At 36.1% G+C, this 144,179-nt stretch overlaps 1 long non-coding RNA gene across 1 annotated transcript; it reads right to left on the bottom strand.

Moving 5' to 3' along the window:
- Positions 1-59,760: 59,760 nt before the first annotated feature.
- On the bottom strand, positions 59,761-142,166 carry LOC136329002 (uncharacterized). Its single transcript, XR_010730130.1, has 3 exons — positions 141,999-142,166; positions 60,567-60,629; positions 59,761-59,953 (listed from the first exon to the last, which is right to left on the bottom strand). It is a non-coding gene; the product is annotated as an uncharacterized lncRNA (long non-coding RNA).
- Between the last annotated feature and the right edge of the window lie 2,013 nt (positions 142,167-144,179).

Raw genomic sequence — 144,179 nt, 5'->3', positions numbered from 1 at the left:
ACCCAGAATAGTACTTGGCACACTATAGGCACTCAGTGAATTCTGGCTGATTAAAGAAATCAAAATATCTTACTTGAAAGAACAAGTCTACTTACCGAACACTTGGCCTAATAGAAAGTTTACTTCCTCTCCACAACATTGAATCATTTCGACTCTAACTTCTCAATTTTATTTTACTTTTCTATAGTATATAATGGCCTCCTAATTCCCCTTGGCCTCTCTTCCTCTGATCCATGCTCCTTAATAATGTAAGAGACATCCTCGTAGAGTCCAAATATCCAAATATGTTTATTCTCCTCCCTTATTTTTTCTAGTGATTCCTCATTGTTTTTCAATTAAAGTGCAAACTTCAAAAACATGCCTTTAATGGTTTAGTTCTTTCTTTCCTTTCCATCCATCCTTAACTGCTTTCTCCTGACACGGATTCCATGCCTGACCTTGCCACATGAACAACCAATCTTGCTTCTCTGAGTCTTCAGACTCAGGCCACATTGCTCATGGTTCTCTGCCAGGAATATTAACACATCTCTCCCTCTTCCAGGTCTCAGCTGGGGGCTTACTTCCTTTGCCTTTTCTGTGGCTTCCCCCTTTTCCTTCCCCTCTAATCTGGAATAAAAACTCTTCTTAATGCTTCCAAAGCACCTTGTTCTCGCCCTTTGCCTGACACCTATCACACCTGATTTAATTATTTATGACATTCATTCCTCCTTACCCTCTTCTAAAGGGTAAATTCCTTGATGTCAAAAACTACACTTACTCATGTTTGCTTTCTCATGTTTAGTGTAGTGTTCAATAAATATACACAGAGCAAATTAATCCCATCTCTTTCGGCTTTTGTTCTCTGTATGGTCCGATTGTCCCAGATGAAACACTCTATGTTTTGGATTAGTTCTTATACTTCACTGTCACTTTCCAAATAAGCCTGGGTCATGTAAGATTTACTTAATGCAGGAAATGAATAAAATAAATGTGTATATAGATTGCATGCCATGGTAATTAAATCATTAGTGCTGAAGACTGGTATTGAGATGAGAGCACATTCACATATGTTTTTATTTGTCAGAAGCAATAAGGAACGATGAAACCTAGTAATTACAGACTGTGAAGAAAAAACAGTTTCCCGGGTGGTCTTCTATAAATCTTGAAGAAAAGGAAGCAAAATGCCATTTGTCAGTATTTTCCCTGACCTCTTTAGTGAATATAATGCTGACTTTCTAGTACCCTGTGATGCTTTTCAGAATCAAAATGAAGTATTTTTGCCTGTATGATACTATTGTTTCAGACATTCACCAGCAGATTTTTCACCACATTTTGATTCTTTCTGCTATGTTCTCATCCTTGTCCTTCTCTATCATCCAATCACCGCCACACAGCGCTGGTATCCACAGACTGGTCTCTTCCAGCCTCTCTAATTCACCTCCACAAGCTGTTGACCTCTGCCACATCCTTGTGCCCCGCCTCCACCAAATAATGCCAGATTCACGTGACAAAATATTTGTGTAAAATGTAATACATATTTATTTCCACTTTTTTTAAACTTGTGAATGCTGGACACATTTGTTACAAAATACCAATATTGGTAGTTATTTTGGTATTGCATAAAAAATAGTGAATTAGTGTTGTCATTATGCGGTATTAAAATAGACAACCCTCAAATAATAGTCATTTTTGTATCTATAGAGGCACATTCTATTGTAGGATCTACAGCCAGAAGGAAGCAGCCCACCACATCCAAACTTACTAATGCAGTTGATTAAATACTTAACTTTGAGTTATATTCTTGTATAGCTATGGGAAAAAAAATTGCCTCTATCTAGGACTTCCTTAAAATTAATAATAACTATTCTTATTTTTTAAATAAGGGAATTTGTTTAATATGTCAATTTGTGTGGGTGAAAGAAAAATTTTTTATCAAGGAAATATATAAACAGGCAGCAAAGGAGCTTTTCCATTTGGGACACAGAAAGCATCAGAAAGATACTCTTAAGACTGTGCAGACACAAGAACACTATTTTCAATAAACATGAATTTAGGGTACAATAACTTAAACCGAGTGTAATCTTAAGCATCGTAAACCTCTTCCCACTGAGGAGATGAGAGAATGTTCTTTCAAATCTCTAAAACATAGCTTTCTCTTTATAGCTGGAAAGGCTATAATTCTGACCACATATCACCATTTGACTTTAAGGATCACCAAAGCCCAGGGTGTGGGCTGAGTAGTATAAAATTCTTTCACTCATTGTGAAGGCAGAGTCTGCTCCAGGCCTACTCTGTGATTTAATGATTTCTGGCTTAATACAATATAAATCACATATGACATCTCTTCTAAGACTGCAGCATCAGGGTGTGAGTTTGGACCCCCGAGGAGAGTTGTAAGGGGAGCAGAAAGTTCTGAGCTGTGGACCTGAGCAGCTGTTTGGTGGTGGCAGCAGCAGCTGTTACAAAGAAATGCCTTTCTTCGCAATGTGCTTCTCTTGCTGTCCTGTCCCCTTTTTTTGTCAATAGCCAGTCAACATTTATTGATTGTGCAGAGGCTCAGGGCTAATTCTGCTGTGTAAGCTTATCCAGCTGCCCCTCTTCTTTTGGCCTGCATTGTCTCTCTGGGATTTTATTTTGTTTTTATAAACATCTTTCTATCTGCCTGCTTCTTCTCACCATATGGCAATTCTGATATATATCTTTTTTTGTTGGAGGGGAAATGTGAGACAACAGGTGAGATGAGAGTCTCTAAGGCAAAAAAGGATTTAGAACACTAATCACAGGAGTGGATAGTTTAATAAATGCTTTCTTCAGCATGATTCTAATCACATTACTATTAAACTTTTTTTTTAATAAACAAGAAAGACTTACTTTCATAATACAAATGGCTGCAACCAATGTCTCCAATTCTGTCTTACTTGCCAACTTTGAACAATTCAGTTCAGCCCCTTCCCTTACTACTCCAATAAAACCGTTTTATTGCCAAATCACAAACAACTTCCAGGTAACAGACAAAAGAGTATTTTTCCAATCTCATCTTACTAGACTTTTCAGCAACATTCAGGTCACTCAAGACTACCCACTTCTTTTTCCATGAAATATCACATGGCTTCCATGACTTCACACTCTCCTGGACACCCCGCACACACTTACACACACACCCCTAATGACAGCTTCTCTTTCTCCTTCCACAGTTAACTGCCTCTACCTGACCTCTGAATGTGTGTTTTTCCCAGAGCTTTTCTCCTGGGCATCCTCTCCTCTTTTTTTTAGTTACTCCTGGTTCTACTTGACCTTACCCAGCTTCATGGCTTTAAATACCATCGATTTGGTTACAATTTTCAAACTTCTAACTCTAGCTAAGATTCTACTTTCTGAACACCAGACTTTCTATTGGACTGATTTCTTGACAGCTCTGCTTGGATTTAACTTGTCCAAAACCAAGCTAAAACAACCCCAACCACCTTTGTCTCATCTTGAGTGAACCATTTCCCCACAATTGTGCACATCATAAATGCAGGATTCCTTCTTGGTTTACTTGCCTTCAGTCCCTATATGAAAAGCTTCAGTAGTAGGTCACTTTAATCTTTCATGTACATCATTCATTCTCTTTTATTTTTTTTATTTCTCATTGTTACCACTCTAGTCTATATACTGTCTTCTTTGGCCTGGAATATGGCAATAATTTTTGAAGTTGTCTCTTTTATTCTTACCACTCTATTTTGTTATCTATAAAGCATCTTTATGAGCTTTTAAATTTTAAACCCTGAGAATGTTACTATCTAATTTATAATCCTCTAGAGATTTCCTATAGAATGTGTAATAAAATGCACTCTCCTTCACTCAACTCCAAGTTCCTGAGTAATCTGGCCTTGCTGGCCATGTATAAGATGCACCTTAATTTTGAAGCCTAAAATTTGAAAAAAAAATGTATTACATAAAGTTATTGAACTCAAGTTTTATTCATCATAAAATTCATACACTCCTTATCACTGTCAAAACTCCTATTCATTAGCTTGTCCTCATCTGTGTCTGATGATGAATCACTGTCTTCATATATTGCCTCGTCCTCAGTTCCATCTATGGCATTTGAAATGCCACAACCACTGTATAAGATGCACTCAGATTTTAGATCCCAATTTTTTTTGAAAAGGGTGTGTCTTATACATGGAGAAATATGGTACCTTATGGTCCATACTCAGCCTCAGAAGACTCCCTTGCTGGTCTTCATGTGTGCTTTTGCTTCCACCTAGAAAGGTCTTTCTTCAACTCTTCAAATCCAGGCTTCTTCTCATCTTCCAGGTATCATCTGAAGTGTCTGTTTCCCAGAGAGACCTTTCCTTGCATTAGATTACAATGCAATTGAAATTAGATTCTTATCCACCCCTTTCTAGTCTACATCATATTATCACATTTTTTTCCTTTGTAGAACTTACCACAATGTGTACATACATGCTTTTTTGTTTAAGGCCTGACCAACTCTTGATATGTGAGCTACATGAAGTTTGAGGTCCCTATCAGTTTTTTATTAGTTTTTTGGCATGTGTGTGTATGTGTATGTGTGTGTTTTAACAATCACATGTTTAATCAATAAACTAGTGCTTAACAATTTACCTAGCAACAAAACTTTTGTAGTTCTACCTTTAAAGTCATTAAAGAGAGATAGGTCAAACATTGTTTTAACTCTGGATGATAAACCAGTGTTAGGTCACAGGATAAGTTAGAATATCTGGTAAAAATTATAGAGTAATTTGAGACTAAAGGGAAATCAAAGCAGAGAGAGAAAATAGAAAAGAAAGAACTGTTATATGGACAGCTCTGGGGACTGAACTAAAAATAAAAGAGATACAGCAATTCACAGAAAATCAAACTGAAGAAATCAGAAAAATTAGGGTTGGGCATATTTTAATATACTGGGACATCAAACCAAGTGTTTCAGGATGGACATAAAACACCACTTTTGAAATAGTGCCAACAATCCTGCTCAAAATCAGTTTAATTAGGTTGTTAAATCAAAGACGTACATTCAATTTAAATCAAGGTAGATCAGAATTAGGGAGAGTTCCTGGGAATGCTTTGGAGGAAATACCATAAGTGAAAGAAGTCTCACCTCTCCAGATGGGGATCTGTTTTAAGTTCCTGTAAATGCCAGGGCATCTAAGAATTCAAAATGTTGTGGTGATTGTTATGGTAGACTCACTAACACCCAGTCCTCAGCAGTCTGGGGTTGAGTCCAGCTCAGATGGCAGACCCTCATTTGCTTAAACAGGAAATGGTCATTCCTCAAGTTCTTACACTTACACCACAAGGATTAGTTAAATGAAAAAACATGTGACCTTATTCAGGCCAATCAGATGCAAGTGGAAAGTTTGAGGTATGCTGAGAAATGTTTCTTGACTAGGAAATAAAGAACACAGGAAGAGATAATATTTTTCTTCTAAATTTTGCAGTGTGCAGATGTGAGGTTAGAAAATGGCTAACAGCTTAGGATAAAGCCAGCATTCCAAGGAGGACAGAACCAGGAAATAAAAAGGAAAAAGAGACTCATCACCAGAGAAGCCCACCCTGAATCACACTCTCCTTAGACTCCCAGTTAGGAATGCAATAACTATCTTTGTATATTTAGCCTGTTTCAGTTTGACATTCTCTTATTCACTGTAGAAGAACCTTAACTGATGAAATGTCCAAGACATACAAGCATCAGGAGGAAAAAAACACCAGACAGGCTTCTTATAAAATCAGCTTTTGGAAGGAGGTGGGATGATCCATTACCACCCCACACTTCAGTCTTCAGACCACAATGCGGAGAAGGCTACTGGAGGCTGCCAGCCTCATCTCCCACTGTCCCAGCTGGAGTAGAGCTAGGATGGGACAGGCAGTGACCGTGGTTTTTTTTTTTTTTAACCTGAACAGTTGCTGTATGAGAGAACAATAACACTTTCTTACTCAATATTGCAATGACATTTTTTTGTTTCTTATTTTTGTAAGTGAAGAGAAAACAAACAAAAAAATGAAAGTTAGACTACAGTCATTATTTCTCAACATTATTTGTCATCGGTTAATTCTAAAACACGTCAATAATGCTAGTGACATTATAATAACAATAGAACATGGTAGTCACTCAATAGCAATAAAAAACATGGGCAATAATGGGAAATATTTGTGTAGGTCTTACTATGTGCTGAGCACTCTTAAAACCATTTGTGATATGTTACTTCCTTCAAACTGCACATAAAGTAGCTACTTATTAGTCTCCCAACATTACTGACAAGGAAATCAAGGCACAAGAAGGTTAAGTGACTGTCCAAGGGCATGCTGCCATTAAATGGAAGAACCTGTTTTAAAATTTACAATTAGGCTGTAACAGCTAGAGCTTTTAAGCATTAACTAAAACCCCAAAATATGTGGGGCTATAAATTGGAGATAATGAAAATTTTATTTTGCTTTCATGGACTTATAGTTTGTCGTTTAATCTTTAAGCATGGCAATAAAAATACTTGCTTCCATTTTTAAATATAGTAGAAACCCATGCATATATCATGTCATTCATTCATCAATATTTTGGGGACTGTTAGTGATTTCATACTGATTGCATATTCAATGTATTTTACATTTATGCTACCCAAAACCACTTTTTTATTTTTAATCTACATTAAAATAAAAAAACCCATATACCACAAGAAGCATTATATCATTTATTACTAATTTTATCCTCTAAGAGAATGAGATGTTTCATTTAAGGTTTTAATTACCAAAATAAAAACAAATCCTCACATTTCATGATTCCAAAGACATATGAAGCAGTTTTTCCCACATGAGACCTAAAGTTTCAATAAGGATCAGTAAAGAAGAGATTGTTTCCTGGGTCTGCCTAATGCATGACTAAATTATTATACAAAAAACCTTTCAAGAAAGCCCCTCATGTTACAGTATGAGCATCTAGACTGTAAAATATCAAATATAAGCTATTTTATATGCTAACAGAACTAGTTTATCATGCAGATTAACCTAGAACAGTAGAGAGCTATAAGTCTTTTGGACGTAAGTGAAGAAAAGTAATGCATTAAAACCTCTTAAGCTTTCCTTCAGACATTTTGAATATAACATCTCTGTCATCTTGGAGAGTGGATATACCTGCAATTCCCCCGGCTTCAGTAAGCATTTAAATATGTTGGTTTTCTGCTCCCAGGAGTTCCAAGCTGCTCTGCCAAATCTGTCAGTGTAGAAGATTGAAGTCAAGAAGAAAAATTTAAAAGACTTTGAGAGCAAGTCTGAGATGGAGAAGAAAAGACAGACATAAGAGTGGGAGCAATGAAAAATGAATTCAGCATCATCCACAAGAATGGAGGCATTCTCATACAAAGAACTAGAATGGTAATGCTCCTTAAATTGCAAAAAAGATGCTAGTCATTGGCATAGATCCCAAGAGAAGAGATTTTACTTAATGACACTACTTCACAATACCAACCCTCCATTGATGAGTATTAGAACGATACATAGTTTAAAGCCCAGAGAAGTTTTGCAAGTATAAGAACATTTAAAGATAATTTCTGATTTGTGAAGAAGTATTTGTAAAGAATTAATTAATACTAATTTCTTTAACACTCTTGGCTGTGGCAGTAACAGCCTCTCTGCCCAATTACTATAAATAATATATCTTATATAAAGCCAAACATTGACTTTTTATCTGACTTCTCATGTCTGAATCCATCTACCCTCTACCGCTGAGGAAATGTAATTGCTATTCTTATAGCGAAAGGAGCCTGTGAGTCAGACTTAGAAGCTAAAGGTTTTAATTCCGTCACAGCCACTTTTAACTATTTGATTTAGTTGGTCACTTACTTTTATGAAGCATTGGTTTTTCTTATTTGAAAAATAGCCTACCTCCTTCACAATGTTGAGGAGAAAAGGCTCTGAAATAAATATGTAAAATGCCATCATTTCTTTCTTTCTCTCTTTTTTTCCAAATTTTGAAAACAATCCTGGTCTTCGAGTAGCAAACATATGAGGAGAGTGACCTATTTTTATGGTACTTTTCATGCAATCATTGTAATTATTTTGTCAAAAGCTTCCATTTAATCATTAAAATAACCATTAAAGTAGCAATTATTATCTTTATATTATATATTAGAAAATTAATATTCAAAAACTTGTACTAATTAGGTCATTTATTTATTTAACAGTATTTACTGAGTGTTCTCTGTATTCTAGACTGTAAGTTAAGGGCCATGGACACAAAAAAGCCTGTGCTAGGGTTTCTGTACTTTATGAAGTCCCATCTCCTAAGAGAGAAAATCAACACAACAATGTTCATGTACTCTTAATGGCGAAGGCCAGTATAGCCAAAACTCTATGGCTTTTCTTACTATAACAGGCTGACCCTTACTTCAGTAACAGGCTATCAACCTAACTTTCACTCACTCTTACAGTCTGGGATCTATAGTATAGCTCCTGATGTTTTCTCTTAGGACTTACCCTGTCTTTGAAGGTATATCTTCTCAGGATAATATACCTCCCAGATCACAGTGTTACACCCCCCCTATAACACATCGCTTTCTTTCATCGTTTTCTTTGGTCTTACCCACTTGATGGAAATATGCATTGAGAACTTTCTATGGTGTCAGGCCTTATACTATGCTCTGAGGATAAAATATATACATAAGGATAAAAGATAATAAATATATTTTTTAAAAACTGATTCTTCTAAGGCCCTGGCTGGTTATGTCAATTGGTTAAGAGGGTTGTTCCAAAATGACAAGGTTGTGGGTTTGATTCCCAGTCAGGTGACACACAGGAGGCAGGCAAAGCATAAGTGGAACAACAAATGAATGCATCCATTCCCCCTCCCCCTCTCTCTTCCTTACTCTCTCTGTCTCTTTAAAAATCAATAAAAATTAAGCCCTTTACAGAAAGCTCAGTTGATTGGACTGTTTTTCTGGAGCAGGAAGGTCGTCAGTTTGATTCCCCGGTCAGAGCACATACTGTAGTAGCTGGATGTCCTTGTTTCTCTCTCCATGCCCCCCCCCTCAAAAAAATGCTGCTCTTGAGAGGTTAGAATATAATAAGGAGACTGTCACTGAATAAGTAAGTAAAATACTGTGGATGCTGGGATAGAGGTCTGTAAAAGATGAAGTGAAACATAAATAAAGCGTATTCTGTATTATTTGCTTGGTATCAAGCTGGGTTGAAGTAAAAGGTAAAGGTCTGAGTTTCATCATGTTGTGACTGAGTTGATGTGGCAGAGGGAAGGGTTGTGCCCGGTGGATATTTAGACCTTCAACTCAGGAGAAACATCTTGCTTAGAGATACATATTTTTAGGGTCAAGTGTATATACATGTCATCTGAAGCAACGTAAAGCTGCATTACCCAGTGTGAATGTCTAGACTGAAAAGGGAAAGGGCCCAAGGAAGGCAGGAGTTGGAGGAAGAGCAGAGTTAAGAAAGAGGAGGGATGAGCATGGACCTAGATGTCATCTTCGTAGAAGGCGTTCTTAATTATGACTGAGAGGGTAGACTTTATTAATCTTCATGTCCTTGAGAGCAGCTTTATAACAGAACTGCATACCATAAAATACTTGAATAAAATTTACTCACAATACTCTTAAGAAAACTTACTGAATTGGCATTTCAATTAGAAAATTTTATAAGGTTTTTATTAAAAACAAATGAAGAAAGAATAGATGAATGAAATAAAATGCCCTTCATGGATGAATGGATAAAGAAAATGTGGTGTCAAACACACACACACACACACACACACACACACACACACACATGACTATTATTCAACCAAGAGAAAGAAATAAATCCTACTATTGGTGACAATATGGATAGGAATTATGTTGAGGGAGATAAGATAGGCAGAAAAAGACAAATACTTTATAGTATCACTTGCGTCTGACTCTAAAACAAATAAATAAAAGCTTTGGGTGAGCCGTGGCTGGCTGGCTCAGTGGTAGAGCGTCAGCCCAGCATGTGGAAGACCCAGGTTTGATTCTTGGCCAGGGCACACAAGAGAAGCAACCATCTGCTTCTCCACCCTTCCCTCTCTCCTTCCTCTCTATATCTCTCTTCTCCTCCCACAGCCAAGAGCATCACCCCCTGGTAGGTTTGCCAGATGGATCCCGGTCACTTGCAGGCGGGAGCCTATCTCTCTGCCTTCCCATTTCTCACTTAAAAATAATACAAAAAAAAAAAAAGCTTTGGGGACATGGAGAATGAAACAGTAATTGCCAGGAGCTGGGGGCAGGAGGAAGAAAGAGGGTAATTGGTGATTAGGTCAAAGGGTTATAAGAATAAATTGTGAGAATCTAATGTACAGCAATGTAATTATAATTAATAATACAGTTTTATATATTAAAAAGTCACTGAGTATATCTTAAGCATTCACACCACACACAAAAAAAAGAGAAAGATGACTATGTGATGTGATAGATGTGTTAATTATCTTGATCTTGTAATCACCAGTGTATTTATATAGCAAATAATCACTATGTACCCTTTAAAGATATATAATTGTATTTTCAATAATTTCTTTAAAAAGTTTAAAAAATAAACTCACAAATTTAAGGTCCCAACACGTCTTAATGTCCCTTATGAGTTTAGTTTATGTGCTAAGTAGTGATATTTTATCTCAAGGTGGTATTTTCAATGTTTTAGAAATATTATTAGATTCAGCAAACTATATAATTCTATAGCTGTTATCATTTTATCACCTTTCTCATACAATTATTTTTTTAAACCATCAGCATATTATAATAATATAGTGATCACTGATCTCTTTGATTCTATTCTCAATTTATTTTGAATACATGTGCTAATCTTAAAAGAAATAAATATTCATGTATTTCTTGTCTTTTAGTAATTAAAACAATCTAATGATTATATCAATATATTTATATATATATTTTTTAATTTAGAAACTTATTTCTCTGGGATAAAAATGTTCTTGTTTCAACCTTTTAACCTAGCCTTTGAGAAAGAATTACAGAAAAGAGGCTGGTAGGTGCTTTAAAGTTTAATTAACTAGCCATTCTTAGAATGTGTTGCTCAGATAATAAGTAACAAGGCATAGTTTTGGGGGAGTTGTGAGATGAAGCACAGTTTATGGTCAAAATATGGTTGGAAATCCCTTTGTTAAATTAAAGAGAGTTCTACAATCTAGGACTTCTCAGAGCCTTGAATGTACTTGCTTTCACAGCAAATACTTTAGGAAAAACCTACTATAAGTGCACTGATCAAAGAATCTAAAAAGACGTGTGGCAAAACAGGAGAGATCAACATGAATGTGAGTGACAGGGTGTGCAATGGTTGGGGTGACTGCATCACTCAAGTCAGGAAAAATAAAAAGCTTCAATGGAATAAAAACCTAGCTCAAGTGTGCAGCAGAAGAAAATGTATCTGCTTTGAAAATAGTCTACTTCTGACTTTCTGGGAAATCACTACTTGCTTATCAAAGTGTCTCTTGGTCTCCACTATTTATTTCAAAGTAGGAGGTCCTGGTCTCTTGTTTGCCACCATATTTCTATATAGAGAATGGTGTCTGTCATGGAGAAAATGCTGAACAATAAGTTATCAAATAGACTAAAAATAGTAAATCAATGTTATAGAACCATAACTAGAATTATATCATTTTGAGACTGTAATGGCTGGCCCACATGCAGAAATCAAGATTTCCAGGTGTTTCCTACTCTTGTCTCTATTTTAAGAGATTACACCTAAGGGGTTCCCCACAGGAAAACTTTGCACAGCCTTGGCAACCTGCCATTGCATGTGAAGGCACAGTTGAGGGTGGTTATGAGTGAGAAAACAATAGAAGTTGAAAGGAGACTGACTATCTTTTGTGCTGTGTCTTCTTGCTTATTAATGAATGTTTATTATAAACTTAACCACAATACTTAGATTTTTATATTAAAAATGCTTCACATTAGTAAAGTAGTTTTCAATTTTCTTCTAAACTAGCTCCCGTAATTCTGAAAAAGGTGAATGTAACCCATTGCAAAAAGAGGGGGAAAATTAAGCAGATCAGATGAATGATTTTGGCCAAGGTTACAAAATTATTTTATGGAAGACCCAATATTAGAACACAGCTCTATGAACCTTTATTCTTTATAATGCACAGAAGAGTAAACACTAATTCCATCTGTTTGCAAAACTCCTTGACTTGTAATAGAATGGAACATTTTTTAAAAATTAAATTCTACAGGAAAAAAAAGTTGATATGACTAATTCTCCAAAATAATAAAACAATCATAAGGCCACATAAAAGTCCTCAAAAAGACTGGGAGAAGAGAAGATCAAAGATGCTTATGTAAGGACAAGACAGAAGCCTAGCTTCAGAGTTCAGAGCTTTGGTGAGTTCTATCACTTTGCTTGCCATTCATAAAATCTTAAGCATTTTTCTCTCTACTTTTTGATGTATAACATTCAATCAATTGTAATGTAATATAAGTGGATAGTGCTTGTCATAGACCCTAAGCACACACACCAAAAAAAATCATAGCATGTAGACAGCACTGCCGCCTGCGTGTCCAGATGCTCTCAGAAAAGAAAAGAGAAATGATCATGTAATTGATGCCATTTTCACCCCTTTTCTTCCAGGTTAATTGAAATAGAAGAATTTTCCCCTTCTTTTCCATTCTAAAATCAAAGGCAATAACTAGACTTACTGCCAGGAAATAGAAATATATTTGCTTTTTCAATGGATTTATAAGTTCCATGATAAAGATATATAATATATAATATAAAACACATAATAGACATAAAAGGAAGGAGAGACCCTGATGTCACTTCCTGGGAAGGAGTATTTTCCCAGTGTATTGAGTTTTTTGAATCGTAGGTGAAACTAAAGCTTCACTATTGACCTACTTCTTAAGCTACTACATACCAGCACAGAGTAGGCATAAGAACTTCATGATTAAAAAATTTATAGGTTCTTTAAAATTGTACCTTTAAACAGATGAATACAAAAATATTCACAAACTACTTAGCTAGTGAATTGTGAGATATTAACAGAAAAAGAAAATCAAAGCCAACATTTTTTCAAAGGATTGGTTTTGTACAAACACTTGCTTGAATGAACACTGAATCATTACTGAGAACATCCTGTAGAGAACATGTTTCCCTTATTAAAAAGAAATGATTGGTTTATCACATGCCACCATGGGATGGGATCAAGAGTTAGAATGTTTAAATAAGAGGACATGCAGAAAATGGATAGTAAATGAACAGGACAAGAGTAGCGATATGATCTAGTAAGTGAGACACAATGGGGAATGATAAATAACTCCAAAAGTAATAGTTGTCTGGTATATCATTTATAACTTCATCTATATGTGAGGTATTCCAGAATGGGCATTCAGTTCATCATTACTAATTACTTGTGTCTTTTTAAAGCTCCTATGTAAAAAAACATCCTGTTAATACTTGTTTAAGAAATGTATTATTTATTAAAGAAAGGGTAGCTCTAGCCAACATTTGTTATTTTTGTATTAGGACCCTGAGTGAAAAATCACATAAGCATATCACTTAGACTAGAGAATGATGTCTAAACAGAGTCTTTCATTATTTGAGTGACTTCAGTCCAAAGTCTGTGAAACTGGGAACTGTGAAATATCACAGACTCTACTTCATCATCAAGGCACTGTGCCACAGAGAAGCGGGAGAACCGTGACCATCAGTCCTACACTCCCTACACTCCTTAACCATGGCTCTATCTCTATAGGAAGATCATTTGCAATTTAATATTTTTTATATGTATAAGAAGAGAAGATAAATACTTTGCTATCATCTAGGACTACAGAGACTAAAACAATGCATGTGACTATTACTATTTTTCTTATTATTAACATAAATAATAAATTCTAAAAGCACTCTTTTTAGTTTAAAATTACCTTCAATACTTTAAACCTTCTGAAGATATTATTGTCTCTATTTTTCAGATAAAGAAATGGAGCCAAAGGGGCCAGCATATATATAGTATGATCAGGAAAACGAAGTACTAGGACTAGCATTCTTGATTTTCTAAGGTTCCATACTACTTTCTGCTATACAAAATCATTTCATCATAGATATTTTTGTTTCATTCTACTCTACAGAGTCAACAAGGGATGCTGGTCATTCCCTAGATATTTGAATAACTCTAGCCATGAAGAAATCTTCACTTATTAGGAAAATTTATTTTTTTCTTTTCCAAGTCAGAGAAGAGATAGACAGACTCCCCCATGTGTCCCGACAGGAATCCACCCAGCAACCCCTGCTTGGGGCAAATGCTCTGCCCATCTGGGGCCATGCTTGCAACTGAGCTATTTTTGCTCTTGAGGCAGAGTCTCCACAGAGCCATCCTCAGCTCCCAGGGTGATTCTTTTGTATCAGTCAATAGCTTGAGCCATGGTTGTGGGAAGGGAAGAGAGAGAGGGGTAGGGGTAGGGGTGGACAAGCAGATGATCTGTGCCCTGAGCAGCAATCAAACCCAAGACATCCATACACTGTGCTGATGCTCTACCGCTGATGCAACTGGCCAGAGTGTATTCTCTTTTTCAATACTTTCATTTTAGATAGGTCTTCACCAGGATCCCAAGCCCACCTTTTTATAACTTCTATTTATTATTTTTCTATTTCTGTTCTCTAAAAATGTGCAAAATCAATAAAATTACTTTTCAACTGAATGGCTTTTAACTTACTTCATAGACTTGTCTGTTTTATAAAAAACTAATTCTTTTTAAAATACTCAGTTTTTAGTTCCTAGTTTCCTTGTTGTCATAATTTTTCTAACTCTGGAAATACATTAACTGTCAAAGATACCTTTTTTTCTTATGTCTAATGCTTATAAAATTGCATTTGATTTTATGATTATTTATCTATGTTTTCTCTTACATTATTCACTTCTGGGGAGGTGTTCATGACAATCCAATGATGGTTGTTTGTTTTCCCTGGAAACTAACAGATTTAGTACATAAAAATTCTTAATATATATTACATGTCAAACTAATAAACTAAATGTCAATTGAATTTAACACTGTTTAGCAGTATCCCAAAAGTTAATATTTAATAATATAAACCCTAGAGTAAAATGGTATAACAAAAGGTTTTTGACATGCAAATGAAGGGGAGACACAAACGTCCAAAGCTGATGGTAAGAGCTGAAGAAATTTTAAAAGAGAGGTGACAGGTCATCAGTTATTCAATCTAGAATTAAAAAGATAACTATGCTTCCATATAAAACAGAAGTAATAAGAGATTAATTCACCTTTTGACCATGTTTTGAAAGGTTTCAGACATCACAAGAGGTCAGGATGAAACTGAGCTCCAAAGGGTTCAAATAGCTTGTCAATTTCAAATAAAAGCTACTCACAGTGCCTAGTTTTAAACTCATATGTGTCTTGTTCAAACTCCTTGCCTCTTCTTCTGTCTTGTATTATCACACTGAAAATCAGAGAGGAACAGATTTCTGTGAACAAAGAAAAATTTGCAATTATAAAATCATTTCTTTAGTCCAAGTCAATGAGGGAGATTTCAAATCTATTTTTTTGTCTTACCATGATAACAATAACAATGGTGGCCAGAAAAAATTGTAAGCAGAAAAGTTGAACGATTATATCTGCAGTTTAAGATATAAACCTGGAAGGTAAGAAAACCATTAAGTATTTCCAGCTGTTTCGAGGAAAATTTATGAACACCTGAACAAGAGCACTGACATTCCAAAGAGGGACAGTAATGGTAACTGGCATAAACAAAGAGGGAAGCAGGAGTTTTAAGGCTCTATATGAACCTGCCATATAGATTAGGAACACACCAAATGATGGAAGAACGCTTTAAATCTATTTCCATACTCATTTAAGAAATATTTATTAAATTTTATTATAGATATGATTCCCGCCCTCATGTACTTAACAGTCTAATGAGGGAGGGGTTTATAATGTAATAAGAATAAAAATAAAGTGGAACCAGTTTGAAACAGAATCAGCTTCACAGATATGCAGCCAGTATGGTCTCGCAGGACTATATGCTCAGGAGGGCCATGCTCTTGAAGCTCAGAGTCCTGCACAGACTGTCTTTAAAATTTTTATAAGCAAGCATAATACTTTTATGCTTGAATTTGTGATTTATACATAAAATTAATTGGGACAATGAAGATGTGTCAACTCATGCCTAGTCTGATTTCTCACTCCCTTCCCCACCTCTCCAGAAGGGTTCTTAGCTCCTGCTTCTTCCCCCTTAGTGCTCCAATCTCTGCTATCCGACATGGTGGTTGTACCCACACCAGTCTCTCAATGGCTGTGGAGGCGTGTGTTTACCATCATCTCCACAGAGCTCCTGTGCATGAGCAGGAGAGTGGAGTTGATGCAGACCTGAGGCATGTAGGCAGAAGGAAAGTGTGTGTGTGTGCGTGTGTGTGTGTGTGTGTGTGTGTAAGCAGCTTGAGTTCCTGCTGTCTTGAGCTGACAGTGTTATAGTAGGGTTAGCTGCCTCACATCTATCATCCATCAAGAGTGTCCTAGGATAGAGGGGACACTTATTTGGTGGTCAACTGTCCACCATGTGTGGATATGGCAGCCCATGAGAAAAGGAAATTTACTGCTCCTTCTGCAACTAGGGCCATGCCTTTTCATTTTGCCCTGCAAATGTTGTAGCAGGTCCTGGTCATAAAAAAGCTGAAGTTGGGGATACTCTGTAAGTGCACAACTCGGCAGTGGTGTGGAAGCCTGCAGGTGCTCTCTTGGATTTAACCTGAGACTCTTAAGATAAAGAAGAGTTTACTTGTGCAAGAAAAAGGATGAAGAAAGTTCCAAAAAGAGGAAATAGCATGTGAAGGTTCACAGTCAAATCAGAGCACATAAAGTATTCCAGGAACTAAGAAGGTTGAGTGTGATGGGAGTGGGAACAGTGAGAGCAAAATGGAGGGAAAAATCTCAAGTGACAGCGAGGAAGGCAGCTAAACAACAGAAGGGTTTGGGAGGTAACATTGATAAATTAAAAATGTGTTTGCTCCCAGTGTTTGCTACTCTCAATACAAATCTTAACTGCCCTGTACCTGTAGACTTAAATTTTGACCTTAAGTAAACGACCTTACAGTATTCTTTGTACAATATCATTTTATTGGAATTAGCCCATTGTTCTCCCTTTGTGAAATGTAGATCTTGAATTCTCATCACGGATTAAGGTGATGAGCAGGAGTCCTTCTTCCTCAGATTTGTGTAAGATGGATCTTCTGAAGAAAAAGGCACATCAGGAAGTAATGTCAACACACTTGTTGGTGCTCCATCGCTACCATCTCCTGGGAGAAATACTGCGTCTGTTCCACCCAGCCTCTCCCTGGAAGTCTGTGCTGTGTGAAAAGCAAGTGAATGGATCCCAAAAGTACATTAAAAGCCTCTCAGACTTGAAGCAGAGCACACTTTACAGAAATGGCATGAGTAGATTTTTTTTCTTTTAGTAAGGACTTTTTTTTTTTATCACATTGACATTTAGTTTATTAGAGCTAAGTTTACAAGACCAGCTCCTAAAGAGCTTTTACCTAAATCAGTTGCCATTTTATATAGATAAGATGAGAAAATGCTAAAGAAATATGGCTTTTCCCCTTATTCAAAATAAATTCACACCAATTCTTTACCACTGGGAAGTATATATACTTAACTTAGACTTTCAGAGAAACAGGTATGCCCAGAAATAACTAAAATCTAGACTAAAAGCTGTGTATTTTTTTATCCAAATTGTTAGTTTATCTTCTCTTTCCTTGATGTTTTTTTTAAATGGGAAAGAATATACTTCTATTTATAGACTTTTAAGAATATAATTAAAAAATAGTAAGTAAGACTATTGTGGATCTATATGGGACAGAAATAATGAAGATATATTTATATTTAATATATATATGTAAATTTTAAGAGTCATGTCCAATAAATGCCACTGGTTTAGTATCCAGTAACCGCTATAAACAAAACAAAACAAAGCAAAATAAAAAACAAAGCAAGAGAAAGTGCTAACTTTTGTGGCAATTTTACCATGCACCAGGCAAATTGATATGGTTTTTCCAATTTAACACTCACATCATCCCGATAAGGTAGGTATTATATCCTCCAGTTTACACCCAAATGAAACTGAGTTCCAAAAGTTTCAAGTAACTTGCCAATTTCAAATAGTAGATACTGATAGAGCCTAGTCTTAAATTTAGATGTGTTTTGTTTAAACTCCTTGCCTCTTCTTCTGTCTCATATTAACACACTGAAAATAAAATAGAAAAAGAGTTCTGTGAACAGGGAATAATAAAGCCCTTTACTTAGTCTAAGTCAATGAGGGAGATTTCAAATCTTTTTTTTTTCTTTTTGCCTTACTGTGACAATAGTTTGCTGGACAGTATTTAACTAGCCATATCAATATCTTATCTTTGGTTAGCCCATTCTGTGCTACTCATATCTGCCATACATATGGTGAAAATCACTCAATAAAGATAAGAACAATTTCCATTTATTGAGTGCCGGCCATCATGTTAGGATGTATATAGTATTTGTAATTATATCGTTCCTGAAAGCAACAGTGCAGTGTGGAAGGAACTCAGTGCTGCTACCAAGGGTAAAAGGGGAATGACATGGGGTTGGAAAGAAGAAAGAATTAGAAAAGTGAACGAGGCAAGAACGGTTCAAGGTCAAGCATACCTTTTAAAAGATTGATGAAAAGATGAAAGTATGCTGTAAATAAGGTCAAGTGAAATTTAATATTTAAAAAATCAAAATGGCAATAGCAACAGTTTCAAAAGCATAATCCATAAGTGTGCACATACTTCATATTGAATCCACCTTGTAAAGCACACCCAATCCAAACTTTCTTGTCTCTCAACCAAGCAATCACTGCGAGTTGTTTATCTTTTGCAAATACTCAATGATTTAAAAAAAGAAAAAAAAAAAGAAAAGCTGAATGGGAAGGTGCCATAGCAGAGTATGAGCTTCAGCACAATGGATATGGCTGCTTACTATTGGCTGTGTTCTGGCAATAAAGGCAAGCGGTTGGAGGAAAATCACAGTAGGCAAAGACACCTGAGTGTTGAAAGAAAACTTCCAGGGATCAAGCAAAGTATATATTTTCATGTTATTTGTATTGCATGTTCCCAATTTAAGTCATAGGTTTCTTGGTAGCCTGTATGTCAAAGATGCAGGCTACCAATTTTTTTTAATCACAAAGAGAATAAAAGAGAGGGGTATGAGATTCATTTTAGAAAGAACAAGAGAGGAATTTGCTTTTGCATAGCTATGAACTTGGTCCAGGGCTCTTTAGACTGGCCATAGGGATAAAAAAAATTTCTAAAGAGGGAATTTGTCAATTGTACAAATATAAATGTTCAAAGATATATGAGATTTGAAGTGGAAGATACATGATTGTGTATGATTTCCTCAGTGAGAGGAAATATCAGGTTTATAAATATACTACACTCTATCCACATACATAAGGGAAATTTGAAAAATAAATATTATTTTGTGTCTTGAAGTATCTTCTGCATATAATAAAAAATGGTTGGAAGGAGATTTTAATTGTATAACTAAAAAAGATAGGAGAAAATTTAATTAGGGAATAAAACCTAAAGCATCATATGTGAACACAATCTATTGTAAACAAAGCCGAGAATGTAAGTATAAAGACTGTTTTAATTTCTCACTGGTTGAAGTGAGTAGCTTAATGCATTCTTTCCAAACCTCATCTTTTCATCCTCATCTTCAAAGAAAGAGGGTAAAATTTGGTGATCTCTAAGGTCATTTTCAATTTTAAAAAATCTATATAGATAAACCGAGTAGTAGTCTATAATGTACTTAAAATAAAGGAAAATGGACCAGTCAGGTTGACAAGATCTATTTAAGAGAATTATTCTTGTGCTCTATAAAGAAAAAATTTTGACTTTTAAATTAACACTAGAACATCAGTGGTAGAGCGTTGGCCTGGCGTGCGGAAGTCCAGGGTTCGATTCCTGGCCAGGGCACACAGGAGAGGCGCCCATCTGCTTCTCCACCCCTCCCCCTCTCCTTCCTCTCTGTCTCTCTCTTCCCCTCCGGCAGCCGAGGCTCCACTGGAGCAAAAGATGGCCCGGGCGCTGGGGATGGCTCCTTGGCCTCTGCCCCAGGTGCTAGAGTGGCTCTGGTAGCGACAGAACGACTCCCCGGATTGGCAGAGCATCGCCCCCTGGTGGGCGTGCCAGGATTCGGGCGCATGCGGGAGTCTGACTGCGTCCCCATTTCCAGCTTCAGAAAAATACAAAAAAAAAATAAAATAAAATAACACTAGAACAGCAATTTTTAACATTTTTTTCTTTCTCATGCCATATATAAACTACTAAATTTTGTGGCACACTGAAAAACTTTTCCCCATCTGACAAAAAAGAGGCATAATTTTGATTGATTTATAAATAATAATAATAGTAATTGGTTATCTTTTTTTTTGCTCCCAGAGTGACTTTTAGAATAATCAGGCACCTATACTTGTATATAAGGATTTCTGGTACCAAGAATTAACCAATTAGATGCAACTTTATTATGTGTCATGATCATAAACCTATATGTTTATGGGTCAAGACAGGATGGCATTATTATTGTTTTGATTGTCATTTACTTTATGTGACAATCTAGGGAAAAAGAGGTCAATGCCCCTGACTAAATAATCAGATATTACATTAAAAAAAAATTTTTGTGGCACACAGGTTGAATAATGATTGATATTAATTTTTACAAATGTTGAAAATGTGGTGTATGTATATGAAGAATGAGTAAATTGCTGTTATAATAGGGATAACTTAAATTATGATATGAGGGTGATAAAGAAGAGGGACTATTTTTTGTCTCTTCAGGATGTCAAAAGCTTAACTGAACATGTTTAAGAAAGTGGAAATAAAAGTTTCAAGGCAAAATCTCTGGTACAGACTATTAATTGCAGAATCCCAACAGCTATGATCCTCTTCTTTTTTAATAACCAAATCCCAATTGTATTTGACTAGCAAATAGAATACTATACTGCCCATCACCTTTCGTAACAAGATGAGATTATATGTCCAAATCCTGAGATAAGAATTTATGATTTCTAGATGGTCTTCTGAAAAGGTTGCTTAAAGGAAGCCAACTTACTCAAGATGGAGAAAAGCTATCTTATTCTTCTCCATCTCTTTCTGCTACCACAGAAGTTATGGCTTGAGCAACAGCAGCCATTTTAGACTATGAATTGACCTCAAAGAAGGAAACCCCATTCTGAAAACAGAGCAGCAGAAAGAAAATAGACAAGTTTCTAATAACATCTTGAGGTCACCAAAGTAGCCTTAGGTGATTTATTATCAATTTCTTTTTTTACATGAAAGATTAAGCTTCTTCGTTTCACTGCTAGTTTTTTTTTTTAGTTATATGCATTCAAAACTAGTTCAACTGATTTAGTACCTAGAAGTTATGTGTTTCAAATAATATAAACAAAAATGTGGCACTGGATTGGAGGCAGAGCCGGGTAGGTGCTAATGAAAGCTGAAAACCTCAGGACCACTATTATATTCCAACAAAGTATTTAGTCAAATCATCACCTACCATACATTGAAAGGCCAACCATATGTTGACAAAGGCTGTATGTAGTATTAGGAGAAATAGTACAATATGTGCTGAATGTTGGTATGGGCTGTCAGCAAAATCCTAAAAGAATGATGAATTCAAGATGGAACTAGTTGGCCAGTCTGAGAGTTAAGATGGTCAGACATGAATCTTTGCTAAGAGAGGCACTCTGCCTGTAATCTGAGATCTCAGTGGACTGAGTCTGATAATTTAAAAACTTTCAGGTTTAAAAAGCCAACTGTTAATACCCCAAACCGAAACAGTTAAAAAAAAGTATCTGCAAATTCCAGGTTTAGCAATAAATATGACTGGTGCCACACCATAAAAAAATTGTGAGCCTGCTAGCAAAGATAGTGCATTATTTTACAGGTCTTCAGTGTAGCAGACAGCAAGCTGAGAATTATTTGGATGAGTAGAGTACAGGGGTCTATAAATAAAAGACCAAACTCCTCAAGCTTAAAAATTCCATTTATCTAACATCTTTGGCTATGTTTACTCACTTGGAAATGACCAAAAGGCAACTATGCTGAAAGTGATACATTTTTTAGGGTAATTTATTGTCCAAAACCAACCCATTGGATTATGAACCCATACTAACAAGAAGTGTTTTGCTTTGTATGTGTGATTCAAAAGAAAGACAAACTCCTCAATGCCTACCTCAGATGTGAACACATATTAATGGAGAAGGAGGAGTCTCCCAAAGGTCAAAGTCAGGGACCACCAAATAAAATGGACGAATGAGCTCTTACTAAAAAGTAGAACCTGGAGCTACCTCCTGGGCAAACTAAGGCGCTCCCTCCAAACCAGGACAGGAAGCCATCAGCATTCTGCTCAATAAGATCTGATGATCGTTGTACACCTGAGAGACTATTCATGTCTTTAAACTAATTATTAACTAGTATTAACTAAATATTTAACTATGGAAAGCCAAATCAAGACCTTAAGAAGAAGCATGCAGAGCATTCAGAGAGATGAAGTACGAGCAGAATGTGGTGACTGCAGGGGAGATATCAGGGATTCTCTGCTTGAAGAGGAAGAAGTGGGTGCATAGACATTGGGTGTCTTAAGGAGCAGACTATATAAAGCTGTAGTGAATTGCATACTTGTTCTCAATTTTTCACTCTGTCTTGGGTAGTGGAGTAGAGAAAACAGAGTATACCTGTGACTGGCATTGGCCAGTAGAAAGCAAGAGCAGTGTACATGAGCAGAGCTTTAAGCATGCTTTCATGGGTCTTTGTGTCTCACTGTGAGAAAGGGATGATAAATTTCAGTACAAGGAGTGAGGAATATGGAACAGACCCAAAGCCAATGACAAAGGCTGGGCCCAAGGCCAGGCAGCCTAAAACTGAAATGTCCCCACTGACCTACAGGCACATGGCTGAGAAAAATCAATGCTTGTTTTTATAACCATTGTATTTCAAGGTGTTTTGTTTGCAGTGTCATGGCATGTAAAGCAGCCAGATCTATTCCAACTGCTAAAGCTCAAAAACAGAAATTTTGAAGATATTGTCACCAGATATGATCACTAAAGAAATGGAAAACTAAGAGTGAGAAAACCATAAACAAACTCTTAAAAACCTAAAAACAACTGAAAGAAGAAAAATTGAGAAATTTCTAGAAACCTCTCAGAGTGGTAAGGATAACTGGAGCAGTGAGCCTAAAAATTAAAATGAACAGACAGAGCAGGAAAATGTATAAAATGAAATCACAAATGATCAAAGAGCTTTTTGATTTTGTTGTGGAGTTTTTTTAAATGGAACTATTTCAAAAGTAAATTAAATAGAAAAAGTACAAAGTTGTTCATTTTTATAATAAAACTGATCAAAAACAAAAAAATGAATTGCTATGAAAATGGACACAGTGTGATCATATGTTTGTGGTGTGGGGTACCCACATTTTAAAAGAATTTTGGAGAAAGGTAAAATGTCCCAAAAATAAAAACAGACCTGTAAATAGAACTATTAGATTGGGCAAAACAGAAAGGCTATTTTTTTTTAGAAAAATAACACATTAAATGAAGCAGAAAGGAATATTGAATGAAGTCTTTAAAAAAAGTCAGGAAAGTATTACATAGAATAATTGCAACGGCCTTTTCTCCATGTAACACGGAAATTGATGGATTTGAGAGTAGGATATTAAAAAAGATCTTTAAGAGTCTGCAGGAAATAGAAGAGCTAGGACAAAGCATGGATGTCATGTAGAATATTTTATGACAAACTGCTAGCCTGAGCCAATAATTCTTGGGCTTGAGAAGGAATTGTTGCTCTGCAGAAATACTGGGTGGGGATGGGGGTGGGAAAGAGAAACTGAAATACAGTTTCTAAATAGATTTCAAAGGAATACTTGAGGGACACAAAGAAAACTAGCTAAATATATTGTTTTTCAAAAAGTGTTTTCTACATAAAAAGAAAACAGAAAAAAATAAATCATGAGTGTGGTAATAAAGAGAGTGGTAGATCATGAATGTATAAGAGTAAAGAGAACTGGTCATAAGTGTGAAAAATACTTTATAGAAAAGAGAACTGTCAAACAAATGGGAAAAAGCAGCAAAATGGGAATATATAGCTTATAGTTTACAGAAGGAATGTAATGGTTGTAAAGGTACCAATGACTTAATTGTAGAATGTGATTGAAATACGCACATAGGCAAAACTTATAAATACTTGCGGTAATTTGAAAAGCATTTTAGGATCAAATAATATGTATTATAAAAGTTTCATGAAAAGTATAAAACTTTCTACAAATAGAAGTAATTAATGGTTACAAATGTTAAGAGTTACTGCTCCTCTTGGGTGAATAATATAGAAATACTATTCAATTCAACTTAATGTTTATTTAGTCTCTACAATGTACTAAGCAAATGTCAGGCTGTGGGGGGATACATCAATAATGAAAACAGACATATATATCATCTATTTGTAGACAGACAATGGGCTTAAAAGAGAATATTTGCAGCTGTCCAAATGGAGGACCATGTTGTCTTCCAGAAGGCAGCCACTATTGGGTTTGTGAACTCTCCAGACATACATATACATAAAAGTATATGTGCATGTTTATGTATGTACGTATGGGTATGTAATATATGATGACACATATATGGCTATGTGTTGATATATACACATAGCCATATATGTATATTTTTAATCTTAAACAATTGAGGCTATATTATACACACTATTCATGGTCTTGTGATTTTATCTTAGCACTGTAAATTGGAGATAGCTCTATACCAGAATATAAAGAGCTACCTTCTTTTTTTAATAGCATATTTTATTTAATCACTGTGCTATAATTTATCAAATCATTAGCCTTTAATGAACATTCATGCAATTTCTAGTTCTTCCTATTGCATACAATCTGTATACACAGTGTGCTTTATACATGAGTTAGTAAATCTGTCAGACAAATTTCTGGAAGTTAAATTTCTGTCAAATGGCAAGTAAATTTTTAATTTTGATAGGTATTGCCAAATAGCCTTCAAAGTGATATATCCATTTGTATTCTGACCAGCAGTGCACAAGTGCTTTCATCCTTGTACCTTAGGCCAGTGCCATTTATTATCAAACCTTTGATCCTTCCAAATATGATAGCAAGAAAGATATTTCATTGTAGTTAGAATTGTGTTGGCCTTATGATGAGAAAATACAGGTATATTTCTACATATTAAGAAGTATTTTGTGTCCCCCTTTCTGTGAATTATCGGCCCATAATTCTGGCATAATTTTTTACTGTTTTTAAAATTTATGTGTTGGAGGTGATGAGCCCATTGTCATATGTCTTGTAAGTTTTTTTCAGTTTACTATATTTCCCTTATGTATAACATGCGCTCTTTTTAAAAAATTTTGGGGTCTAAAACTGGGTACATCTTATACAGTGGTAGTAAGTATTTTACTTCAATTTCCTGCTTTTTAGTGCTTGTTTTTGCGCTCATTATACTGGGGAACAAAATTTTTGTTGCATCCACAAAAACACTTGTTCTTCTCAAACCTGACATAAGTTTTTTTCTGTAAGCTATTGTGTTTTTTTGCAATTCAAGATTTTAGGTTTTCATCTTATTGTAAAATTTTCAACATTTAGTTTAACATAATGAAGTAGAATGTCTTCTTCGGCATCATCTTTGTGAAAAGATAATAATTTATATAATGCAGTAAATACACTAATACACTAAAAGATATCATTGCATCAGAATTTGTCTACAATTTTGAAATAGAATAATATAAAAATATTTTAATCATAAAATTTGCGCAAAACTTATTTATTTGTGCAACACTATTCAGGCAAAAATTTGTGTTTCTAGCTCTTGTGTTTGTATATTTGTTGACAACAATCTCGACTGATGCTCCAGCAGTAGTCTGCCATCATTAACAGCTCCAAGATTTTTGGGAAACTTATCAAGGTGACTGTTCAGGAAGTAAATCTTAATGCTCATGCTACATCCAATGTCGCAGAAAGCCAACAGCATCCTTTGAACCAGAAGTTCATAGTTTTCTACTTTTTTGTTGCCATGGAAGTTTTTTGTAACTGCCACAAAAGACTGCCATGCTGCTTTCTTCTCCTTATTTATCTTCCTGGCAAATTCTTTGTCACATATGAGGGTTCAAATTTGAGGTCCATCAAATACACCTGCTTTTATCTTCTTGAAAGACAAGGCAGGAAAAGCAGAAATAATATGTTGAAAGCATTCCCTTTCTCTATCCAAAGCCTGAATAAACTGCTTCATTAAGCCAAGTTTGATATGAAGTGGGGGGGAAATGATCTTATCTCGATTAACTACAGGTTCATTCACAATATTTTGCTTCCCTACTTCCAGAGCTTCATGTTTGGGCCACTCTTTCTGTGTCCAGTATTTCTCCTGAGCTCGGCTGTCCCACAAGCACAGAAAGCAAGGAATTTTCATGAAAACTCTCTGCTATTCTAGCAGGAAATTTACCATTTTAAGATCCACACAAATGATCCAGTTATGCTCCTCATACTTCAGAAAGTTGAGGACAATTTTTATGTCATTATAATCCTCTTGCAGATGAGTTGAATAACCAGTTGGTACCTCTGCATAAACATTACCATTGTGTAAGAGAACACATTTCAGACTCCGTTTAGAGCTCTCAAGAAACAGTTGCCATTCTGTTGGACTGTAAGTGGTAGGTAACACCTAGCTGGCTGAGAAGACTACTGATATCTTGACAGTAAACAAAGTGCTTGTCTTCAAAAAATAAGTCCAAAAAAATTTGTTTGTGCTTCCTGAAATGGGATACTTTAGCTGACCAATGAAGTACATTCTTTTCTTGATGCCTGGAGGCTAATAACTCAGCTGCTTTCTTTGATAGGTCCAAATTTCTTACTAAGTCATTCAATTTGGGTTGGCTAAACTGCTGAGGGGTTAATGACTGCTTGGCATCAGAAGAAGACCCTTCAGATTCTACAACAATTTCCTCATGCATCTTATCAAAATACACCTGATCACCATGTTCACTTTCTTCATCCTTAGAAGAAATAAAACAATTGAGAACTGAAACTGAGGAGACCTGAAGATGGCAGTGGAGTAGGCAGATGCACACACTCCCAGCTCATACCACCGAACTGGATTACAAATTAATTTAGGAACAATCAGCATGAAAAACCAACTCTAGACTACAGGAACAGCTCTCAAAAACCAAGTAGCAAAGAGGAAGCCACAACAAGCCTGGTAGGGAGTGCCTGAATCTCCCATGCTTACAGGAACAGAGGGGGGTGAGGCTGAGAGCCCAGAAGGGCTCTCACTCCAAGGAAAAGAGCAGAAAATACTGCTCACAGCCACTTGCCTGGTGACCCGGGAATGAGGTATGTTGAAAGGGCTGGCTTGTCTTCCAAAAAGAAAGGGGAGAGAGAAAGACAGACAGTGAGGGGCAGAGGAATGCATGGGATGACCTGAGAAGCTGACTCATCCAGTGCTGGAGATGGCCATAGCTGGGGGAGGGGTTGATCCTTCCACAAAACAAAAGACTAAAGTGCTTCCAGTTCACAGATCTCCAGACATCTCTCCAGCTCCAATCAGCGCAAAAAGACACAGCTGAATATAAGAAGTGGGGAGGAGGGGCAGTAACTCAGGTCTCCATAGAGATCTGAGATACACCTACCCCTACTGAAGCTGAGAAAACACCCTTCCCCTAGAGAAAGTAACTGGCAAAAGAAGCCTTCAGAGTCTTAGGTTATACCCACTGCATTCCTGGATATAGTTTCAAATAAGCTCCTTACTGAGATCAGTAACAAGACTATCACCGGTTAAGAAAACAAACAAATCAACACTTCAAAGTGGCCGAAATCTGAAAGTGGATTACAAATAATAGCTGATGCCAACCCAAGAAGACCTAGAAATAACACAATTAAAACTAGAGGCAGAAAACACCAAGCCTAGACTCAACCAGCTCTACAAACAAAACACCCAAACACTCAAACATAATGAGAAGACAGAGAAGTGCAATCCAAATGAAACCTCAAGAGAAACCTCCAGGAAATGAATTGAGTGATATGGAAATACGAAACTTCCAGATGCGGAGTTCAAATAATGATTGTAAGGATGGTTAGGGATCTTAGAACAACAATGGATGGTCATTATGAACACCTAAATAAAGAAATAGCAAGTATAAAAAAGGATATTGAAATATTAAAAAAGAATCGATTGGAGATGACAAACACAATATCAGAAATGAAGACCACAATGGAAGGAATTAAAAATAGGATGGATAGAGCTGAGGATCAATCAGTGAGTTGGAAGACAAGTTGAATGAATGCATGAAAGCAGAGAAGAAAAAATAAAAGAGACTCAAAAATTCTGAGGAAATTCTTAGAGAGCTCTGTGACAACATGAAGAGAAATAACATGCACATCACAGGGGTTCTTGAAGAAGAAAAAGAACAAGGGATAGAAACTTTGTTCAATCATATCATAGCTAAAAACTTTCCTAAATTAATGCAGGAGAAACTCTCACAAATTCAAGAAGCACAGAGAACTCCATTAAAGAGAAACCCAAAGAAACCTACACAAAGACACATCATAATTAAAATACCAAAGCTAAGTGATAAAGACAAAATATTAAAAGCTGCTAGAGAAAAAAAGGCTATCACCTACAAAGAAGCCCCCATAAGGATGGCATCCGACTTCTCAACAGAAAAACTTGAGGCCAGAAGGGAATGACAAGAAATATTCAAAGTAATGAAGAACAAGAACCTACAACCAAGACTACTTTATCCAGCAAGGCTATCATTTAAAATTGAAGGAGAAATAATAAAAAGCTTCCCATACAACCAAACCAATGCTGCAGGAAATGTTAAGGGGCCTGTTATAAACAGATCAAAGTGGGAATAGAATATAGCAAAAGAGGAATAAAGCTTTAAAGTATAAAATGGCAATGATCAACTACATATCAATAATAACCTTAAATGTAAATGGATTAAATGATCCAATCAAAAGATATAAGGTAGCTGCATGGATAAGAAAACAGGACCCATACATATGCTGTCTACAAGAGCCACACCTTAAAACAAAAGATGCACATAGACTGAAGGTAAAAGGATGGAAAAAAAACATTTCATGCAAATGGAAATGAAAAAAAAGCTGGGGTAGCAATACTTATATCAGACAAAATGGACTTTAAAACAAAAGATATAGTAAGAGATAAAGAAGGCCACTACATAATGATAAAGGAAGCAATCCAACAGGAAGATATAACTATTATAAATATCTACTCACCTAATATAGGAGCACCTAAATATATAAAGCAGACTTTGATGGACATAAAGGGTGGGATCAACAGCAATACTATAATAGTAGGGGATGTTAATACCCTACTAACATAACTAGGGGATCAGGGGTCTCCAAACTTTTTAGACAGGGGCAAGTTCACTGTCCCTCAGACCGTTGGAGGGCCACCACATACAGTGCTCCTCTCACTGACCACCAATGAAAAAGGTTCCCCTTCTGGAAGTTTGGTGGGGGTGAATAAATGGCCTCAGGGGGCTGCATGCAGCCTGTGGGCCATAGTTTGGGGACTCCTGAGATAGATCTTCAAGAAAGAAAATTAACAAAGAAAAAGCAGACTTAAAGGACACACTAGATCAACGCAATTTAATAAATATCTTCAGAACCTTTCACCATAAAGCAGCACAATATATATTCTTTTCAAGTGCACATGGTACATTCTCAAGGATAGACCACATGTTAGGGCACAAAAGTGGTCTCAACAAATTTAAGAAGATTGAGATTATATCAAGCACTTTCTCTGATCACAATGGCATGAAACTAGAAATCAACCACAACAGAAAAACTCAAAAATTCTCAAACACATTGAAACTAAATAGCGAATGGATTAAGAATGAGATCAAAGAAGAAATAAAAATTTCCTAGAAACGAATGATAATGAACATACAACAACTCAAAATTTCTGGGACACAGCAAAAGCAGTACTGAGAGGGAAGTTCATAGCACTACAAGCACACTTTAAGAAACTAGGAAAAGCCCAAATAAACAACTTAACCCTGCATCTAAAAGAACTAGAAAAAGAACAGCAAGTAAAGCCCAAATGTAGAAGAAGAAAGGAAATAATAAAGATCAGAGCAGAAATAAATGAAATAGAGGCAAAAGAAACAATACAGAGGATCAATGAAACTAGGAACTGGTTCTTTGAAAAGGTAAACAAGATCGATGAACCTTTAACTAGACTCACCAAGAAAAAAAGAGAGAGGACTCAAATAAATAAAAGTAGAAATGAGAGTGGAGAAATAACAACTGACACAACAGAAATACAAAATATTATAAGAAAATATTATGAAGAACTGTATGCCAAAAAACTATACAACCTAGATGAAATAGACAAATTCCTTGAAACATACAATCTTCCAAAAATCAATCTGGAAGAATCAGAAAACCTAAACAGACCGATTACACCAAATGAGATCGAAACAGTTATCAAAAACTCCCAACAAAGAAAAGTCTGGGCCTGATAGCTTCACAAATGAATTCTACCAAATATTCAAAGAACTAACTCCTATCTTTCTCAAGCTATGTGAAAAAATTCAAGAGGAAGGGAGACTTCCAAGCTCCTTTTATGAGGCAAACATAATTCTGATTCCAAAACCAGGCAAAGACAACACAAAGAAAAAAAATTATAGGCCAATACCCCTGATAAATCTAGATGCTAAAATCCTCAACAAAATATTAGCAAACTGGATTCAGCAATATATGGAAAAAATCATACACCACAATCAAGTGGGTTTTTTTCTTGAGCGGCAAGGCTGGTACAATATTCACAAATCAATCAATGTGATTCATCACATAAACAAAAGGAAGGAGAAAAACCACATGATAATTTCAATAGATGCAGAAAAAGCATTTAATAAATCCAGCACCCATTTATGATCAAAACTCTCAGGAAAGTTGGAATACAGGGAACATACCTCAATATGATAAAAATCAATCTATGACAAACCCACAGCCAACATCATATTCAATGGGCAAATATTAAAAGCAATCCCCTTAAGATCAGGAACAAGGCAGGGGTGCCCCCTTTCACCACTCTTATTCAACATAGTTCTGGAAGTCCTTGCCACAGCAATCAGACAAGAAGAAGAAATAAAAGGCATTCAAGTTGGAAAAGAACAAGTAAAACTATCATTATTTGCAGATGATATGATATTGTATATAGAAAACCCTAAAGTCTCAGTCAAAAAACTACTAGACCTGATAAATAAATTCAGCAAAGTGGCAGGATATAAAATCAATACTCAGAAATCAGAGGCATTTTTATACACCAACAATGAACAGTCAGAAAGAGAAATTAAGGGAACAATCCCCTTCACTATTACAACCAAAAAAATAAAGTACCTAGGAGTAAATTTAACCAAGGAGACTAAAGACTTGTACTCAAAAAATTATAAAGCATTGATAAAAGAAATCAAGGAATATACAAACAAGTGGAAGCATATACCGTGCTCATGGTTAGGAATAATAAACATCATTAAAATGCCTATATTACCCAAAGCAATTTATAAATTTAATGCAATACCAATTAAAATATCAATGACATACTTTAAAGATATAGATCACATATTCCAAAAAATTTATATCGAATCAAAAAAGAACACAAATAGCCTCAGCAATCTTTTTTTTTATTAAATTTAATGCAGTGACATTGATAAATCAGGGTACATATGTTCAGAGAAATCATCTCCAGAATATTTTGACATTTGATTATGCTGTATACCCCTCACCCAAAGTCAAATTGTCTCCGTCACCTTCTATCTGGTTTTCTTTGTGCCCCTCCCCTCCACCACCCCTTTCTCCTTCCTCAGCCCCTCACCTCCTCCCGCCACCACTCCACCCCCATTACCATCACATTCTTGTTCATATCTCTGAGTTTCATTTTTATGTCCCATCTATGTATGGATTCATATAGTTCTTAACTTTTTCTGATTTATTTATTTCACTCCGTATAATGTTATCAAGGTCCACCCGTGTTACTGTAAATGATCCGATGTCATCATTTCTTATGGCTGAGTATTATTACATAGTATATATGTACCAAAGCTGTTTAATTCACTCGTCCTCTGACGGACACTTGGACTGTTTCCAGATCTTCGCTATTGTGAACAATGCTGTCACAAACATGGGGGTGCATTTCTCCTTTTGGAGCCGTTCTATGGTGTTCTTGGGGTATATTCCTAAAAATGGGATAGCTGGGTCAAAAGGCAGTTCGATTTTTAATTTTCTGAGGAATCTCCATACTGTTTTCACAGTGGCTGCACCAGTCTGCATTCCCACCAGCAGACCAGGAGGGATCCCTTTTCTCCACATCCTCGCCAGCACTTATTCTGTGTTGTTTTGTTGATGATCACCATTCTGGCTGGTGTGAGGTGAGATCTCATTGTGGTTTTAATTTGCATTTCTCTAATGATTAGTGATGTTGAGCATTTTTTCATATTAAACAGCGGGCAAGAATGTGATGGTAATGGTGGTGAGGAGGGGCGAGTAAGGAGAATGAGGCGGTGGAGGGAAGGGAGAGGTACAAAGAAAACCAGATAGAAGATGACGGAACACAATTTGACTTTGGGTGAGGGGTATGCAACATAATCAAATGTCAAAATAATCTGGAGATGTTTTCTCTGAACATATGTATCCTGATTTATCAATGTCATTGCATTAAAATTAATTTTAAAAAAGTAAATTATAAATAAAAAAAAAAAGAAAACTGGAACCGGGAGTGTCTCAGAGTATGGGATAGGTTGTATTGCTGAAGGAATATTGGGATATGCGAACATATGCCGTTTTTTTTTTTTGCCGATGCCATTTTTATGAATCAGACAGGAATAACAGTCACTGGTCCACTCCAAACCATGGGAGTACCAAAACGCATTCCTTTGCGTTTTCCCTTTGTCCAGTCACAAAGCATTTCCTTACAACTATGACACACAATATGAGGAGCCCAATTCTTTTCTTGATTGCCAAGGAAAACTTGAAAATAGGCAATATATGCACATGTCACAAATGATGAAATATTGTGCCTCTGACATTGAAGTGTGTAACAACCACATATATAACAGAAGGTGTCAGCACTATTCTTACATTCACACCTACTTTAAGAAGCCATGATTCAATCTCAAAACAAAATAAGAGGGTGTTTTTATCAGATAATAATTTTGTACATTTAAAAACAACTACAATTATGTAAAAGCGATGTTTGTAAAACATTAATTGCCTTGTTATGTTAAATCCAAGAGTAATTGCTCTTTAACTCCAATTTAAAGACCAATGCATGCCATTAACTGTAACAAAAAAAAATTAAAATTGCATAAAAACTAGAGCATGCACTAAAAAACATTTCAGATTTGGAATCAGCGATGCAAACCTCATGCAATAGAAAATGAAAAAAAAATTGTTCCCCAGTGTTATTAAAGACAGTGATTTGTCATCAGACACAAAGGAGGACAAGATAATGAATGGGAATTTTAACAGTGAAGAGAATTTGTATTAATTTTATAATGAATAAAACTTGAGTTCAATAACTTTATGTAATACATTTGTTTTCAAATTTCAGGCCCCAAAATTAAGGTGCATCTTATACATCAATGTATCTTATACATGGGGAAATATGGTATTTTTTTCTATTTAAAAAAATTTTTATTTAGAAAATTAACTTTAATGGTGACATTAATCAATAAGAGTACAAAGGTTTCAGGTAAACATTTCTATAGCATTTGAACTGTTGATTATGTCGTATACCCATCAATCAAAGTCAAATAATTTTCTGTCACCTTATATTTGTTCTTCTTTATCCCCCTCCCACCATCTCTCCCTCATGCCCCTCCCTCACATCACCCTCTCTCTAGTAACCAATTTACTTTTATCTATGTCTATCAGTCTCAGTTTTATATCCCACATATGTGTGAAATCATACAGTTCTTAGCTTTTTATGATTTACTTCCTTCAGTAATTATAATGTTCTCAAGGTTAATATATGTTGTCGTAAATGTCATTATGTCATCATTTTTTATGGCTGAGTAATATTCCATTGCATATATGTACCACATCTTCTTTATCCAATCCTCTATCAAGGGACACTTTGGTTGTTTTCATGCCTTGGCCACTGTGAATAATGCTGCAATGAACATGGGGATGCATGTGTCTTTACATACTAATGTTTTTGAGTTTAGGGGGTAAATACCCAGTAAAGAAATTGCTGGGCCATATGGTAATTCAATTCTTAATTTTTTGAGGAACCATCATACTTTGTTCCATAATGTTGTACTACTTTACATTCCCACCAATAGTAAATGAGGATTTCTTTTTTCTCCACAGCCTCTCCAACATTTGTTATTACCTGTCTTGTTGATAATAGCTAATCTAACAAGTGTGAGTTGGTATCTCATTGTAGTTTTGATTTGCATTTCTCAAATAGCTAGTGAGATGAGCATCTTTTCATGTATCTTTTGGCCATTCGTATATCATCTTGGGAGAAGTGTCTGTTCAGATCCTCTCCCCATTTTTAAATTGGATTGTTTGCTTATTACTGAGCTTTGTGAATTATTTTATATAATATTTGGGATATTAAACCCTTATCAGAGCTGTTGTTTGCAAATATCATCTCTCATTTAGTTGGCAGCCTATTTATTTTGTTGTCAATTTCTTTTGCAGTGCAGAAGCTTTTTAGTTTGATATAGTCACACTCATTTATTTTTGCCCTTACTTCCCTGGCCTTTGGGGTCAAATTCATAAGCTGTTCTCTATGGCCAAGGTCCTTGAGCTTACTACCTATGCTTTCTTCTATGTAATTTATTCTTTCAGATCTTATAGTTAGGTCTTTGATCCATTTTGAAATAATTTTTGTGAATGGGGACAAACTGTAGTGAAGTTTCATTCTTCTCCAATTGGCTTTCCAATTTTTTGAGCACCATTTAATAAAGAGGTTTTCTTCTCTTCATTGTGTGTTTTTGGCTCCTTTGTCAAAGATGACTTGTTCATATATATGTGGTTTTATTTCCGGGTTCTCCATTCTGTGCCATTTGTCTGTGTGTCTTTTTTTCTACCAATACCATGCTATTTTGATTTTCGTGGCTCTATAGTATAATTTGAAGTCAGGAAGTGTGATACCTCCACTTCATTTTTTATCCTCAGTTTACTTTGGCTATTTGGGTATTTTTATAGTTCCAAACAAACCTGGTAATTTCTGTTCTATTTCTTTCAAAAATGAAATTGAGATTTTTACGGAGATTGCATTATATTAGTATATTGCTTTGGGTAATATGGGCATTTTATCTGTGTTGATTTTTCCAATCCATAAACATGAAATATTTTTCCATTTCATTGTGTCATTTGTAATTTTTAGTATATAGGACCCTCACATCTTTTGTTGTTTATTCTTAAGTATTTTATTTTTGTTGTTGCAATTATAAAAGGAATTGTTTTTCTGAGTTCATTTTCCAAAGTTTCATCATTAGTGTAGAGAAAAGCAATAGACTTGTATAGTGATTTTGTATCCTGCAGTTTTTCTGTATTGTTTCTAATAGTTTTTTGGTAGAGTCTGAGGTTTTCTATATACAGGATCACGTCATCTGCAAAAAGTGATACTTTTACTTCTTCTTTCCCAATATGGATTCCTTTTGTTTCTTTCTCTTGCCTGATTGCTCTAGCTAAAACTTCCATAACTATGTTGAATAAGAGTGAAGAGATTGGTGAGCCTTGTCTTGTTTCTGATTTTAGAGGAAAAGCTTTCAGTTTTCACCATTTAGTATGGTATTAGCTGATGGTTTGTCATATATGCCTTTTATCATGTTGAGGAACTTTCCTTCTATTCTGATTTTACTGAGTGTTTTAAACATAAAAGAATGTATCTTATCGAATGCCTTTTCTGCATCTATTCATAAGATCCTATAATTTTTGTTCTTTGTTTTGTTGATGTGGTGTATTATGTTGATTGATATCCATATGTTGAACTATCTTTGTGCTCCTGAAATGAATCCCACTTGATAGTAATGTATTATTATTTTAATGTATTGTTATATTCGATTTGCTAATATTTTGTTTAGGATTTTTGCATCTATATTTATTAGAGATAGTGGTCTGTAGTTTTCTTTTTTTGTGTTGTCCCTGCCAGGTTTGGTATGAAGGTTATGTTAGCCTCATACAGTGTATTGGGGAGTATTGCTTTCTCTTCTTTTGGAAGACTTTGAGAAGAATAGGTACCAAATCTTCTTTGAATGTTTGGTAGAATTCATGTGTGTAGCCATCTGGTCCTGGACTATAGTTTTTTGATAATTGTTTTTATTTCCTTCCTGTTTATAGGTCTATTTAGCTTTTCCACTTCATTATGACTCAGTCTAGGTAGATTGTATAGTTTTAGGAATTTATCCATTTCCTCTTGGTTGTTGAATTTAGTGACATATAGTCTTTCATAATGTTCTACTATGATCCTTTGTATATCTATTACATCTGTGGTAATTTCTCCTCTTTCATTTCAGATTTCATTTATATAAGTCCTTCCTCTTTTTTTCTTAGTCTAGCCAGGTATTTGTCAATTCTATTGATCTTTTCAAAGAACCAGTTCTTCACTCTATTAGTCTTTTCTATAGTTTTTTGTTCTCTATTTCATTTAATTCTGCTCTAATTTTTACTATTTCCTTTCTTCTGCTGGCTTTGGTTGTCTTTGTTCTTCTTTTTCTAGTTCCTTAAGATGTGATGTCAGGTTGTTTACATGGGCTCTCTTATTTCTTGATGTAAGCCTGTAATAATATAAACTTCTCTATTATTACTGCTTTTTATTATTATATTATTACTGTTTTTGTTGTATCCCAGAAATTTTGATATGTCATGTTGTCATTTTCATTTGTCTGTATATATCTTTTGATCTCGGCTTTTATTTCTTCTTTGATCCAATCATTTTTTAAAAATATGCTGTTTAATTTCCATATTTTTTGGCTTTCTTTTCTTCCTTTTTACAGTTGAATTCTAAGTTTAAAGTCTTATGGTCAGAAAATATGCTTGGTATATTTTCAATTTTCCTGAATTTGCTGACATATAAACAAATGGAACTATCCTTGAGTATGTTCCATGCACACTGGAGAAAAATATATGATCTGATGTTTTGGGATGAAATGTCCTATAAATGTTTAGTATGTCCATTTGGTCCAGTGTGTCATTTAAGACAAATATTTCTTTATTGATTTTCTGTTTGGATGATCTATCTAAAGCAGTCAATAGTAATGGTGTATTGAAATCTTCGAGTATGATTGTGCTTTTTTTTTCTTCTATTTTTAGATCAGTTAGTAGATGTCTTATATATTTTGTTTGTTGCATAGATATTAAGAAGTGTTATGTCTTCTTGATACAATGTCCCCTTTATCATTATGAAACGTTCGTCTTTGTCTCTGGTAACCTTTGTTGTCCTGAAGTCAGCATTGTCAGATATGAGTATGGCTATACTTGCTTTCCTTCAGATATAATTTGCTTGGAGAATCATTTTCCAACCTTTCACTTTGAATCTTCTTTTGTCCTCGCAGCCTAGATGTGTCTCTTGAAGCCAGCATATGGCTGGGTTTTGCTTTTTGATCCATTCTGCTACTCTGTGTCTCTTTTTTGTGAGTTCAATCCATTTATATTTAGGGTAATTATTGACACAAGAATTTCCTCTAGCCATTTTATGTTTTATTTTTTGGTAGCTCTTGGTCATATTTGGTTCTTTTCTGTTTCTGTTAGTTGTTTTTCTTAGGTGGTATTCCACATTTCTTTCTCTTATTTTTTCTTTTTTCAAGTTATGTGTTTCAGTGGTGGCTTTTTTGTGGCTGTTTATCATTAGGTTATTAAAAGAAAAATGTTCAAGTGTACTAGAGACCTTTGTCTTATGAGTGCTTCTGCACTCAATCCTCCTTTACTACTGCAGATCTTTATCCTCTCCCCTTTTATGTTATTTTTGTCACAGGTTATTCTTGTTTTTATTTTGACCTTGTTGGAGCATTTATTGTAATTTTTATTCGTTTTTTTTCTTTGTGTCTGGTCAAATAATTCTCTTGTGTATTTCCTGCAATGAGTGTTTTCTGGTGATAAATTCCCTCAGCTTCTCTATGTCTGTAAAAGTTTTAAGTTCTCCTTCATATTTGAAGAATAAGTTTTATGGACATAGTATCCTTGGCTGGTAATTTCTCTCTTTCAGTACTTTCAATGCATGGGTTCACTCTTTCATGGCTTGTAGAGTTTCTGCTGAGAAGTCTGATGATAACCTAATGGGTTTATCTTTATAGATTATGTTCTTATTTTCCCTAGCTTTCTTGAGAATTTTTTTGCCATTAATTTTTAACAATTTTATTATGATGTGCCTTGGAGTAGGTCTATTTGAGTTCTGGTAACTTGGTGTTCTGTTTGCTTCTTGAATTTGAGGCTCTAACTCTTTCCACAGGCTTGGAATTTTTTTTATTTTTTTATTAATTTTAATTTATTGTGTTAACATGGATTCAAGTGTCCCACTCAATATAACTCCCTCACCCCAACCCCATTGTCCCCCATTACTCTCCTTTGCCCCTCTCCCCCATACACCCTCCCCCTTCCCACTGGGATTTTCTGTCGTATTATCTGTATCTATGTATTATGTATATATAATTTCACTAATCCCTTCACCTTCTCTGATCCCATCCCCTCATCCCCCTTCCCTCTGACAGCTGTCCTGTGACCCCACCTCTGCCTCTATTTTGTTCCTCAGTTCACTTTGTTCATTAGATTCCACATATAAGTGAGATAATATGATATTTGTCTTTATCTGCCTGGCTTATTTCACTTAGCATAATAATCTCCAGGTCCATCCATGCCATTGCAAAAGGTAAGATTTTCTTTTTCATGGCAGCATAATATACATAATATTGTGTATATGTACTACAGTTTTTTAATCTACTTGTCCACTGACAGACACTTGGGCTGTTTCCAGATCTTGGCTATTGTAAACAATGCTGGAATAAACATGGGGTTGCATATATTCTTTTGAATTAGTGACTTGCTATTCCTAGGATATATACTTAAAAGTGAGATAGCTGGGTCAAAAGGCAGTTCCATTTTTAATTTTTTGAGGAAATGCCATAATGTTTTCCATAGTGGCTGTACCAGTCTGCATTCTCACCAGGAATGCCGGAGGGTTCCCTTTTCTCCACACACTTGCCCACACTTATTTTATGTGTATTTGTTAATGAGCGTCATTTGGACAGGTGTGAGCTGGTATCTCATTGTGGTTTTAATTTGCATTTCTCTGATGATTCGTGACATTGAATATTTTTCATATGCCTATTGGCCATTTGTATGTCCTCTTTGGAGAAGTGTCTATTCAGTTTTTTTGCCCGTTTTTAAATTGGATTGTTTACTTCCTGGTGTTGAGTTTTAGAAGTTCTTTGTAAATTTTGGTTATTAACCCTTTATCAGATGTATTGGTGAATATGTTCTCCCATTGTGTGGGTTGTCTTTTTATTCTGCTCATGGTGTATTTTGCTGTGCAAAAACTTTTTAGTTTGTTATAGTCGCATTTGCTTATTTTGTCCTTTATTTCACTTGACAGTCTTGGGAAGTTTTCATCAATTATTTGTTTGAATAAGTTTTCCACTCCCTTTTTTCTCTCCTCTTCTGATATACCATTATTCTAATATTGCTCTTTCTGTTGGAGTCAGACAATTTTTGTAGAGCTCTCTCAGTCTTTTTCTAAATTCATGAATCTCTCTCCTCTCTGTAGCATTTTTAGTTGTCTGTTTTCAAGGTCACTGATTATTTTCCCTATCTGGCTTGTTTTACTAGCTAAACTAGCTACCTCAGTCTTTAATTTATGCACTGAGATCTTCATCTCTGTTTTTAAAGTTCTAGTTTCCTTGGCGAGGTATTTGTTTTGTTCTTTAATTATTTTTCTGAACTCATTAAGTTGCCTATTGGTGTCTTCTCACATCTCACTGAGTACTTTTAGAACTTCAGTTTTGAATTCTCTATCATTTAACTCCAAGGATTTCATGTGGCTGAAATTTTTTCTTGGATATTTTTCATTTTCTTTCTGAACTATATCTCTTTCTTGTGTAGCCACAGTCTTCAATTTCTTCTTTCTTCATGGCATTTGAAAGTGGTATTGTTAAGAACTCTAAAAAAAAACAACTAAAAAATAAAATTAAAAAATAAAATAAAGATATAAAAATTTAATAATTATGACAATAAACCACAGTAAAAATATAAAAAACAAACAAATATCAAAAACCAACACCCACAACAATAAAAATTTTAAAAAAAGAAAATCAAAGGAGAAATAGTGAAAAAAGAATAAGAAAAAAAGGGCCTGACCTGTGGTGGCGCAGTGGATAAAGCAAAAAAGGAAAAATTAACTTCAGTTTTGAGAGGTTTCTTCCAGTAGGTGTCACTATATTACAAGTTTCAACTCTGTGAGATTTCTGGGCTGTCCTCCACTAAAATGTTACTTTTGCAATGATGTAGGTGAGGCCACAGATACATTAGTGCAGTGGTTCTCAAAGTGTGCACTCTAGAAGATTTCCCTGTTGTGGATGAAAAAACCAACAGGGTTTTTGGAGTTTAGATTTTTGGGGGACAGAGGTGTGGGGAATTGGCTGTAGCTGACAATCTGCCCAACACCCTACCTCACTTGCTTGATTAGGTTGCAAAAGACTATTAAGCTGTGGTGCTGGATTGTTTACAGTACCCCTCATGTTCCCCGGAAAGACTGGAGGCAAGTTTCTTTTATTTTTTGTTTGGTGTAAAGTTAAGATGATGTGTATGGTGGGGGTTTTCTGAACTCAACACAATTAAGAGTAAAAAGAGAGAAATTCTTCAATGTATTGATGAGGAAATGAGAGTTTGCCTTTCAAATATATGCCCAAGCATTGAAGAAATCACCAGGACACATCAGGCTCATGTCTCTCATAAACACAAGAATGAAAACACTTAACACATTCACACTGGACCTGCCGAATTTAATAAATCTTACTAAAAATGTATCTATATATATAAAATAATAACACTTTTGTAATTTTGTTATTTTTAACCCCTCTGTTTTACAAATTCTAAAAAAGTATAACAAAAAATGTAACATAAAAATGTTTTTTAATGTCAGAATAAATTTAATTTTGTCATATTTATTTTATTTAATTATCATAAAAGCATGCTTGGACTTTATATTTTTTTAATATTTAACTTAATTATTATAACATATTTCTCATAAATTTGTATATAGTGCACCTACAATTATTTATAGGATTTTAAATGCTCCTCGACTTCAAAAAGTTTGAGAACCACTGCATTAGTGAGTGGAGTGTGTTGTGAGGGTTTATGGCTTTGGATTCACAGCTTCAGCTTCCAGCTTTGTGGCTCTAGCAGTGGCTATCTCAGGCCTCAGGTGCTGCTCTTCACATCTCATCTGACCTTGGAGCCAGATGTGGAACACCTCTGTTCTGCAGAGGAGTACATGGCTCTGGAAAGCCAGCTGTGGGGTTTGTCTCTACCACTCTCCAGACCGTGAAGTGAAGGAGGCAAAATCTGGGAGGCTGGGGGGGGGGGGCTGCACTTTAGCTTTCTCTGTCTCTGCCGAGTGCAGGCAGCAAGCAGATTGTACTAACACTGATTGTGACCCCGTGCTCTGGCAGTTTTGGTTTATCTCTCCCTCTGCCTTCTCCATCTCACCAGTTCTCTCTACAGAAAAAGACCCAGTCACTCTGATTTTTTCATCTCTGTACCCCTCAGATAAAGTCTAAACAGTCTGAGCTTCCCTCTTCCCCATAGTCCAGCAGAGAAAAAAAACAATCACTCCAGGTTTGTCTCCTCTCCTCTCCAAAGCTTTTTATCTTTTAACACCCTTTTCACCACAATTTCACCTTTAGTCTATTTGATGAGTGGATCTTTCCAGCACACCTGCAAGCCCAGCTGGGATTTCTTCACTGCATTATAGTTGTTCAATTTGTTGAAATTTCAAGTGAAGAAATCAGGAGTATCTCTCACACTGCCATTACTCTGACCTATTTTTTTCAATTTTACTTTTCATCATTAACCATGGTGACATTTTAATAAGCTTTTTATTTTGAGATTATGATAGGATTATATTCAGTTATATAAAAAATACAGAGACATACCAGATGTCCTTCACTTAATATTCCTCACTGGTAACATTTTCTATAACCTAGTACAATATCACAAAAACTGACCCTGACATAATTTATCAACCTTATTCAGGTTTTACCAGTTTTACCTGTACTTGTGTGTGTGTTTAGTTCTATGCAATTTTATGATTGTAGATTTTGGTAAACACTATTGCACTCAAAGCACAGTACAGTTCTGTCTCTAGGACAGGGGTCCTTAAACATTTTACACAGGGGGCCAGTTCACTGTCCCTCAGATCATTGGAGGACTAGACTATAAAAAAAACTATGAACAAATCCCTATGCACACTGCACATATCTTATTTTAAAGTAAAAAAACAAAATGGGAACAAATACAATATTTAAAATAAAGAACAAGTAAACTTAAATCAACAAACTGACCAGTATTTCAACGGGAACTATGCCCCTCTCACTGACCACCAATGAAAGAGGTGCTCCTTCTGGAAGTGCGGCAGAGGCCAGATAAATGGCCTCAGGCGACCGCATGTAGCCTGCGGGCTGTAGCTTGGGGACCCCTGCTCTAGGATCATCCTGCTAACCTTTTTTATTCACAGCCACCTTCCTCTTTCTGCCCCTCTCTAACCTCTGAAATCCATAAATCTGTTCTCCAGCTGTATAATATTGACATTTCCAAAATGTTATATAAGTGAAACCATACAGTATGAAAATTTTGAGAATGCCTTTTTTTTTCACTCAGCATAACTATCTTGAGATACTTCCAAGTGTGTTGCAATAGCTCATTCCTTTGTATTGCTAAATAATATTCCATGGTTAGGATTTTTAACAGTTTCTTTTAACCACTTACTCATTAAAGGACATGTGGGTTGTTTTGGGTTCTATTACAGATAAAGCTGATATGAGCAATTTTGTCCAGGTTTTTGCATGAATGTAATTCTCCATTTTCTTGTGGGAAAAATGCTTAACCATACAAATGAGTGAGTCATATGGTAAACATATGTTTAGTTTTGTAGGAAACTATCATATACTTTCCAGAGTGTCTATACCATTTCTTATTCCTATCAGCAATGTATAAGTGATACAACTTTTTGGCATGTCTGCCAGTACCATTTGGTGTCACACTTTCATTTTAGCATCTTAATAATTATTTAATGATATCTTATTTGGTTTTAATTTGCATCACTCTAATGGCCAATAATCTCGATCATCTTTTCATATGTTTATTACCATTTCTATATCCTATTCAATAAGATTTTTATCTCTTTTGAACATTTTTCTAATTTGATTTATTCACTGTCATATTTTGAGTGTTCTTTCTATGTTCTAGATACTACTTCTTTTTGAATATGTGATTGCCAAATATTTTTTCCTATATGTAGCTGTTTTTTATATACTTCACAGGGTCTTTCATAGAACAAATACTTATAATTTTGATCTAATTTATTTTATTTTTCTTTTATAAATCATGCTTTTGTGGTAAAGTCTAAGAACATGCTGCCAGTCTATACATGCTGAAATTTTTTTTTCTATAATCTTTCTGGAAGTTTTATTACTTTTATGTTTTATACTTTATTCTCTGATCCATTTTGAGTTATTTTTTATATAAGTTACTTACATTTAATTTTTTCCTATGGATATTGTAAGGCCAGTCAGTGGTTGTGGCCATCCAGATTTGCATTGGATTTGGGCAGACAGTAAAGAAACTGTGGAATGGAGGATGATGGGCCATTCCATTTATTAGAGTCTCTCAATGGCAGACAAGCATGCAGGCAGGGAAAACCACTTCCCCCTCTCTCCAGACTCCCAAGCCAAAAACAGGCCAGGGAAAAACCCTTTCTCTGGCAAACAATAGCAAAACAATAGCCTCTTCCAAAGGTGGCAGGCAATTTGCAATGAACAATCTGGTGCCCTGAGGGCAAGAACCTGTAGCCTTATATAGGCTATACACACACAGTGCTGCACTGTGCTCATGTACCAATCAGGCAAAGTACAAGTGAGCCAGCCCAACACACTTGTTTGCACAACAGAGGTCCAATTGCTCCATTAGAAAGTCATCCTTCATTCATTGAATTGTTTTTGCACCTCTGTCACAAATCAATCAGGCATATTTATATGTTCCCACTGTGGGTTATCTATTCTGCCCAACTGATCTATGTATCTGTCCCTCTGTCAATATCACACCATTTTAGCTACCATACTTATATAATACAACTAAATTCTCCAGTGGCATTCTTTTGAAAAATGGTTTTAGCTATTATAGTTCTTTCACATTTCCATATAAATTTTAGAATGATCTGCTCTCCATTTACAAAGCATTGTTAGGATGTTTATAGGAATTGTGTTGAACTTGTAGGTCAATATTTGCTGAAAAGATATCTGGATTATGTTGCATCTTCCCTTCCTTGGCATAGTATCTCTCTCTAGGTCTTCTCTGATTTCTTTCATCAGCAATTTATTTTTTTCAGCATGCCTATTCTGTACATATATGTTTTCTTAAGTTATATTATTTCATTATATTTGGGGTCTTACGGTAGTTGGAGTAAATAGCACTAAACTTTTAATCATTTTACAAATATGTATTTTTTTTTCTTTTTTCCAATGAGAGGAGGGGAGATAGAGAGACAGACTCCTGCAGATGCCCTGACCCAGCAACACCCATCTAGGGCTGATGCTCTGCCCATCTGAGACCATACTTGCAACTAAGCTATTTTTAGTGCCTGACGTGGAGCCTCCACACAGCCATCTTCAGAGCTCAGGATCAATGCACTTGAACCAATTAAGCTATGACTACAAGAGGGGAAGAGAGAAAGAGAGAGACAGAGAAAGAGATGAGAGAGGGGGAGGGGAAGAGAAGCAAATGATCTCTTCTCCCCAGGACATCCACACACTGGGCCAACACTCTACCACTGAGCCAAATGGCCAGGGCCTCACATATGTATTATTAATATATAAAAATAAAATAGATTTTTTATGTTGGTCTTATATTCTGAAACCATGCTGAACTCACTTTAGTTCTAGAAGTAATTTAAACATTTTTTGTAGATTCCTTACAGTTTTACACTTAGTTAACCATGCAAATAAAGACAGTTTTATAATTTTATTTCATGTCTGTATGCCTTTTATTTCTTTTCCTTGCCTTATTGCACTGGTTAGAACTTCCAGCACTATGTTGAATAAGAGTGGTGAGATAGGGAAGAATGTCCTTGACTTATTCCTCTACTTTGAGAGGGAAAGAATTTAGTCTTTTACTATTATTTGTGATAGTAGTAAGGTTTTTGTAGATGTTCTTTATTAAGTCAGAGTAGTTCACTTCTATTCCTAACTTGTTGAGAGTTTTGATAATAAATTGGTGTTGCATTTTGTCAAATACTTTCATTACATACATCGATATGATCATATGATATTTGAATAGTTGAATATATTACCTGGGTTTTTTTATGATTCTAAGTTTTGTGTTTACCTTAGATTTAATGGAAATATTTCTAGTGTTTCATCAGTAAGGATGATAGTGGCTTGTGTTTTTATGTGTATACATGTCTGTGCACTCAAGAAATTTCCATATATTTACCCCCAAAACTCAAAAACATTGGTACATAAAGACACATGCAGCCCCATGTTCACTGTAGCATTGTTTACAATGGCCAAGACATGGAAGCAACCGAAAAGCCCTTCAATAGATAATTGGATAAAGAAGATGTGCTACATATATACTATGGAATACTACTCAGCCATAAAAAATGATGACATCAGATCATTTACAACAACATGGATAGACCTTAATAACATTATACTGAGTGAAATTAGTAAATCAGAAAAAACTAAGAACTATTTGATTTCATTTACAGATGGGACATAAAAATGAGACTCATGGACATGGACAGAGTGTGGTGGTTACCATGGGGGTGGGTGGGAGGGGCACAAAGAAAACCAGACAGAAGGTGACAGAAGACAAATTGACTTTGGGTGATGGGTATGCAACATAATCAAATGTCAAAATAACCTGGAGATGATGAACATATGTACCCTGATTTATCCATGTCACTCCATTAAAATTAAAAAAAATTCCATATATCAACTAATATTTTATTTTAGTTTATTTTAAAAATAAACTTTTAATAGAGAATAAATTTTGTTATATATGTTTTCTTAATATATAGAAATAACTAATTACCCCTTCAATTATGTACAAATGTTTCCCATTATTGAATTCTTCCATTTCTAGAGAAACCATTTTTGGTTATGATATTATGATATATGATTCTACTGAAGTGTTTTTGGACTCTATTAGCCCATGGAGTTTGTAGGATCTTTGAGGAATTATTCATACGTGTTGTTTGTTAGTTTTGGGTGTGTATGTGCTTTGTTTTCCAGGGCTTCCTTAGTATCCAGGTTATGGTGGTTTCACAGGAGAAATTTGGAAACTTCTTTTTGTTTCATGCTCCCTCTGGCTCCTGCTCTGATTCTTTCCCCTTTCCACCTCTAATATTTTCCTTCTCCTTGATGTTATTATGGAATTTATCTGTGATTCTGTCTGATTTGGTGCCCTTTGAGGGAATAATCAACCTCTTTAGATTCTCTGAATCCTCTGGTATCAGATTTGGTCATTTATATTATATTTTCTCAGTAATCATTATTTCATTCAGGTTGTAAAAATTATTTCTATAAAGTTCAGATGCTTACCATTTTATAATTCTGTATCTGTGATTATATACCCATTTTTTAAAAAATATGTTTTAATTGATTTTAGAGAGAGAGGAAGGAAAAGAGAGAGAGAAACATTGAGTTGTCATTCTACTTATTTATGCATTCATCAGTTAATTCTTGTATGTGCCCTGACTAGGAGTGGAACCCAAAATCTTGGCATATGGGAGCAGTGTTCCAACTGAGCTACCAGGCCAAGGCAATACCCATTTTCAGTTTGTACTTTATCTGGCTTTCTCTTTTTTTCCATAAATAATTTACATAATAGATAACTATTTCTTAGTTAAAATGAGTTTTTCATACCAAAGATCCAGCTCTCAGCTTTATGTATATTTAATTATATTTCTATTTTTAATAGTAATTTACTATAGTTCCAGCTTGTTGTCTTAACCTATATACCTTCATTAATTCTCTTTTCTTCTTATTAAGTACTTTTATGGAACTTTATTGTACTTATACTAAAATTTTAATTCACTTATTTACTCATTTAGCAACATATGTACTTGGTGGAATATATTTTACTTTGATCACTGGAACTAAATCTATTTTATAAAAACTAAAGAGTTATAAAGTTTTATAATTAATATTCCTACTTATTCTACAACATAAATTTTTACTTTTCAACCCAATTGTCGTTTTAATATGCATTTTAATCTCTATGTGGCTTAGGTTTTTTTTCTTATATTTGTTACTGATACAATTTTATTATGATTTAAAATATAATGTGTATAATATTTACTTAGTAAAATTTGTTGAGGTTTTCTTTGAGGCATGAAACATGATCAACCCATAAATTTTCAATGGCAATTGGAAAAAAACTGACTTCTAATTTCACGTTTAAATTTTGTTGTTTATTAAGGATAATTATTTTAATCATGTTTTTTATTTCCTTTAAACATTACATAATGTTTGTTTAATACATCTGTCCGTAGCTGAGAGAGGTTGATTACGTGTCCTCCTATTATCATATTTCTTCCCACTGCTTATGGTATATTTGCCAAAATTTTAACCTTTTGAATTTTGATGCTATAGTATATAGTTTATGAAGATTTCATTAAAAAATCTTAATTGTAGATTTTGATCTCTTTATTAGTAAATGACTTTTCTTTGATAGTTTAAGATGTTTTTCTTCAAATAGACCTCATATCATTTTAATTACAGTACATGATTCTTACTTGCTTCTAGTTTGCATCTGTTAACTTCTGTTTTACATTCAACTCTTATTTTAGTTTTAGGTGAATATTAAATATAACTGTTATGTTACTTTTTGATCAAAGTTAAGGATTTCTTAATAAATTATTTTATTCCACTTATATTTACTCATATAATAATTACTCCTGGCATTTTACTTCATGTCATACTTTGCATAGTTTAATAGAATTTACTTTTAAATTCTATTTTTGCTGTATGTCTATGTTTCTTGTATATGTATGTTAATTAGAAAGGATATTCTCTGCTTCTAGATTTTTCAGCAGTTACATTGATTATGTATTTTAGAGACTATATTTTTTTTTATTAAATTTAATGCAGTGACATTGATAAATCAGGGTACATATGTTGAGAGAAAATATCTCTAGATTATTTTGACATTTGATTGTGCTGTATACCCCTCCCGCAAAGTTAAATTGTCTTCTGTCACCTTCTATCTGGTTTTCTTTGTGCCCCTCCCCTCCCCTAACCCCTCTCTCCTTCTTCACCCCCTCCCCCCTCCCCCAACCCCCCCGCCCCTGTTGCCATCACATTCTTGTTCATGTAGAGACTATATTTTTAAAATTATTTTTGAATTGCAAGGGAAGAGCTTTCTTATAATTACCATGCCTTTTATGACATAATATCTTTGACATGATCTTACATTTTTCTATTTTTTTCTCTTCCAGAACTTTTCATACATCTCTAGTGTGCTTCCTTTTTATCTTCATTGTTTTTATTTTTCCCAAGGCCAGCTATGCATTAGAGGGTAATGTTAAAAAGAGTGTCAGTGTAGTGAGTTGTATATTCAGGGTGCTTAAATTCAGATCTCTTGTCTTCAAATATCTCTCACAGAAGACCTCTCCTAGGACTCCGATTTTTCCCTGGATTAGCATGTACTCTCCATGTTTCACAGCAAAATATGCCATCAGCTTTTGAGTAGTGATTTGAAGCATATATTAATTTTGTGTACCAAATAATGAACTAAAAGATTGCTTGCTACCACATTTTCCCTTTCATTCACTCAGGTTGACTGCTCCTTTTCTCACTAAACTTCACCTTCCCTGTTATTCCATTCTGCCTAACAGAGTTGGGTATGGCCCAACAGCCCACAAAGGAACTGAGCCCTTGCTGTTCCAAAGAAAAGGTCACTAACTTGACCTTTCAGAAAGTGTAACTTATCCTTGGATAATTCTGCCTGATTCCTGCATACATGAAAGCACCCACCTCTGGCTGTTTTCCTCATTTCACTCAGATAGAAATTCCATGACACTTTGGCAGACTCCAAGTTTTCATTTCTGCTTCTTTGTTCTGTGTTTTGGTTTTAAGTTAGTTTTAAAGAACAGGGAAGAAATCTCTTTACTCTTAATTACTCCTTGTGTTCTTTAATAAATTTTAGAGTTAAAAACAGAGCCAGGACAATTAAATTTCCATGCTGCTATCACTAGAAGCTGCAGTTTTTTGTGTAACCAGAAGGTTTCTGTATTTTTAGGAAGTTCCATGCACTTTTCGGAAAATATCACCATCCTCTCCATAAATCTGAAATAGATAGCTCTATGGGTTGCACAAACTTCTACTCAACAATCTGTGAGTCTACACCAACAATTCATAGGGCTGCACAGTATTCTCTCTACCCTTTTCTAAAAGTCTTTTAAATTATATTTTCTTGTGCGGTTATAAATAAATAACATGTTTCTCCTCAGAGTTTGTATTAGAACATTTACTATGCATTTTGTTTTCAATCATAATCCCTAGAGTCCTAAAACAAACAAGTCGCTTATACTATATAGGAAATATCGGCTTGGAATTACTGCTCTAGGAAATTGTGTTTATTCTTGTGGCTTAATTTTAATATACATCAGAATTTAATAATGCCACAATCCCCTATAGTTCTAGTAATACTAAATGAAGGAGTGTGAATGAAACTCCTACATTTATCTGAACTCCCAAGTCTGAAATCTATCATTTAGAAGTATTTAGTTCGCCTGGCTTATTTGTTTACCCATCGCCTATTGACTAGCTCCCAAACCCTCCTGATGAGGTGATTTTCTAACAGCAGAAAATGATACTGCATTCCTCACCTGTAACAGGTGGTCCCCAAGTGGCCGTCCATCTTCTGTTGTGGTCTCTACTGTGAACTGTAAATCATGTCAGGAAGTGACAGCCTTTGAGACAGTGTGATCTATCATCATTGTGAGTCACCAGTCATAACACGCACACACTTGATCCATCCTATGTGCAAGTGATGGATTTGGTCAAAAGATTGCCATTTCACATTTTGGAAAACATAAACTGATATAAGTTCATAATAAAATATTTTAACCCATGATCTCATGTAGATGGCATTATGTCATCTCTCCTGAAATCCAGCTGCCAAAAAAAAAAAAAAAAAAAAAAGTTTGAAGAAGAGGTTCATGTCAGGCTAGATGAGACTGTCCCATAAATACTGGTTCTGACTCTCTGGCAGCCGTGTGTGTGTATGTGTGTGTGTGTGTATGTGTGTGTGTGTGTGTATGTGCACACATATATAATGTATATACACATATTTGTATATAATATATATATATTAGTTCATTATTCCACAAACATTTTGAGTGCTTATTTCATGCCAACCACTGTGCTAGGATCTAAAGATAACTTAAAATCATAATAATAATAAACTCAGAGTCTAAAGAAGGAGGCAGAGGCATAAATAATCAGCTATATAAACATATATTGTTTGATATTTAGAGATATTATGGAAGAATAGGAGGAATACTTCATTTTGAGGTCAGGTGGTTGGCAGGATAACATGAAGATCAAGGTCAGTTTCTTTGGAGATGTGGCATGAGCTGAAGCTTAGTGAGTAGGTAAGGAGAATGCTTGGTAAAGGAGTTGGGGTGGGTGGATATCATGTATAAGTTAATGAGCAAAGTCATAGACTCAAGAAACGGCCTAGAACAGACAAGGAACTACCAGCAATACTCTAAGAGTATATTTAGTGATATGGAGACCAGTGAGATGTAAGCAGAGAATTAGGCAGGAGACAGAAGTTAGGAGCATCTTGCAAACAGTATGAAGGAACCCGAGCTGGACCTTGGGTTCAGGAGCTTCTGAAGAGCCCTCTGTTATTGGTGCTGAATTTTGTTTGTTTCTTTCTTCCTTTTAGATAGTTTTCCATTTTTAAATTTCTCTCCAAGAATCTCTACTTTTACTTTTAAAAAAATATTTTTCTTATAGTCCTTTTTATGTTTTTAACTAATTTAAGACTGTTTTTTAGAGCAGTTTGGGTTCAGAACAAAATTAAAGGGAAGATGCAGAGAATTTCCATATGTCCCCTGTCTGTAAAGATACATAGTTTCTCCCTTGTTTGTTTTTAAATAGTTTTATTAAGATATAATCTACATACTTTTAAATTCACTTGTTTTAAGTGTATAATTTAATAATTTTTATTAAATTTATAGAGTTGTACAATTATCAACACAATGTTATTTTTAGAACATTTTATCACCTTCAAATATTCCTCATGCCTATTTGTAGTCACTCCACATTCCTGCACCCAGGCCTAGGAAAACAGTAGTTTGCTCTCTATATTCTAGAGTTTCCACTTGGGGATATTTCACATAAATGGAATCATACAACATGTAGTCATATTTATTTAGCTTCTTTCAGTTAGCATGAGGTTTTGAAGTTCACCCATGCTGTAACATGTGTCAGTAGATTATTCCTTTGTATTGTCAAATACTATTCCACGGTACAGATATACCATTATTTATTTATTCACTAGTTAATGTACATTTGAATTGTTATCATTTTTGGTTATTATGAACAATGTTGCTATAAATATACACATTCATGTCTTTGCATAGACATATGTTTTTATTTTTCTTGGGTAGATACTGAGAAGTAAATTCCTGGGTTATATGGTAGATTTATGCTTAGCTTTTCAAGAAACTGCCAAGCCATTTGTCAAAGTAGCAACACTATTTTACATTCCCATCAGCAATGTATGATGGTTTCAGTTCTTTCCTGGAAAGTTTAAATTATGTGAATGCTGTGGCTAAGTTTATGCTTTAAATAAATATAGCTGGTGGTAAGTGAGACTGTAAGTAAAGTGACCATTTAGAAAGTTGCTTTAATAATCTAGGTGACAGCTACCAAGACCTTTAACTAGACTAGTGGTGGTGATTGGAATGAAGAAGATGGATCTTAGAAGAACAACTCTACTGATAAAAAAAAATTCATTTGCTTCTTTAAAGTGTGGAGCTTTGGGAATGTGACTCATTGAGATGTCCAGGACATGGGAGGTATCTACCCAGCCAGCCACCTTAACTAAAAAAGAGATTTTAGGTTATTAAGCTTATTGTTATGATATCTGAAATGTTCCGTACTAACAAATGTAGCCCAAACTTTCCAACAACATTTATATCTTTACTGTGCCATTTTTTATTGTTTCACTAACTGCATAATAGGCACAGCAATGCACATCCATTGAGCATTTCTCTTTCTGTAGATATTATGTTTATTTGGTTCTAAAAATAATTGCAATAAAATTATAATGATTGGTATAGAGCCACTGACACCTGTGAGGGGTGCAATGGAGGAGTGGTTGTTCCTGGTAGCTCTCCCGGAGGGAACCATGAGCTGGATGCTTTTTACAATCCTGTGAGAAGAAACCAAGAGCTTTGTGTGAGAAGCTGAGTGAGGTTGAAAGCTCCAGAATGAGCTGAAGACCGAGCAGCAACAATGGCAAGAACTGGAGTGAGTGCTGGAGAGGGAGGCCAACTGGGTTTGAGAGCTGCAGTGTGAGATGCAGGCTGAGCACTAACGGTGCCTGGAACTGGAGTGATCTCTGGAGAAGGAATTGTGGGTTTGTGGGTTGCATTTAGTCCTGAAAGCTGAATGTTGGCACCAGCAGCTGTTGGAGAGACAACTGCAGGTTCAGAAGCTTGAGTCTCAGCTTCAGGCCAAGAGCCAGCAGCTGCAGGAGCATTCCTGCCAGTGGAATAGCTCCAAGTCAGTGGGAACAGGTGTTTCCAACTCTTCTGAGTGGGAATGGAGCCGCAACTGCTGTCAGCAGACTCGGAGCCCAGCCAGTGATTGCCAAGGGTGTAAAAACCCAGAGCCAATAGTCCCTCAGGGACAGGCACAACTCCTTCCCCAGGTAGTAGAGAATTTTGTGATCCGGCCAACACCCAGGCTGAGCTGATGAAGTTGGGGGTGAAATTCAGGCAGAAATCCATTGAGTCCCTGGCAGCCTGCTTGGTGTGGTTGCAGGACATAAGGGTGGATGGCATCATGCTCTTGGAAACAGAGATGTACCATAAGGCTGGGAGGGTTACTGCCCATGCTGTCCCCCAATTAGCAAGAGAAATGGGTCTGTGAAAGTTACCCAAGCACAGATGTGGGTAGATTTGATTGTGGCCAGGGCAGATAGGGAGAAATTAGATGGCAAGCCTAATAAAGTCTTGTTGGAGCTTTGGCAGCAACTTGAGTCAAAACAGAGGTTCCAGCCACTGAAAAAGTAGGGGAAGTAGGTGGCACTAGCATCTATCAGGAAAATGGCTGGCATTCAGGTTGCAGGATCCCCAAAACTCGCTGTCCCAGAGGGAAGGCCAAGGGACCCATCCAACAAAAATGGGAAGGGGGCTGGACAGCCCATGTGAAATTCACAATCCACTTCTAATATGCAGAGTTCGGTGATTTGCACTGACAGCTAGGCTGTCTGTCATGGACTGATCATTAAGCATTATAATGGACTCTTGGGCCATGACCTGAGGGGGGCCCTGGCTCCCTTGATGGGTAGACACATCACTTGTGAACAGTACTATGAAAGACCCTGATGGGGGAGGCCCAATGCACCTGTGGCAGCCCCCCTGCACTGGGAAGATACTCTCATCCAGTTGCAGAGATGCACCAAGGACATTTTCTTCAATGGACATAGCCCTGGACTATATAGGCCCTCCCATCTACCATGGAGTAGGGAGTTAGAAGTGGTCCTCCAATTGACACCCTGGGCAAAGTGCTGAGGGTGATATTGAGAAGGGCACTTTTGTAATTATTGTGTAACTTCTGTTGTCGCTGTAGTCTCTGTTTGTTTCCTGTCATGTAGACTGTGAAGTGAGCAACCTTAAAGGGGTGAAATGTGGAGCAACTGAGTTAGCTTTGCTCTCTGGTTTGCTGTTTGCAAGCACTTTGCCTGATTGGTGCATGAGCACGTGGCTGCACCGTGTGTGTATGGCCATGTAAGGCTATGGGTGCTTGCACTCAGGGGGATTGTGGATGGCAGATTGCCTGCCTACCACTGTGAGTGGCCATTTTTGCTATTTTCTTTGCCTGAGAAGTGGTTTTCCCCTGCCTGTGTGCTTGTCCACTGTTGTGAGACCTTATTAAATGGAATGGCCCAATGCTTTCTGGCTCTGCAGTTTCTCTATGATCTGCCCAAATCCAGTGCGGACCTACCTGAACTTGGCCAGAAACATTACACATTAAATTAACATTTCAGTGAAAAAACATTTGACAGTAGTCATTAGCCTTCTTAACAGTCTTTTTCCAATGTTCACCTCCAAACAGCCATACCACATTGTTGTAATATGAGTCTAACTGAAAGATGAGATGATAAGGACAATATGATATTTGTACACACTGAAAATGAGCAGTTAGTCAAAAATAACTGCCACTCAAATTAGATAAGTTTAGAGTCATACTTCGCAATTGTACAACAATTTGTAACATATAACATATAAACAAGAACAACATGTAAGATCAACAAATATGAATACTGGGGGAGATTAATTAATATTTTATTAAGATTATAATGTATTAGGTTTTGTCATTTGCTTTGTTAAAGTCTCTCTGTAAGGGACTAATTAAATTATTGCCTTGTTTAGAATATAATTTTAATAGCTTATGCACCAAACTTAATTCCTTCTAATATTCAAGAACATCTATGTTTTGCATATTTGAGAATTATTTCTATATGGTGAAGATTAGAGATTTGCATATGTTCTGGTATGTGTAAACCTTCTTGAAAGTAAAATCACACCCTTAAGTGAAGAGCAAATAAATCAGAGCCACAGGATTTGCTTATATAGGATCTTGCAACTTATAGCATTTTAATTGCTTAGAATTTTTTTTTAATAAAGCTAATGATTAGAGCAGAAAAATGAAGGCCAGACCTTATTTTATCTCTGTACTCAACAGAATGTTTGCAGTACAAAATCAGAAAAGTACACAATTGTTCAATTTCTTTCATTTTAAATGAGTGTTTACTCATTCTAAACACATAGTCTAAATATTAAAGTGGAGACTAGGAACTGCTATTACTAATTAAAAAATGAAAAATTCAGTCAGCTGTTCAGTTATTTGCCAATACCTAAGGTAATTGTTGCAGTATTGGCACAATTTCAATGACTTAATTCTGGAACTTTATCTCATTGAAGATCATAATAGTCAAATCATTTAGCAGGGAGCAAGTAAAGGAAACCCAAATATACGTATAAAGTTAAAATAATAAGTCATAAATATAGTGTTCACAAAATTTAGTGAACAAAATGTTAATAACCATACTATCTAAATCAATATGAAAAACTCACCATAAATAATATGAAAAAAGATTAGGTTATAGAAAATAAGCAAATATTTAATAAATATGTAAAATATTAAACTCACAAAGAAATATGAATTAAAGTATGAGTGTGATAAAATATTAGCTCACCAAATTAGCAAAGTTTTTAATCATATTTTTTATTGTGGACTAAGGCAGTGGTTCCCAACCTTTTTTGGGCCATGGATCAGTTTAATGTCAGAAAATATTTTCATGGACAGGCCTTTAGGGTGGGATGGATAAATGTATCACGTGACCGAGACAAGCGTCAAGAGTCTTAGACGGATGTAACAGAAGGAATCTAGTCATTTTTAAAAAATAAAACATCGTTCAGACTTAAATATAAATAAAATGGAAATAATGTAAGTTATTTATTCTTTCTCTGTGGATGGTACCAAATGGCCCACAGACCGGTACCAGTCCACAGCCCGGGGGGTTAGGGACCACTGGACTAAGGTATAAAATAGATGTTCTCACACCCTTTGAGTAAGATGGCAATTTAGTATAATTTTTTTAAAAAACAACTTTAAAATACATATAAATAAAGTTAAAAAATATATATATTATATATATGACAGAGACAGAAAGAGAATCAGAGAGAGGGATGGATTGGGGCACACAGACAGGAAGGGAGAGAGATGAGAAGCATCAATTCTTTGTTGCAACACCTTAGTTGTTCATTGATTGCTTTCTCATATGTGCCCTGACTGGGGGGCAACAGCAGAGCGAGGGACTGCTTGCTCAAGCCAATGACCTTGGGCTCAAGCCAGTGACCCTTGGGGTCAAGCCAGTAACCATGGGGTCATGTCTTTGATCTCATGCTCAAGCCAGTGACCCTGAGCTAAAACTGGCAACCTCGGGGTTACACACCCGGGTCCTCCGTGTCTCAGTCCAATGCTCAATCCACTGTGCCACTGCCTGGTCAGGCTCTATATTTTATGATGTGGTAATTCCATTTGTAAAAATAATCCTTAAGTAATCCTCAGAAATGTAAACAAAGATTTATATATAGCGATTTTACCATTTATCTAATTATAAAAACAAATCCTTAGTATACTCTTAATATAGAGCAATTAGGGAATAGTGAATTAATTCAATGTATCCATAGAATGTTCTATTTGATAGCTTTTAGAAAGTATTTCATAATAAGAAAATTTTTTATTTTAAGTAAAAGTAAAGATGTCTAAAAATACCTTCATTATGTCAATGTCTGTGTCTGTCTAAATATATTTGTCTATTAATGTATATAACTTTAAATTTATAAAATTAAAAATCAGCAAAAAACATCTCAAAATGTCACTTATTATTTATTCAAAAGTTGTTGACAATGAAAATATATAATTATTTCACAATACAAGAGATGTTTAGAAAAAAGAATTAGGTTAAAATGATGTTGCAAGTAGGGGAAGTTTTGGAGGGTTATCAAGTCATAAAGGAAATGACAGTAATTAACTAGTCAGTGTAATCCAGGCAGTAAATTTAAACTAATTTGATTTACTTTAAAAAATATGTAAATTTTTAAGAATTTTCTTTTATTTAATCAAACCTTTAGTTTTGATTAAACAAACTAAACAGCCAAATTTGCTTAATTCTGAAGAACCACCAGTGGCACAATCATGAAAAGATATCTATGTAATCACTGTTGAAATATTACTATGACATATTTAAAAATCATTAACTTTATACAAGTGTTTCTGACAATATTTGCCTGACTTGTAATCTAATTTATTTTGGCATTTTCTTATATGTCAGACAGAATACAAAAGATACTTTTGATCTTATAGACTATAATCACTAAGGTAGTACAAATACATTGTTTAGATAGCCCCCCAAAACTAGTTAGATAAAACTCAAAGCCTTGCTGGCTTGATTTTTATCTGTACAGCATGTAAATTAAATAAAAATGTATTAAAATAAATGGTTAATAGAGGTAGGTGAAAAAGTCAGACTACCTGGATATTAAGAGTATTAATAGTGTTTAATGCTCAAACTATTAATTTTATAACTTAAAACAAGTTGTTTACCTTTCTCCATTTTTCAGTTTCCTCATCAGTAAACTGGTAATGATAATTGTAGCTACTTTAAAGAAAGATTATTTTGAAGATTCTATAAGTAATAAAATATAAAGCCCATAAAAGAGTGCCTGGGATGTGGTAAGAACTCAATTAAATACTCACATTAATTATTGAGTTCTTAATCTACACATTTCTTCCACAGTAAATATTCCTGAGTGAATTGTCTATGCTATTAATTTCTTTATGCATTCAAAGAGCATTTGGTGAACATTTAATAATATTTGTTATTTTTAATTTTGAAGGCAGATGTTGGACTAAGGTTTGAAAAACCAAAAGGCAACAAAACTTACTCTGATCTAAATAAAATAAGGCATAATTTCATAATGAAGAGAAGAACCATGTAGCAAAAAAATAAAAAAAATACAGGAAAGTACCAGCTGCATCAAGAGCACAAAGTTGGGCTTTAGATTGAGGTAGGTGATTGCGATTAGGGAGGGTTGGTTTTTAGGATGTTCATCAGATGCTTAGATTTGAAGAATGCATAGGATTGTCTTGGAAAATAAAGTGAAAAAGACAAATGCAGAAGGAATGTAGTATATAAAGGCACAGATGCAAAAGAAATTGTTATGTATGATATTTGAGAAAATGGGTCAGGACATAGAGCATACCTTCAAGCTCAAGGATTGCTATCTCTGCCCAAGCAGAGGAATGAGCTCCTTGGTCAGCTGATCTGACTGTGATTCCGCTCCAAAGGAGGCTTCTACTTATCCATTGCCCTCTATTCCCACATAAAGAGAAAAAAACATAAAAGTTTTGTGTGGGTTGTTTGGGAGATTTTTGTTTTTTGAAGATCAATTTCTGGTGGTTGGGGTTTGGTATAAGCATTGAGCTAACAACAAGCCTCCATTTGTGAGGTTTGGAGATCCCTTGGTTGTACAACTTACTGATGACTTTAGACAACTACTAGGTTGTTTGTACTTCTGTGACTCCTGGGTTAGTAACTAAACTTAGAGTTTTTCATAAGTCAAAATCTATGAGGCCCTGATTGGTTTGTTCAGTGGCTAGAGCTTGGCCGGCATATGGATGTGTTGGGTTCAGTTCCTGGTCAGGGCACACAGGAGACGCGACCATCTGCTTCTCTCTGCCTCCCTCTCCCCCTTCTCAACCTCTTCCCTTCCCACAGCCAGTGGCTTGGTGGTCCGAGTGTCAGCCTCAGGTGCTAAGGATAGCTCAGTTGATTTGGACATCTGACCTACGTGGAAGTTGCCAGGTGGATGTCGGTAGGGGCACATGCGGGAGTTTATCTCTCTGTGTCCCCTCCTCTCACTTAAAAAAATCAATGAACCTAAGTACTATCTTGTATCTGCTTTGGGGTGGGGGGATACTAAGCAAAAAGCAGCAATTAATAGTAAAGCACTATTAATCTAATATTCCCACTTGCTACTACTATACATGAGTGAATTTCTTTTCTTTCCCATTATTGATAATAATTTTTATTTACCAACCAGAAAATATACAGCAGGAGGTTTGTGGTAGAAAACTGGGTAGTCAGTAGGTCTCATCACCTTCTTTAGCTCCTTTTTGTTCCCTCATGAATCTGCCACCACATCTCTTGGCTCCTGCTGGGGTTCACAGTAATTTTAGTAAGAAGGGAGAGTCAGCTGTTTTCATTTAACCAGAGAAATTATTAGCAAACATTTAAGCTTGTTGAACTACTAACCAAAATTATAAATGACCCCCCTTGGGAAGGTTGAATAGCCTTACTTCTTTACTTCTACATGAACCAATGCAGATGAAATATTTTCTTTTCATAGAACCATGTTGAAGACAACACAGAGCAATATGCACTTCAACTTCCTAACATTTTTTATATCAAGTATGCTAACATTCCAATTTCATTAGCACATGGTTAATTCACAAAACACATCAGATGGTAGGTGGATTGAAGCCTTGGCTGCATTTTTAGTCGTCTGTTGGTGTCTCTGGGAGAGGAACTTAATTGTCCTCCACCTACCTCTACTCAACCAACAACTTGTTAGATACCATTACATGTAACACTCCACTTGCAGTGACCAGTTTTAGCATGATTTAGAGTTCTTTGATTGCAAGCCACAGAAACTAATTCTAGGTAAAATTTTGAAATTTATTTTAACCCAGAGAGTCTAAGGAAAAACAAAATAGGGTATATGGAGTAGAGGAATCAGGGCTGAGTCATAGATATCAGTCAGGATCTTTTGGACAGTATCTTCTGAATTCTGGTATTGGAATGTTCTCTTTTTCAGCAAGATGTCTCCATGTGCCAATTCAATCAAGAAAAAATACCTAGGAGAAAAAGATTTAAGTAATGTGACTCTCCTTGAAGCAATCATCATTACCCGAGAAGGATGAGCATAATAACCGGTATCAAATGATCAACCTGGTGTGAAAGTGTGGGGGGGGGGGGCAGGGAGCACAGGAGATGGGGTTCTCACAGATAAGGGAGATCTGTTTCCAGATAAAGCAATAGGCACTTGGCATCTTTCCTAAAATAATTCTCATCTTTTCTTCCATTACAGAACTCTTTATTTTCTTTTTTTCTCTTTGATTACTTTTTTTCAATTTTCTTCACAGGGTGCTCTTCTTTCATATGACATATTTTTTTTATGAGAATATTTTCTTTGGTTACCTTTTCTCACTCTGTGTAGTGAGACAAAAAGACAAAGGTAACTCTCGCTACAGCTCAACTAACATCTGATTTTAATGATTCTCAAAGTTTCATCTTAGTACTGAACATCTCTTTGTTGATTTCCTAATCTACCTTTCAGGTTCCTATAGACATGGCTATGTAAATTTCCTACTAGCATCTCAAACTCAACATATTGAAAACATAACTCATTTTCCCTTGCTGAAATCTTGATCTTTCTTTCATATTTCTTAATACAGTGAAAGTAATTACCATCAGTCTTCTCTGTCTCAGACACCCGAAGATGATCCTACGCTCTTTGTCTTCACTCATCACCTTTGGAAGAGATTGGCCATTATGTACATTAATTATGTCAAATAAAGATTCTTGAATATATTCCAGTTTGACTAGACTGCCTATTTACCCTAGTTTACCCCAAACAGTCCTCATTTATACCTATTATCTAACATAGTTATTAATTGTACACCCTTTTATTCTAAAAATTATTTTAGTTTGGATAATACATTTAGTAAGTTAAATAACCACCTTACCAATGACCTAATTCCACTGTCCACTCTTCACTACCTTAATGTAAAATTCCTTATAATATTTCCCTGTTCACAATTTGGTTTCTACTTACCTTTCCAGCTTAATTTCCTGCCACACTTCTACATGGAGGATGCATTCTAGCTACCCTATGCTATTTACAACTCCCTCATTACATTCTTTAAGATTCAAAGCAAGTGCTGCTTTCTCTGTGGAAGGCCTTTTTCTCTAACCCACTCAAAATCCTCTACCATCAATTCTCAGATGGTTAGGCATTCCTGGAATTATTGCCTGCATTTTCTTTATTTAAGACTTATGGCAGTAAATTGCAGCTTTTCAGTTACTTGTCTACCAATTGCCATCTCTATGTGGTAGCCACTGTGTAAAAAAAAATTATGTTGCATCCTATTTTTTGTATGTAAATATTTATTATATAACCAAACAAAAAATGATAGCAAAACACATATTTATTTTCTGCAACTTCTCCTAAAGTACTGCTATACATTGACTAAAATAAGAATAATATAGCTTAGCATATCTGCATAACAAGTTACTCTTATTTCTCTTGGATGGTTTTATTTATAAATTTTATCTTAGTTGCATCTGTCTTCTATTTTTGCAATAAGGTTGAGTAAATGAGAATCGCTTTTTGATTGATTTGCAACCCAAATTTATATATTGCAATTGGCTTTATGGCCCTGTTTTTGCTCTACTTTGAGAAAGTCAGACCATACGTATATATGTATATATATATATATATATATATATATATGTATATGTATATGTCTGTATGTATTTTGCTTATGAACATTTCAAATATAATAAATGAAAGGGAGGTTAAAAACCATTGCATGATAAGAAAACATGTTTTTAGTGTAAAAGATAGTTTTCCAAGCATTTCAAGTATGTTTTAATTTAAAAAGGGGCTTAGACATTTAAAAACATGATTTTTGAAGGCCAGGAGAGCCTAATGGTCTAATGTGTGTATACTAGTACAAATTCTGAAGGGTCAAAAGTCACATCCCACTTTCCAGGTAGAATGCTGGTGCAAATGATCTTAAACCTAGAGGTGGACCAGGACCACCTGATGATGAAAATGGCCGAGGCCTGCAGAGTTGAGAAGGTGGTCCATATCAAATAGGTGGTGGTATAGGCCCTCCCATAGGGGACGCTATGAGGGGCACCTCTGGAAAAGAAGGGGCCCTTCTGCAGACATATTCACCTTGCCTTGATGCTTCACTTTAGAAGGGGAAGGGCTTCTTGGGCTGCTATTCATCATGGAAGCTGCACCACAGTTTGGAGCAAATTCACTTCTGGAAACATCTCTTCAATTGAGCTGCTTAGCACAGAGAGGTCCAGTAGGTGAGTCCTTCAGTGGGGGGTGGCATTTTCTACCACTCACAGGTGTGAGTCGAAAAAGCCATTCTTCCCAGGGGACCTCTTTCCAGGCATTGGTTCTATAATCACAGGTTCTTGCAGCATTGCCATCTTTTGGATTAATTCTATTAACGTGTGTCTCAAGTTGGCTGCTTCCATTTTCTCTTCAGCCATAACTGTTTTTACAACACAAACTTTGAGCCAGTTACCAGATACTGATTTTGAAGAAAAAAAATTTATAAGTTTCTTCAAGTGTCTTTTAAGTGCCTCATACTATAGCTTTTTTCACAATTCAATGTTTGATATCCAAAGTTGGGACAAATCAAAGAATTTAAACTTCATCTTAAGTCCTTCAATAAAACGATTTAAGATATACATGTGATTGAAATATATATTAGAACAGAAGAACCCAGGTTCAAAATCCAGAGGTTGCCAGCTTGAACACAGGCTCATCTGATTTGACCAAGGCTCACCAGCTTGAGCCCAAGGTTGCTGGCTTGAGCAAGGGGTCACTCAGTCTGCTGTAGCCCCATGGTCAAGGTACATATGAGAAAGCAATCAATGAACAACTAAGGAGCCACAACGATAAATTGATGCTTCTCATCTCTCTCCCTTCTTGTCTGTCCCTATCTGTCCCTTTCTTTGTCTCTGTCACAAAAAACCAAAGAAACAAACAAACAAAAAAAAAATAGAAGAGGAACATGAGAATAATTCAAAAAAGAAAACAAAGATTTTTTTAAGATCTTATGTGAGGAATCCCACAAAAGTATATTTTTAGATTTCTTTCCTAGAAATATAAAAAAATTTCACACAAAGTTGCTTTAGCAATAAGCAAAAATTTATTATTTCACATAATTAGAAGTCTAGAGGTAAAGGGATATGAGGATTGAATAATGCAGTGATGTATTGATATTATCAATGACCTAATGTCTTTCTCTATTATCTGTCATCCTCAATAAGTTGGTTTGCATTTTATGGACCCAAGATGGCTACAAAATCTAGGGTAGCATAAAATGGAATCTTTCCTTCTGTGTACTCCTTTAATGGACTCTATCCAGATGGCTCCCAGCTGATGTCTGTTCTCAATCTATTTGCCAGAACTGTATGATCAGACTAATCCTTAACTGTCCAGGAGAATAGACTTGCCCTGGTTTGTTTGGTTTTTTTTTTTTTTTTTGGCTAATTATAATTTACTTCCTGGAACTAAGGAGAATGCAGAAATCCATGACTATGAGATACCTGAACAAAATTGTTATTTTTAATAAAGAAGAAGGTGGGAAATGGTGGTTAGTATGTAAACAACAGTATCTTCCATATTTCCTATTGTATGTTATAAAACAGTCTCTTTGATCAGAGCTAGACAGGCTTAGAACCACACCAATCAAGATGCAGCTATGTGAAGAGTTGTGTTTCTAAGCATGAAAAATCCATTGCTGGCAATGACTGTGGGCAGAGTATATAGAAAAAATTTTATAGGATAAGTAATAGAACGATTTATGTTTAAAGGCAGGCTGTTCCTTATATTAATTATTGTCTGACAGTTACTAAGTCTCCTTTCTTTATATTTAAGATGGGGATACTGGAATAAAAATTCATTGTAGTGACACGGTATATTGTTGTATAAAAGTGTGATTACTTGTGCCTTTCTTTTATGACATTGTAAGCTCATTATAATGAGAAATATAACTTCTTTGGAATGTTTCTGATAGCTAGTCTAACAGCTGAGTTGATTCCCAACAAGTATAGCTAATGACTGAAAAAATTGTGTTATAAAAATATGTACTAAAACCTGTTGCATAGTATTTAGCAAGCAATAGGCATTTAATTATTAGATCAGCAGTGATGATTTGACTCTTTTGACAAAACTAATTGCTAATTATATTTAATTAGTGTTGATTAGAATGGCAGGCTATTGGAGAGCATACAACATGTGAAAGTAATACACCTAGAATCAAGGCCTGCTCCTTTCACAGGTGTTCTAGCCTGAAAAATCACTTTCTCATTCTACCTCTCACTTTCCTCACTTGTAAAATGGGTACCACATTACCTATGTATGTCATAGTGGTGCTGTGATGATGTGATGGCTAAATATCTCTTATAGTTACTAAGTGATTCTATGGTTTCTTCAATAAAACTATGTACTGAGACTCTGTGTACTAGTGATATATTGAAAATCACCAAAAGAATCTGTTGTTTCCTAACCAGTTAATAACTTACTAATTTATCTATGATCTTATATAACTTGATTCATATATTCCAATAAATTTTGCACAAATTTATTTGAAACCTATTGACCTTGGCCAGTTGACTCAGTGGATAGAGAGTCAGCCCGGTGTGCCAAACATCTAGGTTTGATTCCTGGTCAGGGCACAGAAGAGAAGCAACCATCTACTTCTCTCCGCCTTCCTCTCCCCCTTCTCTGTCTTTTCCTCTCTCATAGCCAGTGGCTCGATTGGTTCACGCATCGGCCCCACGTGGGTTGTCGGGTGGATCCCCGTTGGGGGCATACGGGAGTCTGTCTCACTATCTCCCCTCTTCTCATTTAAAAAAAAAGATGCCCATTATAATACCATTAGTTAACATTTCTTGAGTAGTTGCTTTGCACTAGACCATTTTCTAAGTTTCCCAGGAATTAATTCATGAAAATACTATTTGATTCCATTTCTCGATGACAAAACTGAGTTTTACATAAGACAAAATGATACCCCATGATTATACAGTTCATAAGAAGCCAAAAGCAGGTTTTATACCCAAGTTTGCCAGATTCCAGAACTGGGTTGGTTATCTATTGAATTATGAGACCATTCAAGTACAGTTTGCATGTCTGGGTAATGTCAAAATGGCATGAAAAAGGAATCAGGTAAGAGACCATTTTTGGCTCTCTTAGTGAGGTAGTAATTAAACACTTCAGCTGGCAATTTCTTCTTGCTGTGGTATATAATACCATTTGATAAAGCACACGTTAAAATTAATCTTTCATTGTCAAGAAATGATCCCCATTTAATACCTGATTATAACATATTGTTCTTGTCATTTTAAAAAATGGCCATTAAGTTTAACTTATTTATAAGACAAAAGTGGTATTTTAATATACAACTAAAAACTAATAAAATCACTGAAAGTTTCATAGTAAAAGCAAAACCTTTGGGAGATGATTCAGAGTTTCCCATTCCAGTACATAAAGTAATATGATTACCACTCAACAGAGAACGTACAAAATGGTAGTCATCAGGAAAAGATGTTGTAACTACAGAAATTATAGTGTAAAAGCTTTGATATTATAGATATTATATTGCACTATAAAAATAATTCAGTAGAGTACACTGGTCAACTCAGTCTCTAGTGAATTTTTCTTATGTTTTCACCTTATTGAAACAATAAGTATTTTAACTAGGAGGCTGTGTTTAGTTGGTCCTATGAGCCAGGACTGACTCCGTACTATTTGAAACATAGTTGTTACTTGGTAGTTGTTTGCTGAAAGAACAAATGACAGGGTGAAGATACAGAGAATACAAAATTTCTCCTTCTTGGCCCTGGACAGTTGGCTCAGTGGTAGAGCGTCAGCAGGAGTCCCAGGTTTGATTCCCAGCCAGGGCACACAGGAGAAGCGCCCATCTGCTTCTCCACCCCTCCACCTCTCCACCCCTCCCCCTCTCCCTCCTCTCTGTCTCTCTCTTCCCCTCCCACAGCCAAGGCTCCATCTGAGCAAAAAGTTGTCCCTGGTGCTGAGGATAGCTCCATGGCCTCTGCCTCAGGCACTAGAATGGCTCTGGTTGCAACAGAGCAATGCCCCAGATGGGCAGAGCATCGCCCCCTGGTGGGCATGCCAGGTGGATCCTGGTCGTACACATGCGGGAGTCTGACTGCCTCCCCATTTCCAACTTCAGAAAAATACAAAAAAAAAAAAAGAAAAATTTCTCCTTCTTTTGAAGGATTCATAGTCTATTTTGACACAACCTACATAAAAATAATAATAAATTAGGGTGTTGGTATGAATGTTTAGATGATCTACAAAGTGTAATTTTGGACTAAAGCAACTAATGGAAACTATCCCATGAATCAAAGACCTCGATGGCAGGATAATATTCAGAGGCTTGTTATCCACTTATACTAGAGCCTCTTCTACTAACTAAGGGAGGAAGCAGGAACATACTGCACAGAAACATAAAGAAAGTAGAAATTAATGGTGAGGCAAAGCTCACTTGGCCCATGGTCCCTAAGCTAAGAATCATTTCCAAGTCCTGGAAAGATGAACACAGTTATAAGTAGCTTGCTTCAAAATTTTAAAGTGTACACCAAAAGATAAGCTATTTCAACCCAGTCTTTAAAATTCTAACCATCTCTGACTTCATGAAAACTGTGTCAGCCAACTGCAGAGCTACAGTTCAATATGCATCAGACTGGGTAAAACAATACCCAAGGTACAGAGGTGCAGAAAGGCTTAGTTAGTGCTAGTTAAGAGAGTTGACAATCATGAATAAAAGTTGCTCTTAGTGCAACATAGAATTGTAATCAATGTCATTGTCATTTGAACCACATTGTTTGCAGTATAATCAATTGTGAAACCAACATAATTCAAAAACTAAATTAGAAAAACAGATGCTTATTTTGTTTGGAAATTTTAGTTCCATCTAGCCATATTGTATATCACTTTTTTTTACTTACACCACATAGAAAGAAAAATCACAGAGCATAATACAAAAATGCAGAAACATATTTAGCAAATTTGTGGATTTCATAAGTCATTTATAAACTTTGGATTTACAAACAATTTCAAAGGCTTTTGAAAATATTTATAAACACAAGAGTCTCTATAATGCTACATATAATTATCCAGGCCTTTCAAAAGCATATTTCAGAGATGGAGTTTATGCAGAGTATAAAGTTTCTTATTTGGTTTTTGTGTAGGAGACAGTGAACAATTTATTTTTCAGTCTCTGTCTCCACTGATGCTCATGATTAAGCTAAATACATTGGTACAGTGAATGAAAAGAGATTTTCTTGTGCATAATTTCTAAATTGACTTGTGACATTAGGAACTCAGTCTATACAGAAAAGGATTTATTTCCTCAGTGCACTAAAGTCCAACAAATTTTTGTTTCCACTACAGTCTAATCTATTTTTAACGAATTAGGAAGTTCACTTTTTTTAATGTTTAGTTTTTTTAAGAGGTTTTATTTACTTATTAATTTTAGAGAGTAGTGAGAGGAAGAGAGAGGAAGAGAGAGAGAGAGAGAAGGGGGGGAGAAGGGAGGGGAGAAGCAGGAAGCATCAACTCCCATGTGTGCCTTGACCAGGCAAGCTCAGGGTTTTGAACTGGCAACTTCTGCATTCCAGGTCAGTGCTTTATCCACTGTGCCACCACAAGTTTGGCCAGGAAGTTCACTTTTAATGATTCTGAACTACCAGGCTTCCTATGATTTAAAAACTTATGTCTTTAACATTGCACGAAATCAGTGGCATTGTGTATTCAAGTACAACTTCAGTAATGGTCTGATATACAATATTGACTTGTAAAGAAAAAAAATTCTAGAAATATGGGTATTTTTTTAAGTACTCTACCAATGCATCACACACACACACACACACTCCCTTCATAAGTGCTAAGGAGAAAAATCATACTTGTGTTTATAATGCTAATTTTAGGCAATCAAAAGCATAAACAATAAAATATGTTTTACTACATCTATGACACATCATTATAGTATAAACTTGAAAATTGAAGTTTTGTTTTTAATCTAAAAGTCTGAAGCACTTCTATGTTGTTTATATCAACATTTTACTTCCAGTAACTTTAAAGAAGAAGAAAAAAAACCTCATCTGGATTTCAGTTCACAAAGCTCTTGATAAAACATTAGACCTCTTTGCGATTAGGGTATACATGAATCAGAACCACAAGATAGAAATTTCCTGTTTCTTACAAATGGGATAAACTGCTGTACTTGAATTATGGGACCGTTAACAAGACCTTGGAAACCTCAATCTGCTTTCCCAAGAGCCTTTTCTTAACATAGGAATGAGCTCAGGTGACAGGGTGGAAGGCTTTTTGGGAATAATTTGGGCTTTGGAATCTGTATACTTCCTGGTAAGGCAGAGAAGCACCTGTATGTAATATATATATATATATATATATATATATATATATATATATATATAGTCACATATATATGTATTACATACATATATATATGATCATATATATATGATCTTCACCAAATGATCTTTCCGGATCTATTTTCTTATCCATAATGTGGATAAAATAATGCACTTTTGTGAGATTGTTTTAAAAATTTCATGGCTTCCAACATGCAGAATTACTGTTATAGAATATATGCTTGATAATTACAAATTTCTCTTTCATCTTCCTGTCTTCATTTATTTTTTCTGGGATTTTTATTTCCATGAAGTAAAATAAAAGATAAAAGTTTAAACTGTATCATGAGAGTAAATAAAATAAAAAATACTTTATTTTAACCTAATTACAAGGTGAATGAAGTAAAATGTAAATAGTGATACTATTAAATCATTTTAAACAATGTAGTCACTTGATCCACAGATTTAAATTATATAAATTCAACTGTCTTTGGCAAAGGAAATAATAAACAAGTCAAGGAGCAATCAAAGAACAACTTAATGACCACAGAAGATCCTTGCCATTATTCCAATAAAGGACTATAAATGTCCTAACAAGCCAAAGATGAACACGTGATTTGGTTCTCCATTCAGTCATGGCTCACCATTGACTGAAGCATGATTTTGACATTTAAAAATACTAATTTTCAGTACACATGCCCCTTAAATTCATGTCACCCATTTCATCTGAAATTCAACCAAGAAAACAATCATCTGTTTCAATGCTAAAGGAAAATACTGGCTCACAAGTATTCAAAATGACCTAATGACCTTTCTCTACATTTTTTTTCTCAGTGACTATAGAGCTGAACACATTTAGCTGTCACTGTGCTATTAGATTAAAGTACGTAACAGAAGAAAACATTGTGTTATTATTAAAGAGTGTATAAAAAATGGAAAATGCTATCCAAGTCACATAAATATGTTCAAATGATTACTTACTGTTATTGAATAAAGAGGATGGAAGAGAATATCTACTGATGAGTGGCCAAATTTGTGAAGTTAAAGAATATGTTTAGATTTGGGGTTTGGGAATTAAAATTGAAGAGGACTATAGATATTAAAAGTAAATATTCACAAAAATATTGAATTTAATTAGGAAAATGCTAACTAAAAATTTTCTGGAGAAAAATTCAAATGTATTTTCTACATTTCTAAGGTAATAGGAAAGTAAAATAATGAGTTTCAGAATGAATGATCAAAGAGGAAAATATAGAAAAATTCCTGGAAAATACGATAACTAAACAAATCACTCCATATATGCACATGTACACACACATATCAATTACTCAAGTTTCAGAACTAAATTAGCTGCAATGAAAATAAATAATAGTGACAAAAGATAACAGTATATGAGTAAACCAAAGGTTAATGGAGGTGCTTGAACTCAATAATTACTCTTTGGGATCTCAAGACCGAAGAGAGAACTTTCTTTAAAGTTTGTTATCTGAAGAATCAGATAATTCCTTTGCTTTTCCTGAGAGCTGGGAACCATGTTGCAATTTAAGGCAAATGTCATTCTGGCTGCCATAACAAAAATTGCATAATCTGGTGGCTTAAAGAACAGATATTTACTTCTCACAGTTCTGTATGTAGACTAGGAAGGCCAAGATTAAGATGCCAGCAAATTTAATGTCTGATGAGAACAGCCTTTTTTATGGACAGTCATCTACTCATTGTTGTCCTCACATAAAGGAAGGAGTGAGGAAGCTGACTGGGGTCTCTTTTATAAGGTCACTATCCATTCATAAGGGCTTCACCCTCATGACCTAAATACTTCCCAAAGTTCTCACAAATATCTTCAGGTTAGATCAGGTTTTAACATATATATTTGGAGTGGGAGACACATTCAGCTTATAATAATTATTAATCTTTGAATTTTAGTAGCATAGTCTCTAGACAGTTTCAAATTAGATAGTAGCTGGAATCATTTTCAAAGTATAACTCCTTAATTTTCATTAAAAATACAAAAGGGAAGGGGATGTTTTCTTGTTTACTAAGATTACTGTTAGCCAGCCAGTCATAGAATACTGTAGTAATCCCAGGACATGGGATTCAAAATATACTGTCCTTCAATGCACATTTAGTCTAAATTCCAAACTGAGATGTAGGCACGTAGACTGAACAGAGAAGGAGGAGCCAGCACCCCTCTCCAATGACTTATTCATGCAGAACAGAAAGACCAAAAGAAGAGGGTTAACAAATACCTTTAGAAATGTAACACTAAACAGTATGGGACCCCAGGTAACAACTCGGCCATTTCACGTATTTTAAGGCTGCAATTCTGCAAGAGAAATGAGGTATGGGCAGTAAAGAGCTTCTGTACAAAAGGGTACCATGGAACAGATAGGTATATCTGAGACTATTGCTTAATATATTGCAATGATAGGCTAAGATAGCTGGTCAAAGAATAAGTGCTATAAGAACTGTCTAGGTTCAAAGTAAAATGTAAGGGAAGAAATAGAAGAAATCATTAAATTTACATATTATAAAAAACAAAAAAATGTGAGTAAGAAAGGTAATAGTGCAGAAGATGTCTGGTAACTCATAAGAAGAAGCAAATGAGAAAAGAGGTGATAATCAATACTAGAGATCAATCAGCACTATAATACTAAGTTTTGGGTAATCATCAGAGTAACCTTATAGTCTTAGTGGGATAAGGTAAATAGTTATTATAAATATTTAATCAGTGTGTCACATGTTTTTAGCTTAGAATCTAGAATTGAAAGAGCTTATCGTAATGAAAAGTCCACAGAATTATAAAATAATTCTGTATGTCCATAAAATATGAACTTTTGGGGAAATCTGTGAATCAGAAAAATGGTTGAAACCTGATAGCACCTTATTGGAAGCAAAGAAAATGAGGCATACAAGTAATATTTATATATGTAGGATACTTAAAGTCGTTCATGCAGAGAAAATAGAAAATGCATTATTGACATATATCACAAAACACATACACAAACAAAATATGGTGAGCTTTAGTTATCTGGATTTATCAGTTTTCTATTGCTGTGCAACAAACTACTACAAACTACTAAATCTGGCATAATGTTACTCTGTTCTCTGTTCAGGGCCTTACAATGCTAAAATCAAGGCATTAGACTAACTTTTCATCTCAACTATTTAAAAAGAATCTACTCCCAAGATCATTCAGGTGTTTGGCCAAATTCAGGTGCTTATGGTTTTGTGACTGCAGCCCTATTTCTTTGCTGGCTATCAGCCAATGGCTGCTCTGAGCTCCAAAATGTCCCTTAACATCCCATGCCACGTGGTCCGCCCTCCAGCTTCAAGCTAGGAACAAGTCTTTGAATTTTTCTCCTGCTTTGAAACTTTGACTTACTGGTCTGGGAGCAGGCAGAGAAAATTTTATTTTTCAACTTTTCAAGGGCTTGTTTGATCATGTCAGGGCTATCCTATCTTAAGGTCAACTATGTCATAAGTTAAACTAATTATGTGAGTAAAATTTACCATATTCATAGTCCCAGGGGCTGTTCATAAAATGAACATGTGAGGGTCAGAAAATCCTGGAGCCATCTTAGAATTCTGCCCACCACACTAAACATCTGTTATAGTCATTCTTAGCCAAAGCAGAGCAAGTAACCCTGACTCCATGGTAACTTACTGACTACTCCATAGGGGAGGTGATAGCCTCCCTCTGCTCTGCTCTGTTCTAGCCCTTTGGGATATTGTATCTATCGCTAGTGCTGCCCTTAAGAGGGGTGGCAGTGAACTGAAGTATGTTCAGAAATGAAGAATGTTTTTGAAACTGTGGCATAGAAGGAATGAGTCAAGGTCTGAGGTTGCTTAACTAACAGGAGAGAAGTCATAGAGACAAATTGTTTGTTTGACTTAAAACACTTAGGATATTGCCACAGGTCGATATTCACTATGTGTTTTTACAGTACATGGTAACAATGAATAGGTGAAAGCAACAAGGAAGCAATACCCATTCAATACAAGAAATAGCTTACTAATACAATCACATATTCTCAGAAAATCTCTGGGTATTTGTACAGAGGGTTCCTAGTTGCTTTATTAGAGACTTTATTCTTTGAAATACAAGTAAATAGAATTAAGGGAAAAAATAGATTTATGGTCAAAGTCATGTAGGAAAATCTAGATTGAGGAAACAAACAATGCCTGCCTCTTACTTTGGGTTTTCTCAAAGGCTTTATTATGGTCTGTGACTCTCCAATGAAAGGGTGAGCATGCCACATTCTCTAAATTAATTGAACACCAAACCTTTTATTCCATTGGACTCTTGGGACTACTGCTTTCTAAACTTTGCCTGCTAAACTGCTGTGTAGTAAGAAATTCATGGGTTAACATGTGCTTTGAAATAACCCCTGAGGTGTCTTCTATGCTCCATGACACTTTCGAGTACATCTCAAACTGGATCACCTTTACCAATGTGAGCTGTAAACATACCACAGCCGCTGTAGAAAACGAGTGATGTCTATTAAATGCTCATAGGAATTAACTGGATTATACATATTCCCGTAGAAATCAGTTGAAAAACAGTGCTTGGAAACTTGCCTCCTCAAAGCCTAAGCTGCAAGGAATGGAATGAAAGATCACCTGCTCAAAATAAATTGTGAGATGCTAGTTTCAAATTTAAAAATAGTTATTAATAATAAAGGTAGAAAAATAAGAAATCATTATGATCCACTACTCTCGGTCAGTAACTCAGAAAAAAACCCTCAATTTTTCTGATTCGTTCGTGTTTGGAAGCTAGCACACTTTACCAACTCAGTCAGGCACTGCATCTTTGTAGTCTTGATGTCTGTGTTGATGAAGCTTATTGTTATAAAAAAAGAAACATTGATATGTGAAGACACATGTAGCCCCATGTTCATTGCAGCACTGTTCACAGTGGCCAAGACATGGAAACAACCAAAAAGCCCTTCAATAGAAGACTGGATAAAGAAGATGTGGCACATATACACTATGGAATACTACTCAGCCATAAGAAATGATGACATCAGATCATTTACAGCAAAATGGTGGGATCTTGATAACATTATAAGGAGTGAAATAAGCAAATCAGAAAAAAACAAGAACTACATGATTCCATACATTGGTGGAACATAAAAATGAGACTAAGAGACATGGACAAGAGTGTGGTGGTTACCAAGGGTGGGGGGGGGGAGGGAGGACATGGGAGGGAGGGAGGGAGAGAGTTAGGGGGAGGGGGAGGGGCACAGAGAACTAGATGGAGGGTGACGGAGGACAATCTGACTTTGGGCGAGGGGTTTGCAACATAATTTGATGACAAAATAACCTAGACATGTTTTCTTTGAATATATGTACCCTGATTTATTAATGTCATCCCATTACCATTAATAAAAATTTATTAAAAAAAAATATTAAGGGTTTTCTCCACTGTTGCTTTCATGATCACTCAATAAGTCTATTTTCTTTCTAGATAGCACTGTGACCAAATGAAACTAAAACTACCCATATAGCTAGTTAAATATTTCTTGTAGTGAATCCCCAGAGATTCATGTTAGAAAAATGCTACAGCAAATAAATTCAGCAGGTGTCGTCATTTTACAATTTTTGTTAAAAATCTTGAAGAGAAAATATAACTGACTTTTCATATCCCAGTACACCAAAAGTAGATTTCAGTGGAAAGAGAATGTCAAGGGCTTTCTCTGAAGAAATCTCACAATTGCTGAGCTAAAAAATGTTCTTGCATATCCTTATTTTCAGCTTTGTAGGGAAAGAGAACTAGGACCTAGGAGGTAGCCTTGGTGCCCCCAGAGCCAGCCCTGCTCTTAGTCCACTTCTATATATTAAATTTATTCTCATGACTTCTTGTTATTACCCATTGCCCTCATTAGCCTTTGTGTGTATGGCAATTATTGTACCACAAATGTGATGAATTGATTTCACAATACTCTGCATCATGCTTTTCTTCACAGTCAAATGTCCAAGATCGACATATGTAATTAAAATATCATTTCTAGTAGTGAATCTAGAATTCTCTAACCATATGTTCACCATATGTAGGTCTCTTTACTAAATTTGAATTTGCCCACTACTTTCAATTCTACATCTATGGAAAACCCATTATCTAAAAAAGTGCCATTTCAGACCAATTTTCAACACACAGAAAAACTCAATGCTAAGTTTTTATTTGTATGTATATATATACATATATATGTATGTATGTGTATATATATATATGCATGCTGTGGAACTCTGTCATTCTTTACAGAAGTTTCTATCATATTCAGCAAAGGAACAAGGTTACCAACCCATTAATTTTAGTGAAGAAACAATTTCCCTTTTAATGTAGGCCTGTCTTTTGGATAGCATCAATGTCTGTCATGCAGGTTCTCATTTGGGATGCTAAATTTTAATATTCTTCCTGTTAATTATTATAGGTTTGGGGAAGGAGGAGAAAAGAGGTCTATTAATAAGAAAGTGCCAAATAGAACTTAATTTAAAAAAGAACTTGACACCAATACAATATCCTTAAATACAGAACATCTCAATTTATCTAAAGACAGGTAATATCTGTGTGAAAATCTTACATTAACCCACAAATGTCCTTCATCCTGTGCAGAGAAGCACCAGCCCACAGGGTGGGGAAGAGCTTAACCTCCCAGGTCCATTCAATTCTTGGCCTATAGGCGGAGATTGCCACCTAGGGAGCCAATTAGTGCCAAATATGTGGTGGTTTTTTTAATGTAAGAAAATCTCCCCTAAGAACTGGACTGAGATGAGCCATCAAATAATAGTGATTTTCAGTCACTAATGATCTGGGATTTAAATAGATTTTAATTGAGTTACCAAGCAACCTGCAAATATTTTGGTGATACCTGCTGAGTCGATTGGGTAGTTTGCAACCCACTCTCCTCTGATTATGTTATCTTTGATATGAGGGCATTACATGTTATAAATGATCCATGTGGGTTTTTTCCTTTGTCATTAGCCAAGAAAAGACAGCATTGAGTCTTTTGTTCTTTCCTTCCATTATATTTCCATATGTCCAAAAAAGGTTGAGAAAGGGGTAGCCATATATAGATAGATAGATAGATAGATAGATAGATAGATAGATAGATAGATAGATAGATTGACATGTATGTATGTATGTATTCATTAAATCCTCTTCTATGGTCACGGCTTCTCCAAAGTGAAATAAGACCTCATGAAATCAGAAAGCTTGTAAAGTATTGCTTTGTAAATCAAAATTCCAGTTAATTAACAAAGCCAGAATTTTGTGTTTGTTTCTTAGATCTGTTTTTAAAACACAAAGCATGAAATGTTAAGGATATTGTTATTATGGTTTTTGTTCCACTAGTGGGTTATTTTCAAAGAAAACTTGTAGAGAGAAATAAATTCTGCCTTTCATTGTTTCCAGATGCCTCTGTCAGTCCCTGTGGCCAAACATATTAACTTTTTCTGGCTGCTACTGTCGTTTCCCTCAGTTCTTCCTGCTCAAGCACCCACAGGAACCTCCCTCCGTTCCTTAAACTGCATCCTTCAGTTGTCTTGTCCCACTTGGGGGTTTGCGTTATTTTCCCAGGGTTGCTGTTCTGCCCCTCTGGGTTTTAGGTAACAATTCATGTTGTCTTTCAACTTGCACTTCTCCATGTACAAGGTGGCTCTTCAGAAAGGCTGCTTTCTCCCTGTAGAGTGTGTGTGGTGTCCCTCGCCCATGGTGGATGAAGCAGTGGCCGGATCTTTGCTCCTCCCAGCTTTTCTTCCATGAGCAGCTTTGCCGTTCTCCTCAGTCACTTGTTTGAACACTTTTTGAGAGGGCATTCCTAAGAGAATGTGTGCTCTGTTTGCCTGGCTTTGTGCTTCTTTGAGCACATTTTTGTCTCCCTTTGAGAGTTAGCCCACACAAAAAAATAACATCAGGAGACCTAACATTTCCATTCCTAGTACTATCCAAATGCGAAGTCAAGCAAATGATAAACTAAATCCTCATGGTGTTTCAAAGATCACAGAGGCCCATTGCATTTTACAAATGAGGAAACTGAGGCTAACATGTGAAAAGGCTGACAAATGTCACAAACATAGTATAGATGGCTGCAAATTAATCCTAATAATTCCTAACCGTGTAGTCTGTGTGGTATCTGTCGTTTGATCACTGTATTCCTCACCCAGTTTCATTTGACACAAGTGGTCAAAAATAGTAGTCAAAGTGGTAGGGCATTCAACATGTTTTAGATGAGACATTTCACCCATAAAACACAAAATAAAGGATAATATTATTGAGAAGGGCAATTGCAATGGAGAGAATGGGGGGAAAGTCATAAGAAATATATTTTAGTTATGAGTTGAAGAAAAAATATTCTATGCTATTGGGTATGGTATACCTGTGAATCAGTGCCCTCCTACCTGCCAAAGTGTCAAAAGTTAAGTGAAAACACACACACATACAACTAAAAGGATATACAAAAATAGAATAATTAAAAAATGATCATACGAAGAAATTAGGGGTTGATAAAATATCTTTCTGTTGCTTCTGAATTTAACACTGAGGGTTGGAAAAGTATCTAGAGAAATCCCATCAATTTATCTTAATAAACTTTCTAAATGTTTTTTTTACGTTGCACTCCTTTAAAAATAATTTCTAGCTTTATTTTGAGCTGGATGCCCAGTAAGAGTTTCTGCAAAGATAACTGTTAAACCTGAGGTTGCAGAAGTGTGAGACGCGATTTTGGATGGATTTTTTTCATTTTTATTGTTTTTCCCCTTCTTTCTCTTCTCTGACCAGCCTGAAGCATGGTACAGGCCAGGCAGCAAACTAAGCGCTCACAATAAAGCAATATTCTAATTATCCTTCTTTTAGTCAGAGTTTCTTTTGACAGGTGTCAACTAGATTTAAAATGGTTGAGCGCTGGGTTTTCCTTCTTTTTTTTTTTCTTCTTCATTTTTTTCTACATTGTCATTCCTTGAAGTAGGGTTAAATGCTGACATCCCTTTGTGCTTAACTAGAGAAAACTATCAAAGAAATGTATAAATTACTGCTCCAGTCACACCAACACTTAAGAGACACTTATGCCTCTAATGACAAAATGCACACTTGACTTTGGCTATTCTTTTGTGAACGGAGTTGTGAAGTTTGGTTTATGAAATCTCAGGTTTCCACATAATTCCTGTTCATTCTTTCAGGTACTTTTACAAGTGGGGAATCCTAGTCAATTATTCTTTTTATCTCTTTCATGAATAAATTACAGAGTTCTGCTTCTTATCAAAGAAAATGTTCGACTCAGGGAACACAAAATATTTTTTTAGACCATAAATTATTCTTAAAGAAAATCTTAGATGAGTTGGTTAGGTTCTGTGTTGTGTATATGTGTGTTGTGTGTGTGTGTGTGTGTGTGTGTGTGAGAGAGAGAGAGAGAGAGAGAGAGAGAGAGAGAGAGAAAGAGAATGTGTCCGCCTGGTGGCATTGGTTCCAAATGGTTATAGACAGATTTTTAAATTGTCGTTGTACCTGACAGTCCTTAAAGCAAACTAGCCTAAAAAACAAACAATCAAGCACCCACCAAAAATGCTGTTTGCGACTCCTTGACAACTGTGAATGACAAAGCCCGGCTCTTCTCCTATGGTATTTTCTACTTGCTTATTGGTGCAAAATGTGATTTTGTGGTGGAAGGCTGGAAAATGACCCCTTATAATGATGGAATTTACATAAATAAATGCTGATGGTACAAAACAGATAATATGCTGTGGGTATCATCACAATAACTTGTCTCCTACTGACACAGAGTCTAAGTTGGAAGCACACAATTATGCAAATCAAACTAATGCCAGTTGCTCATTACTGTCATGGTGGTAAAGGCAAAAACATATCCTCTGTAGACAGCTCGAGGCTGGGCCACAAGCCAAAATGTTTGGTTTTGCTGACAGAGTAACTGAGTCAACAAAAATGGGATATAAACGTAATACATCAGAGGGACTCCACATCAGGGCAGACCTGAAGCTTAATGGACTGTGAATCCCATCTCTGTGCAGAGAGTTCTTTCACTGGTACTGACCCATAATAAGTCTTCTTCCACACTTGCCAATTCTGTAGAAATAGATTACAGAAGCAATTTTGGTGGGGGGACCTGAAATGTCTGCAAGACATTCTATTAGCTTTTCCTAAAACAGATGATTTGACATTTATAAATACTTAAATAATGTCATCTATCCCATGTTTAAACACTTTCAAGAATATTTCAAAGGACTTGCTGCTGTTTGATCCATGTTGTCCTGAGCTCTCATTGTGGCACTAGAGATGTTTTCAAACAATAGAATGTTCATTTGCCACACAAATAGCTTTTCTATTTTTAACAAATAGAATCACAATTATAAGGAGAACATTTAACCCTATAGAGAGTAGATAATGGCTCTATTTTTCACACAGTACCCTGTAGTAAATGTGAGCCTGGTATAGAGCAATGGGTGCTGATCTACCCATTTAATCCATCTCTTTCCTGAAGGGCATCACTTCTCTGGTGGACTGATACCATGAATAGCTTAGATGCTTCACCCTCATGATAGCCATGTCCTTTCCCATGAGACTTTGCAGTCATTCGCATTAATAAAGGAGCATATTTTCTTCCTACCTGGTGCTGAGGTTAGCCATGTGACTAGCTTTGGCCAATGAAATGTAAACAGATATACCAGATGCACATTGCTACATCTACTTATACTATTCAGCCTCTGTCTGGGAAGAACATGCTGTCTTGCTTGCTAGAGGGAAGAAAATACGTGGGAGAGAGCTGAGTTATCCTGTGAAGGCCACCTTAGATCACCAAGGATCAGCCAACCCCAGACACTTGAGTGACCTCAGACCAGAACCACCTAACTGAGCCCAGCATAAGTCACAGATTACAAATTAAGAGGTGTCTAATGTTTCAATCCCTGGTTTTTATGCTATTTGTTAAGCAGTATTATTACATTATATTACTGGTGAGTTTTCACAAAGTTCTATAACATTAAAAATATGCACAATAAATATACTATGTAAAAATATAAAAAAGAGATTATTGAAGGCCCTGGTCAGGTAACTCAGTTTGTTAGAGTGTTGTCTCAATACACCAAGGTTGTGGATTCTATCTCCAATCAGAGCACATACAAGAATCAACCAATGAATGCATAAATAAATGAAACAACAAATCCATCTTTCTTTCTCTTTCTATCTCTCTCTTCCTTCATTTCTCTCTAAAATCAATGAATAGAAAATATAAAAAAAAAAGAGATTATTAAGTTACCAGATTTAATGTATAAACATATGGGAAAATACAAATCAAAAGGACATTGAGATACCACTTTACACCTGCTTGCATGACTGTATAATCAGAGACAACAGGGAAAATGCAGACAAATTGGAGCCCTTATATGTTGCTGGTAGGAGTGTAAAATGTTGCAGCCATTTTAAAAAACAACTTAGTAGTTCATTGAAATTTTGATTATAACAATTCTATTTCTTAATAGTATATATCAAAAATAAATAAAAACCTAGGTCCATAAAAAGACTTGTACTCAAATGTTCATAAAATGGCCAAAAACACAACTCAAATAAGCATCAACTAATGAATGTGAAACAAATTTTGGCATATCTATACAATGAAATATTATTCTACAATCAGTAAGAATTAAGTACTGGTCTAGATGATAACATATGGGCCTTGAGAACATTATACTATGTGAAAGAAGCCTGTCACAAAAGATCACATACTGATTATTCCATTTACAAAAATGTCCACAATAGGTCTGGCCTGTGGTGGCTAAGTAGATAAAGTGTCAACCTGGAATGCTGAGGTCACCAGTTCAAAACTCCAGGTTTGCCTGGTCAAGGCAAATATGAGAAGCAACTATGAGTTGATGCTTCTTGCTCCTCCCCTCTTCCACCTCTCTTTCTCTCTGCTCTTTCTAAAATCAATAAATAAAATCTAAAAAAAAAAAAAAAAGCAACAATAAGTAAATCTAGAAGTTGCCTAGAACTGGGCAATGTGTGGCGGGGGGGGGGCATTGTGGGACGTGGGGTATAACTGCTAATTAAGAATAAAGATTTCTTTGGGGGTAATAGAAATGTAAAATTAGTTTGTGGTGTTGTTCGCACAATTCCGTGAATATACTAAAACACATTTTATTGTAAACTTTATTTTTTGTTGAATTTACTGGGGTTACAATGGTTAATAAAATTTACAGGTTTCAAGGGTATTGAATGTAAACTTTAAATTTGTGATTTATATGGTATGTGAATTATATCTTAATAAAGCTGTTTAAAAATACATAAACACATATCCCACCTCTGACCAAAACATAGCTTGCTTTTTATTTTATCCTCTTTTTTCTATCTCTCAAACTCCTGGGCTTCCATATTTTTTTTTATTTGATTGAAATGTTGGTATTGATCGCAAAATGTTTATGGCCAATATAAAACTCTTTATATTGGTTTTTTTTAAGAACCACATGACTACTTACTATAGATTTACTATGTTACTTACTTTAACATATTTTAAAAATGAAATAATGGAGAATTCTTTATGCTCAGTACTAGACAGCAATTTGCACAGAGCTCTGGCGCTGCCTTTCCTTATCGTGTGTTCTGTGATACTCATGTTTCACTTGCTCTTAAACTGATCTGTGAGGAAGAAAAATACCACTTGTCATTTCTCAGGGTTTGCACACGGAGGCCAGCTTCCGGGAGAGCACTGCCGCCAAGCTGGCGGCCTCAAAGCTGCTCCAGACAATGATTACTGCCTTTCTTCAAGCAGCAGGTTTGAGGGGTAACTTGTTTTTCTTGTGAAACTGAGTAAACGGACAGTGTGCAACACACTTACCTGTCCTGCCTCCTTGGGCAGTCCTTCTCACCCGAGAGCCTTTCATCCCCCCCTCACACCCACAGGGGCCACTGCCTTCATTCAGGCCTGCATTATTTCTGTACCAATTATCACTTTTCCCAGAGTACTCACGGATTTCTGGTTTTTCATTCCTCTTGTCCACCCTCCTACCTGACACAGGAATGATGGTTGTGAAGTGGATATCCTGATTATTTAATGCCCTTCCCCCACAATATCATTGGCTTCCTTTTTCTCCTGGGAAAATTAAATTTCCTTCGTGTAATTTGTAAAGGCCTTTATGATCTGACAATTATGTGACATCTTGCGAGCCTTCCTCTTTGATGTAGTAACCTGCTTGCCGTTCTTCCTCATGGCTTTAAGTAAGTGTGCCCTTGTCTTTGTGGCTGGTAGAGGGAGAGAAATTTAAAATGACAGTACATACATATGCTGGGGGTGGGCATGAGGAGTTGCTTTTCAAAGGATATGAAGTTTCAACCACGCAAAGCTAAAAAGTCCAAGTGACCTGCTGTATAACACTGTGATTATATTGACAATACTGAACCATACACTTTAAAATGTATTAAGAGGCACGATCTCATGTTTGTTTCACCTCAATAAAAAATAGATATATATATATATATCAATATTTATATAGTCACCGATATATCTTCACTGCCCTCTCTTCAGCTGATGAGCCCCTGCTTGTCCTCCGGAAATCCTTGGGTGCTGCCTCTGCCAGGGGGCCTTTCCCAAACACATCTGAGCTGAGCACCTGCTGCCATTCTTCCAGAAGCGCTGTGGGTACGCACCACGCAGCACTGTAGTTTCTAAGGTTTTTTTTTCCAAACTCAGTTTATAGCAAAGTATTACCAGTCTGTACAATGCCTTACTTTTTTCGCTGTCACGCTTTAATTCATTCTTCATTTATTTATTCATTTATTCCCTTGTCCCCATGTCTTCTGGTCACTTCCCCCCCCCCCATAGGTATCTGTTGTAATATGTTCTTTGGATCCATAAATGTGTATGAATTCTTAATTTTAGGAAAGTCTTTATAAAAATAGTTTGGTCATATCTGAATGCCATTTTTATAATTGCCATTATACTTGTCTGTCTCTGCTGCCAGATCGTAAGTTACTTGATGGCAAAATAACAGCTACTGTCCAACCTGACACCTTGCACCGTGTCTGATACACAGCAAGAACTCATTGTTTGTTCAACCTGTGTATAAGACAATAAATTAGTGATGAAAAAGACCTGAATTATATTTGGATTTTAATGACTTTTGGTAGATTTTCAAGTTTCATATCTCTTGTCAATAATCTAACCATAAGAACTCACAAGGAGACTTAAAATCTTAAAATATGAAAGCATTTGAATTCTCAGCCTGTTTCGCTACCCGTTTCTTCATTCTTCAAGGTGTTACTCCAGCACTCTCTCCCTACTGATGCTAGGAGATATTACAGACCACTGTGGCTTAAATGTTTGGCAGATTTCTACTTCTTTCTCAGAAAGGTTGATGATTAATAGCTGAAGGGATCAACTGCAGAGAGAACTTGAGGTTTCTAACCAACCCAAAGCTAGTTCCCTCATTCCCATTACCCACTAGAGGACTGCAAAGACATTTCCCTTGACTTTGAACCATTGCTTGGTTTTATAGTCCGCTTGCCTGTGGTTCAGAAACCGAGCATGTCAGCACTGCTTTTTACTGCTGCAGCGTATGTAGCAGCAAATGTGTTTTGTTCTCTCCTTTCAAAAGTAAAGATTGCATTTTAAAATCACTCTCTCCCCTAGGGAACAACTCACTCCTAACTCTTTGACAGGCCACAAGGACCTCACAATTAAGAAAGATGTCCAGAAATGTGAGTTTGTAAAGAGGCTACTAGAAAACCACCCAGACATGTAACGACTCAGTTACGTGCCTGGCTTCTGTTAGGAGAGATGTGTGTCTGAATTTCCAGGCTCATAATAGACATGTGCAGCTAACTGACTTTTATCTTGCCTCTGTCATATTGATCTATCAGTGAATCTATAATAGAAGATGGGAGCCTGGAACAGTAAAAAGTAATAACCATTGAGATGGATAGCCCAAGCAAAAATGTAGTTTCATGGGGACACTTACCGCAAAGAACTGTAGATTCATGTCAAGGGGGCATAAGTATCCCCTTCAAAGCCAGCTGTTAAAAACACCTAGTGCACAGATGACCTGCCTTCAGAATATGATATGTTTCTGTATTGATTTTCAGAGTTTCAAAACAACAGGAAATGGCCAAGTGAAAGTTTCTTTGCAGAGCACTAAAAGTAATTTACCTTCTTTCTTTGATTTCAACCTCAGATTTTGTTTTATGGTTCAAAGTACAAGTGCTTATTTTTAAAAATTCATTTCTAACTTATAGTAGAAAGCAGCACTGGAGACCAATGCAGTGTGGGGCAAGAAATGAGCCACGAAATGAAACAAAACAAACCCCCAAATGGCATGAATGCAGTTAGTGGTAAGGGAAGCTTGTCTCTTAAGTACAGGCCCATTGAGGGGAGGGCAGGGTTTTACCATCATCAGAGTATTCTGAAGAAGGAATGGAAGGACCTCTAAAATGATCAACACTATGGCTTTGAAGTCATCTGGTGTTGGCTTCTGAGAGTCCATCTTCTGTATATCTCTTTGAATGAGAATATTAGCATATTAAAAAAGAAAACTGGATTTCTAGAACAGAAAAGAACCAGTTCATTTCTCAGTGCAAACTAGTATCGTTTGCATGTTATTAATGTGCAGCACAAGCTAAACACAGGGTCATATGAATGCTTGACGATTCCTTCCTAGACTTTTTTTTAGAGATCACGCAATTTCTTTTACATGTATTTGCTCCATATAGTATAATGAGATACAGGGAAACAAATTTCAGCTTATCCAATGCTGAAATTTGGTGTTTTCCCCACTGTTTTCTTCATTTTTGACTTAGGAAATTCTGTCAGTCTGAATTCTGACAAGAAAAAGATAGCACAGTCAAAAAACATGACTAAAGATGGGCGTGGGGGTGAGGGTGTCATATTGAGTGCGACACTTGAATCCATGTTAACACAATACATTAAAATTAATAAAAAAAATTTAAAAACATGACTAAAGAGATTTTTAATGAAGATATAAAGAGTGGGCAGGGTTAAGAGAAACTAATTAAGGAGGGTGAAGAAGGCCTTTTGGAACCTCTAATTCACCATCAAGGTTGAAATGACGAGAAAGAGGAATGGTAATGGAGTAGGGTGAGGCCTGTGTGTGAAGGGAGGGTCACCCTAAGAAACTGTGGCCAGTAAGAGAGGAGCCCAGACACCTCCAGCCTATGAACCAAGGGGAAGGAGCCAAGGGAACAAACACTCAGTGTTTCTTTCCTCACATCCTCTGGTTTCCTGTGAGGGTCTCTCGCTGGCGGAGCCTTACTGAAAGCCAGAGGAAATAGACTTCGCTCCACAGTCCCCTCACATCAGCCTCCTGGGACACTGGAAAAGGGAAGAAATTTGGAGAAGGATCTGAAGGGGAAAATGGTAAATACCAATCACAGGGGTACATGGAGCATGTTTTCTTTCAGGTATATGTTCTATCTTATAGAATCGTCAGTGTGGTTGGCAGCTCTTCAGTTGCAGTCAACATAGAAAGTGTTACCTTTGTTGTGTCACACATCCTGACCAAGGTAAGTGGGTTATTTGGCTTTGGGGGTTAGGAGTACAAAATAATATCTATAAGCATGAGGCAGACTATTAAGATCTTGAGAAACAGAAGCTAAGCAAATTAAAACAAAAGAGTACAAAAAAGATGGTAATTCATTAACTTCTGCCTTCTACTTCAAATACAACATTACTCCAAGTAAAAATACTGTGATAATGTTCTCAGGAGCCATGGGAATGACTAACCTCTTCCTCACCTTCCGCCCCCCCAAAACCCCATAAAAATACTTTGATTTGAACTATGGAAATATTCAACAAACAACAGGAAACAGAATTTTACTTTAAAAACATTTAATCATAGACTACATTTTATTAAAATGTAGTGTATCCATAAAAGGAGAAATATCAGTGTCATATGTTTGCCAGAACAAGGTTAAAATGTATATGAACTCTAAGCTATTTTTTCTAAATCGCACTCTTATAAGGAGACCATTTATTATAAATATTTGAATCTGTTAGCTATTAGTTATGGGCTAGGTTATTTTTGTTTTGTGTGTTTATTTTTTTCATTCTTAGATGTTTTCATTGTGCCTTCTGCAATCAAATGGTCGGGGTTGGAAGATTAGAAAAACATGATCACATTTAAAATACACAACGTTATATATTTTCATTAAGAAAGTGACAGTCTGGGCCACAAAATTTACATTTTATACAGAATCCAGGTCTTATGTTTACACATATTGGTTGTGTTTTAAAAGACAAATGTAATAGCTATTTCTCTATGCAAATAAATTATCTATTTCTCCATTATCCACCTATCTAGGAATCTAAGTTTATAAAAATCCAAGTGCAAAAAGTAGCTTACTTGCAAAATTCTCTCTATAAATTGCCAGTCTCTGGAGAAATATTTATAGTTCTTAAGTCCATTAGGATGGTTGATTCTCACTTCAGATAAAATGATAAGTATATGTTGCCCAAGTTTGCTTTGTTTTCTTTCTTTGTTTGTGCTCTATCTCATCAAAGACAACATTTAAAGCTTGAATATTTTACAAACAACTTCTAATGGCTTAAATTGCCTTTTTATTTCTTTTCTTTGGTAAAGATAATGGTAAGAAAAAAATGTAGCTAAAGGCTTCTCTCAAAGTATGTTGATATTTTGGTTCCATTAAAACAGTATAATAATGTGTATCCACATGTTAGCTGTAAGGAAGAGCACAGTCTCTAGAGAGGTCAAAATACATGTGAAGGGCTCATTTCAACATATGACTATACACATACAAACAGACAAACACACGCGCGCGTGCTTGCACACACACGTCCTAAACTTGTAGGGGATTATGACGAAAAGGGATGAGACTGAAACCAGAGAATTTATATTCAAAACCTGAATCAGCCACTTACAGCTCTTCTACCCCTTACTCCACCACTTCTCTAGCCACTCCCCCAAATCCTGTGCTCTCATCCATAATTTATATGTTTATAATTCTCTTAATTCTTTTTATGACCATCCATCATTACTCATTTGCTTCCTGCATGTTGTTGCCCTAATTTCACCTGTCATTTGAGTTAATTAATTTGTCCCTTTCTTCAAGACTCAGCTTAATTTTCTCTTGCTTCAGTATCTCTTCCTGAATTCCTGCTAGCTGAGCCAGGTGACCCCACCTCTGGCCTATTTTAGTCACCGTACATACCACAGTGCTTACCCCATCGTTGTGTGATTGCCTATCACCTTGCCTGTCTTCTTCATTGGATGAACACTCCTTGAAGGACATAGAAAGCATCATATTTAGCTTTGTATGTTTAACACCTTAATAATATGCGGCACAAGGCAAAATTTCAATTAGCTTTTGGTGAATGAATGAACCTTGAGCTCACTAAGTTTAACTCTTAACTCAGTCTCATTATACCTTTCGTTACTATTATTCCAAAGCTAAATGAGGGAAAATAAAACTCCAATTTTTCCCATACCATGTCAAAGTAAGAAGTAGAAAAAAAATGCAGCATAAATTGAATGGTAAGCTATCTGACAGTAAAGATCATGATTTTCCTATCATGGCTTTTTCACCCACCAGGAAAATTTCCAAGCCTCTGTTCCTCAAAGAAATGAGGCAAAGAAAACTACTCCACAGGGTTCATAAAAGGAACAAGGAAAATCATGTCAGTAAATAATATGGAACAGCGTAACAGAAAAATCCAGTGCCTTTGCTTTTAGGGAGTAATCTATCTTTAATACAGAGAAGATGCAAATTTTAAGGGTTACCTAGCCACATCACCTTCTCCCACTCCACACTAAATCTTGTCTTTAGAACTGGCTAGGCTCTCTCTAGTCACGTTAAATTAGTTTCTCTTAGTGTGTGTAATAAACATGGTTGCACTCCTTGAGTTTCTATATACCAAAACTGACAAGAAAACGAATAGTAGCAGTAGCATATGAAAAGCATCTGAGGCTCAGGAAGGCTGCTCAGTCTATTAGTCTGTAAAATGTCATCAGCCTAGTTTAAAGAGAGAACGACACAGGAAGAGTAAAGTTCAATTGCCCTCTAATTAGCCCTAATTAGCAGAGTGAAAGCTGTTTGTATATAACAATAAATACCTGTTTTTGCAGTTTAGTAGTTGAGTTGAACAATTCAAGTGGAGAGCAGCTACTTGGATTAGAAAGCACTTTAGGGCCCTGGCCAGTTGGCTCAGCAATAGAGCTTTGGCCCAGTGTGTGGAAGTCCCGGGTTCAATTCTCAGCCTGGATGCACAGGAGCACCCATCTGCTTTTCCACCCCTCCCCCTCTCCTTCCTCTCTATCTCTCTCTTCTCCACCCACAGTCTGGGCTCCATTGGAGCAAAGTTCGTCCAGGCTCTGAGGATGGCTCCATGGCCTTCGCCTCAGGAGCTACAATGGCTCTGACATAAACGAAGCAACTCCCCAGATGAGCAGAGCACCGCCCCCTGGTGGGTGTGCCTGGTGGATTCCAGTAGGGCATATGCAGGAGTCTGTCTGACTGCCTCTCTGCTTCTAACTTCAGAAAAATAAAAGAATAAAAGTAAAGAAAAAAGAAAGAAAGAAAGCATTTTGGGGACAAGTCTGTATATACAATTTCAGTATTGTTTTATGCGAAAAATATTGAGTTTAGAAAAGCTCTTCACCAATTCAAAAGTAAAAGAAAAAGAAGAATACACCAAGCACATATTACTCATAAATGTCAATAGGTAATAAAATGCAAGGCAATTTAAAGAAATTAGCACAATCAGCAGATTTTTACAAAAACAATTTAGGAGCCAATTGTATTTTTTCAAAGGTCTGTTGAAAGGAGGTACTTTGAAAACACAAAATGCATTATTCCATATTAGTATATGTCACATGTAGTGACAATTTATTTTCTAAAAATCTCTGACTGGACTCTAAACACAATTTGCAAACAGGACACTTTGCGGGCTGAGTTGGGGCATGGAGAAGCAAATTATCCTAGGGAGAAGCAGAATACCATCTTCTCTCTTTTCCCCCTGAGCCTCGTGTCTGTAACTTGGAGGAACAAAATAGAAATTTCAAGGGCAGGGTGCTTGGATTGAAAGCAAAATCCTGGGCTGGGACTCTGACATGAGAAGGAATCAATTGAAGTTGAGTGGTTAGTTAGCAACAAGGGTCGGGAGGTGCTTCCTTTTTCATAATGTATTTCTCAGTACTTTTCGCCTGATTCTCAGTCATTTTCTATCTCTTATATTCAAATTTCCAGCCAGCTCAAATCGGCTGGCCTTGAATATCACTTTCTCTACTAAATTCCTTCCTTCTTAACCGATATTTTGTGGTTGAACAGATGAATCCCAGATGTGAGAAGAATAGTTCACATACACAGAGAATGAAGCCCTGGCTTATTAAAAGACAGACACTGTTCCTTCCAGGCTCAGAATGCCAAGATAGCATTTTCTGGACTTGAGAGGGAATTGGGATCTTTAACAAAAGCCATAAGGAAACTACCCAGGTCATCAGAAAAGTCGTAACAAGAGAATACCATTTCATATCCCTCCAAGTTCTGAGTGTTTGCTTTAGAACTTGCCCTCCTCCTAGTCATCTCCCATATCACCTGTTTCAAGACTTAGTTAGACCGACTGTTGACACTCTTATACCCCTTGTCTTGTTCAGAAAGCCTGGCACAAACAACGTAGTAGTGGAACCTCTACATCCGTGATGGCGAACCTTTTTATAAAAATTGCCCACTTTTGCAGTGCTGGTCAACCTGGTCCCTCCCGCCCACAAGTGGGTGTTCCAGCTTTCATGATGGGTGGTAGCGGAGCAACCAAAGCGGCGATTGGCCCACCATGAAAGCCGGAATGCTCACTAGTGGGCGGGAGGGACCAGGTTGACCAGCACTGCAAAAGTGGGCGGTTTTTATAAAAAGGTTCGCCATCATGGCTCTTCCATGACGGTTGCGTTGAGCTAGATTAAGGATTAAGAGGAAAGCAAAATGGGTACATGCTTAGCATTCACTCAGGATGTGGTTACAATATTCAAAAGGGAGGAGATTAACCCTGAAGTTACTTTAGGAAGAAAGTGTTACCATATGCTGCAGCCATTATCAATTTGGTAACAACGGAGAATGGTCTGAGCTCGTTACTCCAATTATAAACAACTCATTCCCAGCTCGGGAAATCTCAAGAGCTTGCTAGCTGCTCTGTTGCCATTTAGAGCTGCTCCTGCTCAGAGCATCCCTGAAGTGCTGACTTCTCACTTGCTGGCTAAGAGAACATCCTCAATGTAGTGTCTTAAGGGAAATCTTCTTTCCTCTTTTGCCTCTTATTTCTTAATAAAACTAAATTATTTAAAAGTGAGAAAACAGGTGACTAAGAAAGAAGACATAAACAAAAGGAATCATCGCAAACAACATGTTTTTCACTGACAAACAAGCTTCATTTTAATTCAGCAATTTTCTGGAATGCTGAGACTTGCTCATAAAATAACCAAACCACCCAATGAAGGTAAACAGTAAACTTTTCAATATCACAGCATGCTCTGAGATGAAAATATGTGAGAGAAGAAATTTACATGCCAGGCTTGGATGTAACACAGATTCCCAAATAGAAGTCTGGTGAATGACTAATTTTTTTCTCTGTGATTAAGAAAAGACACATTAAAAATATTTTATAAGTCTCATAACTATTTTTCTTTATGTGTTTAACTCCGTTGTCTCATTTACATGCTATTTGTTTATTCAGGGAACTTTTGTTGGGAGGACTTTGCCAGATATATCTGAGCGAAGACCAAAGTCCTAACATCTAAATATATATTAATTCTGCTGACAGTGTGAAAACACCAGAGCAGTCATAACCCTAATTATTGGATAAGGGTAATGGCCAATATCAAAGAGGAAGGGCTGAATGAGATTAGAGGTTTGATAAAAAGTGATCAAACCCACAGATGTGTCTATTACTGCATCAGTTTTTAATGCTTTGGGTGAATACATATTGCTTTCTGAATTAAGGAGATAATGAGTTGTTTTAATATTTCATGTCACTCATGTAGGCCTAGTCACAAGTTATTTTTCCTCCCGTAGAATCTACGGGATTTCTATGAAAGAAAACTCTGATGCTTGGAACAATAACAACAGAAACCAAAATGTTGTGCTTTGTTCTTTTACAGGCCTCGTCAAGCCCCGGGAACAGGTGCTTTAAATTAGCCTGCTGAAGGCCAGCAGGGCCTGGCTTTATTACACTTTGGTAAATAACAGTCACTGTTGTCATCAGAGTTTTCTACACTTCCGGAAAATGTCACTAGCCACATGTCAGCAGGGTTCTTTGTCTAATTTCTACAGCTAAGGTGGCAAGGAGGTTATTAGAAGGAATAGCAAATTTAAAGTTTTATTAGCAGTAAACTGCAAAAGCTAATGATGATGCCAACACTAGATAAAATCATTGTCACAGTTAATTCTGAACTCTTTATTTCAAGCTTAATAATAGAAAACTCAATGGAAAGGATATTACACGGCCCATATCACTCATGAGTGCCGCAGGCCTGAGTAACTTGTTATTTTGCTCATGAGTGAAATAAAATGCAGATTATACTGGCTGCTATCAGGGGCATTGTTTTAACTGAGGGTGTACGCATGGCGACGAGGGGAGCTCTGAGTAGGTTTCCATTTTTGTAAGCATTATAGGAGCGCTGTGCTCATTTGTGACTGTGCCTGGGCACGTCACCTTTCTATCATTATTACTTTTGTGTTTTAAAGGTATCTTCTGTTTCAGCTCTAGAAAAATGAAAGCAAGCTGGACAGGAGAGGAAGACAGCACTGGGTGGCTCGCCCGCATTGCCACAGAAGCGCTGCTCCAGCACTCTCGCCCCTTTGTCTCCAGCCCCGCCGGCCACGGAGGCAAACAGTGGAATATTTGTGTTGCTCTGCCTGTCTCATCCCAACCCTGTGTGCCAGCACACAAAAGGCCCTTCCACTCTGACACACATGCCCAGGCCAGGAATAAATAATACACGGTGCACTCTCCTACGTTTCGTATTTATGAAGAAAATAGGCTTTCCCAGGAATCAACATCACATGGGATTTTGTGTTGTTTTTTTTAAAATAGTATGTTGCTCTTTTCTTTGAAACAAGCAGAAGTGATTTCTGATCCTGTGCCATAAATCATCCAAATGTGTAGCCCTGTGCGTCGCGTGCGTCCCTGCTTTAAGGGGCACCTTGCATTGACGTGGCAGGGACTGTTGGTGATTACGCAGCTCTAACTTCAGGCTGCAGTCTGTGCAGATGACTATTTTTAAGTGGGTCCTAGTTCCTTTGATTGGAGTTGAACTTCTAAGACGTCCACAGGCACAATCTTTGTGGTTCTTTAAGTTTCAATATTCTTTTTGAAGTGTTTGCCTGACGATGCATGGTCAGAGCTGCCTAGCATTCCATTTCTGAGCAATTATCACTCCATGGCAAATTGACTTTATCTAGGAACAGAGAGCTAAAATAATTAAGATTGTAGCCAGCCTTCCTCACAAAGTTAAAGACACAGATTAGGAGAGTGAAAAGCACTCAAATTTCTGCATTAGCTTTTAGGTTTGTAAAACATACTAAATCTGAATTCAAAATCTTAGCAGCTGTAAATGACTTACTACTCGTTAGCAGGTGAAATTAGCCCCCAAATTGCAGTCTTGATTGGTTCAATAATTCTGTTAAACTAGGGGGGAGATGAGTTTCATTTTTAATCACTTCCTCACTGCTGTTTCTCTGCATCATATTTTGGTCTGTGGGCTCTGTCCTTTAAATGGCATTTTCTTTTTGCCAAAGCACCAAGCTGTGAATTTATTGAGAAATGTTTGTGTTCAAAATAAGATGATTCCATCACTAATAAGTCCCATTAGTGTCAGGAAAAATGAAACACTATATTCCTAAATTGTAAATAAACAGTCCAAAATTCCAGAGATTATTAATACCAGAAACCCAAAAGTACAGGGCCATGAGAATTTGTAAATACTCACCACTCTAGGAGATTCACATGGACAATGATACACTCATGCTCATCTCCATTTATTTCCTATTCACACACACCATTTTTATGTTTGACAATAAATACGGTATTATGGCCTGGAAATCCTTTTTTTATTTAAGAAAAAAAAAAAAACAACAGAAAGGATGTCAGCCTGTTAAATATGATTTTAGAATTTCATCTTTTGTTTTGCAGCCACAAATTTAAGAGAAGCCTCAGTTCCCCCCAAAGACACTTTTAATGAATTGTCACACCTAATTTTGCATGGATGCCATGATGTCTGGCTTGCTTCAATACGGAGTCCCTTGGGACCTGTAGAGCTTTTGAATGGTTGTGAGAAATTGTCTCATACCGTGAATCATAGACTTGTCTTCTATGATAGCCAGCTCTCTACTCTACATAAACCAGATTTGGCTCTGGAAGTCCTTTCACTACTCTTGGTTATTTTTGGTGATTTATTAACACATCGAATTCTGCTGATAATCATGTTAACACAAATAGCAAACATTTTAAATGTTAATAATATTTTCAGAAGAATAACTTCTGTGACTTTTTCATGATTGCTTAGATATTATGCTTTAAAATCTTTAATAATTTTAAGTAGAGATCCTGATCTTTAAGGCACTTTTTGAATCTTAATTGCCCATGATTTATTTCAAAACCAAGTCCTTCTGGATTCCTTATTATGACACAAGACTCATTCAGTTACTGAATGTGTAATATGCAAACTTCTTTAATGTGTGCATATTAGTAACTTTTCTCTAAGAACATAGTTTCACTGCAAGGAAACAGCAGTGACCAAAACCAACCAAATATCTGCCCCAGTGGAGTTTACATTGTAGCAAGAAGATACAACACAGCATAGAGTTTGTTAGTTGATAATAAACATCATGGAGAAAAACAAAGTAAAAAAAAAAAGGGCATGGTCAAGGAGAACCTCTAGGAAAATGTGGCATGTGAGCAAAGGGTTCAGAAGGAATGAGGAAGCAAGCCATGGGGCTGGGGGTTGGGAGGGAATGTTCTAGGCCAGGCGTAGTCAACCTTTTTATACCTACCACCCATTTTTGTATCTCTGTTAGTAGTAAAATTTTCTAACTGCCCACCAGTTCCACAGTAATGGTGATTTATAAAGTAGGGAAGTAACTTTACTTTATAAAATTTATAAAGCAGAGTTATAGCAAGTTAAAACATATAATAATAATTACTTACCAAGTACTTTATGTCAGATTTTTGCTAAGTTTGACAGAATAAATCTTTATAAAACAACTTACTATAGTTAAATCTTATCTTTTTATTTATACTTTGGTTGCTCCGCTACCACCCACCATGAAAGCTGGAGCACCCACTAATGGGTGGTAGGGACCAGGTTGACTACCACTGTTCTAGGCAGAGAGAAAAGCAAATTCAAAAGCCCCGGATAAAAGCCACCTTGGAGTGTTTGAAGAACAGTGGGGGTCAATGCGGCTGAGGCCTAATAAGGAAGGAAAGGAGAGCTACAGCTGATGAAGACAGAGATACAGTGGAGGTGGCGTGTATGTGTGGAGGGTCGGGGCGGTAGAGGGTACACTGAATGGCTTTTACCCCAATTCATATGGGGAGCTGCCAATTGATTTTAAGTAGAAGAGTGACATGATCTGCCTAATGACTTAGAAAGGAGCAACAGAGTTACCTTGAAAATAGATCATTGGCAGTGAGAATGGAAGGAAAGGCACTAGTTTAAAAGCTTTTGAAATAATCCAGATAAGAGATAAATGCAGGCTTGTATCATTCCTGAAGGCAGAATGAAGAAGTTGGATTCTGGATAGATTTAGAAATTGTGTAACAAGATTTGTTGGTAAATTGGATTTTAAAAATGTGAGAGAAAGTCAAAGATGATTCCAAGTTTTTAATCTGAGCAAATGAAAGGATAGAGTTGCCATTTACTAAATGGAGAGAAAAAAAATGGGAGAAGCCAAGTTTGCTGGGATAGTTGGGTCAAAAGTTTGGACATTAGACATCTAAGAGGAGGTTGAGTAAACAATTATATTTAGGAGTCTATAGGTCAAGCAGGTCCTCACCAGAGATATCTTAAACTATGAGACTCTGAGGTCATGAATGTAGATGAAGAGACCCCCAAAGACATAGGCCCTAACCATTTAGAGTACCAGGAGATACGTGAATCCAACAAACGGGACTGAGAAGTGGTCAATTAGGAGGGAAGGAATCCAGGAGAGTAAAGTCTCCTACAAGAAGAAAATAATGAAAAAATAAAAGGTGACAATAAAAGGTATATACTTATTTACTTTAAAAAATTATTCATTCATTTACCCAAAACATGGCATTTTAACATATCAGTGAATATACTTAAATGTATTTAAACAAAAAATTCTACTTTGGAAAATAAAGTATTTGATTTGTATACTCAATTATTGAAACGGTCAAAGAAATGACAATAACATCTCTTTATTTAGAATAGTGTCATGAGCATTCAAAAGTTTGTCCCAATTGTTCAGATTCCAAAATCAGTTTTCAAATTTCTTTAATCTTTTTTTATAATGTTATATAGATGAACATCAGTCAAACACAAGCATATAAATGTATGCTCACATTGGGCTACTCAGGTATATTTTTTAATGCTTGGCATTAAAATCTTCTCCAGTTTTAAGATTCCTATTAACTATTTATTTTTTGTTTGTTCTTAGTTTAGATTCCCTCTTGCTGAAGTTCTCATGTTTGGAATTCCTACTCCTGGCATGATTTGTGGGAGCCTGAACTTTGCAATATATAGACCACAAGAAACATTTCGTGATTTGGGCTTTATTTACTACCTATAATTTTATGCATCAATTTTGGAGTTGTGTCAGTACCCTATAACTCAAAGTGTCACCAAATAAGAGCCAATTTTATCTAAGAGAGAATTTATATTTCATCTGGTTTTAGTTTTACTGGGGCATGGATGTAAGTAGGAGGATAAAGTAGGAGAAAATAATTTGGCAGCTATCCTATTAGTTTAATTCCAGATTAAAACCAACAGCATAATTCAGAACCCAAGTTGAGTCTCTGGGAAGCCCATCTTTAAGGCACTTCTCCCATTACAGAAGTCCTCTGTTGAACTTCCTCCTCCCCAAGTTTCCCAAGGGCATGTTGTCTTGTTTTACAAGGCAAATTATGTCTTCCCACAGTTTGTCACTAATTTATTCCACTTATTGGTAGCAGAGTTTAAATGGCAAGAAAAGTAGACAAATGAGGAGCATCGTACAACAGACTCACAGAACTGCCTATGCACAGTCCGTCCCTCTGTTATCAGATCCTCTGACCCTTGTACTTTTCCTTTGCCTTGACTGCTTTTCAATAGCCCTATTCCAAGACTCCAAGCTCCATGGAAACTCAAGTTCTGTATGCAATTATATCCTTAGTACGTGATCCTACACAAGGCATAATCAGATACTTGCTGAAAGAAAGAGTGAGAGGCCCACGCTACCTCAGTAAAAAGCATCAGGAAAAAAATTTTGAAGAAGGATAACAACGTATAAATATCTCCAAAGTCACAATTGTAACAATTTTTACAACTCTATAAAATTAACCATTTCCTGGAAAATAGATTAATGAATAGATCTCGTATAGTCTATAAGCAGTAGAATTCACAGTATTGTACTCAGTGGAAGTGAAGTCACCAGATAGAAAATGAACAGATATTTGAGTAGCCAAAGTGTGGAATAGAAAGTAGCTTCATAAGATATCATAAAGATGGTTGCTCAAGGAAGTGCCAAATAATTTACACATGTTCTGATGAGAGTCAGGCTTACTCGCCCTTACCTTATTTTATCCAATAATAGTGACTCACATCTTATTCATAGACTGAATAAAAAGAATAATATGAAAACCGGTTCAACAAAGTAAGAACTTTCCTGCTACTAATAATACATGATAGGGTCAAGGTCCTCACAAGTTTTATAGACTCTTTTCAAGAAAGTACATTGTACTGCTTATGCTGTAAGCTTATGCCCCTCTAAGTGATCAGGATGTAAGTTTCCTTTGCAGTACAATGTTTTTAGGCTAACAGAGAACAGAACTCCTGAGACTGAAGGGAGACACAGAATGAGAAAAGGAGGCAAATGTTGTGATGTGACCCATATATAGGTGTGAGAGTCCCATTCCCTGAAGGCTCTCAGCTCTCCAATGCCTTTTCATTGCGACCCACATGGCCAAAATCCACAGCAGACTGTATCAGAGAGTGCTGTACTAGCAAGTTAGATGGAGATGGAAGAGAATGAGAGAATTAAGAAGTGAAATGTAGATGAATTGGATAGGTGATAGAAAGGTAGATAGATAGATAAGCAGGCTGATTTCCCCCATAAACACTACATTATCTTGAATTCTTCATGATCATCTCCTATGCATGACCACAGGAAGTCAGCATTATTATTCCCATTTATAAATGAGAGCCCAGAGATGGTAAATATGTTAGTATATATACACTTAAATCTTCTATTGCATCTGGCCCAATAGGCTCTAGAAACTTACTTCTTATTATGCTCTTTGTTATTCATTCTGCACCAGTCACACTGGCCACACTACTGTTCCTCAAATATGCCAGGTAAACTTTCACAGGGTCTTTGTACTTATTGTTCCATTGCCTTTAATGTTCTTCTATTAAATATTCACATGTCTATTCTTTATCCTTATATCTCTCCTCAAATGTCACCAATTTCTCTTTTCTTCTTGATATACTGTACCTCATTCCTTACTATATTTTTCTTCAAAAGTCTTTTTACCATCATTTCCCATATCTCCCCTCTCCCTGAGGAAAATAAAGAATAAAGCCCATGACTGGAGCTTGCATGTAGTTAATTTATTTTTGGAAATAAAGCAAGAATCAGAAGTGAAAAAATGAAAAGGAAGAAATGGGAAAAAAGGAAAATAATATATATCAGTGCATAATCAAATTGGTGACTAGTGTGGGTAATTAGGGCTTAATATCATTAAGAACCCTCTAGAGAGCCTTGTATAATAGCTCATAACTATCTACCTGAGTGATACATAGGTTCTTATTAGAGTGTGATTAATTAGTCCCATAGGTAGTCCACACAAAATAGCCTGAGGCAAAAGTTGGGAGTAGGTGCTAGCTGATTACACCTGCTATCAGCTTGTTGCTATATAAATGGATGCAATAAAAAGTTTGAATGAGAAAATGTGAGGTGGGACATAAGAGATTTTTGACAAAGCCTACCTCTTGTATCACTTAGGCCTTTCACAGAGACTTCAAGGTAATGACAATTTCTACAACAGACTCAATACTGTATAAAAAAAATAGTGGAAAAAGCTAGAGTCCCTGTTGCTGCAGCTGGTTTCTGGGCAACAAAAGACTTAACCATTCTTTTCCTCCACACACACCCATTCTGTGTTTCCCCCATTCGTACTCACCACTCCAGTTGGTCTAAATTCATTTGTCTGGTGGGATGACCCAGACTTTCAGCCCCAAGACATTAGAGTGTTTAATTACTATACTCTGGTCAGCTCATTGTCTTCACAATAGTCCACTTTCTGTTATTACTAGAAAGGTGCCAGTTAAGTGCCTGGGTTCTAAATATGACCTCCAATGGCACGATTATGCAGCAGCAATCATAGCTGCTCGTGGTAATCAGGTTCAATTCATCCCACCAACGTAATGAATGTCTTCTCTGCCTTTGGTGCCACTTGCATGAAAAGCCAACAATGACCAAGCAGTAGTCATAGTTTCAAGGCTGTGAACCACTTACTATTTGAAGTGCCTAGTGAAGTGCCTTTCTGCCCCCATGGAAACCAGACTCTTAAGCCAGCAGAGCCTACATTGTGGCCATGGGAAGCACAAACTCCACAAGTAGGTCACTCTGCGTGATAACAAAGGGGCCATTCTACTTCTTGGTTCCTGAACCCATAGTCTGGCTTTTGGGGTTAAAGCACCATACACTGACCATCAATTTGGTTTATATACACATCCAGAAGGAGTACATTCCAACCTTACAGGGTGTTGTCCCTAGATTTAGGCATTGCTAAACCTTTAAAATGCCTTTTCATCATTCTCTCAGGCAGCAGCACTGTTGGAGGGTAAGAACTATGTCTTTTCATCATTGTACTTCCAGAACATAATTAGTACCTGGCATATATTAGGCATGTCATACATATCTTTGAATGAATGAGTGAATGAATGAATGAATACATGAATGAATACATGAATAAATGAATGGATAAATTAATCTCTAGGAACATTAAAAATCACCAAAAAAAGATTTAAAACATTATAAACTAGTATCTCGTATGACTAATATGTGAGGAATGATCTCTTAGATACAAAAAGTGAAAAATGACTTCTTAGATACATATATAATCAGTAATAATCCCATTAAAAATAAAATTTGAAAAATTAAACAATCACTTTTATAATGTATGTAGAATTAATCTATTAGTGTAAACAACATATTTATTTACTTTAGTATACCAACAAATCATAAGCTTAACAATATAAAACTACAAATACACTTATTTTTCTTTTTCCTAAATACTAATGAATTTCATTTATGAAAACCTCATTAAGAAACATTATGTTCAAGAATAAATTGCCAAAGCCCTATTCCACCAGATTAAATGTATGATGAATTATTTAAAATGACATTTATTGCATCAATTTTTAAAAATAAAGCTAGAGAAAGCTGTTAATATAGCTTAGTTCTCTTTGCTTTTCTCCAACAATAGACAGGGGTGTGCAAAAGTAGGTTTACAGGTGTAACACAGATAAATAATACAATGATTATAAATAATACAAGAGTCAACTCTGTTTCAAGTACTCAGAACTGTAGACTTACTTTTGCCCTCTTGTATTTTGCCTGCTCTTGCTAATCCATCAGATAATAATATCTATAGGACTAAAATAAAGTTTTGCAGAATAAAAAGGGAAGCTGTAAGTGCGTAATATTTTATAGTAATTTCAGTGTAGCACATATTTCATTGGGTTTCCTCCCAGAGGAACTTCAAGTGCTAGAGAAAAAAGTCAGTATAATCTAATTTTGAGGGAAGTCATTTTTTTTATTAATCATGGGTCAGTCATCAAGCTAAGTGCTGAAAAAAATTAGAGAAAATCTATTTTTGTCCATTTATTAACTATGAGTTATTAATGAATAATGAAACCTATTTACCTACCTGACTTTTTAAAGCTTCCTTTTAGCTAACATGGGGATATATATTAGTCTCTATACTGTTTCACCAGCAGCCAAATTTCATAGGGTTGAAAAGAGTTTGTATAAAATCTTAGATTCTTAGGAGAGAAAGATCTATGGTTTATATACAAATATAAAAATAGCCTATCTTTTTTTTTTTTTTTTTTTTTTTCTAGCTGGAACCTTCTCTTTTTTTTTTTTTTTTTTTAATAAATTTTTATTAATGGTAATGGGATGACATTAATAAATCAGGGTACATATATTCAAAGAAAACATATCTAGGTTATTTTGTCATCAAATTATGTTGCAAACCCCTCGCCCAAAGTCAGATTGTCCTCCGTCACCCTCTATCTAGTTCTCTGTGCCCCTCCCCCTCCCCCTAACTCTCTCCCTCCCTCCCTCCCATGTCCTCCCTACCCCCCCCACCCTTGGTAACCACCACACTCTTGCCCATGTCTCTTAGTCTCATTTTTATGTTCCACCAATGTATGGAATCATGTAGTTCTTGTTTTTTTCTGATTTGCTTATTTCACTCCTTATAATGTTATCAAGATCCCACCATTTTGCTGTAAATGATCTGATGTCATCATTTCTTATGGCTGAGTAGTATTCCATAGTGTATATGTGCCACATCTTCTTTATCCAGTCTTCTATTGAAGGGCTTTTTGGTTGTTTCCATGTCTTGGCCACTGTGAACAGTGCTGCAATGAACATGGGGCTACATGTGTCTTCACGTATCAATGTTTCTGAGGTTTTGGGGTATATACCCAGTAGAGGGATTGCTGGGTCATAAGGTAGTTCTATTTGCAGTTTTTTGAGGAACCACCATACTTTCCTCCATAATGGTTGTACTACTTTACAGTCCCACCAACAGTGAATGAGGGTTCCTTTTTCTCCACAGCCTCTCCAACATTTGCTATTACCCGTCTTGTTGATAATAGCTAATCTAACAGGAGTGAGGTGGTATCTCATTGTAGTTTTGATTTGCATTTCTCTAATAACTAATGAAGCTGAGCATCTTTTCATATATCTGTTGGCCATTTGTATCTCTTCCTGGGAGAAGTGTCTGTTCATGTCCTCTTCCCATTTTTTTATTGGATTGTTTGTTTGTTTGTTGTTGAGTTTTATGAGTTCTTTGTAAATTTTGGATATTAGGCCCTTATCTGAGCTGTCGTTTGAAAATATCAGTTCCCATATAGTTGGCTGTCTGTTTATTTTGATATCAGTTTCTCTTGCTGAGCAAAAACTTTTAATTCTGATGTAGTCCCATTCATTTATCTTTGCCTTCACTTCTCTTGCCATTGGAGTCAAGTTCATAAAATGTTCTTTAAAACCCAGGTCCATGATTTTAGTACCTATGTCTTCTTCTATGTACTTTATTGTTTCAGGTCTTATATTTAGGTCTTTGATCCATTTTGAATTAATTTTAGTACACGGGGACAGGCTGTAGTCGAGTTTCATTCTTTTGCATGTGGCTTTCCAGTTTTCCCAACACCATTTGTTGAAGAGGCTTTCTTTTCTCCATTGTGTGTTGTTGGCCCCTTTATCAAAGATTATTTGACCATATATATGTGGTTTTATTTCTGGGCTTTCTATTCTGTTCCATTGGTCTGAGTGTCTATTTTTCTGCCAATACCATGCTGTTTTGATTATCGTGGCCCTATAATATAGTTTAAAGTCAGGTATTGTAATGCCCCCAGCTTCATTCTTTTTCCTTAGGATTGTTTTGGCTATTCGGGGTTTTTTATAGTTCCATATAAATCTGATGATTTTTTGTTCCATTTCTTTAAAAAATCTCATAGGGATTTTGATGGGAATTGCATTAAATTTGTATATTGCTTTGGGTAATATGGCCATTTTGATTATATTTATTCTTCCTATCCAAGAACAAGGAATATTTTTCCATCTCATTGTATCTTTTTCGATTTCCCTTAACAATGCTTTGTAATTTTCATTATATAGGTCCTTTACGTTCTTTGTTATGTTTATTCCTAGGTATTTTATTTTTTTTGTTGCAATCGTGAAGGGGATTATTTTTTTGAGTTCGTTTTCTAATATTTCATTGTTGGCATATAGAAAGGCTATGGACTTTTGTATGTTAATTTTGTATCCTGCGACCTTACTGTATTGGTTTATTGTTTCTAATAATCTTTTTGCGGAGTCCTTCGGGTTTTCGATGTATAGGATCATATCATCAGCAAAAAGTGATAGCTTTACTTCTTCTTTTCCGATATGGATGCCTTTTATTTCTTTGTCTTGTCTGATTGCTCTGGCCAGAACTTCTAGCACCACGTTGAATAAGAGTGGAGAGAGTGGACAACCCTGTCTTGTTCCTGATTTAAGGTAGAAAGTCCTCAGTTTTATGCCGTTTAATAGGATGTTGGCTGATGGTTTATCATATATGGCCTTTATCATGTTGAGATATTTTCCTTCTATACCCATTTTGTTGAGAGTCTTAAACATAAAATTGTGTTGTATTTTATCAAAAGCCTTTTCTGCATCTATTGATAAGATCATGTGGTTTTTGTTCTTTGTTTTGTTGATATGGTGTATTACGTTAACCGTTTTGCGTATGTTGAACCATCCTTGATATTCTGGGATGAATCCCACTTGATCATGATGTATTATTTTTTTAATATGTTGTTGTATTCGGTTTGCCAGTATTTTGTTTAGTATTTTAGCATCTGTATTCATTAGAGATATTGGTCTGTAGTTTTCTTTCTTTGTGCCATCCTTGCCAGGTTTTGGTATGAGGGTTATGTTGGCCTCATAAAATGTGTTTGGAAGTATTGCTTCTTCTTCAATTTTTTGGAAGACTTTGAGTAGAATAGGAACCAAGTCTTCTTTGAATGTTTGATAGAATTCACTAGTATAACCGTCTGGGCCTGGACTTTTATTTTTGGGGAGATTTTTAATAGTTTTTTCTATTTCCTCCCTGCTGATTGGTCTGTTTAGGCTTTCTGCTTCTTCATGACTCAGTCTAGGAAGGTTGTATTGTTCTAGGAATTTATCCATTTCTTCTAGATTGTTGTATTTGGTGGCATATAATTTTTCATAGTATTCTACAATAATTCTTTGTATTTCTATGATGTCTGTGGTGATCTCTCCTCTTTCATTTTGGATTTTATTTATTTGAGTCCTGTGTCTTTTTTCCTTGGTGAGTCTTGCCAAGGGTTTGTCAATTTTGTTAATCTTTTCAAAGAACCAGCTCCTTGTTTTATTGATTTTTTCTATAGTTTTTCTGTTCTCTATTTCATTTATTTCTGCTCTGATTTTTATTATCTCCTTTCTTCGGCTGGTTTTGGGTTGTCTTTGTTCTTCTTTTTCTAGTTCCTTAAGGTGTGAAGTTAAGTGGTTTACTTCGGCTCTCTCTTGTTTGTTCATATAGGCCTGAAGTGATATGAACTTTCCTCTTATTACTGCTTTTGCTGCATCCCAGAGATTCTGATATGTCGTATTTTCATTTTCATTAGTCTGTATATATCTTTTGATTTCTGCACTTATTTCTTCTTTGACCCATTCATTTTTTAGAAGTATGTTGTTTAGTTTCCACATTTTTGTGGGTTTTTCCCCCTCTTTTTTGCAGTTGAATTCTAGTTTCAAGGCTTTATGATCAGAAAATATGCTTGGTACAATTTCAATTTTTCTAAATTTGCTGATATTGTCTTTGTGGCCCAACATATGGTCAATTCTTGAGAATGTTTCATGTACACTAGAGAAAAATGTATACTCTGTCGCTTTGGGATGAAGTGTCCTGTAGATGTCTATCATATCCAGGTGTTCTAGTATTTCGTTTAAGGCCACTATATCTTTATTGATTCTCTGTTTGGATGACCGATCTAGAGCCGTCAGCGGTGTATTGAGGTCTCCAAGTATGATTGTATTTTTGTTAGTTTTTGTTTTAAGGTCAATAAGTAGCTGTCTTATATATTTTGGTGCTCCTTGGTTTGGTGCATATATATTAAGGATTGTTATGTCTTCTTGATTCAACTTCCCCTTAATCATTATGAAATGACCATTTTTGTCTCTGAGTACTTTTTCTGTCTTGTAGTCAGCATTATTAGATATGAGTATTGCTACACCTGCTTTTTTTTGGGTGTTGTTTGCTTGGAGTATTGTTTTCCAGCCTTTCACTTTGAATTTGTTTTTATCCTTGTTGCTTAGATGTGTTTCTTGTAGGCAGCATATAGTTGGATTTTCTTTTTTAATCCATTCTGCTACTCTGTGTCTTTTTATTGGTAAGTTTAATCCATTTACATTTAGTGTAATTATTGACACTTGTGGGTTCCCTACTGCCATTTTATAAATTGCTTTCTGTTAGTTTTGTATCTAGTTTGATTCTTCTCTTTTGTTTTTCTATCATTTGTTTTTGTTTGTTTGTGTTCCATACTTCTTTCCTCTGTTGCTACCTTTTTTAAGTCAAGTGTTCTTTTGGTGGTTTTTTTAAGGGTAGTTACCATTAAGTAATGAAAAGGGTACCTACCATATTCATTGTAGTACCCTATCTTATAAGTATTTCTGCACTTCATCATCCTTTGCTACTGTTAATCTCCATCCTCTCCCCCCTTTTTTTCCTTTGTTGTCACAGTTTAAGTTTGGTTTTATTGTGTTCTTGGTGGAGCTGTTACTTGTGGTGTTGTTTTCTTTTGTTCTTTGAATCTGGTTGGAAAACTCCCCTTAGTATTTCCTGGAGTGGGGGCTTTCTGTTGATAAATTCTCTCATCTTTTCTGTATTTGTGAATGTTTTTATATCTCCTTCATACTTGAAGGATAGCTTTGATGGGTATAGTATTCTTGGCTGAAAGTTCCTCTCTTTCAGGGCTTTAAATATTGGGGTCCACTCTCTTCTAGCTTGTAGAGTTTCTGCTGAGAAATCTGATGATAATCTAATAGGCCTTCCTTTATATGTTGTACTCTTCTTTTCCCTGGCTGCCTTGAGAATTTTTTCTTTGTCATTGATTTGTGTCATCTTTATTATGATGTGCCTTGGAGTGGGTTTGTTGGGGTTAAGAAAACTTGGTGTTCTGTTTGCTTCTTGAATTTGAGGCTTTAGTTCCTTGCACAGGCTTGGGAAGTTCTCGTCTATTATTTGTTTGAGTATATTCTCCATTCCATTTTCTTTCTCTTCTCCCTCTGATATACCTATTATTCTTATGTTATTCTTTCTGATGGAGTCAGACAATTCCTGTAGGGCTTTCTCATTTTTTATTATTTTTGAGTCTCTTTCTTCTTCTCTCTGTTGTGCCTCAAGTTGTTTGTCTTCTATTTCACTAATCCTATCTTCAATCTGGGCTGTTCTGTTAGCTAAGCTTGTTACCTCATTTTTCAGCTCGTGAATTGAGTTTTTCATTTCTGTTTGATTTGTTTTTATAGTTTCAATTTCCTTGGTAATATATTCTTTGTGTTCATTGCGTTGTTTTCTGATCTCCCTGTATTGCCTTTCTGTGTTTTCTTGTATATCTCTGAGTATTTTTAAGATTTCTATTTTAAATTCTCTGTCATTTAGCTCCAAGGCTTCCAATATGTTAAGTCTTTTCTCCATAGATTTTTCTACATCTATTTGTGTTACCTCTCTTTCTTTTGTATCCATAATATTTGATTTCCTATTTCTTATCGGCATCTGAGGGTGGTCTTATTGATAGCACGCAGGCGCACTCCCTGGCGGCTTGAATGAGCATCGCTGTGGTAGCTTCCTCCACACCCTCGTCTCTCAGATTCAAGTGATAACAGTCCTTTTGCTTTCAGTTTGTGTGGAACTCCGGAATGCTCCGAGGATAAATTTTTCTGTTTCTAGTTGATAAATTTGTTGTGATTTAGGGGAGAGCTGTCGGACTCGCTTCTCACGGCGCCATTTCCGTGACGTCACCAGCCTATCTTATAAAATACCTGTCACAAATATAAGAAATTTCTAAAACTTGTTTTAATTATTTCTCCCCTCTTTAAGGTCCAAATGCAATTCTTCTACTCAAATGAGCAGCATGGGGAATCCAGTTAAATAACGTGAAGCCCTTCCCTTCCCTCTTGCCACCTTCTCGCCTTTGAAACCAGTTATATCTAACTTAGAGTGCTATATTCCTGATTAATGAAGTTAGTCGCACAATTTTTAAAATGTAATTTCAATTTGACTATAAGATCATTAATATTATTGAAAATATAATTTAAAAATTAGTTATAACAATAAAATAATTTAAAATACTAACACCCTTTCTGAAACATGAAAACAGTTACAAAATTTGGTGCTTTATATTAACTCAGGGCCCCCTAATGTCATGAAATGGCAAGATTAATCTTTCTTGGCTCTTGCAAGACACTAGTGTTATTCTGTTCACCTATTTGAAAGATAGTCAAGTTTTTAATACAGACTACTTCAAAGAAGATAATAAATGAAAATAGGGAACTTGGAAGAATGGGGAAATTCTGAGGTCCAATACATACAATAAACTCAGTTTTTTCACCTGATCAAAGTGACTTCTCTTGGTAGACTTCCAAAATGTACTATTGCCTCAAATAACCAAAAAACTTTTAAAAGTTATGAAGGATAACTCCCATTTTTTTTACCTTCCCCTTCAGTTCCAAATAAGCATGCTTTTCTAACTACACTAATTAAGAAATGTTTGTCCTTTAAAAATTTCATATTCACTCCAAAAACCAGTGATATGGTAAAACTCCAAGAAGGATGCTACTCTAAAGCTAATTACATCATCAATGATCAGTTGTCTTCAACTCTCACAAGTTTTCAAGGATTCTTTTTTTTTTTTTTTTTTTTTTTTACTGCCACAGGATATTTGATGCAAAATTTATACAATCAGTCCTAGTAAATTTGAATTCTAGAAGTTTCTGCCCCCCCCTTAAATATTATACACCTGGAGTCTTTCTTTACATTTTCAAATAACAAAGAAATGGAATACACTGGGGAACAAAATTTTTGTTGCATCACAAAAACACTGGTTCTTATCTAATTCGAGTGTACTGATCTCAAATCTGACATTAGTTTTTCTCTGTAAGCTATAGCTTTTTTGCAAGTCAAGATATTAGGCTTTCATCTTATTGTAAAATTTTCAGCATTTAGTTTAACATAATGAATTAGAATGTCTTCTTGGGCATCATCTTTGTGAAAATATAATAATTTATATAGTGCAGTAAATACACTAATACATTAAAAGATATGATTGCATTAGAATTTGTCTATAATTTCAAAATAGAACATATTAAAACACTTACTATAATCAAAAAATTTGTGTAAAACTTATTTAAATTCTATTCAGGCAAAAATTTGAGTTTGTAGCTCTTGCATTTTGTGTGCTTGTTGAGGACAATCTCATTTGATGCTCCAGCAGTAGTCTGCTCATCACTAACAGCTCCAAGATTTTCAGGAAACTTATCAAGGTGACCATTCAGGAAGTGAATCTTAATGCTCATGTTACATCCAATGTCGCAGAAAGCCAACAGCATCCTTTGAACCAGAAGTTCATAGTTTTCTGCTTTTTTGTTGCCAAGGAAGTTCTTTGTAACTGCCACAAGAGACTGCCATGCTGCTTTCTCCTCCTTATTCATCTTTCTGGCAAATTCTTCATCACATATGAGGGTTTGAATTTGAGGTCCATCGAATACACCTGCTTTTATTTTCTTGAAAGACAAGGCAGGAAAAGCAGAAATAATATGTTGAAAGCATTCACTGTCTCTATTCGAAACCTGAACAAACTGCTTCATTAAGCCAAGTTTGATGTAAAGTGGGGAAAAAATGATCCTGTCTCGATTAACTACAGGTTCATTCACAATATTCTGCATCCCTACTTCCAGAGCTTCATGTTTCGGCCACTCCTTCTGTGTCCAGTGTTTCTCCTGAGCTCAGCTGTCCCACCCAGAAAGCAAGAATACTTCGTTAAACCTTTCTGTTGTCCTAGCAGGAAATTTACCATTTTAGGATCCACACAAATGATCCAGTTATGCTCCTCATACTTCAGAAAGTCAAGCACAATTTTTATGTCATTATAATCTTCTCACAGATGAGTTGAATAACCAGTTGGAACCACTGAAAATAAGCAATATATGACCATGTCACAAATGATGAAATATTGCGCCTTTGACGTTAAAGTGTGTAACAGCCACATATATAACAGATGGTGTCAGAACTATTCTTACATTTACGCCTACTTGAAGAAGCCATGATTCGATCTTAAAACAAAATAAGAGGGTGTTTTTATCAGATAATAATTTTTTACATTTAAAAACAACTACAATTATGTAAAAATGATATTTGTAAAACATTAATTGCCTTGTGGTTATGTTCAATCCAAGAGTCGTTGCCCTTTAACTCCAATTTAAAAACCAATGCATGCCATTAACTGTAACAAAAAGAAATTAAATTGCATAAAAACTTGAGTATGAACCAAAAAACAGATTTCAGATTTGGAATCAGCAATGCTGACATATATAGAAACAGTTCTAAAACCTCATGCAAGAGAAAATGAAAAAAAAAAATGTTCCCCAGTGTCAATTCTAAGTTTTACTATATAGCTCTTTTCTCTAAGGGCTTCTTGCAAAGAATTCACATGTTGCGGTAATAGCTCAAATGAGAGATTTTAGGTTTCTCTGCCTGGTCAATTATAAGACCATTACCTTACCACAGAACACATGCTCTTGACTTTGCCAAGGTCTGTCGCAGCTTATTGGGCTTTGAAGAACCTCGGCCTTTTTGGTATCTGGGGCTTTTTCTCCTCTTGTGTGTTTCAGGATCCCTGCTATTTTTCATTCATCTCCATTCATTGGTTTCAGTTGACATTTGTGGACTGAAAACATAATGTGTCAGAAGATAGCTGTAGCTTCCTACTGTGTTAGTTATTGTTTCCTTTGTCAGGAGGTGAGTGAGCACAAACATTTTCCAATTGCTCTGATTTTCAGACAGCTTCAGACCTACTGAGCCATCACTAATGCACTCGCCTATACCATTTAGAAACACTTGATACAGATTTCAGAAACGATTTCTGAGTTCAGTCCTATACAAATAAAGGTACTCTCTTTTGTCCTTATTTCCAGAAGAGGAATATATTCCATATCGTCTCCTTGGTTTACTCCCGTTCTGTATAAAAGAAATAGAGGTAGTGCTTCTAAAAAGCTGCTCATCTGGGCTCAAAACAGCAGCTCACCTTTTTTGCTAAAGGCAAAACATTATCATGATCAACAGAATCTGTCTCTTGGGATTCAGTTCTGCAGTCCTTTCTTGGGTAAAATTCCCACCAGAATTAAAATTAAGTCCTCAGTGAGCACTTAAATTACATTATAATATTCAGCTTTATAATTTCCAGCAAGGCTTTGCCAAAGGCACTGAATGATTTATAATAAACTTGAAAACCTCAATCCCCTCTTCCCAGGGTGTCTTCAATTATTTCTTTGACGAACTCTGCTCTTGATTCCTTGCTGAACTGAAGTAATAAGGGTTTTAGGGCCTTCATATGTTTTCTCAAACTTTGTCTTTTTAACTTCAGAATGTCTGCAGGTGAAATATCTTTGAGTGGATCTTTTTAAATGTACCTCTTATAAAATTACAGTGAAATATTATTTTACTCCAATAGAATTTGCATGTGTAAATATAAATTTCCCATAATATTATTTTAATTATAAAAGTTGTATTATTAGAAATTACTCAAATTCATTATAATTCAGCCTGAAGAGTTCACTTGGTTACTTCAAAAATAAGTTCTGACAAAATCTCATATTGTTTTCTATTTGATTCCCTTCTCACATAGTATGTAACATAGCATTGGCCATAGTGAGAACTAGAAGTATGAGTATGGGTAGATTGTAGAATTTAAAAGTTTGATTGGTCTCATCATAAAGAGAAACTAAGTTCTGGGAAAATTGAGAGACCTTTCCAGAGTCGCACATTTTATTAAGAACAATGCAGGTCTTACTGTCTGTTATGGACTCTGGATTTAGAGAAACATGACATTAAAAATTGCATATCCTACTTAGTAGCTATATCCTGGTATATAATTCTATGTGGCTCGGCTATGAGTAAGTCACTGAGCTTCAAATTCTTAATTATTAAAAATGGATATACTTCTCTTCTAAGATGTTTAAGAGAAATAAAAATTATATATGTAGAAATTCTAATCCAAAATAGGCATTAAATGAAATGGTAAAGATTATAATTATTAGTAATTTATACAACTAACCTACATCACCTTTTGGACTTTCTCTGTGATTTATTCTTACATAGTTTTCAGAATATTTTCCTAAAGCACAATCACAGTATGACTCTTTTTACTTTGAAACTCTCAATGACTTTCTATCATCAATCAAATTCAGTTTAAATGTTTTCCCTATCACACAAGGCCCCAACTCACTTTTCATTTTTTTCAACTATTGTTATTAAAGATAGGAACTATGTGTTAGTCTTTAGTTTAGTGCTTTTACAAGGAGAAGGTACTACAGAAAAAATGCTAATTGAATACCTTAAGATGTAATAGGCAAAAACCATCAAACCAGCATTAAAAAACACATACAAAAAACAAAACCAACGTTGAAAAATACGTAGGATTATTTGCATTGTCATCATGCAATGATGTAAAAAGTTCAAAAGTAGAAAAATATTTCCCAAGTACATTTATTTGAATGAACGTGTCTTCCAACATACTTTAAAAATGGGAGATGTGGTAAATTTAAAAGATGAATTTACTAAAGGAATTTGATTAAGTATTAGTCCTTTGTACGTTTTTATGGTCACAAACTGCCACTTAAAAATTACATTCATTTATTTATTATTATTCATGTCATAGAGTTTTAAAACCTCAATCCCCTCAAAAAAAGACAATCACATGAATAAAAAATGCACTTTAAATTTTAGAGCAACCATTCCAGTCCTTCAATAATACCATTAGATTCTCTAAACTCCAGGGCAAGAAGCATTTTTCTCAACAAACATTGATGCTCAGAAAACAGGCTTTTTAAATAAATCAAACTGGGTTTCAAAATGGAGACCAGCCTTCATTAAATCTTAACTCCAAAATGGAAATTTATAAGTTAAATGTAAAAGCAGTAAAATTTCACATTAAGACAGAGCAAAGGGGGAAAACAATGTGGAAGAAAAAGGAAAAGGAAATGGGAAAAAGATATTTAGATGGGACCCACAGTTCATCACCTGCATGCAGAAAATGGATTCTATCTTTTCAAGAAATGGGAAATCAACTAGCCCCCTTTGAAGAGAGTCTCCCCCTTGTAATGCCCCCACCACCGATGGAGGGGTTATTGCATGCAATTACTCAAAGAAACAGTGAGATTAGATTCCTTCCTGACATCCCCCGGGTTTTTTTTTTTCTTTTTCTGTTTTTTTGTTTTGTTTTGTTTTTTAATTGAACTAGAGTATCTCTACATGCTGGGAGAAGTTGGGTATTAACTTTTTTAGCTCATTAGGTACCATTTAGGAAATCACTGGAATGCTTTAATGCACAGCCCACAAATCAGCTACTGGGAGAATCAGGATCAATGTATTTTGTGCCTCTGAAATTTGGGGAGCAACAGAAGAATGCTTCTGTTGAAACATGTGAAGTCCACATTTCACATCATCTTATAGGCACAGAAGTTTCTCTTTTCTGAACCCAAACTAGATAATTCAATTACAAAGTCATTAGACCCCCTTGTAAGATAATTCAGGGGGAGTTCCTGTTTTTATCAAAAGCCTTTGTGTGTGTGTGTGTGTGTGTGTGTGTGTGTGTGTGTTCATCCAACATATATTCTGGCCTCTCGCACTCAGTTTACAAGGTTTCTAATTAAGTTCCAGAGAGATTATATAGTTCACTGAACTGAGTTCCTGGGTTACAACTGGGAAAGAAGGGGCTCTTCTATTTTATCAGAAAAATAGACACTTTAGTTTTATTTCCTCAGCCACACATGTTATCTCTTCGTCCTGTCACAACATTTTTTTATAGGTTTTTATTTCAAAGAATTACCTTGAGATTACTGTCAACACAAGCCTGAGGAAAGTCTCCACACAGAATATAGCATGTGGTTTTGCCTTCTAAAAAACTCGCTCTAGTCAATGTAATATCATATAATGTCATTGAAATAATCTTCCATAATTTAAGAACACAGAGTTTTTTTAACAGTATGTACTTTGGCCCATAATTTGAGGAAAATAAAATGTTTATCGGTGACAAAAGCACAATTCGCCAACTTGATTCTTAACTCAAAATTTTAACCTTTCAAATTGCTTCAGAAGCTCACTGGATTCTGCTGTTCTTTATAACATCTGTAGGCAAAATGTCACAATTCCTAACTGGGCAAGAAAATGCTGCTCAGAACAGAAAGGGTGTTCCCAGTCTTCTGCAAGGAGAAAACACTGTAGTTATTCAACTCAAGTAAATGCTTCATAACCATGGAATTAAATATTTCTGAGGAGTTCATTCCTGAGCTTTCTGGGTTGAATTAGGATATTCTCAGAACTGCACTTCATGTCACCCACATGTCTTAAGAACTGGTGCCTTCTGCTCAGCTGCGTGTTTTGTTTCCAGACATGCCGGATGTCTATGCAATAAGCACTCGGAGAGTTCAAAGAGACACAGCACATTCTGTGCTTTCTCTTCCCACCATTCCATGTAAACACCATTAATAACCAGACTGCTCTTATGCCAAAGGCTCTGATTGCTTGACTTCAGTCTGCTAATTGTTTGCACTCACTCTCTGCCTTTATTGTGCTTAGTAGAAGAACCATCTATCTGGGGCCAAATCCAGCCACTTGCCCCCACATGTTTTTACAGGAGCATAGATACTGACCATATCTGAAAGAAACATGCATGTCACCCCCATCTTTTTACCTTACTTCCACAAGCCCCTTTCCCTTTAGAGTACTCACATTCAGAAATTAAACAAACAGATCTTCAGAGTCTACCACTTATCAGGCATTGAAGTTGATGCCAGGTAAGGTCAGTAAACAGGAAGAAAGACAAAAATTCATGCTTCCAAGGAACTTACATGCTGGTGGGGACAAATGCAGAGATAAATAAGTAAATAAACAAGTGGGTTAAACAAATAAACAAATTTGGAGAGTAATAAGCTAAGAAAGAAACCACAGGATAACGTGATAGAGAGTGACTTGGGAATAGGCAAGAGCAGATGGGGAGCTCGTGGAAGGCCTCTCTGAGCAGATGGCATTTTAGCTGAAACATGAAGGAAGAGAAGAATCTGGACAGCCTAGATGCCAGATGAAAAGGTTTCAAAAGAGGAGGCAATAAGAACAAAGCCCCAAGGAGTGTTAGCGCAATCCAGAGAAGACTAGCAGGATGGAAGTGTAAAAACACTCACGAATTGGAGAAAATTGTGAAGCACAAACAATTCTAAGCCTGTGAAAGTTCCTTATAATTCTTGCATATTTCCTTTAGCATATTACCGACAAGTTCTTTGTAATAATTTCCCACCAAATGAGATTTCTTGGTTGCAAACTTACTTTTTGCAACTTATTTGCAAGGTTGTTTAACTTCTCTTTTACTGTTCTTTTAGGATAATAACAATCATCCTATACGACTACTATAAAACTACTATGTATGGCAGATCTTACCTAGTTCTTACTCAAGAGCCATTCTCCTCTTCCTTCAATCATAATTTGTTTGTGACAGCAATGTGGTGTCCTTAAAGATATAAGCATTCACACATGCATACACACACATACTGAACTTCACTTTCAGCCTCCCTTGCAGCTAGAAAGCTGCACATTATATTTTCCCTTACAATGTGGTGCTGGGAGTGAAGCAGCCATCTTGTGGCTCTGAGGTAACTATGAGAATAAAGTGGAAAGTTTACAGGAGTCTGAGTCACTAATGCCATCATGGAGCTACTATATGAGCCTTGGACACCCTTCTGACCTCTTGTTGAGGAAAATAAGCCCCCCACATATTTAAATCATTGTAAAGCACTAAATGTGAAGTGCCACAAAACAGAGAAAATATAAATTTCACTATAATATCTTCATAATCTACATGACTCAGGTGCATAAACAAAGTATTTATTTACAGAATAGGACATATGGAGGATAAGAAGTCCTAGGTTCAGATATTTCAAAGTCAAGGTATAAAGGATATTGAAAATTATTGAATATGAAATATTTTTATTCTTTATAACACATCCAGTAGCTATTTAATGCCACAATAATTATACATGCTGTCATGTCTAAATATCTAGACTTCTAAGATTGCAAGATGAAGTATTATTCATTTCTTAACTTAGGATCTTGCCAGGAAAGAACAAGGAAGGATATTCTGTTTGGGTGTTTCCTTTCACTAATGACAGTGGCACCTGGCATCATTTTCATTTTACAAATAAACAATAAGAAACACGTTTGCAGATATCTAAGTAATTGGAAGTTCTCTTAGGGATTTGAGGAGAGCAAGTAGATCGACCTAGTCTGCAGACGTAAAAGGGAGGGGGTGTCTGAGAACTAAACTTGAAGCAAGGCAGTGTGAGAAGGTACTGCCAAAAAAGGAGAAGTTTTCAACAAAAACAAATGTCTGCTGCTCAAAGACCCTTGTCTGTGTACTCCATCTCCCCCGGACACTCCCAAAAGGCATCTTTAGTAATCCATAGACAGAGGTATCAACAATTACAGTTATATATATTAAAAACCCAATATTTCACCAAACTTACAGTAGTGAAACAATAATTACTAGTGGCTTTGATGAAGCATCATATGCCCAGGTCATGTAGTTACAACACACATAGTTTATCTTTCATCTTTACATTGCTTTATAATATGACCAATAATTTTGAAAATAAATGGACATTATGGCATGCACAGGAGAAATTCAAATGCATTTTAAAATGTCCTCTATATTGCATTGACCAGATACTATGTAATCAAATTGTTCTTACATACTGCCTACCTTGAATTATTGATTAATGGGTGTAGACACTTTGTCATTGGGACACTTGTTTCTTCAAACTACATAACCACATGTGTGGCAATTTTTCACATTGGTTTTTCAGGCACTGCCAGGCTCTGTTTATCTAAGATACATCAGATACACACAGTATGATCAGATGCAGTGGATGCACTTACCCAGGGCTGTACCCACTCTTTTTCATACTGCTCCAGGTTTATTCTTATACTTCATACTACCTAGAAATATAAGAATTCTGATAAATTCTATTCTACACATTTCCCTTTAAATATATACATATGTATACTTATGTGGAAATGTAATTGTATACACTGCAGTTGTATGACTAATATGTCCATTTTGACTAGCTATCTCCAAAAACATTATTCCAACTTCTCCCTTAAAATTTTATACATGTAATGTTTAGAAAACATTTCAAACTACCATCACATATTTCAAACTTTGTTTCTCTACCACTACCCAAATATCTTTTATTGTTGAACACTGTAGTTCATGTTCATATCACATGATCTATACCCCAGCACCTTTCTGTAGGGATGCCAGGTAAGTTAGTATAGTGGGCAGTAGGAACACTTTGGAAGGCATTCAAACCCAGATTAACAATATGTTAATTATACTTGGAAGCAACTAAAAAATAAAAATCAAATTTCAACTCAACTTCCTCTAGCAAAAAGAGAGAAATATTTTTTAAAAAACCGAACTATTGGCCCTGGTCAGTTTGCTCAGTGGTAGAGCGTCAGCCTGGCAAGCAGGGGTCCTGAGTTCAATTCCCAGCCAGGGCACACAGGAGAAGCACCCAACTGCTTCTCCACCCCTCCCCCTTTCCTTTCTCTCTGTCTCTCTCTTCCCCTCCCGCAGCCGAGGCTCCATTGGAGCAAAAGATGGCCCGGGCGCTGGGGATGGCTCCATAGCCTCTGCCTCAGGCACTAGAGTGGCTCTGGTCGCAACAGAGCAACGCCCAGGATGGGCATAGCATCGCCCCCTGGTGGGCGTGCAGGGTGGATCCTGGGCGGGCGCATGCGGGAGTTTGTCTGACTGCCTCCCCGTTTCCAGCTTCAGAAAGATACAAAAACAAAACAAACAAACAAACAAACAAAAACAAACTATTGCCACTCTAATCCTATCTGACATGAAAGAAAAAATGACAGAGGGGAGGAACCAGTGGTTAAAATATATTATTTTTACTAAATCCACAGCAACCTATGATTGGGTCAATTTATTATCAGAACTCCTCCTAGGGACCTTAAAAGACACTAGTGCAAGCAAGGGGTTCTGAAGCTTGGGTTACTTTATAGCAAATCTGCTTCAAGTCTTAAATTGCATATGTGTTACAAGGAAGAAATCAGGGTGCTCCTATATTATCTCTCCAGGGACACGGTTCTTTTAGCCAAGCCTCCACATTTGCACTCACCACTGACCAGGTACAATCAGTGATGTCCAGTTTTGAGGCTGGTATATCAGAATACATATCCAAGACTTAGTAATGATTTGAATCTCTAGAGTACCTAGGAAATAGAGACCTCTTACTGTCCCACATAAAAGACCCATTTTAATGCAAGAACATTGATGGCAGGAGAAGGAGGCAGGAGAGGAATAGGAATAATTCTTTATGACTCTCTAACAAATAACAAATGCCAATGTCAACAGTTACTGTTTATTGGGCACTTCCCCTGTGCTGGTACTGCCACCTCATTCAATTCGTGAAGCAACTCTTTGAAGTAAGGACTTTATTATGTCCATTTTTTAAAGTCAGATTTAATAAAGTATAATTTATTTACCCTTTTAGTAAATAAAACCTTAAAATCAAGCCATATAAATCCAACTTTGTACTTCTTTTTCAACATTGTTTGGCTACTCTTGGCCTTTGTTTTTCCATATAAAATTTTAAATCAGCCTGAAAAGTTCTAATAAAAAGCCTTCTGAGATTTTGATTGGGATTGCACTGATTTCATAGATGAATTTGGGGAAAATTAATATTTCAAAAATATTGAGACTTCAAAATCATGAACATATATATCTCTTTATTTGGGTCTTCTTTAAATTCTCTCAACAACATTTTGTTATTTTTACCATACAAATTTTTCAATTATATTGTTAGACATTTCCCTAAGTATTTTGTATTTTTGAAGGAAAGGGGATCAGGAGTGTTACCTTTCCCTTCCCAGGGATCTTATGACTTTTACTTTATTTGAGAGAAACGTAAAGATGTCCCATAGAGGAGAGTTCAGTTAGTTGTTCTCTTCCCTGAGTATTTTTTGTGAGCACCAGTGGGAGCCTGGGAAAAACACTTTTGAGAAAGTACAGACTCCACTTGTATTTGGAACTCCTGGGGATTTTACTGTCATACTAACTCATACTTGGCCTTTAAAAATGTGTTAAAATTTTGGCTATTTTCTCCTTGCCTGCTGTTACTGGCAGTCACTTCTTCCTTCCATGTTCCTCCGAAGGTGAAGCAGTTTATTTGTTTCATTTCTCTTTGGAGCGGGTATCCCAGCCTTTGAAAATCAAATTATGTGAATAGAAGTCTCACCTCTCTAATGATCTTAAGAAAAATAATGCTTTCATTGGTTTTTAAAATTCTTATTGTTATAGTGAAATGACATTCTATTGTATCTTTCAACATTTTAAGCAAAAAATTAGTCAACCAGGACTATTTTATATGAGAAATCTGAGCCTTCGAAAGGCCAAGTAACTTGCCCAATATTACAGATCCATTAAATATCATGGCCAAAACTTAAACTCAAGTTTTTCTGAAATAAAAGTTTATTATGTTAAACATCACACTAAAATGTATTCTGTAGGAGCATTTCATCAAAAGACCATATTTTAGCTGTCTGCATGATTCTAGTTAGACCCAAATGTTCTCCTTTTTATTGTAAAGGAGAACTTGAAATAATGCTACATAATTATCTGATGAGTCTTGAAGGCTGCTACCCCACCGAAGTTTAAAGTTTAAAAAAATGTTTTTAAGTGAGTATGACTAGAAAATTCCTACCCTTCTTTACTTTGTAAGGTCAATGTTCAGTATTTCTTCCATTATTAAATAGGGTCGGATCATTCTAAAAATGTACACTATTAGAAATGTACCTTTTAGAAATGCTTAGGCAAGCCCAATGAAAACATCATGTGATCACAAGAGCTTGGACTTGAAAGAAGGGGATAGCTTCAGGGCAGAAGGATTTTACATCAAATTGGGAAAGGTGGTCACGAGGCAACTTAGATTGATTAGCCAGCATAAGCAACTCAAGGGAATTTGGCTCTCCACAAGTTACCCAGGAGGAACCAATACTGATTCCAGAAAAGGTATCAAATTCAAAGACAGAAACAAAGACAGAAACTGAAATACATACAACAATTCAGGAAAGGGAATAGAATTAGGTTTTTGAAAGAGGTGGAAATGTAATTTGGTAGAGAACATCAAAGATACACTTGTGTTCTCTTGCGGTCATCTGTAGATGCTATTCTTGTAGTTTAGAAAACCTGTGAAAGTCTGACACATGAACAAATAGCCCTCACATCTTGGCAAATATATACTTGTATAGTATATTTTACTTTATAAACCACTTACTCATGCTATCTTATTTAAAATTTATGGCAATCCTATGTAACAGATGAAAACACTGAGACAGAATATTCAGAATATTTCAGAGAATACAATCATATGTGTACTCATAGATCATGATACAGACAGTTATGCTATAATCTTTATCATCTGAACATGCATATGTTTGTGTGCATATTTACTTGCAATGTATATACAAAGTGATATGCATTCTCTATTACTAGGATATTTGTAAATGTGACAGGTTAGAAAAATCACAAAAAGAAACATTAATAAATCATTCCATGTCACAAATTGCAATATGAGAAAAGGGAAGAATTTAAAAAAGGAAGAATCCTCTCCTTCAAGCAACAAATTCTCACATGTTGCTGATAAAAGCAAAAGGTGGTATGGCTTTTAGAGGCATAAATCAAAACCTTCCCACCAACAGTTGCAACCATTTTCAGATTTAATTAAAGTAAAAATTATCTGCAAACTCATTACTTAGAAGATTAAAAAGATTAGATAAAAGAAGAAAGACCTACATGTGACAAGTAAAAGGCATTGCTGAATGCTTAAAGCATATTTTTCCTAAGCACTTAAGAATTTACCTATATTGCCCATTAAACTGCATTTATGGGTTTTTGAGTCTGTTTTCCCTAGTATATTGTGATTTTTGTGAAGTCAGAGACTGAAAAAGATTCACTTTTTATATTCTAAGTGTATAGCAAAGTGCCTAGACATAGTACTGTGCTTCCCCATGTATAGGATGCACCCTTTTTTGAGACTTTTGGGGCCTAAAAACTGGGTGCATCTTATACAGTAGTCGTAGATTTTCTTACTTGCATTTCCCACTTGTTTTTGCGCTCATTGTTGAAGACAGTGATTCATCATCAGACATAGATGAGGACAAGCTAATGGATGGGAGTTTTGACAGTGATGAGGAGTTGTATGAATTGTATAATGAATAAAACTTGAGTTCAGCAACTTTATGTAATACTTTTTTTTTTCAAATTTTGGGCCTGAAGATTAAGGTGGATATTATACATTGGATGAATAAGGAAATGGTGTCACTATTATATACATCATATATGTATATATATATATGATATATATACACACACAAATATATGCAATGTATAAACAAAAATATATACTTATATAGCAACACCCATACAATTCCATGTATATAATTTTATATTTATTTATTCCATATATATGTGTATACACATACACATTTCTGTATATATTATGGAACATATATGAGTATATGTATCTATGTTTCTACATAAGTATGTTTTTATGTATGCATGTATGTATAGTCATTTCATCTTTAAATTTTTCACAATCATGTTTTTAAAATCAGGTAAGCTTCAGTCAAAGTGAACTATAAAAGTGAGAATGACTGACATTAGTCTTGGCTTATGAGAGTCACTATTGAATCTGATTCATAACCTGTCAGGCCTAATACAGTACTAATGATTTTACAGGTATCTGCCTCTTTGCATTACCTGATCACTCTTGGAATCACAGGTGATTGAAAGCTATTAGAAACTTATTATCAAGCTATGCTTTCCTGAAACTACAAGAAGTCCAAGCTGGCAATTGGCTAAAATCACTACGTGATATAACATGCTCATTGAGCCTGGCTAGTGTCCCTGTTTCCCTGAAGCCAGACACTGCCCCAGCAATGACATCCTTGTGCCAACTGATGTAGTCTGTGGTTTGACTGAGGGCTTGTTCTGATTCACAGGGAAGTGTTAAATGAAACCTGTCTGGAATAAACCGTGATGAAATTTCATTCTCATTCATTGATTCATTCATTCATTTCCTCATCCTCAATCACTGAGCATCTGCATTTCACAGGTACTGCATTAGGCACTGGAGTCACAAAGGTGAAAAAAGCACTTTTTTGAACTTTAAGTTGTGTAGGGTACTTTCATAGTGGGGTTGTACATGTTCCAAAAAGATGTATAATGTCCTAAAACCCAAGTGATTTGGTTTAATAATTTTGGCCATCAAAAATCCAGTTTGGACATTAAACTGAAAAGCTCTGCATAGCAAAGAAAGCCATCCACAAAACAAAAAGGCAGCCTACTAAATGAGAAAAAATGTTTGCAAATTGTATATCTGATAAGGGGCTAAAATCCAAAATATATAAAGAACTCAAACAAGTTAATAGTGAAAAAGAAAAAAGGGTCCTATTAAAAAATAAGAGGAGGGCCCTGGCCGGCTGGTTCAGCGGTAGAGCGTCGGCCTGGCGTGCGGGGGACCCGGGTTTGATTCCCGGCCAGGGCACATGGTAGAAGCACCCATTTGCTTCTCCACCACCCACCCCCTCCTTTCTCTCTGTCTCTCTCTTCCCCTCCCGCAGCTGAGGCTCCATTGGAGCAGAGATGGCCCGGGCGCTGGGGATGGCTCCTTGGCCTCTGCCCCAGGCGCTAGAGTGGCTCTGGTCGCGGCGGAGCGACCCCCCCCCCCAGAGGGGCAGAGCATCGCCCCCTGGTGGGCAGAGCGTCGCCCCTGGTGGGCGTGCCGGGTGGATCCCGGTCGGGCGCATGCAGGAGTCTGTCTGACTGTCTCTCCCCGTTTCCAGCTTCAGAAAAATACAAAAAAAAAATAAAATAAAAAAAATAAGAGGAGGATCTAATTATATATACTGTATTTTAAAAGAAGACACACAAATGGTCAACTGGTACATGAAAAGGTGCTCAGTTATTAATTATTAGGGAAATGCAAGTCAAAGTGATAGTGAGATGTCACGTCTCATTTGTTAGAATAGCTATTATCAAAAAAGCAAGAAATAACCTGTGTTAGCAAAAATGTGGAGAAAAGAGAACTCTTGTGCGGTGTCGGTAGAGTAAAATTGATGCCACAACAGTGGAAAACAGTATGGACATTTAAAAAAAAATAAAAATAGAACTAAATTATGTGATCTAGAAATTCAACTTTGGGGTATATCCAGAGGAAATAAAATCACTATCTTGAAACAATATCAGCATCCTTATATTTATTGCAGCATTATTTACAATAGTTAAGACCTGGAAACAACCTAAGTATGTATGAGGCACACATGCACACATACACAATGGAATATTATTTAGCCATGAAAAAGAAATAAATCTTGACATTTTTTTACAACATGGATGAACTTTGAGAGTATTATGCTAAGTAAAATAAGTCAAATGCCATATGATCTCACTTATATATGGTATCTATCCCCTTTCAAAACAAACTAAAACACTGAATTCAAAGACACAAAGAACAGATAGGTAGTTTCCAGAGGTGGGCAAAATGGATAAAAGGAGTCAACAGATACACACATTCATTTATAAAATAATTAAGTCATAGAGATGTCATGTATAATATGGTGATGATAATCAATAATACTATAATATATATTTGAAAGTTGCTAAGAGAGTAGATCTTAAAAGTTCTCATCACAAGAAAAAAATGTATTATATATGGTGATAGATCTTGACTAGACTATTGTGGTGATCATTTCTTAATGTATACTTATATTGAATTATTATTTTATACACTGAAACTAAAAGAATGTCAATTATATCTAAAAATAATCCAATTTGAAAAATGAACCAAAACACAAATATATGAAATTTAATGACCAAAAAAATAATAAATTCTTACAATTATTATTTTTTATTTTTTTTGTATTTTTCTGAAGCTGGAAATGGGGAGAAATAGTCAGACTCCCGCATGCGCCCAACCGGGATCCACCCGGCACACCCACCAGGGGGCGACGCTCTACCCACCAGGGGGCAATGCTCTGCCCCTCCAGGGCATCGCTCTGCCGTGACCAAAGCCACTCGAGCGCCTGGGGCAGAGGCCAAGGAGCCATCCCCAGCGCCCGGGCCATCTTTGCTCCAATGGAGCCTTGCTGCGCTGCGGGAGGGGAAGAGAGAGACAGAGAGGAAGGAGAGGCGGAGGGGTGGAGAAGCAGATGGGCGCTTCTCCTGTGTGCCCTGGCTGGGAATCGAACCCGGGACTTCTGCACGCCAGGCCTATGCTCTACCACTGAGCCAACCGGCCAGGGCTTAAATTCTTACAATTATTAAAGAACTATTTCATCCTCAGAATACTCAGAGTGATCTGAGTTCAAAGGTGATGTGGGCATGCTTCCACTATGACTATGCACATCAGAATCAGTACTCGGCTGCATATTGACTACAGTAGATTGTATTTCCTTTATGTTTAAGCTAATTCCAGAACTCTAAGGCTGAGACTTGACATAAGTACCTATAAATGAGGTGCCAATGAGATGCAAATTCTCCAGGTTGCTTTTGACTCTCACTCTGCCTCAGTGTGGACCTGTCTAAAATATCTAAGAGCTGAGAATCATTTTGGAAGGTTCCCAACCTCTAGCATCTGAAAATATAGCTGGGAATTCCTTTCCAACAATCTTGTGGGTTATTTTATCACCTTGGTTTATAATCCTAGCAGGACCCCTTCTGAAGTCTGAAGTTTATAAAAGAAGAGTGAATGGTCAGTGTAAATAAGCCAAACTTGAGAAACTTCAGACCTTGAGCCACAGGCCGTTTCTGTTAGTCTACCTAGTCCATACCGGTTTAGCTCCTTTTGGCCAGAACAGCTTTTCTGCAATAACTCATTTGCAAATAAGAAACCTTCTTTTTCATCATGCAGAGGATCTTTCTCTCTGATGGCTGTGGTGCATTGTACTGCATTAAAATTAAATTATTTGGATATGTTTTATGTCTGAATACTGATAAAAGTATGATGTAGACTGTATTATCCATAATCAAAGGTTACTTTTATTTGTAGATTTTAAGGGCAACTAAAATTTTTATTTGACAGATCCCAATCGTTCTAGTTGGCATACCTGCACATTTTTGTTGTATCTGGGATCAGGCATAAATCAAGTGATTTTTCACAGACAAATAAAAGTGGTAGAGTAATATATTTCCTGGAATTTAACACTTCATGGTCAGGAGGTCACATATGCCAAGTTGCTTATTTATATGCCTCTTAAAGTTTAAGTCTGTGGGCAGGAGACATGAAGCAATGTGACTTACTATATCAATGAAGAATGTATTGTTATTTTTTATATGTAGATAAAATTAGCAGTGTTACAACAGCAGACCAAACAAGAATATCATTAGAAATAGCATTGGCCATTTCTTGGAAAAGTGCTTGTTTTATAATTCTTTAATTTTTTTACTATAATCATCAGTTTAAACAGTGTGATTTATTGAATCTTTTTTTTTTTAATGCAGAAGAGAGAGATAGTGTGCACCAGTTGTTGACACGCTTGCTGACACCCCCAGCCTGACCTTGCAGTTCGGTTGGGAACAGTGTAGCCTGAGCAGAGCTGATGCATGTCACTTCCAAGCTGAGGCATGCCCAGGGACCCTCGTGCCCTCTCTAGCCCTCCCTCTCCCCACCAGAAACGACCTCAGAGGCCACCTATTCCAGATGGTGATTGTAAAATGGAGATAGCCATTTGACCCACATTTTATTATGACATTAAGCAAGAGATGGACAGTTTTACAACTTTCTGCATGAAGGACTATAAGGAGAATAAAGATCAGTATAAACATAGTTTTATGGGATAATTAATTAATTTATGTAATGCAAATATATTGAGTTCCTAACATGTAACTAAGTATTAAAGTCTTTTTTCTACATTATCTTCTTTTTACATTGACCCCATTTAAATTGCACTGTGTTCTCCAGCTCATGATACTAAAGCTCCAGAAAGCTTTGACTTGCTCAAGGCATATAGCTAGAAAGGAAATAAGTCAGGATTTGAATACAGATGTCCAAACTCAGCATCTTGATTTTTCTTCTCTGAAAAGTACCTTACAAACCTACACTGATCATATTCCACAGAAACCTCAGGTCATTTTTATCCCAGGGCTCTGGTTTCTCTCCTTAGAAACATATCCCCCTTTAAATGCATCTGGAATTTATAGATGAAGCGCTGGCAAATTAATAAAGGAAATTACATCAGTGCCCTAAGAAGGGCAGGCCAGGGGTCGTGGGAAACTGTGTGGAAGCAAGAGAACCCCTGTCGCTTTACTGCAGCCCAAATACAGTTACGTACTGTGTTATTTAGAGCCCTTACCTGGTGGCCAAAACAGCTACCAGCAATAATAAGGAAGAAGCCAGAAGGAGGGGCTTCCCTCCCTTCCATGTGGAGGAGTCCAGCTGCATTGCCAGGATCTCCTAAACGCAAACTGGAGAAATGAAGCTCTTTTTATTTCCTATGAACAGAACAAAGTTGAACTGGCATAATGCAGTCCTGCGTCTTGTTTTTGCATTCAGAATATTGTCTTTTCGTAGTCCTTCAGAATATGTTAAGGCTGGTTCACTACATAGCACCAGTCATGGTTTAAATTTCAAAGCATTAGATAAAAATGGCCTTACACTACATTTGTAGATGTCACTCTCAAGCATCCCAATGTAGTTTCCATGGGAACTAATGTACATCAAAGGAGAAAGAGACTGTAAGACCAAATTTCAGTTGCTGCCTCCTCTTCCTTTGGGAAAACCAAAACGAACCCCATGTCAAGTGCTGATGAAATGAGACTCTGCATCTTATTTTCAATGTGAATGCAACTTTTCTCTTAAAAATCTAATCTTTAGTATTACACACATGCTTATGCAAAATTTTTCCAAAGATTTCTCCTGTAATATTTATAAATTGTATTCAGAGCCTCAGCTGGCATATGTATCAATTTAAGAGAAGGGTAATTATAAACCATTGTCATTATTATTTTAAACTTGTTTCATAATTTTTTATTATTATATAAATTAACAATTTGTTGGGTATCCACTCTACACCAGGCACTCCAATGGAACAATGACTAAACATTTGCAGTCACTATCATGTAAGAACATGTATCAAGATTGGGTTTTATTGGTATATACATAGTGTCTTTTAGAGCAGTATGAGTCGGTGTTATGTGGGTATCTATTATTAATTTTCAATCACAAAAGAGCAACTTCCAAACAGTACAGTTAATAGGAGCAAGCGTCAGCTATTATACCAAAACTCATCATCACCACACTTACAGGCCACAAGAATCTGATTCTGTCTCACAGGGCTCACCTGAATTATAAAATAAATCAAACACTTTAATGTTGGGGGTGGTTGGAGAGAGGCAGTGATATATTACATTCCCAATTGTAATTGAGTATAATGATATACAATGTGTCTCTAACCCATAAAGAATTAAGTAGAAAAAAATTTGTTAAAGAGGAAGATCTTTGGCTACCAGAGCTGAGAAAAAATTTGATCATGTGATAGAAAATGTCAATTATATTAATAGCTTCAAAAAGAAGATTTTCTCCAGACTGGAAGTTACTATATTTTACTAAAAAGCTAAGGAATAATTTTATTACCATCAACATTTCACACTCATTCAACACATCTTTATTGATAAATTCACTGGGGAACAACATTTTTTCATTTTTTATTGCATGAGGTTTTAGAACTGTTTCTATATATGCATGCTGTATCACTGATTCCAAATCTGAAATTAGTTTTTTGGTGCATGCTCTAGTTTTTATGCAATTTTAATTTCTTTTTGTTATAGGTAATGGCATGCATTGGTTTTTAAATTGGAGTTAAAAGACAATTCTTGGATTGAACATAACCACAAGGCAATTAATGTTTTACAAACATCACTTTTACATAATTGTAGTTGTTTTTAAATGTAAAAAATTATTATCTGATAAAAACACCCTCTTATTTTGTTTTAAGATTGAATCATGGCTTCTTCGAGTAGGTGTAAATGTAAGAATAGTTCTGACACCATCTGTTATATATGTGGCTGTTACACAGTTCAACGTCAAAGGCACAATATTTCATCATTTGTGACACGGGCATATATTGCCTATTTTCAAGTTCCCCCTGGTGATCAAGACAAGAATTGGGCTCCTCATATTGTGTGTCATAATTGTGAGGAAATGCTTTGTGACTGGACAAAAGGAAAACGCAAAGGAATGCTTTTTGGTATTTCCATGGTTTGGCGTGAACCTAAAGACCACAGTAGTGACTGTTATTTCTGTCTGATCCATACAAAAGGCATCAGCAAGAAAAAAATGGCATATGATCATATATCCTAATATTTCTTCAGCAATACAGCCTATTCCACACTCTGAGACATTCCTGGTTCCAGTTTTCAATGGTTTTATTTCTTCTAAGGATGAAGAGAGTGAACATGGTGATCAAATGTATTTTGATAAAATACATGAGGAAGTGCTTGTAGAATCTGAAGGGTCTTCTTCTGATACCAAGCAATCATTAACCCCTCTGCAGGTTAGCCAACTCAAATTGAATGACTTAGTAAGAATGACATAAAAATTGTCATCGAATTTCTGAAGTATGAGGAGCATAACTGGATCATTTGTGTGGATCTTAAAATGGCAAATGTCCTGCTAGGACAACAGAGAGGTTTCACAAAGTATCCTTGCATTCTGTGTTTGTGGGACAGCCGAGCTCAGGAGAAACACTGGACACAGAAGGAGTGGCCGAAATGTGAAGCTCTGAAAGTAGGAATGCAAAATATTGTGAATGAACCTGTAGTTAATCGAGACAGGATCATTTTTCCCCCGCTTCACATCAAACTTCGCTTAATGAAGCAGTTTGTTCAGGTTTCAAATAGAGAAAGTGAATGCTTTCAACATATTATTTCTGCTTTTCCTGCCTTGTCTTTCAAGAAGATAAAAGCAGGTGTATTTGATGGACCTCAACTTCGAACCCTCATACGTGATGAAGAATTTGCCAGGAAGATGAATAAGGAGGAGAAAGCAGCATGGCAGTCTCTTGTGGCAGTTACAAAGAACTTCCTTGGCAACAAAAAAGAAGAAAACTATGAACTTCTGGTTCAAAGGATGCTGTTGGCTTTCCGCGACATTGGATGTAACATGAGCGTTAAGATTCACTTCCTGAATGGTCACCTTAATAAGTTTCCCGAAAATCTTGGAGCTGTTAGTAATGAGCAGATTACTGCTGGAGCATCAAACGAGATTGTCCTCAACAAGTACACAAACGCAAGAGCTACAAACTCAAATTTTTGCCTGAACAGAATTTAAATAAGTTTTGCGCAAATTTTATGATTAAAATAAGTGTTTTAATATGTTCTATTTTGAAATTATAGACAAATTCTGATGCAATCATATCTTTTAGTGTATCAGTATATTTATTGCATTATTTAAATTATTATATTTTCACAAAGATGATGCCCAAGAAGACATTCTACTTCATTATGTTAAACTAAATGCTGAGAATTTTACAATAAGATGAAAACCTAAAATCTTGAATTGCAAAAAAATTGTAGCTTACTGAGAAAATCTAATGTCAGATTTGAGATCAGCACACTCTAATTAGGTAAGAACAAGTGTCTTTGTGGATGCAACAAAAATTTTGTTCCCCAGTGTTTTTTAGGCTAGGCACTTGATGTAGACATGAGGGGTAGAGCAGTGAACAAACTCTAATGTCTGTGCCACTTACAGTTGAGCCAAGTAAGAAAATTAAAACATCAGAGGACTAGGGGCAGAGACCAGGGGGTCTAAAATTATTCATGGGGCAGTGGAGGTTAATAGACTCAAGAATAGCTAGAATCTGAGAAAGGATAAACTAGGACTAGAAACACAGTAATGGATATTTTTTTTCTTAAATGAAAACTGAGCAAATGGTCTAATCAGAAAATATTCTGCCAGGAAATTATTCAATAAGAACTGACATGGAATAGTGACTGTTATAAAATGCAAGTGAGGACCAATAAGCACTATAAAGCAGAATGATGGAAGAGGATTCAGGAGGAAAACTTTTCCCTCAGCCACAAAGGGCCACAGTTTTGCCAATTCGCTATGATGGCATGCAAACTAAAATAACCACATTGGATATTATTTGTGGTCCAATGAATATCTTGTACAAATTTGTATGTAATAACTAATATACTATATAAGATGTGGGAGGGGCAATCATTTTTAAACAATACCTTTTGTTGTCAGTATAAAGATTGAAACTTTAAAAATTAAAATAAAATCCTCTTATATATAGATATACAGATATAATTTAATATTATTAGTTTTTTGGACAGAGAAGAATTAACATGCCATTAGAAAATTTTGGATTCAATTTATGCCTCTTTTACTTAGTGTGAGGTTATTATAGGTAAGTTAATTAACTTTTCAGGGCCATAGAGTCTTCATCTTTAAAATGAAGATGATAATTACACCTATGTCACAGATTTGTTTTGAAAATTAAAGATAATATATGCAAAATTATTGAATAAAGAAGTCAGTAATACATTAGAGGATATTTATCCTCCCCCTTTCCTATCACTCTTTGTAGAATAGCTCTCTGGCCTCTCTCTTCACTCCCATGCATACTGAGACTGTGGTGGGGCCAGCACAGGGCAGAAGGGAGTCGTGTAAGAGCCTGGAAGGAATAGGGCACACCTGGATTTCTTCTTTGGAACTAGGTGTCAGCAAAGAGACCATGTTCTCAGCTGTGTCAGGGACTAGGTAGAAAAGCTTTGTCATGGTCTGAAGTATTGGGAGGCCCTTTTTGCCAAACATCTAAGTCAGGGGTCAGGAACTTATGGCTTGTGAGCCAGATGTGGCTCTTTTGATGGCTACATCTGGCTCACAGACAAATCTTTAATAAAAATAATAATAACGTTAAAAATATAAAACATTCTCATGTATTACAATCCATTCACTTCCTACCGCTCATGTTCATGGTTGCAGGTGGCTGGAGCCAATCACAGCTGTCCTCCAGGACAACACCAAATTTTTATTGGATAATGTGTAACATATACAGGTCGTTGTATGGCTCTCACAAAATTGCATTTTAAAATATGTGGCGTTCATGGCTCTCTCAGCCAAAAAGTTTCCTGACCCCTGATCTAAGTCATACTCTCTCACAATTTTATCAGAAATAAACCTTAAGGTTTAACTTTTGTCTATCTGATCACTATATTGATCTTTGGTTTTAATCTCTGGTAGAAAAAAAAGAGTTATTTACTAAATCTTAGAACCTCATATTACTCACATTATATAATTCTGGTTCAATAGGTGACTAATGCAAATAAAAGTACTAATAGTTATAAAGATAACAGCCAATAAATATTAACCATATAATTTTTGTCAGTCACTGCTCTAAGGATTTTTTAAAATTTTATTCTCAAAATACCTATAAATTAGAAACTCATATTTTTCATAAATGAAGACATTAAAAAACAGTGTAGTTAAATAAAGAACTCAACTTCATATACCTTCTATTTGAAGCAGGTTTGTTCCAAAACCTGTCTCCTTAACTACTACACTAAAAATATCTGAATGAGAGAGTTATGTTTACAAATTTCTTATAAGTTTCCACAACTGATGAAGAGCAAAAGAAAAAAGAAAAAATTTGCAAAATTAATTACCAAATAGTTTGTTCTTCTCTGAAATAGATTTTTCAACAATATTTATTAATAGATAATAGGTACCAGGTATAGGGAAATTCAGACCGAAGAAGATAATGGCACAATGTGACAACTTCTATAGTAGCAGGATAAACAAAAGATTATGAAAAAACATAGGATATATTGATTCATTCTTAGGAAAAAATGGGGCTAGATGAACAAAAGCAAGAAAATACCATATTGCCCCATGTATAAGATGCCCCATCATAAAATTCGTAGAAGTCTTTATCACTGTCAAAACTCTCATCCATTAGCTTGTCCTCATCTGTGTCTGATGAAGAATCACTGTCTTCAACAATGAGCACAAAAACAAGAGCAAAAAAAGCAGGAAATGCAAGTAAGAAACAAATAACCACTCTATAAGATGCAGTTTTATACCCCAAACTTTTTGAAAAAGGGTGATCTTCTACATGGGGAAATATAGTATTTCAAACAAGGGTTTGAATGTTCTCACAGTCATAAAGTTATGTCTATACTGTCGATGACAGAGGAAGTGGAAAAAAACAACAACAGTGAAAAGGAACATAAAGCCTAAGATGAGAAGGGCCTAACATGCAGTTCTAATGATTTTATCTAAAATAAATGTTGAACTGGCAGCTTTTTAAAAAAACTCACTTCAAATGATCTGGTACATACTTTAGAAAGCTAACCAGGCAGTACAAGGAGGATGGATGAGGGAAAGGAAACACTGGTGGCAGGGAAATCCATTAGGATATTGATTCTCGTGAGTTGAATCATGCCCCCCAGAAAGATATATTGAAGCCCTAAACTCCAGTACCTATAACTGTGACCTTATTTGGAAATAGAGTTTTTCCAGACATAATTAAGATGGGATTGTTAGGGTGGGCCCTAATCCAATATGACTATTGTTCTTATGCAAAAAGGAAAAGGCAGAGACATGGGGAGAATGCCTCATGAGAACTGAGGCAGAAATTGGAGTTATGCAGATGCAAGGCAAGGGAGGCCAATGACTGTCGCCAGAGGCGGATTTAACGGCAGGCGTACAGGCGCGCCCTGGGCCCTGACTTCTTTCTGAAGGGCCCCACAAAACTCCAACTTTACACTTTTTTCTAATGTAAGGGGTCCAATATTTTCTTCTGCTCCCAGGGCCTCAACCAACCTTAATCCACCTGACTGTCGCTAATACCAGAAGATAATATATAGAAAGGCATGGTACAGATTTTCTCCTAGACCTTTTAGAGCAGGGGTCGGGAACCTATGGCTTGTGAGCCAGATGTGGCTTTTTTGATGGCTGCATCTGGCTCGCAGACAAATCTTTAATAAAAAAAATTAATAACATTAAAAATATAAAACATTCTCATGTATTACAATCCATTTATTTCCTACCGCTCATGTTCATAGTTGTGGGTGGCTGGAGCCGATCACAGCTGTCCTCCGGGACAACACCAAATTTTTATTGGATAATGCCTAACGTACGCAGGTCATTGTATGGCTCTCATGGAATTACATTTTAAAATATGTGGCGTTCATGGCTCTCTCAGCCAAAAAGGTTCCCAATCCCTGCTTTAGAGGAAGCAGGGTCCTGTTGACACCTTGATTTCTAACTTTTAAGTTCCATAACTATAAGAAAATAAATTGCTGCTATTTTAAGCCACCCAGCTCATAGTATTTTTTTGTAATGATCACCCTAGGAAATTAATACAATATAAGAATACTTAAGTCAAGAAGCAGTGACCACTTCAAGTAGTGGCCATGAAAAATGGAGAGTAGGAGTCATGTGGTGTGCCACAGTTAGGCTTGTTCTAGGATGAACAAAGCAGTAAGTGAAAACAAAATTAGTAGGGGAGCCACATGGAATTCCATAAATGGTAACAGAGTGTGTCCCTGAATTTTGATGACCCTTTTCTGTAGCCCTCCTAACCTATTTCTAGGTGCCATTGAGAAAGGGGTTATTAAGAAGGAAGAACTTTGGGGAGCCCAAGTTCTTCTATTAGCTAGTCTAGCACTATCAGACCTGGTGGTCTGGCTAGTCTTGGGGTGCTTAAGAGAGAAAATGCAAGACCCAGACCTCTGGTCACCAACCAGGGGTCCTAGACATGATGATTGGTATTGGTTTGATTTTACCATCCTCCCATACTTCTCCAAAAATTTTAATAAGTTGTGTTGAAAGATTTATTGAAAGTGAGAAACCAGAAACAGTATTACTACTCATTCTAGAAGTTGGGAAGTAAGATAAAGAAGAGAAATTGGAAAGTTGCTTATGTGTGAGGCCAGTGAATCAGGGAGAAAAAGCCCCAAAACAGCAGAACAAAGCTTTAACAAAGAGAAAGTGTTACTTGGAGAGACGGCCTTTTGTCCTTTGTCCTATTACTGGTCAGAAGACAAGGAGAAAACCGGAGCCTGAGACAACAGTTCTGCTAAGTGCCCTTGAGAAAGCCTATCGAGGTCAGCCACAAAAGCAGACCACTAGAGAGAAAAAGAAATAAAGAGAGGTTTGGAGAGGAGAAATAAGAATGGTGGGAAATAATTTTTTAAGCCAAAAAATATCAAAGACCAGAAGTGCCTCTGGAAGAAAGCATAGCAGGTTATTAGGGAGAAAGGGCTGTTAAAGTCTTTGAAGCTCTGACTACATTGGAAGGCCCTACAAGACAACGACTGCATTCACCAACAGGTAGAGAAGCTTCCCTGTCTATTACTGCTCAGGATTAGAAACCACTGACTGCTTTGTGGTATCTGAAGGGAAAATGACTTCAAGCTTCTTAAAAATGTTCCCTGAAAGCATTCTTTTAGTTTCCCTTTCTAATAGTTCGTTATTGATGTATAAAAATGCAACTGATTTCTGTATGTTTATTTTGCATCCTGCTAACTTTACTGAATTCATTGATCAGTTTCAGCAAGTTTCTAGTGCAATCTTAAGGGTTCTATATATATAGAATCATGTTATCTGCAAATAATGACAGGTTTACTATTCCCTTACAATTTGGATGCCTTTTATTTCTTGTCTAGTTGTTATAGCTAAGGTTTCCAGTACTATACTGAATAAGAGTGGTGAAAGCAGATACCCCCTCTCGTTCCTAATCTTAAGGGAAATGCTTGTAATTTTTGTCCATTGAATATGATGTTGGCTACACTATAGTAAGTCTAGTTAATATCCATCACCATGTTTACTTTAAAACGTGTTTTTTTGTGTATTTTTCTGAAGTGAGAAGTGGGGAGGCAGAGACAAATTCCCGCATGCACCCGACTAGAATCTACCCAGCATGCCCACTAGGGGGAGATGCTCTGCCCATCTGGGGCATTGCTCCATTGTAACTGGAGCTATTCTAGTGCCTGAGGTGGAGGCCATGGAGCCATCCTCAACGTCTTGGCCAACTTTGCTCCAATGGAGCCTTGGCTGAGGGCGGGGAAGAGAGAGAGACAGAGAGAAAGGAGAGGGGGAGGGGTGGAGAAGCAGATGGGCACTTCTATGTGCTCTGACCGGGAATAGAACGCAGGACTTCCACATGCTGGGCCAATGCTTTATTGCTGAGCCAACCGGCCAGGGCCAAAAACGTTATTTTTTTAAGATGTAACCTTTTAAGATTTATTCTTTCATCAGCTTTCAAATATTCAATATGGTACTGTTAACTGTAGTCACTATGCTCTACATTACATCCCCAGGATTGAATTACTTTATAACTGGAAGTGTGTACCTTTTGATCACCTTCACCCATTTTACCAACCTTCATTCCTTTCCTTGCAACTTCTGAGAATTTGAGTATGTTTTTTTATTTTGTCTCTGAGTCTGTTTTTCCATGAACAAAAAGAGATAACACTGGTACTTTGCGTGTGATGAAAACTATGAAAAGTAAGCTCCATTACCCCCCTTTGTGCTGAGCATGGTGCTCTTCAGCTTAGGAAGTATTCAGTGCATGCTTTATGAATGAATGGATAAATGAATAAAACCCTTACCATCAATGCTGAACAATGAACATTTTGTTGTATACCACTTTATAGTATTTATTTTTTCTGCATATGTGCTTTTCTTGTCAGTCAAGCTAGACTGTATGCACTCTGAGAGCAAACCATGTGCTTTTCACTTTTTTATTTACCCCAGTGCACTGAACAGGGATGTGTAACTAACACCTCCATGAATGAGCATTCACTGGGGCCCAGACATTGCATTAAGTATATGATTTTCATAGTCATCCTGTGTAGAGAGTATAATATGAATTCCAGTTTACAAAACAAAACTGTGCCTTATACAGAGGTGAAGCAGATTTTCAATTGTCACATAATTCACCCATGCCAAATCATAAATAAAATCTACCTCTATTTATCCCAAAACTCTTGAGCTTAACCACCATGCATACTGACTCCCTAAAACTTTGATGAGCAATTTGACAATACCAGGGCTCATCATGACCTGCACTTGGAAAAAAAATTCCTGCATCTGTGGTTCTGGTCTGTTTGGCAGTCTGGGCTCAGTCAATCACCAAGTTCAGAGTTTTTCGGTAGGTCCCTCCTTATAGAAACCCTGGCACAGCTCACAGAACCAAGAGATAGAGAAGACACAAAAAGAGGTTGTGTGTGTCCTGCCAGGACATGGAGACAGAACACTTATCAGTTTCCTCTGTCTTCTCGGTATATTGTGACTTCAGCATTCTCTGTGCTTCGTAACCTTTAGCTGATCCATTGCGAAAATTTAGTGCCCAGTAGCACTCAAAATTTCTGATTTCATACAGTTGTGAAGTGACCTTGTGGCAGATCAGAGGGAGCACCTTTAAAGCTCATAGTGGCGAAGGCATGGCTCCTAACCTTCTGCAGAATTGTTTTTAATACTTCCTGCAAGCCGTTATTGGTGTCTTTATTTAAGCTGTATTTCTTCATTTCAGTGTCTATGTTTAGCAGATATATAAAGAAGCAAATGGGTTTAATGGCCTGAAGTGGCAAAGCAATGATCTGTGGCCTCTTTAGAGCAACAACAACAAAAAGATCAAACGACCATGGAGACTTCCTGTTTCCTGGTGACTAGGAGCCAAATGTCTTTTACCTTTCAGTGAGTCAGGGGAAATCCATGCCCACCCTGTATGTTATGAATTTTTCCTTTGAAAGTCGCTTCCTGCTAATAGAGCATGACAGAGTGGGGATGAAGTAGTACCTTAATAGGCCATGCAGAGAATCCTCTCATTTTCTGATTTGTGCTTGGTGCAGACCACATTCTCTTTAGGGGCACTGGAGGGCTTTGATTAAATTAAATAGATGTCTTCCTGATCTGGGCATCTGCCCAGTCCAGGAACCATGCATCCAGCATACCAAAAAATACTGCAGGCACCAGTAGATCCATCTCATAATCACTCTCTTCTGCTTTCAGGGGACTTCTCATCTCTCACTCCTGCCCCAGCCTTCCCACAGACAGCCCTGGCTCTGGTGCCTGGTTCTTTCTCTTACTATGGGGTCTCAAGTAAGATATTTGACTTTCCAAGTTTTAGGTCTTTATCTGAAGGAGACATTGACAGTACTAAACTGATGGATATATTGTGAAGAGTGAAGAACTAAGTATATAAAATTCTTTGGTCAATAACTGTGTACACACTAAGAACTTGATGAATAGGTCCTATTAATACTAATGAGTAGCTGGTTAATTTTCCTCTGACTATCAACTCTGCATTTCTGTTCAAAGAAAGCCAGAATAGACTCTCAGAAGAAATTCTTACCTTATTCATAATAGAATCAAAGTATTCATAATAGAATCGAGGGAAAACATTATTCATCAATTATGTAGTATAAACTCTCCTTGTGTCCTCCTGAATCAGTCATTAGCACTAAAACTACCTTTCTTCACTTTTCTATTTTTAACATCACTTTAATGGGAACAAAAAAATTAGTTCTTCTCCAACAGCTGTATCATATGCCTAAATAATCTTTTAAGTATGGTTCTTTCCACCTTCCTTTTATTCCTTTCATAAACAACACACCTCCCAAGCATGTAGCAAAGGGACTTCTTTTTTTTTTCTTTTTTCTTTTTTTTTGTATTTTTTCTGAAGCTGGAAACGAGGAGAGACAGTCAGACAGACTCCCGCATGTGCCCGACCGGGATCCACCCGGCACGCCCACCAGGGGGCGACGCTCTGCCCACCAGGGGGCCATGCTCTGCCCCTCCGGGGTGTTGTTCTGCCTCGACCAGAGCCACTCCAGCGCCTGGGGCAGAGGCCAAGGAGCCATCCCCAGCGCCCGGGCCATCTTTGCTCCAATGGAGCCTTGGCTGCGGGAGGGGAAGAGAGAGACAGAGAGGAAGGAAGGGGGAGTGGAGAAGCAAATGGGCGCTTCTCCTGTGTGCCCTGGCCGGGAATCGAACCCGGGACCCCCGCACGCCAGGCCGACGCTCTACCGCTGAGCCAACCGGCCAGGGCCAAAGGAACTTTTTGATTCTGCCCCCTAACCTCCTATGTAAAATTTGTATGTGTAAAAACTCATCTAAAGCCAACCAACAATAAGGGTCCCACCAACTCCGATGGCCCTGACTGTACTAGACTGTCCTGAACCAGGCTCCTTTTGAGTCTCTCATTGGGGAGGTACAGGGCCCTATTATGACCATTTTACCATGGATCCACATTACTGAACTAGGGTGTGTGTATGTGACTTTTTAATTATTGCAGTTATTTTTGAGTATTTTAATTTATAAAATTCCCCATTCTCAGCTCTGCCCTACTTCTAAGCAAATGCTTGGTCATTAAGGAGAAGGGTTCAGATAGGCTGGTATATTCACAAGTATCTTCAATTATTTTTAATGCCCAAATAACCAATGCCATTTGAATTCACAGATGCTTTTAAATTATCATTCAAATTTGGTATCAACCCTTAAGTAAGTACTTTATCTTCACCATGACCATGGCAGAGGGCTACTGGCATTTTGGATGGGGACAAGGGATGTTAAATATTTTACCATGGGAACATTAAGAATAAAAACTATCATGCCCCAATGTCAGCACTCCCTTTGTTGAGAAAATTAAAATTATTTATTTATTCTGTTTCTTAATAAAAAAAAAAATAGCAAGTCTGAGTATCTCACTTAATCAGCGTTCTTTATTTAAACTTAAATTCAAATTCAAGTATTGACTCCTGAACACCTATAGCTATTAAACACTTTCTCATTCAATATTATATTTAACCTTCTAAAGAACTCTTGCAAGCTTGTTGTCATCTCCCTTACCGCTGGGGGAACTGCAGGTTAGAGAGAGCAAAAGATACAGACCCACAATCTCATACTAGTCAGCACAATTTTACCACCTTATGCTGCTTCTATGATGTTAGTTTTATAACATTAGCAGGATTACTAAAAATGCTCAAGGTTTGTTCTCCCAAACAAAAGAGGACAGTGGGAAGAAAAATAGAGTAAGAAAAATATAATAAAAAAGTAAAAAGTGAAGTACTTTGATTCTATATATAAAAAGGCCTTTGATAAATGCTTATGGGAATTTGTATTTATATTGACATCACAACTTTAATTCAAACTCATTCTTTTATGTATTTTTTCATATTTATTTTAATTAAAAGCTTAAACTTGAATATATTAAATTTTTATGCAATCCTTATCTATTTGACCCACTGGAACACTGCTGAGTAATGTGACATTCACACAATTACCACTGTGTCCACTTACATGATTTAAAATGTATTCTCAATAGCTAAAGTGTTTTCGTGACTCTTTGAAGCTTAGCTATCCTGTTTCAGAGGGCCTTTCACTCAGGCTTTCAAACCACTTTACAGACATCTCTTTATACTTCTTTATTTTATAAATTGGGAAATAGATCAAATAGAAGTTAAGTGGCATATAGGGGTCAATAGCAGATTACTGGAAGAACCAGGCAAAAGCATTACCCTGGACTCACCTATAGTTATCACTCAGATAATCTGACATTTCTTCAGAAGACGGAGATAGCTTATGACTGTAGGAGGCAGATTAAAAAGATTATTTTTTCATGAGGCTGTCTCAAGAGGATTTACAATTAACTGTGATTCAGCTGACATCCCCTTTCCCCCTGCCCCAAAATATCTATATTAAAATCAGATTGACTGTTTATCTTTTCTTTCCATTTGTTAAAAATGCTAGGAATATGATGATAAAAATATTGAAGTTTAGGGTGCAATATAAGTTCCTATATTCAAGTTCTTGATACAATGATTTCGTAAGGAAACAAATAACCAAAATGTTTTTGAAGCATTTTTGATAAAGGAATGCTCTTTTTTTTTTTTTAAGTAAAGTTACTTCCCTACTTTATTTTTTTTTAATTTTAATTTTATTTACTTATTTTAGAGAGGAGAGAGAGAGACAGTGAAAGAGAGGAGAGAGAGACAGGGGGGAGGAGCTGGAAGCATCAACTCCCATATGTGCCTTGACCAGGCAAGCCCAGGGTTTCGAACCAGCGACCTCAGCATTTCCAGGTCGACGCTTTATCCACTGCACCACCACAGGTCAGGCAGGAATGCTCTTTACTGGTAACCATCTCTCCACAATTGACTTACAAAAAATATTAAGAAAATGACCTCCATTTTTAAATTATTCATAAAAATCTTAATGACATTAAGTAAATATCATTATTGATAAAGATTTACATAGGCATCTGTCTATTGCAATTCCAGTGTTAGAAGTGGAATTTTCTAGATCAGGGATCTACAAACTATAGCCCTAAGACCAAATCCAACTTTTGCTTGTGTAAATAAAGTTTTATTGGAATATAGTCTCCTAGCTCATTCATTTGTAATATTGTTTATGGTTGCCTTCATGGGACAACAGCAGAAATAAATAGTTGGGACAGAGTCTATGATTATGACTTATAAAATTTTAAAATATTTACAAGCTAAAAATATTTTTACAGAAAAAAATATTGCCAACAACTATTCTAGAACAAACAATATGTCAATCCTGGCAGGTATGAATAGTAACCTTGACTATCTCATAGAATTCATAAAGTTTAATTTCCAAGGTCCCAAGCAAAATTTTCCAAAAGTCTTTACATAAAAACCACACACTTTGAAATCAGACATATCAAATGTATTCTTCTTCTTTAAACAGGGTCACTTTGTACATTTCAAGCCAATATTGCAGATGATGACAATTTTGCTGAAAGACCACTCTATGAGTGTCAGGGGAAACAAGCTACTAGAAACATATTTGAGGATCTCAATTTTCCATACTTTGCTCTAATTACTAGAGTACTGTAGATGCATATCTCTGATTTATAGTCTGCCAAGTCAAGATTTCTGAATTTCTTGGCATGAGTTTGGTCTTACAGTATTACTTTGATTATGGCTTCTTATATCTGGCATAAATATATTCCCTTTGTGCATATTCTTTTTAGATGCACTACAGGAAAAAGCATGACTTTTTTCTCTCTCGCCTTTTTCTTTAGGAGAAGCAGCTGTGAAGTCATAATTATGTTCATGTCCCACTGGCAACTGCAAGCCCTTTATTTTTATATATTTGGAACTCACCAAGAATAAAGTCCATTCTCTCTTTGAGGGGCTGGCTGTTCTGCCATTCCATCTAGGATTTCACAGTTTCCCAATCCTTACAACACCTATTGTTATAAATAGCATTGTTTCCTTAAAAAGGGGGAGCTTATCCAAAGAGGTGAGAAAAAACCCTCAAAAGATTATGAAAAAAATTAACATCATCTCTAAAATATGGCAACAAATTTTCTGGCTTTTAAAAACTTATAATTATTATTGTTGATTAATTGGTGCCATAGATTACACAGTACTGACATGTAATTTTCTAACACAGAGCTTTTTATCATGATCCATTGTGCAGTAGATTTAGGGACTTTTTATTTTATTTTTACACATTGAAGAACAAAGGGCAAAAGCCTTGAAGCATGCAAGGATTTAGATAATGAATTGCATCCTAAATTTAGAACATATATCAGACAATACAGAATGATCCATGGTAGGAATTTGTGATCCTACAAAGGCAAGTTATTGGGACTTTTGTTTATAAATAAGCCAACTTCTCTTCGCTTAGATCTGGATGCAAGCCAGAAACATTAATGAACATCTCTTCTGCTTCACACAGACTTTCAAAAAGGTCAGAACTAGGGTACCTTATTTACGTTTTATGAGAAGATGTAGTTAATGTTTGTAAATCCATTTGGATAATAACATTGATTTTAATAGGCTGATAAATGTATTTCTCTTTTAATGTCCATTATAGTAATGATCGCCTAGAGCCAATGAAAAATTCAACATTTAGTTGTTGATTAGTCTGTTTTTTATTCATAGGTGCAATTACTTCTTAACTGAAATTTTTAGGAGTCACTAGTCTCTCCTCAAAAAGTAACTCTATTTGTTTGAGAATGTGAACAAACTATAGATTTATGATTCTGGCCTCATATTTTGTCTGAAAAGCAACCTTGGGTTTGGTATTTAATGTCTCTTTGGCTATCCAGCCTGTAAAAAGAAAGTGCTTCTGAGGAGGAAACTGATGTTTGTCTCAGACTCTATTGTTTAATTCTCTAGGCTCTTTTTTGCACCAGCAGATATGAAGTTCAGAAAGAAATATTGGAAGCCCAAATGAAGGCTTTAGTACTTTTGTCAACATAGATCTCATGCCCTAGTCTAGATAGGATTGATGGTAATTATGCAAATAAAAATATAACAGAGAACTTGAGAATGAACTCAAAAGACACAAAGCAAATGTAGACCTTTAAAGCATCTGAGATGAGTTTCTTTTTTGAAACTCATGCCATGGTGGACTTCACCTGAACTTACAGACACATCAGAAGGCAAATAAAGAAAACATAAGCAAAGATAATAGTAAACAAAGTAAACAATAAATAAATGCGATCATAAATAAAATAAATTACTAAAAGTAGTGAGAGCACAAAGCAATAAAGCATCAACTTTCCATCCAAGTTACATTACATTATTTATACTTCTATACTAGTTTTCACTAAAATGGAAGTTATAAATGTTTGAAATACAGTCACTGGGTAAAATTTATGATTAGGAATGTTACATGGTAATACACAGGATCACCTTGCTTTCCTATCTCTGAAGTCACCTTCAATTTGTCTGTTATTCATTCAACAAGTCTCCATCTAAAGTCATCCATGATTCAGGTTTTGAGTTCCTCTGTTTAAGAATTAAAAACTATACATGTAAAAGATCAAGTTGGAAAAAATCATTGTAATTATTGTTAATTTTTAAGTGTTTTATTTTTATTAAGAGAAAAGATTGTGTTTCCTTTCAGACACAGATGGGCTCCTCTGTACATTTTTAACTTTCACAAAACATTCTAAAATGTTTTGTGGGAGGACAGAATTTATCTTCATACTAACTTCAAAGAGTCAGGTATGTACCTCAGTTTTCATTTGTTCCCATTACAAATATGTTAGAAATCCATAGACTAACATAAACTTTTAAATATTCTGAGATTTTGTGAACAAATTCATATCTACTTTGTTCATTGCCCTTATAATATGCCAAACACAAACTCTTTTATTTTTACTTAAATTCCACAAATGAAGGGAACACCAAAAAGCAAGTTCACAAAGACCTTTACAACAATTTGTAAATAATCTTGCCTGAACATGATGCACTCTCATATCTTCTAATTTTGCTATTATTTGTTTAAGAATATAATCATATTGGATTGTGTCTTCACTTCATAAACTGTCTGAGAACCTTATTGTTTTGTGTTTGGAAGGATGCTGCTAAAGGAAAATTAAATGTTTCCAGAAAAAACAGACATTGTGATTGCATGAGTGGAAGCGTGTTACGGCAAAAGTGCCCACATTTTGGTGTGTAACCCAGTCAATTTATGTTGGTATATATCTTCCTTGGTTATAGAGGCAGACTGTAACAGAAACAATATTTTTCTTTTGTCTATAATACTGTTAGTTCAGCTGTCATTAAAAACAAGCCTACAAACTGAGAATCAAGAAAAAAAATTAACAAAGTAAGAGGTTAGACCTTGACTATAAATCTAGTATGGGTTAAAATGTTTCTGTTAAAATGGGCATATTTTTACCAAGTTTGATCTCTGTTCAGAATAGTCTTTGAGATACATTAAATTGGAACAATATAAAGAAGAGCAAAAATCACTCATCAAATAAATATTGAATGTCAGGTATATCCAGTGTCCCCAAATGTCATATGCTAAAAGCTTCGTGAAGAGATTAGACATGAGGAATCAGGCTTAAACTAAGAACCTTGTCTACAGTCATTTGTGCAGTAAACATACACCAATGACTATTACAGCTAAAAAAAATTTTTTTACATTTTATTTATATTACCTTTTAAATTTTTCTTTTATTGAATGTCTTGGGATGACATTGGTTAATAAAATTATACAGATTTCAGGTGCAATTTGCATTGTGTGTTCACCACTTCAAGTCTCACTCCATTACCATCTATCACCCATCTACACTTCTCCAGCTAACATTTTTTATTAAATATCAGGCATTTTTTATTCTAAATATTAAAGCAAATAAGAGGAGAGGTGGAGAGATAAAGCAAGAAAAAGAAAAACAAAGAAAAACTCATGGACATGGACAACAGTGTGGACATTGCTGGTGGGGCTGGGGGAGTGGAGCAGAGTGTTGGGATGATAAATGGGGATGGACCAAGACTTGATTTGGGGGGTGATGAACCCAACTGGGCTCCTGAAACTTGTATAATAATGGTAACGAGTGTCACCCCAGTAAAATTTAATACGAACAAGAGAGAACTTACTTTTAAAGAGAGAGCCTGTCTTCAGTCCAAAGTCACTCCCGATCTGGTCCTTTAATCTCTTTGACATGCCCCTTGTCTCCAGAAAAAGAGTGATAGGTTTTTCCTTTGGTCTGTCTCTTGGCAAAAATATCAAATACTCAGATTAGAGTATACTTGTTGCCAGCTTCCTTTTCTGTGTTTCTTTCTCCTTCACACTCTAAACTAACTTTCCACTTATAGGTGGATGTGACTCAGAGAAAGTAAAGATGCATTACATTTCTTTCGCCCAATATTGTGGAATAAATACAGACCACAGCAGTTGTTTATTGTGTACCTACCGAAAGTAAGAGAACAAGGGGCTGGGGATTCAACAATGACAAACACAGTTCATTCTCTGGAGCAAATTTGCAACCTCAGGATGGGTCAGAGATGAGCAAAAAGCCCAAAGTGACCTGCTATCATTTAAGTGCAGAGAACATACTCTTAGGGCAGAAGGGAAGAAATAATCCCAACAAATGGGATAAAAATGAATGAGAGGTACTGAGGCAAACTTCTTGGCACCGGTAGCATTTGAACTGACCTGGAAGGAGGATCAGAAAGGATTTCAACTGAAAGGAAGCAAAGGCGGAGGAGACCACACACATGAGCCAATGAAGAAACATTATTAAAGTCTTAGCTTTTTATATCTCATATGATCTTTAGCAATGAAAGAATGAGTACATAAGGTAATAAACACAGTATTGGTGATCAAGACATAGTGTTCTGGGAGTGAATGTTCTGCCTTCAGTTACTAACAGTATGGCCTGGACTAAAAGGATTAACTCCATTCTGTAAAATCACCAAGTAGGCAACGAGGACAAGAACACGTACTCCTTTGGTGCATTCTTTATAGCAACATTGATAAAAGTTAAATGTCTAGTTTTCCTCTAACAACATTCTTCTGATAACTGACACATGACAAGTGCACAATTAAGTGATTTAAATATTTTTTGTATTCTTATTTCTATCAATAATAATTATATAAAATTTATAAAACTAGTTATTTCTCCCCAAAATCAAAAAGAGGGAATTTAAAAATAAAGCTAAATTTTAAACTGAAAATATTGATCATTCATAGAATTTTAACCTCAGGTACCTGATGGAAAAAGGATTTAGGAGAAAATTTTTTAAAAAATTACTTTCTAGGCCCTGGCTGGTTGGCTCAGTGGTAGAGCATCAGCCAGACATGTGGATGTTTCAGATTTGATTCCGGCCAGGGCTCACAGGAGAGGCGCCCATCTGCTTCTTCACCCTTCCCCCTCTCCTTTCTCTCCATCTCTCTCTTCCCCTTCCACAGCCAAGGCTCCATTGGAGCAAAGTTGGCATGGATGCTGAAGATGGCTCCATGGCCTCTGCCTCAGGTGGTAGAATGGCTCTGGTTGAAACGGAGCAACACCCCAGATGAACAGAGCATCGCCCCCTGATGGGCTTGCTGGATGGATTTCGGTTAGGCACATGCAGGAGTCTGTCTCTCTGCCTCCTCGCTTCTCACTTCAGAAAAATATTTTTTTTTAAATTATTTTCTCCCTGGCCGGTTGGCTCAGCGGTAGAGCATCGGCCTGGCGTGCAGGGGACCCGGGTTCGATTCCTGGCCAGGGCACACAGGAGAAGCACCCATTTGCTTCTCCACCCCCCTCCCTCCTTCCTCTCTGTCTCTCTCTTCCCCTCCCGCAGCCAAGGCTCCATTGGAGCAAAGATGGCCCAGGCGCTGGGGATGGCTTCTTGGCCTCTGCCCCAGGTGCTAGAGTGGCTCTGGTCGCGGCAGAGCGACGCCCTGGAGGGGCAGAGCATCGCCCCCTGGTGGGCAGAGCATCGCCCCTGGTGGGTGTGCCGGGTGGATCCCGGTCGGGCGCATGCGGGAGTCTGTCTGACTGTCTCTCCCCGTTTCCAGCTTCAGAAAAATACAAAAAAAAAAATTATTTTCTAATATCTTTCAAATCACAAGATACAGTTGGCTGCATATTCCAAAGACTTGCATTCCTTGTTCACTGGCATTCATATCACCACAGAGGAGGTTTGCAGGCTCAAAGGCATTATACTGATGTCTAGGACATTTCCTCTACATAAGGTTTAGCTCATGGAGCTTTAAAATTATTATTCTCAGTGATATCAATATGGTTCTTTAGGTTGCTAACTAAAGCACAGAATATGAGGGCAACAATC

Source organism: Saccopteryx bilineata, chromosome 3, assembly GCF_036850765.1.
Source record: "Saccopteryx bilineata isolate mSacBil1 chromosome 3, mSacBil1_pri_phased_curated, whole genome shotgun sequence".
Lineage (NCBI taxonomy): Eukaryota > Metazoa > Chordata > Mammalia > Chiroptera > Emballonuridae > Saccopteryx > Saccopteryx bilineata.
The sequence above is the reverse complement of the archived record's forward strand: the minus strand, read 5'-3'. Positions and strand labels throughout refer to the sequence as shown.